The sequence below is a fragment of the Rhipicephalus microplus genome, chromosome 10 (assembly GCF_043290135.1).
Source record: "Rhipicephalus microplus isolate Deutch F79 chromosome 10, USDA_Rmic, whole genome shotgun sequence".
In the NCBI taxonomy this organism is placed as follows: Eukaryota; Metazoa; Arthropoda; class Arachnida; order Ixodida; family Ixodidae; genus Rhipicephalus; species Rhipicephalus microplus.
Genome location: NC_134709.1, coordinates 108,017,430 through 108,161,608, shown reverse-complemented (window position 1 = coordinate 108,161,608; position 144,179 = coordinate 108,017,430). Strand labels below are relative to the sequence as shown.

At 44.2% G+C, this 144,179-nt stretch overlaps 1 long non-coding RNA gene across 1 annotated transcript; it reads left to right on the top strand.

The window, feature by feature from the left end:
• Positions 1-43,368: 43,368 nt before the first annotated feature.
• On the top strand, positions 43,369-100,299 carry LOC142774837 (uncharacterized). Its single transcript, XR_012886576.1, has 2 exons — positions 43,369-43,875; positions 100,167-100,299. It is a non-coding gene; the product is annotated as an uncharacterized LOC142774837 (long non-coding RNA).
• The last annotated feature ends 43,880 nt before the right edge of the window (positions 100,300-144,179 follow it).

Genomic DNA, 144,179 nt, shown 5'->3' with positions numbered 1-144,179 from the left:
GAAAGTGTGTGCATGCAATCCTTTGATTCACTATGATGGCAACACCTCCAGATGATGTCCCGGCATCATCACGGCCTTTTTGGAAAATAGCGCATTTACGTAAAAAGTTGGTGTGTTTTGCATGTAGGTGTGTTTCTTGTATACACAGCACTTTGGTGAACATTCGTGTAAAAGTTCTTGGACATCGTCAAGGTTCCTGAGAAGGCCCCTGACATTCCATTGCATAATTTGAGTGTTCATGGTGAAGGTAAAGCAGTGCTGTGTGTACGAGGAGAGAGTTGCTGTTTAGGCGGAGAGTTTGAATTCAAGTAACAGGGCCATCACCAGGCTTCGTTATTTGCTTTTTTTTTGACGCGCTCTGAGGAGCCACGCCGCTCTTTTCGCACCAAGGGTACCGACGTATTCATTGCCTCCTCAGAGGCACTAAATTCCCGCACGTGCAAGCTGGTTGTTCGAAATCTGGGCCTTACCTGGTGAGTCGAGGACTTAAGACCTGAAGAACTTGGGGTCTCCGGTCTCTGTTCGGGAGTAGGCGGAGTAGTCTGAACTACAGCCGGCTTGGGGGCAGGTGCCACAACCTCCGGCTCGATATGTGCAGGCTGAGGGAGTGGCGAGGGTTGGCGCGATGGTGCACCTTGACGCGCCGCATCAGCATGCGTTGGGCCATAAAATACCGAGACTTTTTTCCTTGCTTCCTTAAAAGAAATGTTTTCTTTCACTTTCACCGTTATTATCTCCTTTTCTTTCTTTCAGTATGAACAGGATTCTGAATATGCAGTATGATTTCCGTCAATGTTTATACAGTGCGGCTGCTCTTTGCAGTTCTAAGACACGTGGGCTAGGGCTCCACATTGTGCACAGGTCTGGCAACCACGACGGCTTTTAGAGCCATGGCCGTACCTCTGACTTTGGAAGCAACGTTGGGGGTTTAGTACGTATGACCTGATAGACGTTTTCGTGTACCCTGTTTGAATGGTTTCTGGTAATTTACTGGAAGCAAACGTGAGTATTAGGTGTTTTGTTGATGTTTGTCTCTTCTGATGATAATTCTGTGTACATTAGTCACATTTTGGCTCTTCCACCTCTCCAAAGTACAGTCTTGGTCATGTCAACTAAGTCCGTGTTAGATACCACTCCGTGAGTAGTGTTCATTGATCTGTGTGGTGTTACGGTTATCGGTATGTCACCGAAATCTGAGCGTAGTCTAGCTTTTCAAATTGTTCTTAGTCCAGAATTTCGAGGAGAAGGTCTCCATTAGCCATTTGGTTATCTTGTATCCAGCGCCAAGAGTTTCGGTAAGACATCCAGCAACTACAAAGGAAGAGACGGTCCTGGCTCGCTTTCCAGTTTTCTCACAGTGGATGACGTTAAAGTGAGGAAAGGTTTCTATTGCCTGGTTTAAAAGGTTTGTCATCGATGCGTAATATCGTAATTTCATTAATATGGTGCGTAACAACGTAATTTAGGTCATGCGACTTCCACTTGTCCGACAGAATACCACTGAATTTTTCACAAAAAATTTGAATGACTGAACTCTGTCCACAACGCAATTGATTTTTTGGCGTCTAAGCGAAACGAAAATTTTCTACATAATATAATATTTACTGTGGCCTCTTCGGTAAGGACCAAAAGTACTGAACAATTCAATGCCGCTTGTTCTGGAGAGGCAGCCATTTATTTTATTTCTAATCCACAATGACCAGGTACCCATACTCACTTCATTAGCTTCGACTGTGGGGGGACTAGCATGAGAAACGTCGTGAAGGCCGTTGATTTTCATGACGCTTTAAGCGATGTACTGACATCATCATCATCATCATCATCATCATCATCATCATCATCATCAGCCTGACTACGTCCACTGCAGGACAAAGGCCTCTCCCATGTTCCGCCAGTTAACGCGGTCCTGTGCTTGATGCTGCCAATTTATACCCGCAAACTTCTTAATCTCATCTGCCCACCTAACCATCTGTCTCCCCCTAACCCGCTTGCCTTCTCTGGGAATCCGGTTAGTTATACTTAACGACCAGCGGTTATTCTGTCTACGCACTACATGCCCGGCCCATGTCCATTTCTTCTTCTTGATTTCAGCTATGATATACTTAACCCTTGTTTGTTCCCTTATCTACTCTGCTCTCTTCTTGTCTCTTAAGCTTACACCTACCATTTTTCTTTAAATTGCTCGCTGCAACGTCCTCAATTTAGGCGGAACTCTGTTTGTAAGTCTCCAGGTTTCTGCTCCGTAGCCAAGTACTGGCAACATACAGCTGTTATATACCTTCCTCTTGAGCGATAGTGGCAATCTACCTGTCATAATTTGAGAGCGCTTGCCAATGGTACTCCACCCAATTCTTATTCTTCTAGTTACTTCAATCTCGTGGTTCTGCTCCGTGGTTATTACCTGCCCTAGGTAGATATAGTCTTTTACAAATTGAAGCGCACTATTACCTATCTCGAAGTGCTGCTCTTTTCCGAGGTTGTGGTACATTACTTTTGTTTTCTGCAGATTCATTTTAAGACCCACGTTTCTGCTCTCTTTGTTTAACTCCGTAATCATGAGATGCATTTCGTCCCCTGAGCTACTCAACAATGCAATCTCATCGGCGAAGTGCAGGTTACTAAGGTACTCTCCATTAACTCTTATCCCTAACTGTTCCCATTCTAGGCTTCTGAAAACCTCCTGTAAGCACGCGTTAAATAGCATTGGGGAGATTGTGTCCCTCTGCCTTACACCCTTCTTGATTGGTATTCTGTTGCTTTCTTTATGAAGCACTATGGTAGCAGTTGATCCCCTGTAGATTTTTTCCAGGATGTTTATATATACTTCATCAAAGGCCTGATTCCGCAGTGTCCGCATGACGGCTGATTCTGAATCAAACGCCTTCTCGTAATCAATGAAGGCTACGTATAGTGGTTGGTTATATTCTGAGCATATTTCTATTACCTGATTTATAGTATGAATGTGGTCGATTATTGAGTAGACTGTTCGAAATCCTGCTTGTTCCTTTTGCTGATTGAATTCTAATGTTTTCTTTACTCTGTTAGCAGTTACCTTTGTAAATAGGTTGTATACTACAGAGAGCAAGCTAATCAGCCTGTATTCTTCAAGTCCCTGTCATCTCCTTTCGTATGTATTAAGATGATCTTAGCGTTCTTCCAAGACTCTGGTAGTCTTTGCGTCAGGAGACACTTCGTAAACAGGGTGGCTAGTATTTATAACACAATCTGTCCTCCATCTTTCAGCAGATCTAATGTTGCCTGATCCTCACCAGCAGCTTTGCCTCTTTGCATGCTCTCCAAAGCTTTTCTGACTTCTATCATTACTGGTGGGGTGTCATCTGGGTTACTGCTAGTTCTTATAGTAATAAATTCGTGGTTGTTCCGGCTACTGTACAGATCTCTGTAAAACTCCTCCGCTATTTTAACTATCCTATTCATATTGGTAGTTATTTTGCCTTCTTTGTCCCTTAGTGCATACATCCGATTTTTGCCTATCCCAAGTTTCCTTTTCACTGCTTTGACGCTTCCTCCGTTTTTCAGAGCGTGTTCAATTCTCTCCATGTTATGCCTTCTTACATCGAATACCTTACGCCTAATAATCAACTTCGAAAGCTTTGCCAGTTCTATTTTGTCTGTTGTAATTGAGACTTTCATTATTCGACGCTTCTTAATGAGATTCTTCGTTTCCTGAGAATCTTGCCAGTGTCCTGTCTAATTACCCTGCCTCCAACTTCTACTGCACACTCCGTAATATTTCTTGCAAATTATCATTCATTGTATCCATGCCAAGGTTGGTTTCCTCACTAAGAGCCGAGTACCTGTTCTGAAGCGAGACTCTGAATTCCTGTACTTTCCCTCTCAGTGCTAGCTGATTGATTGGCTTCTTGCGTATCAGTTTGTGTCGTTCCTTTCTCAAGCCTAGGCGAATTCGAGACTGTACTATTCTATGGTCACTGCATCGTACCTTGCTAACCACTTCTACATCCTGCGTGATGTCTGGGTGTGCACTCATTATAAAGCCTATTTCGTTCTTATTTTCGCCATTAGGGCTCCTCCATGTCCACCTGCGGTTTCCTCGTTTTCGGTAGAAGGTATTCCAAACCCGTAAATTATTGCGTTCTGCGAATTCGACTAGTACCTCTCGTCTGGCATTTCTACTACCGATGCCTTAATCCCCTACTGCCTGGTCTCTAGCCTGCTTCTTTCCTACCTTTGCATTAAAGTCTCCCATCAGTATTGTATACTGTGTATTTACCTTTGTCATTGCCGATTCCACGTCTTCATAGAAGCTTTTAACTGAAGCGTCATCATGGCTGGATGTAGGCGTGTGAGCCTGTACCACCTTTCTCTTGTATCTCTTATTCAGTTTAATTACGATATTTACCATCCTTTCATTAATGCTATAGTATTCCTCTATGTTGGCAGCTATGTTTCTGTGAATTCGGAACCCCACTTTCAGTTCTCTTCTGTCAGCCAAGCCCCGATAGCAAAGGATGTGCCCATTCTGTAGCACCGAATAGGCCTCATCCCTCCTCCTAACCTCACTGAGCCCTATTATATCCCATTTAACAATTTCTAGCTCCTCGAATGGTACAGCTAGATTTGCCTCACTAGATAAGGTTCTAGAGTTAAACGCTGCCAAGTTCAGGTTCCAATGGCGGCCTGTCCGGATCCAGAGATTCTTAGCACCCTCTGCTGCGTTGCAGATCTGACCGCCGCCGTGGTCAGTTGCTTCGCAGCTGCTGGGGACTGAGACCGTGAGTTATTTGACGTATGCATGTGGGAGGTAGTGGCCAGATACTGCACCACGGTGGCCAATCATTCTCTGGTGAGGGAGTGCCTTCCCGGCGGTGGTTACCGATGAGGCCGCACACCAGGCTTCGTAATGCAGTTCCACCACCACGCGGATTTTTTTTTATCCGGTTGGGAACAGCGCGGCACCGGGATTTGAACCACAGACCTTTTGCATGCGAGGTGGATGCTCTAATCACTACGCGATCGCTGCTACGCACTGATAGACAGGGAGTCTGTAATTACGACTGAATTATGAGCATTCACTGGTCCTTTTCGAAGTGCTTGAAAAATTTCCAAGCGCTCTGCTTTGGAAACGGGTAGTAGTAGTAGCGAAAAAAACCAGCCAATGAATTTCCCTACACCTGTCTTTTCTTCCATCACTGATGAATCTGTGGGCATTATATTAGTCGTTTCTACGTAAGGAAGATAATCTTACAGGTGCTGTTTAATATATTATTTGAGCTTAATTTGGGCCTATAAGGGAATATCATCGTATTCTATCTTAAGCTTCTGATTTCAAACAGTTGCTGCTTGGACATCTAGAATTTTCACATTTTTCTATCTAGTCGTTGCTGCAGTAAGATAATCTGAGGTGTTAGAAACCGTGGCTAAGGGGCAACAAAAAAGAAATCTGGATCATTTATGAAAGCTCATTCATATCGTCTTAGCAGATAGCTCTAAAATTATAAGAATTTCTGAGCCATCAGGATACGGAAACGACAAGGCAATGTAGGTAATCGCGCTTCCTGAAACACAACGTTGTTACTTACTAGCCTAGCGAGACTTGGACACAATCGCAAGGCTTCTAGTTTCAGGATAGCCAAAGGCTGGAGTTTGTAAGCAGGCCCACCCGAGAACAATAAGCGTCCATATTCTGAAATTGGTCGCATAATGTGTACACACCAGTGTGTTCTTGCGTGATCCATATGCTTGCTAGCTTGCTTGTTCCTTTATTTTGTGGCTCTCACCCACTAAGGTGGATTGGCCAAGAAGCCGGTGGTTAATGCGAGTCATTAACTTTAGGTTTTCTAGACTAGGGGAATATAATTACTGTGTTTTGACTGTGAAATTATTTTGGCGCAATGTAAAAAAAGAAAAAAAGGGGGAGAGAAATATTAGAATTTGTTGAATATCTGAGGTGTAATCGTTATAAGAGGTTCTCCTGAAAGTTGAATTATTGCAGTGTATCGGCTAAATAATAAGTGGTAGTGTGGTTAGTAAAATGCGAGAGCTGATCGCTGACTCAGCAAGGTAATCTTCTTGTGTTATATAGGAATTCGCAGAAAGCCCCGCAGATGTTCCTGTCGCTGCGTCCCAATGAAGTGGCCCCAAGAGACAAAATATTGGAAGTAATAAGTGATATTCCTAGTTTTCTCAATAAAATTTCGAAGCACTTTTTTCTTTAATTTTTGAAATGGTGACATGTGATAAGAAAATGGTCGATATGATCAGGTTGGTTACAGCTTGAGCACAGAGGGGATAGCACCAGACCAGACCTGTTTAAGTAGAAAATAAGAGGTGGTACACGGCAACGTAATTTTGTTATCAAGACTTCCAATTTACGCGTGGGACACCATTTATTATTCCATGTGAAGTGCAGGTGCGAGAAATCTGGATTCGATATCATGATTTTTGATGAGTCTTCAAGAAGGGACAGTTTTCTAAATCTCGCTGCTGTTACATAAGCTGAAGGAGGCATGATTGGCACAATCCGAAGATCAAGAGATGTTCGCGCAAGTGTGTCAGCCATCTCGTTTATAAATATACTACGATGGCCTGGCACCCATATCATTCGCACTAGACGAATGTTTGCTGGGATTAATGATTTAAAAGTTTCTAGTACTGCTGATGTCGACGACGATGATAAAAATGAACACACGGAATACGAGTCAGACACTATCACAGCTGTCGAATGAGTCGCAGGAAGTTCACGAATAGCTAATATAACGGCCATTAATTCCGCTTCAAATATTGGTGTATAATCTGGGAGGCGTAATGAAAATGACCAGAATAATGAGCGAGAAAAAATTACCCACACCTGCCTTCTCGCCACTCATAGATGCATCCGCTGCAATTACTATATTAGTACCTAATTGAGACAGGTGTTGTTCTAATAAACCAATCAAATATTTAGAGGGCAAGTGCTTAGCGTTCATAGGTAAGATATCGTCAAATTTTATTTGCACTTGGCCTATTGGTTTGACAGATGGTGTGATCTCGAATATGCACATTTAAAGCATCTAGAAGTGTTTGAACAAATAGCACTTGGGGTTTATATACACGCGACCAATGCTCATTGAAAAAGACACCAGGCTTGGCAAAGAATACAAACTGTCGCCTTCTTAAGGTGGATTTATAAAATTTTAAATAGGTTTTTACTGTTAAAATACGAAATCTGCAAGCAAGGGTGGGTATCCGAGCTTCTTGATACAAAACATTGTTAGCTGTGAATTTTGGTACACCTAAACAACTACGTAGAGCTTCCCGCTCTAAGAGGATCAGGTGGTTTATTTTGTATGCTGGTCCACCAGAGAATAGTACACATCCGAATTCAAGAATCGTACGAACGTACACGCTGATGCTGATGCTGATGCTGATGACCTCTGATGAATGGCGCTTACCCCCAAAGGGGGATGGGCCAAGAACCGGGCGCAGGATACTTAAATGAAACTAAAATGAAAATGAAGCCAATCCGAAAAAGTAGCTTAAAATAATGCTACCAAAAAACAAAAATGTTTGCTGAGCAAGCGGTCAAACCATCTTTTGTTTTTGAAAGGCATAACTACGAAGTATAAACTAAAGATCTGAAAAGGTAGGGGTTCACTAGCATGGTAATCTTTTAGTTGCGTTGATGTAATCGAGCACAGCGGAGCATACATCCCTGTGGCAGTAACCAAATGAAGTTCCGCCAAGTGATAAAATTACTGGTAGATTTACTTGTATTCCTAGCTTTTGTAATGGGGCTACTAAAAATCTTTTTCGCTGATAAAAATAACGATGACAGAATAAAAAGAAATGTTCAATTGTTTCAATTTCGTTGCACCAAATGCATAGCGGTGACGCCTTGAGCCGAGCTTTATTAAGGTAATAATTTAGTTGTGGTACTGCACAGCGCAATCTGGTAAAAGTGACCTCTAACTGGCGAGATAAACACCACTGTTTATTCCAGCAATAGCTCAAATGCTCGAAATCTTTGAATTTATCTAAATTACCTTTTCCCCATTGCAGGCAAGCATTTCGGAACCTTAGCGCGGTTACGTAAGCCGTATCTGGCAAAACTGGGATGGTGGGCCCACCCAGGGATACTGCTGCTAAAGAGCCCGCCATTTCGTTCAAATATAATCCGCGGTGGCCTAGTACCCATAGCAAATGCAGTTTTTCTTAAGTTTTTTGGTACTAAATGCCGAAACGTATTCATCAGCTCTGAATTTACTGCCGCAGAAAGTGCATTACAAACTGATAACGAATCTGTAATGATAACTGCTAATGATTCGCTTGAGGGTAATTTGCGCAGGGCAAGAACAATGGCCAATATTTCTGCAATAAATACCGGGGTATAATCTGGGAGTCGAATCGAAAAGCACCAGTTTAAAGAAGGAGAGAAGATGCCAACCCCAGCCTTTTATTTTGACACAGATGCATCAGTCGCTATGATATTGCTTATTTCTAGGTGAGCTAGATAATCTGCTGACTAATCATTTAAATACCTATATGCCAATTGTTTCGCGTTATGAGGAAATATATCATCGAATTGTATGCTAAGCATTGACTCTAGGTTGTGTATTGGACCAATATGTCTAATTTTTACATTCAGTTGCTTTAGTAGCGCTTGTGCAAATACTATTTGCGGGGTGTGTAGTCGCGACGAATGGGTTTCGAAAAATAAAGTCGGTTCTTGAATGAAAGTGTAAAATGAGAGTCTTTGGTGTGAACTGTATATCTTCAAGAATGCTTGCACAGTAAGAATTTTAAACCTATTTAGCAAAGAAGGTAGGCGAGCTTCCATATACAACACATTATTTGCAACAAACTTTGGTAGACCCAGACACAAACGCAACGCTTCTCTTTCCAGCAGTATTAGGGGTGTCATTTTATAAGCTGCGCTGCCAGAACTTAATACACATCCGAATTTCATGATGGGCCGCACATAAAGTTTATATATTATTATTAGCAAATCTCTTCTTAAACCCGCTTTACGGTTTGCAAGCTTCCGTAGCCACCCCATGGCCCGTTTTGCCTTGGAGTACACATCATCAATGTGACTTCTCCAATTTAATGTGTCAATATATATGATGCCCAAATATTTAAGGGAATTCGCCTGCGGAATGAGCTCATTACTGTACAATAACGAGATGTTGATAGGCTGCAGAAAAGAGAATGCAAGAAGCACACTTTTCTTTACGTTCAGGGTCATATGAATATTTTTAAGCCATCTTTCTATCATATTGAGATAATTTTGTAGACTCTGGTATAATGATTGAAGGTCGGTATTACTTGCAAAGAAAGCAATAACGTCCGCGTACTCATATAACTGAATATGCTTAGTTGATGGAATGGAGCTTAAGAAAATGTTAAATAAAATTGGCGACAGGACAGCCCCCTGTGGCACGCCACGTGTCTGCTTATATCTATTCGATGAGTACCCATCTTTAAAGCAGTAATATTCTCTCCCTCTTAAAAACTCCGACACCCACGCAGTGATGTAGTAGGGAAAGTGGTGATATTCCATTTGTTTTAATAAAATTGAATGCTCAACCCTATTGTACGCTTTAGCCAATTCTAGAGTAACTAAAGCACAGTATTGGCGCCGACACCGAGCCAGTTGTATTCGGCTCTCTAAATCAACATGCGCACACCATATTAGGGAAGCGGATCTAAAACCAATTTGACTGGGGTTTAATATTGCGTTATTATTATTATATTTCATTACTCGGGCATTCAAAATTCTTTCAATTAGCTTAACCAGATTTGACGTGAGTGATATCGGCCTTACATTGTCCAAGGCGAATCCTTTTTCCTGCTTTTTAAGAAGTGGAATCACTTTAGACAGCTTCCATTCCGCAGGTATCCAAGCTTTTGTCAAAGAAAAATGCACCAGATTAAGTATTTCAGTTGGACAAATCTCGAATATTAATTTTATCATTGCATTTGTGACCCCGTCTGGTCCAGGTGCCGAAGGAGATAAGTGCCTTATCATCTCTGCCAGCTCATCTAAAGTAACCTCCTCGAAATCCTCGCCTGCCATTGGGTTCACAATGTGCAGTGGTATAGTTGGCATAAATCTATCTTGGAGCCCTTTCGCAATATTCTCTACTAAATCAGAGAGCTCACGGGGAGAGAGAACAAAAGAGTCAATATTTTGAGCGGGTGGTAACATCTTTTGAGATCTTAAAAATCTGAAGAGCGCTTTTTTGTTTTTAGCCCTAGAAAGATACTCATGTCGTTTAATATTATTACCATCTTTTTCTACTTACTGTGCGTTTGAAGTCTGCGGCTGCGAATTTATAATCACACCAATTTTTTGGACATTGGTTGACCAGCAGTTGTTTCCATGCAGCTTTACGTTTTCTATAGCTCCTCATGCACTCTTCAGTCCACCATGGACTAAAAAAACCTCTTGTGGCCGAGTCTAATTTAAACGTTGCGTCTTTTACTGATCTTTTTAACACTGCACACAGACTCATAGCCCTAATGTCACCTTGTATGTCCTTGCGGTGATCAAAAGTAGCCCCCAAGTCTTTTTCTAATTTTCTATAGTTGAGGAATGAGCGGGCCTTTTCGGTGACATGTATTCTTAGATAGTTCCGTACAAAACTAATAGGCAAGTGGTCACTGTTAGTAGCACAGTCTAAAATTTGCCACGAACATATATTTAGAGATGAGCTTGAAAATGTCAAGTCAATTACAGATTTAGAGAGACCTCGGACAAAAGTAGCAGATTGCGAATTTAAACAAGATAAATTCTTGTCAATAGCCCATTCTCACAAGCGTTTTCCGCTTAAATCTGTTTTAAAACCCCAGGCCACATGATGTGAATTGAAGTCTCCAGTGATTAATATATCCTTTCTGCAGGCAGAGAGCATATCGTCTAGACTTCGTGTGTCTTGCACCCCGGCTGGGAAATACGCATTTACAAACGACAAGGGAGAAGCGTCTGGTAATATTATGTCTACTATCAAAATCTCACAATCTGGAGTCACACAACGATAAGAGATCGTAGCTTTGTGACTAAACTTAGTTGCTATCAAGACAGCAAGCCCACCACCTCTGCTAGGTCGGTCCAATCGAAATAGCCGATAATGTTTTAGGTAAAACTTCTGGATGGTTGAAAGCCAGGTTTCTTGCAGTGATATATTATCCGGGGAAAGTTGTGAAGAAAGGTATGATAGGTCTGTGGCTGCGAAAAATATAGATCTGCAATTCCACTGTAATATGGTTAGTGAACCTATTTTGACGACAGAACCGTCGCAGCAACTGCTTGGTCCAAAATGTTCTTTGGCAAAAAGTCTTTCTTAGACATGTTCTCAAAAAATTCTTTTTTGGATAGATACTTTTTAGATTTCAAATTATGCGAAGAGTTTTTTCATTGGGGAGATCTGGTTCGCTTCAGAGCCTTATGAGAGTCCATATCCATATCTGCACATGCTTCCGAATCATCCGTAAGATCACCGTCTTCCGTTGTTTTTGAAGTCCCTGCCTCAGGAGAAGCCGCTCGCTGACGTGTTGTCGCACTTTCTATTTCCGTACGCTGCGATACCAATGATGTCTGAGGAGCCCAATCGTTCGTAGATGCTACACCTAGAATTGGAGATAGTTGATTGGAAACCAATTGTGCCAAGCTTTCAAAAAGGTTGTTTGCGAGGCGTTCCATTGCCTTTTCCATAGCCTTCTCTACGGCCTCTGCGATAGATGCTGCGAGAGATGCATCCATGGCGGTGGTATTACGTGCCGCAACACCTGCATATCCTTTGGATCTCCTGCATTTCTGCAACGGGTTCTCTCCGAGAGCACCTCTTGCGTTCTACAATATGCAATATGACAAGCTCCCTTTCTTTTGCTGCACAGTCTGCGGAGTCTGCAGGGTGCGCGCCATTACATAAGCAGCAACTCTCTTTTTCAGAGCTGCACTTGCGGCTGTCATGATTTTCACCACACTGACGGCATCTGAGAATTGATCGGCACCCTCTGACGCTATGTCCATATCGCCAACATTTCAAACACGGCAGGGGTTTGGGGGAAAGTGGCTCTACCTTATAGATCAGTGGCCATGCCTTAATTTCGGAAGGTCGGACTGTTCCTAAAAAGGTCACTATCACCGATTCCGTTGGTGATTTTATGTTGTCAATTGTACGGGTGCACCTGTACACTGAAATTACACCCACCACCGAAAACAAATCGAGCACTTCTGCAGGTGTCAGGCTTGTGTCTACACCGCGGACTAATCCTTTCGAGCATGCGAGGTGTGCCGGAATAAATGGGCTTACCGGATGCGCTGCGAATTCGGAACATTGCAGGAGCTCACGAATGCATTCCTGATCTGCGGAACAGCACAGGATGCCTCCGCGAACAAACTGGCGGACCTCAGTGATCTCCTGGAGATTGCGAAGTGGCTTTTCGAAGCTCCACTTGAATCGCCTTTGGGTTCTTCATCGGAATACTGCCCCCATCTGTAGGTACCAGCGCCACAGGGACACTTCTCGCTCCACTGCGTAACAAATAGTCTATCGGCCGATCCTTGGTGGGAGTGGAAGCCAACCAAGGGGAGTGCCCTTGGCCGGGGGAAGAAAATGACATCAAGATTGAATGACTTGCCTCTGCTGAGAAAGACCAATACAGTTACCGGAAAATAACGAACTCTCAAAGAACAATAAGGATACTGGCGCCCGATCCTGAGCCCGGGCAGCTTCTTCACAGTCGAGCCTCACAGTCACAGCACTGAGCGAAGAAGCATAAGAAGCGAAGCGCGCTCAGCCTTCGCTCGTGCGGTTTCTTTTTCTTCTTCGTACATGCGATCGTCATATGCTGCCACCTTTCTTCTTCTCCTCTTCTCATGGCTCATACGCAATGCAGAAAATTGGCTGAGTGATGGATTAATTTTCTTTATTTTTGAGTGTTTCTTCGCACTACTACTAGTATAAGCTAGGAATAGTTAACACAAACAATTTACCTACGAAATATTAGTATTGAAATGCTTAAGAGGATGAAGGATTTAGCTCGATAATATTTTAGACTGACTCGCGTGCCGCAAGACCAAAATAATGTTATTTTCCTTCCTTCCTTCTCTGCAAGTGCACAACGGATACCACGCTTCTACGAAAAATGTCGAAGATATGGCATAGTGAATGCATACCTATCACAAAAATAATGATTCATGTGATAGTGGATACCCTGCAAGTGTGCTTGTATCTATTACCCAAGGAATGTTTAAAAAAGGCAAAAGGCTTCCTTCCAGCTTTCGCTGTGACTGTGCTGCAAGGTTCGCGCAGGCCTCGCGTTTTTCGTTAGGAGACTGCTAAAGACTGGATGCCAAAGCGATTCTTCAGTGTGGCTGGAGAGAACACAGTTTTTTAATTAATGTATTAGTCGGTTGTGCTTTAAGACGTCCTGGGAAGGTATGTCTAAGAGGCAGGGAATAAATGCGTACTGCGGTTGTTTTGCACCATCTGGGCTACTTGAGTATGTACTTCCCGTGCAATTGTAAGTACACTGGTTTTACCACTGCATATGTTAACGCGGACATTGTTTTCATCAAGCGGCTGATCTACAGGCATCCATGCACAGTTTGGTTGGGTTAAAATCAATTGTGCTGCAATTTGAAAGTTCAAATTGCATTGGAGGAAATAGCTGCTCTGCGATAAAAAAATGTACTATTGATTTACTTTTGATATAAAAACGACTGCAGCTATGACTAGGCTACCTCTAGTTTTATAGTCTACATTCTCTGTATCGGAAAGAAATTTAGAAAGTGCATATAAGCACACTTTGTTTTCTGTAATATTCTAAATAAATATTTGCTAGGAAAACAGTAGTTGTGCGTAAAATCACTAGAAGATCTAACGTATTTTTACAGCGCAAGGTCTTGTAAGATCAAATCAAGGGTCACGTGCGGCGTAGTTGTCAACCGCTGCCGCCACTGCCACTGGTGTTCGTATCCGCTATCACGCAAAATCAAGAACAAATTTGTGACATCTTCCCAAAGAAAATCCTGATGGGTGCGAAGAGGCAGAGTTGCTGCGGCAATTTGACGGGCGATTCGGCGGAGAGGACGCGGCGCTTTCGAGGCGTTCCCGACGACGCTGCCGACGACGAAGACGTCGAGGATTCGCCGGCGTTGGCCTTCCGCTGTCGGCGCTTGCGCTATGCTGTATTGGCTCACGCCTCATCGGTGTTGCCCGCACGTCGTCTGCATTCTCGAACATGATCGGCGTGCTTGACTCGCACCTCGTCAGAGTCGTGAGCCTCCCACTGCCGACGCTAGCTTTTGGCTTCCCTGGCTCACGCCTTGTCGGTGTTACAGGCGCGACGTCGCCAATCGCAAACGTGATCGGCTCTGCTAACCCTCACAACGCCGTTGACGGCTCGGTTAGGTCAAATCCTTCGGTGAGTGTTTGGGTGGGCAAAGGAGCTTCACTTCACGGTGTCTTCTTCATCACAGATAAACAAGCCGAAAGAGTGTTCACTCGATGTGTGCTTGAACGTAGCAAGCGGTGAAGACAGCGATGCGAGAGAGAGGTGACACGTGGCGAGCGCGCGGTAGGCGAGGAAGAGAATGACCTCTCTGGGCACTGCGAAGAATGCGCGACCTACTTGCCACCGCCCAACACCTGCGGAGAGGGAAGCAGGGTGTGGCGCATTGTACATAGACACGGACGGACAGCGTTACATAGGCTAGTCAAACAACTGCTTCACATCTAAAAACTATGTGAATAAGAAACGCCAAGGACACAATGAGATTTAATCCCTGGATGCCTTGCGTGCTATCCCAGTATTCCACTTCTGAGCCAAGCAGATGCTTTTTTTTTAATGTGTGAAATCATCACCAGTATTTGTGAACTACGCACAACATACTTTATCAAAGTCAGGAAAGCACATATAAGCGTTCACTCCGGAACGGGGTCAAAAGTCTCAACAACATTGCGCACTTGAGAGGCTGCTTCCCGGAAGACGGATCTCGTCCGCCATGGTGGCTCGTTATGTATGTCAATCAAGCCACTTTTCCCTAGTGAATGAAGCACAACAACATAAGCAGGTTATAGTGAGTGTTATCGGTCTTGCACTTCATGAAAAAGAAGAAACTAATACCATGAGTTGTGATTGTAGGTTCTTTTCTGATTGTCGTTTTTAGAATGTCCCAAAAATAAAATGTGCAACGACATTTGATGAAACAATGCTCTATCGTCTCAGGTTGTTTGCAGAGTCTACAATTTACTGTCCAAGGCACGTATATTCATGTTTCACTCAGTCACGTTTACAATGGCAGAGCGGGAGTGGGCTGTTTACAGAAATATGTTTTTGCTAAAGGATATATCGACATTCTACGTACACAAAATCACAAAATAATACACGGTGACTAGACAAAAGCGAACATGACAGTCGATAAACGGGTTCACGGAAAAGGGTATTCACAAGTGCAGCAGTTAACTTTGTTTGTCAATAATAGACAGATACTCTCAACTAAATGCGGCTTTGGAAAAATTGACAGTATCGATTGACTGAATGATAGATATGTGGGTTTTAACGTCCTCAAACCACCATATGATTATGAGAGACGCTGTAGATGGAGAGTTCCGGAAATTTGTACCACCTGTGGTTCGTTAAGGTGCACCCAAGTTTTAGCACACGGGCCTAAAGTATTTTCGCTTCCATCGAAAATTTACAGCATAAACAATGTCATTTAGAAATGGAATTTGGTTGTGTTATTCTCGGGCAGTGCGACTTATAAAATCAGACTGCTAATACTGTTAGAAAGGGAAGCTTTACGACTGTGCCTTGAACTGCCCGAGTTTGTTGCTAACAATGTACTATACATGGAAGCGCGTCTACCTTCATTGTTAAATATATTCAAAATACCTAGTATCCAAACATTTTTAAAACTGTACACTTTGCCCCCTGAGAAAATTGTTTTATGCTTTTATTAAATAGCCAAGATTATTTTTTGAAACTCGGTTGTCGCGATTTCACTACCCACAGATCATGTTCCTTCAAGCGCTGGTAGAACCAGTGAACGTCAAAATCAAACATATTTTCTCAACAAGTATCTTTATATTGGTATTCGGATAGAATTTGAGAATATTTATCCCTCTAACGTGGAGCAAATGCCATATCCATATTTAAATAATTGGCTTCAGGAACACGAGAACATAAACAACATAACAGCGACTGATGCATCCGTATCAAATGAAAAGGCTGGGGTAGGTATCTTCTCACGTTCTATTGACTGGTCCTTTTTGGTTAGAATTCCAGATTACACACCAATATTCACAGCAGAATTATTCGCTATTTTACTGACACTACGAAAGCTTCTTGTGGGCAAATCAGAAGCAGTCGTAATTACAGATTCTCTTTTCAGTATGCGCTGCTCTGTCTTCGGGAGCCAACTTAGCACTTATGCACCTGTTTCGACAACTCATACCAACAAACTCGCAAAAACTGCACCTGTTATGAGTACCAGGCCATCGTAGCATATATATCAATGAGATGGCGGATGCACTAGCCACAGTATTTTTTAGCGCTCCCCTTATCCCAATGTTCCTGATAAGGCTTACGCGAAAGCAATAAGGTTTAGAAACCTCTGTTTGCATGAATTCAACTGCTACTCATTAGATAAAGTTCAAAATTTTGCACATCTAAGGTGCTGCTGGAAAAGACAGTGGTGCGCAACACGGCAATTGAACGTTACTTATACCAGATTGCGCTGTAGAAGTCCACCACCAGCTTATTATTTGCACAATGTTGGTCTAAAGGTGTCACCTTAATGTCAGGTTTGCGAAGAAATAGAAACAATCGATTACTTCTTTTTATTCTGTCGCCGATATTGTTATCAGCGAAAAAGATACTTGGTAGCTCCACTTGAAAAATCGGGATTAGATTAGCTTAGGATTAGGATTAAATGTGGCAATACTTTTATCGTTTGGCCCAGTAAGTTTGGCTATAGCCACGGAGACGTCTGCTTCTCTGCGATATTAGACTACATACTTGAAACAAAGCGATTGCCATGTTGAAATGCCTTATATATATATATATATATATATATATATATATATATATATATATATATATATATATATATATATATATATATATATATATATATATATATATATATATATATGGCACAACGGGAGCGTTGTCAACTAGGATAAATATATTTATTTCCCAACAGTTTCGGGAGGGGTCCTCCCTTCATCAGGGGATGAGTTATTCAGGGGATGATTGCGCTGTAGAAGTCCGCCACCAGCTTATTATTTGCACAATGTTGGTTTAAAGGTGTCACCTTATTTCAGGTTTGCGAAGAAATAGAAACAATAGAATATTTCTTTTTATTCTGCCGCCGATATTGTTATCAGCGGAAAAGATACTTGGTAGCTCCACTTGAAAAATTGGGATTAGATTAGCTTAGGATTAGGATTAAATGTGGCAGTACTTTTATCACGATATTAGACTACATAATTGAAACAAAGCGATTGCCATGTTGAAATGCGTTATATATATATATATATATATATATATATATATATATATATATATATATATATATGGGATATGGCACAACGGGAGCGTTGTCAACAAGGATAAATATATATATTTATTTCCCAACAGTTTCGGGAGGGGTCCTCCCTTCATCAGGGGAAGGGAGGACCCCTCCCGAAACTGTTAGGAAATAAATATATTTATCCTTGTTGACAACGCTCCCGTTGTGCCATATCCCATACCTTCACGAAGACTAACTGGCCCATTGAATTATTACTCCCACTATATATATATATATATATATATATATATATATATATATATATATATATATATATATTGCAAGGGGGTTTATTAGCGACGCCAGGTAATAGGCAGACAGCCGGTACAGAAACAAACGCTCGGGCAGTCCAGTGTCTACAGCTCGTGCTCGCGCTTCGCACTCAGCGATGGTCCCACTATCATTGCCTTGCGAATTCCCCACTACAATGCCCCGGCGACGAAGACGAGCCATCCTGGCGACTCAAGGTGACGAGAGAACAGGAGGGTCGTAACAGGGCTTGAGGCGACTGACGTGGACCGTCTCACGACCAAGGCGGCGCTTGTCCGTGGACGGCTTGAGTGGTTCAATCACATAGGTGACAGAAGAAGGGTGCTGTATGACGCGGTAAGGGCCCATATACTTTGGTGCAAACTTGGGAGTTAGTCCAGGAGAGTGGAAAGGCAGTCGGAGCCACACGAGAGAACCGACGGGGAAGGTATTCTGAACAAGATCATGGTCGTGGCGATCTTTTTGGAGGGCTTGGTTATTGGCTGTGAAGGACCGTGCAAGTTGACGACACTCTTCGGCATGTTCAAAAAGCCTGTTGTTGATTGAATCGCCGTATTGTAGGCGTACGTCAAGAAAGGAAGAACAACGTCCCAGTTGGAGTGGTTGGAATCAATATACATAGCGAGCATGTCTCCGAGGGTTCTGTTGAAACGTTCCGTTAGGCCGTTTGTCTGAGGGTGATAGGCTGTTGATGTGCGGTGTACCGTACGGCATGAATGTAGGAGCTGCTGCAGAACTTCGGACAAAAATACGCGTCCTCTGTCACTCAGGAGCTCCCGTGGTGCACCATGACGAAGAACAAACCGGTGCAAGATGAAGGTTGCAACGTCACGAGCACCAGCCGAAGGTAGCGCTGCCGTTTCGGCGTACCTTGTCAGATGGTCGGCAGCCACAATCACCCATCGATTGCCACCAACAGAGCACGGTAGCGGGCCGTATAGGTCAATCCCAACACGGTCGAATGGGCGTGCAGGACATGGCAAAGGCTGCAGTTGACCGGGTGAATGAAGGAATGTCTTGCGCTGCTGACACTGGGAACATGAGCGAATGTGTTTGCGTACAAACGTGTACATACCCCGCCAGTAGTAACGTTGGCGGATCCGCTCATACGTCTTTAGCGCACCGGCGTGTGCGTGTTGCGGTTCAGCATGAAAATATTTGCAGATATCAGACCGCATATGGCTGGGTATGACTAGCAGCCATTTACGACCCGTCACTTGATAGTTGCGACGGTATAACAGGCCATCTCGTATGGCGAAATGCGTTGCTTGGCGGCGAAGAGCACGCGGGTAACCGGAAGTTGATGCGTCAGAAAGCATATTCAATAGCGAGGCGATCCAAGGGTCCTTGCGCTGTTCGGATGGCATGTCTGTGACGCTGACGGCAGAGAGGGGAAGGTCCAGGGCTGATATATCCGTATCATCGGATTTCACGGGTGATCGTGAAAGCGCATCTGCGTCAGAGTGCTTTCGCCCCGATCGGTAGACGACGCGTATGTCGAATTCCTGGAGGCGTAGTGCCCAACGTCCGAGGCGGCCGGAAGGATCTTTTAGCGAAGCCAACCAACAGAGTGCGTGATGGTCAGTTACCACATCAAAAGTTTGGCCGTACAAATAGGGGCGAAACTTGTTTAACGCCCACACAATCGCGAGGCACTCTTTTTCCGTAACAGAATAGTTGGCTTCTGCCTTAGTGAGGGCGCGGCTGGCATAGGCGACTACATACTCCGTAAAACCTGGCTTGCGTTGCGCGAGTACTGCACCAAGGCCAACGCCACTTGCATCCGTGTGTACTTCGGTTGGCGCAGTAGGGTCGTAATGGCGCAGTACGGGTGGTGAGGTAAGGAGTCGGCGCAGTGTTGCGAAGGATTCGTCACAGGCTGCTGTCCAATTCGAAAGATCTGCAGGGCCAGCAAGGAGTTTGGTGAGTGGAGCGATGATGGAGGCAAAGTTCCGGACAAAGCGACGAAAATAGGAGCACAGGCCCACAAAGCTCCGTAGTTCTTTAACAGTAGTCGGCTTAGGAAATTCGGCAACAGCACGAAGCTTGTCAGGGTCGGGAAGAATGCCGGCTTTCGAGACGACATGACCAAGTATGGTGAGTTGTTTAGCCCCGAAGTGAAACTTCTTCAGGTTAAGCTGAAGCCTGGCGTTTGTAAGGCACTGTAGAATCTTGCGCAGACGAGTGAGATGCGAAGTGAAATCGGGTGAAAAAACCACAACGTCATCAAGATAGCACAAGCAAATGTTCCATTTGAGACCACGTAAAATGCTGTCCATCATTCGCTCGAATGTGGCAGGCGCATTGCAGAGTCCGAATGGCATCACGGTAAATTCATAGAGGCCATCCGGTGTGACAAACGCCGTTTTTGGACGATCAGACTCAGCCATTGGGACCTGCCAATAACCCGAGCGAAGGTCAAGCGAGGAAAAGAATTCTGCACCTTGGAGACAATCGAGAGCGTCGTCTATGCGGGGAAGAGGGTAAACATCTTTCCTCGTAATGTTGTTTAGGCGCCTGTAGTCTACGCAGAACCGGACTGAACCATCCTTTTTTTTGACGAGTACAACTGGGGAAGACCAAGGACTACAAGAAGGCTTGATGACTCCGCGCTGTAGCATGTCGTCTACTTGTTCTGCAATTACCCGACGCTCCGCTGGTGACACACGATAAGGGCGCTGGCGCAAAGGAGTACTCTTTCCTGTGTCAATTGTGTGCACAACGGTGTTCGTTCTTCCTAGCACCACTTGGGGAAAGTCAAACGAATATATATATATATATATATATATATATATATATATATATATATATATATAATATATATATACATATATATACATATAATATTCGTTTTAGAACCACCATTACCTCTGTCTCAAATCACATCTGATAGCCTGCTGATAGCCTGCAACTGATAGCCTGTAACGAACAAACGGTTCTTTGTACAGCGCCCTTTAAAAGCTTAAGCCGCAGCCATGCCACTCCGTGAACAAAGTTTTTTTCGTTCCTATATACCAACATAAAAAGCATACTTCCTAAAGCTAACACTTTTCAAAGCCTAATTAATTCAACGGAATCCGATTCGTTCGCGATTACAAAGACATGGCTCGACCCTTCTATTACCGACACAGAGTTGCTACAGCTTTTCCCAGATTTCGATGTGTTTCGACGTGATCGTACTGATAAACTGGGTGGCGGCGTGCTAATAGGTAGCCATAAAGATCTTCAGTGTAGCGAAGTTAAGACATCATCGTGCTTAGAAATCGCGTTTGTGCTTTGTAATGCTTGTTATTCTCCCACAATAATAGGTGTTTGCTATAGTCCCCCAGGTGCCCCGCCGTGGTGGTCTAGTGGCTAAGGTACTCGGCTGCTGACCCGCAGGTCGCGGGTTCGAATCCCGGCTGCGGCGGCTGCATTTCCGATGGAGGCGGAAATGTTGTAGGCCCGTGTGCTCAGATTTGGGTGCACGTTAAAGAACCCCCTGTGGTCGAAATTTCCGGAGTCCTCCACTACGGCGTCTCTCATAATCATATGGTGGTTTTGGGACGTTAAACCCCACATATCATCATCATTATCATCCCCCTGGTAGTGACCCCCTTTTTGTATCTGAATTCTATGGGGCTATTCGCTCCTTAACTGAATCTTATCGAAATTCTCCGATACTGCTTTTCGGCGACATCCATTTTCCAACAATACCTTGGACTAACCTAGCATGTGTAGCTTCCAAAAACAGTATAAAGGGCGATTTCGTCAATTAATGTCTAACATTTGGACTAACGGAATCAGTCAATGAACCTACGCGTGACAGTGATAACTCCCGTCGTATTCTTGACCTTGTTCTCACTTCTGAGCCTGAAAGAGTGTCCCAGATGACGTCCCTACTAGGACTCAGTGACCACTTAGTAATATATGCGTCCTACTCTTGTAAACTACATATTCAACAAAAGCAACAAAAAATATAACACTGTATGATAAAGGCAATTATTCCGCTATAAACTCAGACTTTGAACAATTAGCTGCTTTCTTTTTATCGACTTTTCAAAGCGTTCGGTCGAAGCTAATTGGCTACTATTCAAAAACAAAATGTTAGATCTATTCACCAACCATGTGCCCACGATTACCGTAACTGAGAAAAAATCATCGCCGTGGTTTAACATCGCATTGAAACGCCTAAATAAAAAAAAAAACTACTCTTTCGATTGACAAAGCGGCCCAATAGCGCATGTGCGTGGAACAGGTACTATGCTGCAGAAAAAGAATTCGATAAAGTTTCTAACAAAGAAAAAAGTTTATTTTTTTCACAAACATTGCCCGCTATGTTAAGCAACAACCCACAAAAATTGTGGCACACAACCCCAGTACCTTCCAACCATCAGTACTGCACAACGATCAGAACCATCCAATCCCCAATCACGAGACCGCCGAACAACTTAACAGCTTTTTTTCTTCGTTTACCGTTGAACCTGTCGATAACTTACCTTCATTTCTTAATCTCAACCATAGCGAAATGCTGAACATCACATTCTGCTCAAATGGCATCGCAAAACTAATCGACTCACTGAAACTCACATCTTCATGCGGCATCGATGGTATCAACTCGAAAATGCTCAAAAATATGAAATCAATTGCTAGTAGACTACTTTGTCATATTTTTCAGCAGTCACTACCATCAGGAGTGGTGCCGGAAGACTGGAGAGTGGGCGAGATTGTTCCAGTGCCGAAAAAGGGTCCTTCATCTCTTTGCAACAGTTATCGCCCCATTTCCTTTACTAGCGTTTGCTCCAAAGTAATGGAGCATGTGATTTACTCTAACATCGTCATGTTCTTAGTCAGGAATAACTATTTTCATTTCAGTCAGCACGGCGTTTGCTCAGAATTTTCATGCGACAAACAACTAGCTTTATTTTATGATTATATCACTTCCAGCCTCGGCATAAATATACCTGTTGGCGCCCTCTTCTTCGACTTCAAAAAAGCATTCAACAAAGTCCCGCATCAACGGCTACTACTAAAGCTTTACCGTCTAAACATTAATACAAATGTATTTATTTGGATTCGCAGTTTCCTTACCAATTGCCAACTATTTGTGCATGCTAACTCTGTCTCATCTAGCCGTTCCTCTGTAATCTCTGGTGTGCCGCAAGGTACAGTGCTCGGACCATTACTTTTAGATGCGGAAGCATCTTATACTCGCGCCTTGTAGTGCGCCGTCCGCACCGCTTCTCGAACATTCGACAGCTGACGCGCGCGCATGCGCCGTCGCGCCGTCGCCCACTCTTCCACCATCTGTGCATCCCTTCCTCCTCTACACACCGCGCGCGCTTCACTCCTCCACCATCTGTGCACCCTTCCTCCTCTACACACCGCGTTCGACATCTGCAATTCTCCTGATTCTCCAGTGGACGCGCATGTGGCGTCGCGCTTCGAGAACATTCAACAGCTGACAGTGCATGCGCCGTCGAGCTGTATATATACTCAAGGTCGGCGCTCGCTCGCTCAGTTGCCGCTCGTCGGTTGGTTTGTACGGCGCGTCGACGTCCAAGGTCGCGGTGAAATGAATTCCAACGAATCCACAAACACAATGATCGACGTCCCTTCGACCAGCGCCGCCCTTTCGCATACGTGTGTACGTGTTCCCTCATTTAACACCCCCTCCTACAACCACGTTAACCAATTTAGCCATCGACCCAAGTAAGTCGCAATTTAACACCCCATTTCACAACCACGTTAACCAATTTAGCCATCGACCCAAGTAAGTCGCACTTTAACACCCCGTTAACCAATTATATGCTCCGCATCCTCCTCAGTGTTCCCCCGAGGGAAGCTGCGGGCAATTTTTTCTCATTTACATCAATGACCCTCCATCAAACATCTCTTCAAGCATTCACCTCTTCACAGACAACTGCGTCGTATACCGTCCCATAGCAAACAGCGCAGATACTACTACACTTCAAAACGACCTCAATCTAATTGTATCTTGGTGTGATAACTGGTTAATATCTTTAAACGTAAAGAAAACTGCATTGGTATCTTTTCATTGCAGCCCCATCACCACTCCGCAGAATACACCATTTTCGGCTCTGCATTCCCACTCGCTGAATTTTACAAATATCTTGGTGTCACATTTTCAAGTAACATTTCCTGGTCAGCCCACGTGACTGACATAGCCAACTCCGCGAATTGCACTCTGGGATTTGTACGTAGACACTTAAGACTTGTGCCCCCATCAGTTAAACTAATATCGTATGTCACACTTGTTCGTCCACAATTAGAGTATGCATGTTCTGTCTGGGATCCCAACCAATCTCACTTATCCAACATTCTCGAATCGATTCAAAACCGTGCTGTGCGTTTTATCTACTCTGAATATACCTACAATTCCAGTGTTTCCAAACTTAAAACTCGTGCTCACCTTTCTAATCTAGAACTACGACGTCAAATATCTCGACTACGCCTTTTTCACAAATTTTATCATACCCCCTTCGAAGTTCCAGCCATCCTGCCAGTCCATCGCTCATCAAGCCGCACAAACCATTCAAGCGCATTGTATCCTCCACCAGCCCAAAGCACCACACATCTTCGCTCCTTTTTTGTGACAACCGCACGGGACTGGAATCGTCTGCCTGCAACTACCGTACACCACTGCAACCCGCATCAATTCAAGATTGCCCTCGAATAACTTTTTTATTCTGTAATTAACACCCATCCCTCATGTAATACCCCAGCTGAGGTCTTTGAGGTATTCAAAAATACATAAACAAATCAATCTCTCATTAGATACATTCCTTTTTCAATTTTTGGCTTTTCTTTCTATATAATTTTTTTCACCACAAAATTATCTTGGTGTTTGTAAAACCATAAGCCTTTTACTGAAAGATTCTGCCGCCCGGTTTTTTGCTGATCCCCCTTTGTGGGTGTGCGCCAGTGTAACAAGAAACATAATCAACATCATCGTCGCCGTCGTCGCACTAATCATTTAGCCCAAGGGTTAAAAATTGATTCACAACGCGCCTTCCACTATCGGTTTTTACACCAGCCATTTTTGAGTAAACAGCAATATCGATTTCCGAATTAGATCAGGCTATGTTAACGTTGCTAAACTCACCAACAGAGACTGATGGAATCACAAACTCAATGCTAAAAATATTATATCAGAAATTCCTCAGGATCTGTTAAGCCTATTAAACTAGTCCCTTAAGACAGCACGGATAGCTGATGAATGGAAGATCGCTAAAATCATACCACTGCTTAGAAAACAAGGGGCTAGATATAATATCGACAATATAAGACCAATAGCATCAAAATCAAATGTGGTGAAACCTATTGTAAGGGTTCTTCATGTTCGTATAGTAGGATTCGTAAATGACCAACAGCTGTTGAGCCCCACCCAAATCGGCTTTAGATCTGGACATTCAATCTGAAATGCGCACGTAGACCTCGAAAGTAGGGTCCACATTGCCCAGCATAAAAAACAGTATGCTGCGTTAGTTACCTTAGACATCAGTAAAGCATACGATAGTGTCGAACACTCTGTGTTTATAAATTGTTTACGGGGTCATAGACTTCCTTCTTATATCGTAGAATGTGTGACAGAATTTTTAAAGGAAAGAGAGTTTTACTGCATTAAAGATAACTTTTCTTCTTTCAAGCACAAGCAGACCCGAGGCGTGCTACAGGGATCATTACTTTCACCAGCATTATTCAATATCTTGATGTGTACTATTCCTATTCGATCTGGGGTGCACACCTATGTTTATGAGGACGACATTGCCCTTTTCGGTATTGATGACATATATCGCCCTTCCGAAACTTTACAGTCGTGCTTGAGTGAACTTGAGAGAAGCGGCTAGATGAACTGCAGTTAAGTCTTAATACCAATAAGTGTGGTGCCATTTTGGTTTTTCCGGTTAACGATCCGGTGAGAATATCACTAAATTACAAGCTGCGGGATATCCTGCAACCGGAATCACTAAAATACCTCGGAGTAATATATAACGAACAACTAAACTGGCAAGCTCATGTTAAATATGTCACAACAAAAGGAGCATGGACGATGGGTGTATTGCGCAGGCTGAGCAGCCGCCGATCGGGTATGAGAAGAAAAGCACTTTTGATGGTCTACAAAATGTACGTACGACCGGTATTGGAATTCGGCTTTGTTCTTTTTTTCGGTGCGCCAGCATACCAGCTTCGGCTACTAGTCCTATTACAGCGAGAGGCTTTACGGCTGTGCTTAGGCCTTCCAAAATATGTGGCGAATGCAGTGTTATACTTTGAATCGAGAACAGCACCCCTGTTAAACCAATTTAACCTACTTACGGTGCAGAATTTCTTACGGTTGTACGAAACACTGTCTAACTGAACTCAAATTATTTTCGTCTCTAATCCCTATATATTTTTTTTGAGCACTGGTCTAAATTCCGCAAGCCACAAATCATACAAATCATATTTGCACAAACATTACTCCATTTCTTGAATGCACAAATTCGTGATGCGCGTATTTTGATCACAGAACCTAAATTCACTGATATTTTTTACCACGATATTTTTCTGAACCATGCGAAATCATTACCTCACGGAATTTTAAACGGACTATTACAAGACCATCTAAAGAATCTGCCAACGAATGTGGTTATTGCAACAGCATATGCATCGCAAACTGAGGAAAAAAGCTTGCATAAGAAGATTCTGCCCTCAACTTGACTGGTCTTTTTCCTTACGACTGCCGGCTTTCATCCTAGTTTTTATTGCTGAATTTATGGCCATAATATTAGCTCTTCAAAAGTTCCCATGTTGAATTACAATAGTAGCAATCATCATTGACTCATTATCTGTGTGTTCTTCTTTCTCTGCATCTCTTGAAACGCCTCTTCTAAAGCTTTTCAGAATACTAGTTCCCGTGCACCTAAAATTTATCCACTTAATTTTGGTACCAGGACACAAGGGTTTATTTTTAAATGAAACCGCTGATTCTTTAACAAAGGTGGCGCTTTTGATACCAATCATTCCGGTTTTCCCGCTGACAACATACATTTCAATTGCACAATGCCGCACCTTAACTTTCGAAAAAATGCTCATCAGACTCTATCTTGACAGCTTCTCTAGAATATAAGCACCTATTATTTCCCTGGAACAGTGAGTTCTCACGGTCAAGAATAATGGAAGTGGCCATAACCAAACTTCTCTGCCGGGTTATCTCCCTCACCTTTTACCTGCATAGAGCAAGTCAAGCGTTGTCTCTTCTGTGCATTTTCTGTAAGGAGGAGAAAACAATCAGGCATTACTTTCTATCCTGTCACTGGTAGACGTCATTGAGAAGAAGATTTATAGCACCACCTCTGCGAAACTTGGGTCTGGAAATATCCGAATCAGTTGTTCTATCATCCGGTGCCTCTACTCGGAACTATAGTCACAGAGATGTTTACTACGCCATAAAGAAATTTATTAGTCAGACTAAAAGAACGTAGAACTAAATACTTCATTCTTTTAAACATTTAGTCATTATTATTCCGTAATTATTTGTTGTGTAAAATATCCCTAGCATATATGTGTAGTATTGCGAAGAAACAAAAAAAGTTTACCTAAGAGTCGGCCAACACCCTGCATTGGGTAAAAGCCATCAGATGAGAAGAAGAACAATAAGAAGAAAAGGAGGAGAAGAAGAAGAAGAAGAAGAAGAAGAAGAAGAAGAAGAAGAAGAAGAAGAAAAAGAAGAAGAAGAAGAAGAAGAAGAAGAAGAAGAAGAAGAAGAAGAAGAAGAAGAAGAAGAAGAAGAAGAAGAAGAAGAAGAAGAAGAAGAAGAAGAAGAAGAAGCTTGCCGATCGCCTTGTCGCACGGCTGGCGTCCTTTCTGGTCGCAGCTTGCTCGTTCGCTTGCTCTCCGGGTGTGGTCAAGAATTAAGTAGCGGTTGTTGGTTTAAATGATCTATCACCCCTTCTTATACTGTAATAGTTTTTGATAAGTGTTTTGTGCAGTTGAGACCAGACAAGATGCCCTTTTCTTTGCCAAGGCCAGGGACGTTTCTTTGGTCTGCTTCCATGGATTCCGAAGGAGGTGCCAATGGATATTTTTATTGCGCAACGGAATATCATCTGTTCCAGTGATTCTAGTCCCGATCAATGACGGCATCATTCGGATGAAGAACCCGAAAAGCATTCAGGCAGAATTACGGTCGGTGGCGGCCCATTTCCAGTCCATAACGGAGGTTCGCCTGCTTGGCAGAGGAGGCATACTGTGTTTATCGCCAGACAAGTCCTGTGTCCTAGACCTACTTACGTGCTCGATGTTTGTTCCCAGCTGGTGAGCGCGTTCATACCTTCACACTTAGGATGTACCCGAGGCCTAGTGCATGGCGTTGACGCCAACATGTCACCCTCCGAAGTACTTGAGTTGTTTTCGCCAGCAGGTGCTATTTCAGTGTATTGGTGTGGACGGGTGGTTTATGAGAACAAATAACCAACAGAGTCTGTAATTGTGACCTTTGCGGGATAAGTCAGACCATTAGAAATTAAGGCTTGGCCTTTAATTTACAGAGTAGAACCCCTGTCTCTTCGTGCGCTCCAATGCATAAAGGGTTGGCGTTATGGTCACAGAATGAAGGTTGTAGGTCAGTGGTCAGGTGTAAGGTATGTGGGGAAGGTCCCAATTTTAGTGATTGTCAGAGTTATAAAGAAAAGTGTTGCCTATGTAACGAAGATCATGCTGCCGATAGCTCTAGTTGTTCGGCAAATGTACGTGAACTGCAAATTATAGAGATACTAGAATGAAGACGGTGTTCACGGAAGGAAGCAGCACTTAAAATACAAGCACGAACACAAGGCTACGCTGCTGGTACACCTCGTAAAATGCCAACAATAGCAGCTCCCTTGGTCCCTATTGAGGAAGCAATAGAGAAGGAAGTGGAGACGACAATGGAGCGCATCGCTGGGAATCTTTGTGAGTATTTGGCCCAGATTTTCTCAAACCAGATGGTTCAAATATTTGGTACAGCAGAAAACAATCTCGTTGCACCACCTCGTATTAGTGACTCCCCTGAGATTTCAAAGGAGTATGGCTCTGATACGCCACAGCGATCTACGGAAGCTGCAGATGCAGTAGATGAAGGTAGCACGTCTCAATGCGAGGTTACCGGGAATGAAGTGGAGGACTTGGATGAAATGGAGACAGATACCCGATCGATAAAGCACTCGAGATCCCCTTTGTACAATAAAGACATCGCACCTGTCATTTCAAAAACAAAAAAAAAGCACCAGAAAAACATCCTGCCTGAAGCTGATTTCCTTGAAGAAAGTATTCTAAGCAAAGCTGTCACTGAGGTTATTTTAGAGCAACAATAGGGTCACCCAAAATCTTTCATTGGAATTGCCGATCAATTCACTCTGCAGCAACTGATTTGATATACTTGGCATTGAAATTTTCTTCAGATATTATTACACTACAAGAAACCTGGCTTTCAATGCATCAGTCTTTTCAATTAAATAGATTCAGATCTTTCCGTCCAAACCGTCCATCGGAAGTTCGAGGTTTGGCATTCTTTATTAATAATAGAATAAGTCTCAGGGCCAAAATAGCGTACATGCTCATGCCACCTGACAGTGAAATTCTCGCATCAGAAATAACCTTACTAGACTGCATGTCTTTTCTAGTGGTAAATGCATACTTTCCCAAAGGTGTAATAGATACTCGATGTTTAGACGCCGTAGTGACATCTCGTTATCAAAATAAAATTCTGGTCGGCGATTTCAATTCTCATCATACGTGCTACGGTTTCTGAACTGATCGATGCGGTAAGAGATTGTAGGGGTTGACAACGGATAACAACTTGTGTTGCCTGAATTCAAAAACACCGACTTACATTAGTGATAGGTCTCGTTCAGTCTTAGATTTAAGTTTTGCGTGTTCATCACTCGCTAGTTTGTCGTGGAGTGATTGTGCACCTAACAGCGATGACTTGCCTATAGTATTCTTGATCTCTTGCCAAATTATAATGTGAGGCTCTCAGGATCGAGTGTGCATTAATTATACCAAATTAAAAAAAAGATTTAGAATCTGCTTTCACAACTCATTTTGAAGAGCAACAAGATACGAAAGCCATGAGACTAAGTGCGCTGATCAAAAGATCATATTAAAAAAAAAGGAGAGCCCCGCCGCGGTGGTCTAGTGGCTAAGGTACTCGGCTGCTGACCCGCAGGTGGCGGGATCCAATCCCGACTGCGGCGGCTGCATTTCCGATGGAGGCGGAAATGTCGAGGCCCATGTGCTCAGATTTGGGTGCACGTTAAAGAACCCCAGGTGGTCAAAATTTCCGGAGCCCTCCACTACGGCGTCTCTCATAATCATGTGGTGGTTTTGGGACGTTAAACCTCACAAATCAATCATCAATCAAGATAAAAAAGGAGAATTTGTTGTTGAATACGCAAAGAGCACAACCCATTGTCCAGAGTCGACCTCGGACTGTGCCTGGCATTTCCGACGAAGAAAGGTAGTTTGGAAAAAACTTATGTATAACCACTGCCCCCAAAACTGGTCTGATTGCGCTGCAAGTTTTAAACACAGTCTCTTTTGCTAAGGAACAATATGATAGAAACCTCATGATTACCTTTCAAAACGCAGCAACAAAGAGGCGCTGTTTAGGTTAATGAGATCACGTAAAATGTTGCCGTCTCCAAATAAAATAGGATATGAGAATATGTCCTTGGAAGAAACAAAGAAGTCGTTAGAAATCATAGCTAAAGGCCTAGAGAGTAGATTTACATAAATTAAGCCTTACGATCTACAAAATCCAGCGTTAACGATTGAAGTTACTGAAGTTACAGAGCAAGAGTTAGCGCAAGTGATACAAGATTTGCCCTCGTCAGCTTCTGGTTCGAATAGAATCACAGCTGTTATGATAAAAATAATATGGAAATTATCACCATGGGACCTACTAAACACTGTAAATTATTCGTTAAATTATGCCTGAACTACTTATGAGCAGAAATGAGCCAAAATATTGCCGATACAAGAAAGACAAGGATTCGGATATGTCTTAGAAAAAATTCGACCCATTTCTCTTACATATATTATGGTGAAGCTCTTTGAGAGACTGCTCCAGAAGAATTAGAATCTGGATGGAAGAAAATTTGATATTAAATACAAATAAAATTGGCTTTAGAACAGATTGTTCAATCTGGTGTGCACACGTAGATTTAGAAAGCTGCATTCAGCTTGCTCGCAAAAGAAGACAACATGCGGCACTAGTGACATTGGATATAATTGAGGCCTTTGATAGTGCAAAACATTCAGTTTCATTAGACATACTAGAGAGCCATAATCTCTCAAAATATACAATAGCGTGGTGAGGAAATTTTAAAATTTTTAGAAGAAGAGCGTTTTATTGTTTCAAGGATGGTTGCGCATCGTTAAAGTGCAAACAAACTCGCGGTGTCCCCCAGGAGGCTGTTCTATTCAACATAATAATGAGCACAGTGCCGCATTGCCAGGATAGTAAGGTGTTTGTATATGCCGAAGATATTGCATTTTACACGGCACATAGTGACATATATTTTTTATACCAAAACTCACAGAGATATGCGAATATGCTGAAGAGATGGCTAGATGCTTTCTGCATGACTTTCAATGTAAATAAGAGTGCAGTATTGATATTCCCGTTAGCAGATCCCATCTCAGTTTCAATATGTTATAAACAAGAGCTCATTCCGCAGGTGGGACCTCTTAAATATTTTGGAGTGATTTATATTACCAGCCTAAACGGGACTCCCCACAAAGAAACCATGACATCTAAAGCACAACGCATCTTAGGAATTCTTCGTGGACTGAGCAGCCGTCGATATGATCTACGCAGAAGCACAATGGTGAAGATATATAAAATGTATATGCGACCAATGCTAGAATTAGGGTGCGTATTGTTCTCAGGTGGCGCTGCTTACAAAATAAAGCCTCTGGCTATGCTAGAACGAGAAGCCTTGAGATTGTGTCTATGGCTTCCCAGATTTGTAACAAACAATGCTTCGTATCAGGAAGCACACTTACCTACATTGCCTTGTCGTTTTTGTATCCTAACGGTTCAGACGTTTCTGAAATTATATCGCTATGCGCCAAGACGATTTGAGTATGCTTTTATAAATGACCCAGACACCTTTTTTCTTGCCCATTGGCCATGGTTTCGAACACCTTAGATTAATGTTCTGCAGAAGCAAGTAGATAGGATAAATGTGAAAATTCGAAATGTGATTGCGACGCAGGTTACAAATCAGAATCTTGAGATAGAATCCGATGAAATTTTCCCCTCTAAGCCAAATTTACAATCTTAGAAGGTCTTAAATAGCCGAATGCGGGATTGTCTTGCACACGCAGACATGAATAATAATATAGCCACAGATGCTTTAGTAATGGATGAAAAGACAGGTGTAGGTATCGTCACGGGTATAGAAAGGTACCTCAGGCACAGACGCCGAAATGACACAGAAGGAATGAAAACGACGATGTTGTTGCGGGGCTGTGTCTGCGCTGCCCTCTTGTCCTGCATCCGTGCGCGCTGTGTGCTGTGTTGGCCCAACTAGCCTTAACTTTATAAAACTCCCCGTTACATATCTTGGTGCAGGTGCAGGGTAACATCCCGGCTTTGGATCTCTGTAGTAAACGTCACCTTAGTCCAGCCACAATGCCTAAAGGCAGTGCGCCGTCCGTCTAGTCTACGCCTGCTCCGTCACAAGTGATCCCTTCCCATCTTCTGGATGCTGGCACATTTTGGGGCACCGACACAACTGACTTTCACAAGTGGCCCGTCTTATACGAGCGCATCAGCAAGCAATACAGGTGGGATGAGGCGCTTATGCTGGCACACACCATTTTTACCTACGAGGTATTGCACGCGCCTGGTGCGAGACGCACGAGGAAGACCTGATGAGTTGGGACGTGTGCAAGCAGAAGCTTCGTCACTTGTTCAACTGGTCAGTTGCTCGACAAGTGACAGCCAGGCAGGAACTCGCGCCACGAGTTCAATCTTCCACTGAGTCGTACGTCACCTATATCCAAAATGTGCTCCCCTTGTGTCTGAAGGCCGACAAAGACATAGCCGAACTAGACAAGGTCAGCAATGTGCTGAAGGGCATAGCCGACGATGCCTTCAACATTCTGATATGCAAGAACTGTACCACCATTCACTCGATTGTTAGTGAATGTCATTTGTTCGAACAAGCCAAAAGCAGGAGAACAACTCAACGTTTTTCCCGACTCCACACTCCCGAACACCACTGCGACTTTTCCCTGCGAAGATCCTGTGGCACCACGTCCTTTCGTGAATCCTCCAAACATCACAAGAATTGTCCGCCAGGAGCTGGAAGCCATGGCTCCTTCCACTTATCAGCCCCCTGTGCCTGACAACTTGTACCCAATATCTCTTATTCACGCTGCTGTGCAAGAAGAGTTTGCCAACATGGGCGTCTTAATTCCCCGAAACTCCTGCTACACACCGCAGCCCATAAATGCTAACCCTCACTACCACGCCGCCCCACTTGTTGCTGCTGCCGCGTCGGTCCCGTGGTTCTCATCACGCAACCGAAATCCATCTGAGGGGCGCACACAAGAGGACCGACCGATATGCTTTTCTTGCCATCGCGTTGGCCACATTTCCCGCCACTGCCGCAACAGATGGTCTTTCCGGCATAGTTTTCTAGATGACCACCGACAGAATCGTGGGCAGTATTCACCACCTCGTTTTGCCGATGACCACCTTCAGGACCTTCCACGAAGCCGTTCTACGCTAGGCTCCGAACCATCCTACGCCGGTGTCATCACCAAGGAAACGTGGCCCAGCCACTCGCCGTTGATTCAGGGTCGCCAGCTGCGCTCTTATCAACGCTGTCGATCCCCGTCAATGGAATATTCTGGGCAGTTCTTGGGAAACTAACAGATGCAGCTCCTGGAGATGGCGCTGCATTGACAACTCGGACTAAAAAAACCTCTAGCGACCACTAATTCCCGACGAAATTTACTTAGTGTTCTTATCGATGGCCTGACCGTTACAGCTCTAATACACACTGGTGCCCACATATCCGTCATGAGTTCACGTCTTCGATTCCGCCTGAAAAAAGTTCTTACCCCTGCCATGTCTCCGACTGTGCTAGTAGCCGACGGCAGCCGAACATCAGTTCTTGGTATGTGCACTGCCCGCGTCACTGTTGCCAGCCTTCACACTTCAGTCCTCTTTACTGTTCTAGACGCTTGCCCACGCAACGTGATTCTCGGCATCGACTTCTTGACCGCGCATTCAGCCCTCATCGATTGTTCAAGCGGCACTTTACAGCTAGAGTGGCCCTTGTACTCTGATGTCCCTCCTGCAGCTCGCACACGGCTATGGTCTGTGGATTGTCTACGATTACCACCTCAGTCCACTGTGTACCTTTCTATGTCACCTTTCCCACCTGTTTGTTCCTCGATGGCGACTATTTGGCAGTTCCACTCAATGACCTGACTTTTTCCCGGAACATCATACTTCCTCACACTATAGAAAGGATTATCGACAACAAGACGCTTCTCCCTGTCCTCGACTTCCCCATGTCAACCCAGGTCATTTCTCAAGGTATTGCCTTAGCAGAACTCTCTATTTGAAGGTTCTACGACGTCTTTGTAGAGCATTTTCTCTACCTCCTTCTGGATTATTTGGCGCTCTGAATGAGACACACGGTAAGGACGCTTATGAAGGGGACTGGCATCGTCAGTGTCGATACAATGGGCTACGACGCTCATGTGACCCAAGGAACGATCGTCAATATCAAAAATGTCGAGGTAAGAACATAGAAGACCATGAAGCGCTTCAATTTGGGACGCTGATAGGTCGTTTGACATCATTTTGTGACATCATTTTGTTTAGGAAAGCTCTATTCTGTGCGGTTGCGACTGGTTTGGTGCTCCACTCTGGAGCAATTCACTATTTCATCTCTCACTCCTGACATCAAGACCGTAGCCAAACCTGTTGCAGCCAAGCAGAATAGAGCTTTCCTAAACAAAATGATGTCGAACGACCTGTCAGCGTCTCAAGTTGAAGCGCTTCGTGGTCGTCCACTCTCTTACCTTGACTTTTTTGATATTGACGACCGTTTCTTGGGCCGCATGAGCGTCGTAGCCCATCGTATCGACACTGGCGACGCCAGTTCCTTTCATAAGCGTCCTTACCGTGTGTCTCATTCAGAGCGCCAAATAATCCAGAAGGAGGTAGAGAAAATGCTGGACAAAGACGTCGTAGAACCTTCAACTAGTCCTTGGAGATCGCCTGCTGTGCTTGTTAAAAAGAAGGACAACACCTGGCGGTTCTGCGTCAACTTTCGCCATCTCAATCGAATAACCAAGAAGGATGTCTATCCTCCAGCTTGATTTGATGATGCGCTGGACTGTATGGACGATGCCAAGTGTTTCTCTTCCCTGGACCTACGATCTGGATATTGGCAAACTTCAGTCGATGACCGCGACCGCGAGAAGATGGCAGTCATAACGCTTGAAGGGCTCTATCATTTTCAAGTCATGCCTTTTGGATTTTACAATGCGCCAGCAACTTTTGAACGCATGATGGACTCCCTCCTTCGCAGTTTTAAATGTTTGACGTGCCTGTGCTAGCTAGACGATATCATCATTTCCTCGTCAACCTTTGAAAGCCATCTTCCACATCTGTAGGCCATTCTTGACGTCTTTCTCTCTGCTGGCCTCCAGCTTAACGCGTCTAATTGCACTTTTGGGTGCCATCAGATAAAGCTACTTGGCCACCTTGTTGCCGCAACTAGTGTTTGACCCGACCCTGATAAAGTCCGTGCGGTGCGCACGTTTCTGGTCCCACGTTCCACGCAAGAAGTCCGCAGCCTTTTGCGACTCTGTTGATATTTCCGCCGTTTTGTCTGCAACTTCACGGAAATGGCTCGGCTCCTCTTGGATCTCCTCAAAAAGAACGTCGCTTTTTTTTGGTATGAAGACCAAGTACATTCCTTTGCGTCGTTGATTTCTGCGCTCACATCACCACCTGGGTTGGCTCATTTTGACCCAGCCGCTCGAACGGAGCTTTGCACTGACGCAAGTGGCCATGGCGTAGGGGCAATACTTGCGCAAATGTAGAACGGCACAAACCGTGTCATAGCCTACGCTAGCCGCCTACTTTCTCATTCGGAAAGGAACTATTCAATTATTGAGCGAGAGTGCCTGGCTCTCATCTGGGCTATCGCAAAATTTTGTCTGTACCTATATGGATGCACGTTCGCAGTCATCACAGGCCTCCATGCGCTCTGCTGGCTGTCAACCCTTAATAAGGATCCTACAGGAATACTCGGGTGATGGGCATTGCAAGAGGACTGAGGCGATGGGCATTGCGATTGCAGGAGTACACGTTCGCTGTAGTGTGCAAGTCTGGCAAGCTTCACAGCGATGCCGACTGCTTATCTCGACACCCTGTTATCCACCCAATCGCTCTCAGTTCGAAGCTGATACCAACATCCTAGCCATAACAAATTTTCTGCAAATGGCCGAAGAACAACGTCGAGATCCATCGCTGCTATCAATGTTTGACCGTCTTCAATCCGGCTATAAAGACCCTTCATCGAGCCCATTTTTTCTTCGAGAAAACGTTTTGTACCACCACAACTTACAGCCCGATGGCGCGGAACTTTTGCTGGTCGTCCCACGTCATCTGCGCAAGGACATCTTGCAAGAACTTCACAACTCCCAAACATCCAGTCATTCAGGTGTCTCCAGAACCTATGAGCGCGTCCGCCAACGGCTATTCTGGGAGGGCCTTTATCATTCTGTTCGCCGCTACGTTGCAGCGTGTGACCTGTGCTAGCGTCAGAAGAAGCCTACGTCTCTCCCTGCGGGTCACCTTCAACCTATTGAAGTCCCAGCCGAGCCGTTTCATCGTGTGGGTTTGGATTTGTTAGGTCGCTTCCCAACATCGGCAACGGGGAACAAATGGATAGCAGTAGCTACAGATTATGCCACTCGGTATTCAATTACTCGAGCGCTACCGACCAGCTGCGCAACGGACGTCACAGATTTCCTACTCTATGACATAACCTTTCAGCATGGCGCTCCTTCTCACCTACTCACAGACCGTGGCCGCTGCTTCCTGTCTCGTGTGGTTGACGGCCTCCTTAGATCCTGTGCTGCGCGGCACAACTTTACGACTTCTTACCATCGTCACACTAACAGACTTACTGAACGCCTCAACCGCACACTGACTGGCATGCTTGCTCTGTATGTTTCTGACAACCACACCGATTGAGACACTGCCCTTCCATTCGTAACCTTCGCCTACAACTCGTCGCGTCATGAAACTGCCGGCTACTCACCATTTTATCTTCTCTTTGGCCGTAATCCCCTACTACCTTTCGATACCCTGCATGCACATGACCTTTCGTCCACCACTTTGTGCACACAAAATGCCATCTCCCGTGCTCTGATCGCATGTAGAGTAGTCCGCGCCATGTTCTGATCGTCCCAGAGAGCACAAAAGTCGCTCTACGACAGCCGACATAGGGATGTCGATTTCACTCCAGGCTCGGTGCTACTGTGGCTGCCATCCCGTCGTGTCGGCCTGTGCGAGAAACTTTTATCGCAATACGTTGGGCCTTACCGAGTTCTGCGCCAAGCCCGCCTGTCACAAACGAACTTTCTCCTACGAACCCCTCTGTCACATCTAGAAGTGACATTGTGCATGTTTCTCGCCCGAAACCCTATCACAGTGACCCGTCCGTCTAATAACAGCAGGCACCGGGACGGTGCTTGGCCACCCGGGGTATTGTCTCGGGCATAGAAAGGTACCTCAGGCACGGGTGCCGAAATGATGCAGAATGGATATAGACGACGATGTTGTTGCGGGGCCGTGGCTGGACTGCCCTGTTTTCCTGCATCCTTGCACACTGTGTGCAGTGTTAGCCCAACTGGCGTTAACTTATTAAATACTCTCCGTTACAGTATATACTCCCAGTTAGTATGAGGCAACAATTGCCGGCGTGTTGTGTGTAGTGCAATAATGCGGCTGATGCAGAGCCCGGAGCCAGTCCCCGACCCGTCAGCAAACGTAGCTGTTCGATTCCGCGAAGGTGAACGCTGGAGACCTGCACACCGGAAATGAAGGAGACTTTTTCGTTCACACGGTTCACGAGTGGAGCCGTCGAGGTCGTCCCCGTTTGAGACTAGAAGGGGAAGGCTTATTCGGAAGATCGTCTGGCAAGAAGCAGGCCAGGCGACGCCATCTGAGTTTAAGCCATTATTTGCATGCACGCGTGCCATTGAGAATGACGCGGGTACGCGACCACTGGGCCGACCAAGACATAGTGGTGGCATGGATACGAGCTTATCCTCCCGCGCTATACGTCATCACCGATTGTTGTTAGGATGGCGGAGCGCCTTGCTGTCACTTGCACACCTGGTAAGCGCATAGGGCCTCGTGGTGTTCTCTCCGTACTTAAAGAGGCTTCTATGAAGCGACGTTTAATGAGAAAGTTGATGGAGCTCGAGCGTGAGAACGGCTATCAACGGAGGTCGGCCGATACATCGCTTGGCATGGGAGAGAGTGTGACCTATCCCTTTGCGTGGTGTGTTTGGTAACATGGTTTTTACCAATGCAGTCTTCATTATGAAAGTGTTTCTGCAATTGCTTGTGATGAAGCGAGCCCCAACGTGTGATTGGCTTGTGTGAGGACCCTTTGTTCAACCGAGGGTTGAAAAGAGGATGTTTGAATCTGAAATAGAGAGCGGAGGTTCGGGCTTGGACTCGGGTATATGCCTGAGGCTGCAATGAAGCGTCGGTTCACTGGACTACGGCTCTTCCTTCGTGCTGCCATCGTGCATTCGAGTCACCGAGGAAACCAATTCCGAACCTCGAACATCTTCTCTCCTTAGCTAGTGTAGAAGCTAGTCGAGGAGGAGAAAGAAATTAACTCTCCCATTCGCTTGACTGGTCTTTTTCAATAAGACTACCAGATTTTACCCCCATTTTCGAAGCTGAACTGTTGGCAATAGCTCTAGCGCTGCGAAATCTACATTTGAATGCCTATAAGGCGATCATAATCACAAATTCTCTGTAAGCGTGCGTGTAGATTATGGCGTCAACAAAATCGATGGCCTTAAAGACGCTCCTTATGCTAGTCCCTCCTCAGCTGCAGCTGCTGAAATTAGTATGGGTACTTGCTCATTGCGGCTTAGAAGTAAATGAAATCACCGACTCTCTACCACCAGCAGCATTGGAAGGTGCAGTCCTATCAGTCCTCACTGAAGTGGCCACTATAACAGCGACAAGATACAGAAAACTTTCGCAACGAGCAGTCGCTATGGAAGCAATAATGTCAACACCAGAATTTACTCATTTAAGATTTCTGTGGAAAATTCATTGGTGTCGTACAAGACAGTTGGAAACCATAATAACCAGATTTCAATGTCGCGTTCCCTCGTTAAATTTCTATTCACATAGGGCTGGTCTTGCGATATCACCGCTATGGAACTTTTGATCAGAATCAGAAACGATAGAGCACTATCAAATGCGAAGCACTAATAAATGCACCATTCGGCGACTTTGCGAATATCTATCTATCTATCTATCTATCTATCTATCTATCTATCTATCTATCTATCTATCTATCTATCTATCTATCTATCTATCTATCTATCTATCTATCTGTCTGTCTGTCTGTCTGTCTGTCTGTCTGTCTGTCTGTCTGTCTGTCCGTCTGTCCGTCTGTCCGTCCGTCCGTCCATCCATGCATCTATCTATCTATCTATCTATCTATCTATCTATCTATCTATCTATCTATCTATCTGTCTGTCTGTCTGTCTGTCTGTCTGTCTGTCTGTCTGTTTGTCTGTCTGTCTGTCTGTCTGTTTGTCTGTCTGTCTGTCTGTCTAACTGTCTATCTGTCTGTCCGTCCGTCCGTCCGTCTGTCCGTCCATCGATGCATCTATCTATCTATCTATCTATCTATCTATCTATCTATCTATCTATCTATCTATCTATCTATCTATCTATCTATCTATCTATCTATCTATCTATCTATCTATCTATCTATCTAGCCGCCTACGACTTTTAGCTCTCCTGGCCGTGCCGATATTGGTATTGATACGAAACTTGGTATGGCATAACATGATTTTGTGAAAAACATATCTGATTTGTCATAACATGAAAATCATGACATGTATGTCATGAATGTCAACATTTACATTTCATGGTCCAGCATCTCTTGCGGTGGTTTTGTTCCCATTGGAGGTTGCAAAACTCGTATGGTATGTTATTATTGCATGGCGAAGACAAGCGACAGACCCAGATTTGAAAATCATGACATGCGTGCCATGTAACAACATGACTACATATACCAAATTTGGTATTACGGTACGTGAATGGGTGACGAAAGTATGTGACTGGTACAAACATAATTTTCTTGAGATGTGTGTCATGTAACAACATGACTACATGCCACGCTCATGATGCGCTGGTGGCCATTTCGCTAGCTTCACTTATACCAAACTTGGTATTACGGGACGTGAACGGATGACGAAGGTACGATACTGGTGCAAACACTATACACATGAAATGCGTGTCATGTAACAACATGACTACATGCTAAGCTCAGCATGCACTCGCGGCTGTTTCGATAGCTTCACAAGTACCTAACTCGGTATTACGCGACGTGAACGGACGACATAGGTAAATGACATATACAAACATGATAATCACGACATGCGTGCCTTGTAACAACATGACTACATGCCACACTCATGATGCGCTCGCGGCCGATTCACCAGCTCTACATATGCCAAATTTGGTATTACGTGACGTCAATAGATGACGAAAATATGTGACTGGTGCAAACATGATAATTTTGAGATGCGTGTCATGTGAGAGCATGACCACATGCCACAGTCAAGGCGCCAATATATTTTGACGTGACGCGGTGCGCGTGCTCGCCGGCATTCATTTCACCCGGTCACATCAGCGTTGCCACGCCGGGCACCGGTCCTGCCATATACTCACAGGCGCGTGCTGCGCTGCGTTGCTTTGACACACATGCGTTTCAGCACGTCCGGCGTCCCTCCGTCACAAAAAGAGGAAGATGCAGTGTTGGCTGGGTAACGTGTCGGCGCGAAATGCAGCATGTCGCATCTATCGCCGGTTGCCATCGAGCCGCACCGACGGGCGCTGGTCGCGTCGGTCGCGCCTGGCCTCAAATTATTGAGTGCTCCCGTTTTGCTAACGTAGCGTCGCTGTGCCCAGCATGCGCACGCGTCAACGCTACATTGGCGTATATTGGGTCCTTCATGATTCGCTCACGGCCGTTTTGCTAGCTCCACGTATACTAAACTTGGTGGTTCGTGACGTCAATGGATGACGAAAGTATATGACTGATGCAAACTTATAATCCTGACATGCGTGCCATAAAGGAACATGACAACATACCACGCTCTAAGCGTGTTCACGGTCGTTTCGCTAGCTCCACATACACTAAATTTGTATCACGTGACGTGAATAGATGAGGAAGGTAAACGACTCATCCAAACATGATAATCATGACACGGAAGTCATTTATGGCATCATGTACCTCCACCTCATAACGTTGAACTGATTTTACAGTGACATTTCAACCTTTCTTATTCGTGCTTCGCACATCATTGATTCTCACTGTACGTGGGATCTGCCAAGTTTTTTGTCATGTCGCCGATACAAATTGCTCAATAAAAGACTTTGAGTCATCCCATTCGTTAGCCTGGGGCTGAAATTCAAGATAGAAAATATGCTTTTCTTTGGTGCTCCGGATCGGGGTTTCAGCCACGAGAACATTTTTGGTGCAGTTTGGAAGTACCCTAATGAAACTAAAAGAATTAATCTTTTAATTGCGTGATCATTATTTCTGCAGAAATATTCCAACGCAAACAGGAGCTTTGTTTAACCACTCTAATCACAATTCAAAGTAATAATTGCATTGTCTGATCTCAACGAGTGACAAACAATTATTGCATACCATTCATTCCATCTAGGGTACTTTTTATTTCTTTTTTTCTGATGGGAGGTATCGATACTGAATGTGAACAAAAAGTCTCACTGAATTAAGTCATCGATTCGTGGCTGATTTCCCTGAGTGGGTACGAGCCATGGCTGTGGATTCATCATCATAATTCATCATCATCATCGAATGCTTCCATATTACACACAAATTATGATTTATGCGTAGTAGGTACCCAGGAAGTGTGTCTGTAGCAGTGTCCAAAATAGTGTTTATAAAGGCTCTGAAAAGCCACTCTTCCAGCTGTTGCTATAGCTGTGCTAAGCGGTTGACGCAGGCCTTGCGGAATTTCCGCAATTGTTTCTAATTGATTGAATATGTTTAGTACCAAATATAGAGGTAAATAGAAGCAGTAATCTCAAACTTGTATCTCGTGCATTTGTCTAAAATGTACAAGGCTTGTTGACGATAAAATAATGAGGACAATCATTTTCAAGTGATAAGCACTGTAGCATTTTCAAAAGACGACATTTACAAATAAATAATGAAAGCTAAATTATGTTTGAAATGAGAACACCCTGAAAGCAAATATAAATCACTAGAATGTAGACGACATGGGGGAGGGCATACTTTCATTACAGGCGCTCAATTTGATTAGATAATAATAGTTACACGCGCGTAAAGAGATAACGTTCGAAGAAATACCATAGTAAGACACGCTCAAGGAAACATAGTATGGAAGCACAAAACATTTATACTAAAACTTTTTGCAGCTATCTCACAAAAATATCGAGCGCTTTGAACGTACGAAAAAAAGTGTTTAAAGCTATAGCAGATTTTGTTGACGCAGCACCGACAGAAAGCAACGACTGTTGAACGGGAACAAAGCACAAGACAAGTGGTATCACTCACTCTTACGATTGATTATTACCACGTCACAGCTCACAATTTTGTGCACGTGCTCAATCTACATGCGCATTGTGGATTTGCTCAGACGCGTTCCAGCTGGTATAAAAAAAAACGAACAATACGATGAGCCTATTTATAGGCCTTAGCACGTCTCACAGGAGAGCGCGGAATAAGCTCAGATGGTTATAAATGATAAAAATGGTAAGAATACAAAGCTAAGGGCGTGAGCTACACTTATATTTCTTTGATTGATGATGAAATGACTTTTCCAGAACGCGCGTATTTGCGTTACTTCAAGCATGAGTTTTTATCTTTTCTGCTCTTATCTTTGGGGGCTGTGCAGCTTTCTTAACCTTTTCCTATTCATACATGTCTGATGTTTTTTTGCCAATAACGTTTCAGTTGTTAGACATAACCTGTTCCACCTTATTTTTTTGTTCTGCTTCGCTGGCCAGCATGAGGTGACATGACGACATGAGACGAAGTGACAACAGGTCCCAGTTGGCTGCCAAGAGTGTTCAAAAATAAATCTGACGTCATTAAACTTGAAAAAATGCCACTGTAATGTATCGGTCCTTTACTGTCATTCCGTTGGCTGATCCAGCAAATGAACGAGCAGTGGGCAAAGCATTTCCTCTTGATGTGAAGGTTACGTCGAATATTATTGACGTGAAAGCGCCAAAATTGAGAATGCTTATTTATGATCTCTCCAAGTAAGTTCCCTTCTGAGAGACCAAACAAAACCGGAGCATTGGAACAAGCAAAGATGCTGGATAGAGTGCGTACGAGTACAATAACCCCTCTGCGATAACCTGAAGAGCCTTCCGAGGGAAGTCAGCATAGAAGCGCGATGAAAAGTGTCGCTTTTAACACCGTAGTTGTTTTGGTAGTGTTTGCGTCTCGTCTATCTACAATAAAATACGGGACTCCTTCCTTTGCCCTTGCGATGCCATTTCCTGAACCAAAGCCGGGACCAGGTTTTCCGTTGAGATTGCCAAGATTTCCTAGGTTAGGTCAGCGCCGCCTCACACCACCTCTCCAACCCCTTGCCCGCCCTATACCTCCCCAACGAATGGAACAAATAGTGCGCGACCTTTATAACCCGCCACGTCGCCGTTACAGAGGTCGTTAACCACAGGGGACGGTCAGAAGCCGGATACGCGGTGCTTCGTCGACAGGGTAAGTAATCATTTTTCAGCTTTATGGCATACAAGATACTACTTTGTAGGGACTGCTCACGTCATATACAATGCGAACCATCATATCAGTCTTGACAATATTGCTGAAGGTAACCGTTATTTTATTAGAGTAAAAAAACGTGAAAATGGAAGCAGCATGTTTGTTTTAGAGAGTGTCTTGATAAGCGAGCAATTTATTTACGCTCTCTAAATATTATAGTTCGTCGTGTAGGAAGTTTCGGACGTACAACGGAAAATGATATATATCTTCCTGGCCGGGAAACGAAATGTATAAGCACTGATTTCTGTTGAGGAGAGCACTCACTCCATTCGTGCTGGGTTGAGCTTGTACCGCGTTCCCAAGGATGCTCTCATGAAGCGCAAGCAAAGTTGGGGGAATCTCCAACTCAAGCCGCTCATAAACGCGTGTTGGAATCAAGTTTGAATCAGATTTTTTACCTGAATTTTAACACTGACAAGTGATACTCCATTCAAAATTAATCGCCTCACAAAGCCCGGCTGATGAAGTCCAAAGTCACAAAATGGCCGTACCTTTCAGCGTCAAAACCACAAAATGGTGAAAATGAGGTCCCAGAAGGCATCTAAATATCAGTGGTCAAATAATTGGATGAGGTGCAAGCGTAAAAAATGATCAGATTAGCACATACAAAGACCAACAGTGTTTGCTCTGCAAGGAATCTTGAAAAAATGGAACACAGAGGTATGTCCCAAATAAATGTGAGGAGAGCAGGAACTAGATTTATGAGGACAGCTTGAGGGCCTACGGATTGAATTTCAAGTGCTTCTACTGAAACAATTGAAGAGATGATATTTTTTACCTAATGTGTCGTTTCATTTTTCAGGTTGGGGTGAAATCGGACACTTGGTTCATTTTACTTATTTACTTTTACAATATTATTCAACTGTGAAAACATAGCACGTGCCTTATTCCCAAACGAAAGTTTGTGCGTGGATGTTTATTGATAATGAGTGGAATGAAAATATAAACTGAGAAATTTTAAATATTTGCCACAATTCGCCCCACCCTAACCTACGCCCTGAGGACAGTGTCACTATTACCTCATAAAGGCGAAGTTTAAGACTGACCGAGATTTCACATCTGCTTTGTAGCAATAAGTAGCCATTGTTTAGATTAACTGCAGGTAAAATAGACTATTTTCAGGGTGTTCTGTCGTATAAGCCTGTGCTGGCAGACGTCATCCCCCCCCAAACAGGCTTGCGCGCATTGAGCGACGCCAACTTAACGCCCTGCGACCCTGTGAATGCGAAGTGGCGTAGCTAATGCAGGTAGACAAACGTTCAACTAGCTCATTGCTCGAGTCATCTATGCTTACAGCACATCCTAGGTTATAAATCTGATGCACAGCGTACGCTCTTGGGTTAAGCTGATAGAAAAGGAGATCTTCATAAAATTAAGCTGGACTGCTTATATCCACCACATTTGACCAGATGAAGCTGGTCAGGTGTTCTGTGAGCTCTAGTTATCAAACTTAATCTAGGCTACAAGTAAAACTTCAGCGTCAAATGCTTCATTACTTGATGGCTGCAGTGCTTTTAAGCTACTTCGTATATGGCGTGAGCGAAGGAACTGTAAATTAAAGAATTCGTTTGTCTTTGTTTGATATTGATGAGAACTAATAGACAATACTTCCAAAGAAAATATAGGGGTTGCTATTAGTAATAATTATTTGGTAAATGTGAAGAATAAAAAGTGCACGAAAAGAGAACTTGCCAGGGTCAGGGACCAAAGCGGCCACCTTCGAAATGCACATCTATCTACTGTACATATCTATTTTACATAAACTGTATGCATGGCGCAATTTTTTATTCTTTCATATTACCTGAAAAAAAACTGCGCTATCGTTTCTGTGGTATTCTTTATTAGGAATGGAATTTACCACTGTTCAAAAATAAAAACATCACTCATGATACTGGTTCCGTTCCAATTTGCTAAAAAATTAGCGATAAAATCAAATGACTTGGCTACTTTGGCTACTTAAGCTTGAGTTCTGGGGAACTCTTGAAATCGACGCAAGGGTGACCCTGGTGGAGATGTACCGTTATAGAAGAAAACGTCAGTGCATACACTTTAAACGGAGCTATAGCTGCAAAACAATACAAGACATTGTACATGCTCTCATTTACCAGTGCACAAAAAGCGCTCGCATATATCTGTGAGGCACGCTGCACATCCGTGTTATTACGATTCCCACGATGAAGGGTCGAGTCATGCCTGTTTTCGTTATCGTGGCAAGAATATTGATGAAATTGTACTTTGCGTACGTGCCAGGAAGGACGTGATCATAAGGACGCAAACGTGTGCTACATCGAATCAAGACATGCTAACACAAAATGAGCTCAGTTTCGGAAACGTGCAGCTGAAATGCAGAATAAACTTGTCATTTTGCCTGAAACTTGATTATCTTTATGGTTCATATCCTTGCAATCGCATGTGAAAGTTACGGCAGGTTTCTCCAAGTGAAGTATTCACGTTTTTTTCAGCACTTTGACATTTTCTGTGGTAAGCTCGAAGTTAATTCGAACGATTGTTTCATTGATTGATTAAATAATTGATTAATTGATTGATTTATTGATAGAGGGATTGCCGATAACTTTTTCAAATGAGCCCCTTTAGGATTCGCTATGTGTGGTTCCTACCCTTGCACTGCTAGATCGAAAACACCACGGTCAGGCGATGTTGATGAGCCATGCAAAACTGACGCAATGTAAAACAAACAAACCAACAAAGATGACACCATATCCATGAAGTGAATGATGATGATAGAGCTTTCTCGGGAAGTTTTCCTGGTGAACTGTCAATTCTCCGCACAGGCACTGGACCATTATGCAAAGACGTGCCCTATATTTATTTATTTATTTATTTATTTATTAGAATACCCTCAGGGCCCGTAGGGCATTACAGAGGGGGTGGGTACAACATATATAACACACAAGAAAAAAAACAAAATAAAGAAACAAGTATCAGATGCGCAAATCAGGAAGGCAACATAAGTCAACTAAAAATGTATAAGAATTCAAGCACATACAAGACAAAGATAGATAATGAAAACTGCGTATAGTTACAAGCATTGCTGAGAAATTGCAGTCTTGAATAACAAAGGGTCTGTTATTGATACAACGGAAGAGGGAAGGTGGTTCCAATCGGCAGCTGTTTTCGGTAAGAAGGCTGCTGAAAATAATTTGGTGCGGCAAAACGGAATGGCAACCTTATGCTGATGATCAATGCGCGATGAGTGGTATGACGGTTGTGAAATGAGGTCTCGCTTCATTGATGGATTGTGAAAAAATATCTTATGAAAAAAATGCAGTCGCGCCAGTTTCCTCCGGACAGTTAAATTGGGTAGGTCAAGGTTAGATTTCATTTCTGATATGCTAGCAGTACGGGAATAATTAGAACAAATGAACCGAACTGAGCGGTTCTGAACAGATTCTAACGCGTTAATTAAATTTTGCTGCACGGGATCCCATATAGCGGACGCGTACTCAAGCTTTGGGCGAATTAGTGATCGGTATAATAGAATTTTGAGGGACAGCGGAGCGCGAGAAAAGTTGCGGCGTAAGTATCCTAGCGTTCGGTTAGCGTTATATGAGGGACAGCGGAGGTTTGAGGACCTTAAACTCAGACTATTATTATTATTATTATTATTATTATTATTATTATTATTATTATTATTATTATTAATAATAATATTATTAATATTATATCATTAATATTTATTATAAAGCGAAAGTTCGTTGCACTGCCTCGTCCCACCCCTATTAGGTCCATTTATGACCAGAGTTTCAGCTCCTCCTCTTAGGTGACAACAGCAAGGCTGTCTCTCCCATTGCATAGTGCGCATCGCATACATCACCTATTCTGAAAGACGTTTCTCGTGGCGTAAAGTATTATATAGAGACCCAAAAAGTCGTAACATGAAGCAGGAGTTTCAAACACACGCTTTAATAGCAGCGTGTGGCTTCACAAGTAATAAACTTTTTGATTTTGCTGAGTGGTGTACTTAGACTATTTTCTCGCCTATTGCAATATACGAGGCTTGGTTTGGGCTGCTACAGAGACGGGACTGATTTCCACAATTTTTACTTCACAGACACCATGCGGTCACTACTAGTGGAAATGTCACTGTGAAAAACAAGGCTGCTACCTCTGTCTAGTAATTAATATAACACGAAAGAAAAATATTGAAGCACCCTGTACGCCGTTGGAACAAGTCGGCATGTACATTCTCTGGCCATTTCCCCTGTCTGCAGACAGCAACAAATGGGTGATCGTTGCGACAGACTATTTGACACGCTACGCTGAGACGCAGGCGATCCCACGAGCCACGGCTTCTGAGGTAGCACAATTTTTCATGCGTCACATCGTGTTACGACATGGTGCTCCTGCCAGTGTAATAACGGACAGTGGGAAGGTATTCACGGCGCAGCTTAAGGATGAAGTTTTCGAACTGAGCAGCACCAGACACCGAAAAACAACTGCGTACCATCCGCAAACCAACGGACTTACTGAGCGACTGAATAAGACCATCGCAGACATGATCTCAATGTACATCGACGTACAGCACAAAACATGGGACCGGATGCTACCGTACGTGACCTTCACGTATAATACTGCCGTGCAAGAGACCACGTGATTCACGCCATTTCGGCTTCTCTACGGCCGCGACGTGCATACCATGCTGGACTCTATGCTACCGTGTCAAGACGAAGACGAGTAGGCAACTGACGCCGAAAAATTCGCAGAGCGTGCTGAGGAAGCCCGGCAGCTCGCGCGACTGCACATCGGCCAGCAACAGCAAGCAGACGCAAGACGCTATAACATGCGCCACAGAGAAGTGCTTTACAGCCCCGGAGACCAAGTTTTGGTGTGGACACCCGTCCGCCGCCTTGGCCTTAGTGAAAAGTTACTGAGCCGGTACTTTGGCCCATATAAAGTGTTACGCCACGTCAGTGACGTGAACTACGATGTGGTTGCAGACTCAACGCCGCAGGCACGGAGCAGGACAAGACCGAGTCTGGACGTCATTCATGTGTTGCACATGAAACCATTTATTGCGCGTTGTTAGTAACTTTTTTCTTCACCGTACGTCGTTCTTTGTGTTTTTTGCTTATTTTTGTGAACTTGCTTCTTCGTTCATTGACTTTTCATATATTGGCACGCTCTTCAACTTCTATTTTCACTTTATCGGAATTTACAATTTCTTTTTTTCACGTGCCTGTGCTGTAGCGTCGTGGTGGTGCTACGGTGTTTTTTTCTCTCTTTTGTGACTTTATTTTGCGTTTTGAAAGTGAAGATAATGCCACCCGCACGTAGTGGGTCTACAGCAAGGGCGGCTCTCAATCTGGAGGAAAAAAGAAGATCGCGCGCTTGTTCTCTGCTCGAGAGCCAGCACTCTGGTTTAGACTCCAGAATTCTCCGCTGCTGATCCTGTTCTGCGCTGCTGCTCACGGGTTGGAACGGCTTGAACGACGGGCGGCGAGATTGCACTTGAGTTTAACGTTTGCTTCTTTGTGGTTTTAGTGCTTTTTTGGCAGTTGTTTGTGGTTTGTGCCATATAATTTTCTGTGTTCAAGTGACTCAGGCTATTTAAATGTCGGTTTCTTCGCCTGGCTAAGGGCCTTCTCCTTGGCTACCATCTATACCGGCCAAGGATTGGCCGATTGATTCTTTTCTTTGCACGACATACCACTGCTACGGATGCATCGTTAGCAAAATATATAGCAGAGGCTATAGAGAAGGCAACGGAAAAGGCGGTGGAGCGTCTTGCCAGCAGTATTATAGGAGTCGTGGCTGAATTGTTAACATCTCAGTTGACCCAAATCATTGCTTCAGTGTCTATGAAAACTCAGACTTCACAGGATTTGGAGGTTTCAAAGTGTGCCGGGACAGAAAGTCCAATAGCTCCTACACGATGCGCATCTCCTAAAGCAGGACCCTCCAATAAGACACTGCGGGCAGATCCAGAACCCGTATCAGATGACACTGATGAATTCACAGATATGGATGCGGAATCTCATAATTTATTGAAGCGTGCCAGATCTCTCCTATCGAAAAAGTCTTCACAGAAATCAAAATCTAAAAAGTTCCTGTCAAAGAAAGACTTTTTGGAGAACTTCTCCAAAAAAGACTTTTTGAAGAAAGATCTTTTGGATCAAGCAGTCTCTGCGGCGGGTTTATAGAGTCAAAATAGGCTCCTTAAAAGTATTACAGTGGAATCGTCGATAATAGGGTCGGCTACCACAGATTTATCGTGTATTTCTTCGCAAATTTCCCCAGATATTATTACTTTACAAGAAACTGGGCTTACAAATGGACAAAATGTTTACCTAAAAATTATCGCTTATTTCGTTTAGACAGACCTAGCAGAGGTGGCGGACTTGACATTTAATATGAACTAAATTTAGTCATAGAGCGAAGATTAACTACCTGTGCATTGATTCTAACTATGAAATTATGGTATTAGACATCACTCTGCCAGGCTGTTCCCCTTTTTGTTTTGTTAACGCATACTTTCCGGTAGGAGTACAGGACACAAGATGCTTAGATGCAATGTTAGCTTCCTGCAGCAAGGATGTAATAGTAACTGGTGAATTTAATTCACACCACGTGTCTTGGGGTTTCAAGACTGATGTAAATGGAAGGCGCTTGTGGGAATGGACTGTTGATAATAACTTATCTTGTGTAAATTTCCCCACTGTTACGTTTATTGGGAGACAATCAAAGTCGGCGATAAATCTGACCTTTTCCAGCTCCTCACTAAACATTTCGTCGTGGAAAACATTATATTGCGCAACAAACAGTGACCACCTTCCTATTAGTTCGATATTAACTTTCCCGGGATATTTTTAAGTGGTAAAATTGGCTCGTTTGTAAAATATGAGCGTTTACAAAAAGACTTAAAGTCTACTTTGGTTCTTCGCAAGGACATGCAGGAAGACATTCGGGCTATGAGTCTGTGTGCGGTATTGAGAAGAGCAATAAAAAAGTCAACTTTTTCAATAACTTCAGGTACAGGCGGGTCGTTTAGCCCATGGTGGAACGCTGATTGTATGAGAGGGTATAGAAAACGAAAAGCGGCGTGGAAGCAACTTATCTACAACCAATGCCCAAAAAACTGGTGTGACTATATATACGTGGCAGCAGATTTTAAACGTACAGTACGCAAAGCAAAAGATGACTATGACACTAACAAATTTAGCTATCTTTCAAAACCATACAACAGAAAAGCGCTTTTAGATTTTTGCGTTCCAGAAAAATGATACCACCAACAGACAATATTGATTCTTCAATTCTATCACCTAGCGAACTCACTGAAATATTAGAAAATGTTGCTAAAGGATTAGAAGAAAGATTCAGATCAACAATGCCAAGACACATAGTAAAGCCAATTGCAGGGGAGGAGTTCAATGAGGTGACATTATCGGAACTAGCGGGTGTAGTGAGGCACTTACCTCCTACAGCACCTGGACCAGATGAAGTAGCCTCAGCAATGATAAAAGTACTATATGACATTTCCTCACATGAACTCTATTATATGGTTAATTACTCTTTGAAAAATTCTTGGATACCGGCGGATTGGAAGGATGAAGAACTCGAAGATGATTCAAATGGAGCTTCGGAAAGCCACAACACACTTTCAAAAGATCACTGAGTTCCGGCATTTCGGTCGTGTTGGTATTTTGTTCTGCTCTGCCGATCAGGAGTGCGTCCGAGAGCTTCTCAATTGTTTCGAATTTGCAACGCAGCCGGTGAGCCCGTTTATTCTAGCGCATCTTGCATGTTCGAAAGGCATAGTCCGCGGTGTAGATACGAGCCTGACCCCTGCAGAAATTCTTGAGTTATTTTCGGTAGCAGGTGCAGTGTCAGTATACAGGTGCACGCGTCTGGTTGACTATAAAAAAATCACCTACTGAATCGGTGATAGTAACCTTTGCGGGAACGATAAGACCATCTGAAATTAAAGCTTGGCCTCTTATCTATAAGGTAGAGCCTCTATCCCCTAAGCCACTGCAGTGCTTGAATTGTTGGAGATACGGCCACAGCGTGAAAGGGTGCAGATCAACTGCCAGATGTCGACTATGCGGAGAAAATCACGACAGCCGTAGTGCAACTCGACGGAAGAGAAGTTCTGTTTATGTCATGAAGCGCATCCTGCAGACTCTTTAGATTGTGAGGCGAAAGAACGAGAAGTTAAGCTGCTGGAAATTGTGGAACGCAGGCGTTGCTCCCGAAGGGAAGCTGTGACTGAATTACAAGAACGCTCGAAAGGTTACGCAAGCGTAACAGCACGACATACCACTGCTACGGATGCATCGTTAGCAAAATATATAGCAGAGGCTATAGAGAAGGCAACGGAAAAGGCGATGGAGCGTCTTGCCAGCAGTATTATTGGAGTCGTGGCTGGATTGTTAACATCTCAGTTGACCCAAATCATTGCTTCAGTGTCTATGAAAAATCAGACTTCACAGGATTTGGAGGTTTCAAAGTGTGCCGGGACAGAAAGTCCAATAGCTCCTACACGATGCGCATCTCCTAAAGCAGGACCCTCCAATAAGACACTGCGGGCAGATCCAGAACCCGTATCAGATGACACTGATGAATTCACAGATATGGATGCGGAATCTCATAATTTATTGAAGCGTGCCAGATCTCTCCTATCGAAAAAGTCTTCACAGAAATCAAAATCTAAAAAGTTCCTGTCAAAGAAAGACTTTTTGGAGAACTTCTCCAAAAAAGACTTTTTGAAGAAAAATCTTTTGGATCAAGCAGTCTCTGCGGCGGGTTTATAGAGTCAAAATAGGCTCCTTAAAAGTATTACAGTGGAATCGTCGATAATAGGGTCGGCTACCACAGATTTATCGTGTATTTCTTCGCAAATTTCCCCAGATATTATTACTTTACAAAAAACTGGGCTTACAAATGGACAAAATGTTTACCTAAAAATTATCGCTTATTTCGTTTAGACAGACCTAGCAGAGGTGGCGGACTTGACATTTAATATGAACTAAATTTAGTCATAGAGCGAAGATTAACTACCTGTGCATGGATTCTAACTATGAAATTATGGTATTAGACATCACTCTGCCAGGCTGTTCCCCTTTTTGTTTTGTTAACGCATACTTTCCGGTAGGAGTACAGGACACAAGATGCTTAGATGCAATGTTAGCTTCCTGCAGCAAGGATGTAATAGTAACTGGTGAATTCAATTCACACCACGTGTCTTGGGGTTTCAAGACTGATGTAAATGGAAGGCGCTTGTGGGAATGGACTGTTGATAATAACTTATCTTGTGTAAATTTCCCCACTGTTACGTTTATTAGGAGACAATCAAAGCCGGCGATAAATCTGACCTTTTCCAGCTCCTCACTAAACATTTCGTCGTGGAAAACATTATATTGCGCAACAAACAGTGACCACCTTCCTATTAGTTCGATATTAACTTTCCCGGGATATTTTTAAGTGGTAAAATTGGCTCGTTTGTAAAATATGAGCGTTTACAAAAAGACCTAAAGTCTACTTTGGTTCTTCGCAAGGACATGCAGCAAGACATTCGGGCTATGAGTCTGTGTGCGGTATTGAGAAGAGCAATAAAAAAGTCAACTTTTTCAATAACTTCAGGTACAGGCGGGTCGTTTAGCCCATGGTGGAACGCTGATTGTATGAGAGGGTATAGAAAACGAAAAGCGGCGTGGAAGCAACTTATCTACAACCAATGCCCAAAAAACTGGTGTGACTATATATACGTGGCAGCAGATTTTAAACGTACAGTACGCAAAGCAAAAGATGACTATGGCACTAACAAATTTAGCTATCTTTCAAAACCATACAACAGAAAAGCGCTTTTAGATTTTTGCGTTCCAGAAAAATGATACCACCAACAGACAATATTGATTCTTCAATTCTATCACCTAGCGAACTCACTGAAATATTAGAAAATGTTGCTAAAGGATTAGAAGAAAGATTCAGATCAACAATGCCAAGACACATAGTAAAGCCAATTGCAGGGGAGGAGTTCAATGAGGTGACATTATCGGAACTAGCGGGTGTAGTGAGGCACTTACCTCCTACAGCACCTGGACCAGATGAAGTAGCCTCAGCAATGATAAAAGTACTATATGACATTTCCTCACATGAACTCTATTATATGGTTAATTACGCTTTGAAAAATTCTTGGATACCGGCGGATTGGAAGCTTTCCAAAATAATTCCGATACTTAAAAAACAGGGATTTGGGTATACACTTGACATTGTGAGGCCAATTTCTCTTACATCTAATTTGGTTAAACTAACTGAAAGAGTTGTGAATGCGCGTGTAACAAAACACATTGAGGAGAAATCAATACTGAACCCCAGTCAAATTGGCTTTAAATCGGGATGCTCCATAACGTGTGCGCACGCGGATTTTGAGAGTCGTATACAGTTGGCTAGGCGTAGAAGAGAGTGTTGTGCATTAGTTACTGTGGATTTGGCCAAGGCGTATGACAAAGTGGAGCATAAAATACTAATAGAGAAGATGGAAATGTCACACTTACCAAAGTACATGACAGCATGGGTAGCAAAGTTTTTAAGGGAGAGAGAGTTTTATTGCTTTCAAAGGGGTCGTTTTTCTAACAGATATCGACAATACCGTGGCGTACCACAAGGGGCAGTGCTCTCACCGGTGTTGTTTAACATCTTCCTCAGTTCGATTCCAACACATAGCGATATTCATTTATATGTGTATGCAGATGACATTGCTTTCTTTGCGACAAACAGTGATCTGCAATTACTTTATCAGACATTACAGAATTACCTAAACATGATGGAGGAATGGCTTGAAAAAATTGGAATGTCTCTAAACGTAAACAAAAGCGTGCTTCTAGCGTTCTCGTTCAGTGATCCTGTCAACATCTCCTTGTTGTATGGCACAGAGCAGATTCCCCAGGTGGATTCACTCAAATACTTAGGCATCATATATAACAGCTTGTTAAAGTGCAAAAGCCGCCTCGATCACATTGCGTCCAAAGCATCACGAGCCATGGGGTGGTTATGCAAGCTCAGCAACATAAAAAGGGGGTTGCGAAGAAATACATTGGTAATGGTCTATAAAACGTACATTCGTACTATCATGGAATTCGGCTGTGTCTTATTTTCGGGCAGTGCAACATATCAAATGAGACCGCTAATACTATTAGAAAGGGAGGCTTTACGACTGTGCCTTGGACTGCCCAAGTTTGTTGCTAACGATGTGCTATACATGGAAGCGCGTCTACCGTCATTGTTGAATAGATTCAAAATACTTACTATCCGAACATTTTTAAAACTATACACTTTGCCCCAGAGAGCATTGTTTTATGCTTTTATTAAAGAACCAAGTTTATTTTTTGAAACTCTGTGGTCACGATTCCGCTGCCCACAGATCTTGTTCGTTGAAGCACTGCTAGAACCACTGAACGTCAAAATCAAACATATTTTCTCAACAAGAAACGTTAATTTAGATCTTAAGATAAAATTTGAGAATATTTATCCCTCTAACGCAAAGCAAATGCCATTTCAGTATTTAATTGATCGGCTGCAGGATTACTTGGCACATGTGAACATGAACAACATAATTGCGACCGATGCATCCGTATCAAATGAAAAGGCTGGGGCAGGTATCTTCTCACGTTCCCTTGACTGGTCCTTTTCGGTTAGACTCCCAGATTACAGACCAACATTCATAGCAGAATTATTTGCTATTGTACTGGCACTACGGAAACTTCCTTTGGGCGAATCGGAAGCAGTCGTAATTACAGATTCTTTTTCAGTATGTGCTGCTCTGTCTTCAGGAGCCAACTAAACACTTATGCACATGTTTCGACAACTCATACCGACAAACTTGAAAAAACTGCAGCTCTTATGGGTACTAGGCCATCGTGGCATATATCTCAATGAGATGGCGGATGCACTAGCCACAGTATCTCTTAGCGGTCCCCTTATCCCGATTTTGCCTGATACGGCTTACGCGACAGCAATAAGGTTTAGAAACCTCTGTTTGCATGAATATGACTGCTACTCATTGGATAAATATCGAGATTTCGCACATTTAAGATGCCGCTGGAATTGACAGTGGTGTGCAACACGGCACTTGGAAGTTACTTTTACAAGATTGCGTTGCAGAATTCCGCAACTGAATGATTATTTGCATAAAGTTGGTCTAAAGGCGTCACCTTTATGTCAGACTTGCGAAGAAATGGAAACGATAGATCACTTCTTTTTGTTCTGTCGCCGATATTCTCATCAGCGGAAAAGATACCTGGTAGCTCCACTTGAAAAATTGGGATTAGAATTAAATGTGGCAGTACTTTTGTCGTTTGGGAGCATTAAATTCGGTTATAGCCACAGGGACGTCTGCTCTGCGGTATTTGAATACATAATTGAAACAAAGTGATTGCCATGTTAATCTGCCTATATATATATATATATATATATATATATATATATATATATATATATATATATATATATATATATATATATATATATATATATATATATATATATATATATATATATATATATATATATTGTAGAGATCAAGCTATGCCTTGACCCAGCGGGTCATTCGCCACGCCGGATTAGTGCAAAAAGGATAGTCTCGCCACGGCTGGACGGAGGAAGCAACAGGGGCCGACTACATTAGACGGCGCCCACTGATTGACAGCGGCACCAACTGTGTGAAATGTTGCCAAAGAGGGTTTTGGAGCCACCGCTCTATCTCCCGCCTAGGCCACGCATCGTTAGCGCGTTAACCACCCGACGCGAACAGCGCTGGTCAAAGGGCTCTCCCCAGAAGATTCCACGAACCTGGCGCCTCTCGAAAGGGCGCCCTAAGATCTTCCCGTGGGAGCGCAGTGTGAGGCCGGCACCAAAAGGGTCGAGGCGCCCGTGCGTCTTCCGCTCTCCCCCTCCCTGTTCTACAGCAGCGCTGTGACTAGGGGCAAGGGTGTGTGTGTATGTGCAAGCCAGTGTTGTGCCTCTATGAACATACATGACGGGCGGTACTTCACTGAGAGGAACTTCCACATCACCATTGATCCGCATTGTGTTGTGTAGTGATCCCCAACCTAGGGACCTAGGGAACGGGGGTCAACAAAAAGGGCGTGCGGCGCCTCGCCCAACTCTCTTCTCTTCTGTCTTCATCTCGACAACTCACTGTAAAGATGTAAATAAATCTGTTGAGTTTGCTCAAAGCTCTCCCCTAGTCCTTGGCTCGACGGAGCGACGGCGACCGGCCCCGCTACCCGCAGACTGTGGTCGCCACGACGCGCAACAACTGGATGGCAAGCGGTTGGATGTGAGCCTGGAGGACGGAGAATGAACAACACGCTGAGATCATGGAGACTGGAAGCTGTGGACTGGTGTGTGCTGGCTTTTGTTTTTTGGTTGCCAGGCTGATAAGATAGAAGTGGAATCTTTTCGCTGGTAGAGGCTACCACAAAAGCAGTTATTTACGGAACTTCTGGGTAGAAAGTGAGCTGCACCACACTAGTTCTCTGTCATGGATTGGAAGCGTTTGTTGAAGAATCAGCTCCTGATTCTGGGGGAGGAGCTGGGAGCAGAAGTATATGCGGGGATGAAGAAAGACGCAATTGTTAGTGTTATCGGTGGCTTGAATCTGAGCAGTGAAGATAATAAAGAAACGTGGAACGACATTCAAAAGCAGCAGGAACAGGAGCGCGAGAAAAAGCGTGAGGAACAGGAGCGTCAGGAAAGGCGACAGGAACAGGAGCGTCAGGAAAGGCGTGAGGAACAGGAGCGTCAGGAAAGGCGACAGGAACAGGAAAGCCAAGAAAGGCGTGAGGAACAGGAGCGTCAGCTAAGGCAAAAAGAACTGGAGATGGAACAGTTGCGACTCGAAGTGGAAATGAAGAAGATTGCAGGGGTCCAAGGAGTGGAGGTAGAAAGCAGACAAAATCTTTGTGATTTATCTAAAATAATGCAACCCTTCAAAGTAGGGCAAGATGTGGGCCTCTTTCTTGTGAACTTTGAGAGAACCTGTGAAAAATCGAAGCTTGGTCGTAGCACATGGGCTCGAAACTTGTTAAGTTTGCTGCCATGTGAAGCAGCGGATGTAATCGCGTGGCTTCCGGTGGAGGATGCGGACAACTATGAAAAAGTGAAGGATAGCCTTCTAAAGAGGTTCCGACTTTCGCCAGACGCGTTCCGCCAGCGGTTTCGCAATCTGACAAAGAAGCAGGGCAGCGCGTATTCTGTTTGCCTACGAGCTGAAGGTGAACTTAGTAGAATGGATGAAAGGAGCCAACGCTTTTGGGAACTTCGAAATGGCTCTTGAAGTAGTGGCTCTTGAACAGTTTTTTTTCAAAACTTTCCGACCCAATGAAGCTCTGGATCCAAGATAGAGCCGGCGTAAAAACATTACAGGCAGCGGCCGACTTGGCTGACGAGTACGCGTCACGCCGGGGAGAAAGAGACGAGGTTCCTCCAACAAAAGCGGGAGATAAAGGGAAACCTTGGACGGTGAAGCAGGGAGCTGGCGCAGGTACGACTGCACAGAAAAAGACGGACTTCGCTGCAAGCGGTCAAGGATCACAAAACAAACAGGAGGGAAAGGTTTCGGGGGATTCTTCCAAAAAGGATCCTTTTGAGGCTCGGAAACCACCTACTTGCTACAAATGCATGGAAGAAGGGCATATTGCCGTAGGCTGTCATAGGCCCAAGCCAGCCCTTTCGTACACTTCTGACTCAGCCACTAGCAAGGAGCTTCTTAGTCCGTACCTTTTTAACGTAACAGTGAACGGAAAGCCATGCGGCGTCTTACGAGACAGTGGGGTAACCATGGATCTGGTGCACCCGGACTATGTGGCACAAGCAGACTACAACGGCAAGTGCGCATGGATTAAACCAGTTTTGGAAGATGGAAGCATTTGTCTTCCGGTAGCTCGAGTAATCCTCACAGGGCCGTTCGGAGAAGTGGAGACGGAAGCGGTGGTGTCAGACAAGCTGCCCCTGCAGTACCCCTATTTGTTGTCGAATTGGACCGACCGTCTGCTGAGAGAAGAAGGGAAAAGTTTTCACGAGGGAACAGTACAAGTGTTGACACGAGCTAAAGCACGAGCGTTAGCAGCCGAACTAGAGCGTTAAGAACCGAGTTTCACCGGAAGTCCAGCAACACCAGCTGGAGTCAGCGCAGCGGAGCCTGCTATCCCGTCGCCTACTGAAAAAGAAAGAGAGGGGTCAGAGAAGCAGACTAGCGCTGATACAGCGGAAAGGGAATCGGAGGAGGGGCTGCTCGTGTTGCCGGTATCAAAAGCACTAAGCAATGTACTGTGGAAAGTGACAAGAGACGAGCTCATCGAGCAGCAAAAAAGCGATCCCAGCCTTAAGGAGATTTAGAACATCGTCAGGGAAGGGGTGGCGAGGAAGAATGTCAGTTTTCCTGTCAAAAATGGCATCTTGTACCGCCACTACCAGACTACAAAAGGTCGCACGTTCGACCAGATTGTAGTGCCGGCTAAGTATCGGCCTGACATTGTGGATCTCTGTCACGGAGTTGGTTGGTCGGGGCATTTAGGAGCTCGGAAGACCAAAGATAGGCTCCTAACGGAGTTTTATTGGCCAGGATGCTTCAAAGAAGTTGAGAAGCACGTAAGAGCGTGTGACACTTGCCAGAGAGTGGGAAAACCGCACGAGAAGGGAAAGGCACAACTTAAACTTGTTCCGCTCATTTCGGAGCCATTTCGCCGGCTGGTAATAGACGTTGTGGAACTACTCCCAGTGACAAAGTCAGGCTACCGGTATTTGCTTACCGCCGTTGGTCCAGCAACCAAATTTCCTGAGGCGATCCCAATGAAGGAGCAAAGTTCCGTAGAGGTAGTCAACGCACTACTGTCTATTTTTTCGAGAGTGGGCTTTCCTCAGGAGATACAGTGCGACCAGGGCTCAGTATTCACCAGCGTTCTCACTACGGGATTCCCGGAAAAGTGTGGAATGAAAATAATCCACAGTTCCGTGTACCACCCGCAGTCCAATAGTGTAGAGCGGTGTCATTCCGTGATGAAACGAGTTCTGCGAGCCCTTATCTTTGAAAGGAAGTGTCAGTGGGATGCTTGTCTTCCGGCAATGCTGTTTGCGCTGAGATAGGTCACTCATGAAGCGACGGGTTTCAGCCGCACGGAGCTGGTTTACGGACGGACGCTCAGGTTTCCACTGCGACTTTTGCGCGAAACCTGGGAGTCGAAGAGTACTGACCCTACGGTGGTCGAGTACATTCTGGAATTACTGGAAAGGCTGTGGTGTGCTCGCGACATTGCTGAGGCGAACATGAGAGAGGCGCAAAGTAGAGCTAAGAGCTACTACGATCGAAACGCGAAACTGAGAGCTTATCAGGAAGGCGATCAGGTAATGGTCTTGCGCCCCTCGCGAGCAAATAAGCTGGAGATTCAATGGGAGGGGCCCTTTCGGGTTGTGAAGAAGCTCTCGGACACAAATTACGCACTGGAACGTAAAGGAAGACGCCGAGAGGTTGTCATTTACCACCACAATTTAATGAAGAGTTATGTGGGAGAAGTGCAGAAAGTGAACTTGGCTCTTAACAGCATGGAGGAGCTAACACCTGAAATTCCAGGCTTGGTGGAGGTTGGAAGATCAATAGAGGTTACCGATGTTATGAAAGCCGTAGCACCGGCCGAGGGCTTGACTGAGATGCAGAAAGTTGACTTACGCAACTTGTTGTCAGAACACATCACTGTTTTCTCGGAAAGGCCAGGGCGAACTGAGGTTATCACTCATGACACTGAGCTAAATTCTGACACCACTGTGAAGTCGAGGCCTTATAGGCTAGCCCCGCGACAGCAGGAGATCTTGAAAAAAGAAGTAGATCGAATGCTCGAGCTTAATCTTATCGAACCTTGCGAAAGCACCTGCACGTCCCCTATGATTCTCGTTGAGGTTCCGGGGAAGGATCCACGGCCTTGCGTGGATTACCGCAAACTTAACGCGATCAAGAAGGACCAAACCTATCCTATACCCAACGTAGAGGAGCTGGTGGAAAAAGTGAGCGCCGCTAAATACGTCTCGACTTTGGACTTAGTAAGAGGCGATTGGCAAGTTCCAATGACTAAACGAGCTAGTGAGTGTGCGGCCTTTGTGGCGCCGACGGGCACATTTAGGCTCCTAGTTCTGAGCTTTGGCCTTAAGAACGCCCCCTTTTGCTTTTCAAGGCTAATGAACCGAGTTCTGCAGGGGGCTGAAGGCTACGCTGTTCCCTACTTAGACGACATCGCTATTTATTCCAATACATGGGAAGATCACCTGTACCATCTTAGCGATGTCCTTAGACGTTTGACGCACGCTGGACTGACAGTGAAGCCGGCTAAGTGCCAGCTAGCTCGCGCCGAAGTACGGTACCTAGGGCACGTGGTAGGGCAGGGCAGGAGGCGATCTGACGAGTTGAAAGTAGAGGCGGTTAGCGAGTTCCTGCAACCAGAAAACAAGACGGCTATCCGCTCCTTTTTAGGGCTGACAGGGTGTTATCAGCGCTACATCCCTCAGTACTTGGAGGTAGCTGCTCCTTTAACGAATGCACTGTGCAAGAAGGCTCCAGAAAAGGTAGTTTGGAGTGCTGGAATGGAGGGCGCCTTCCAGGGGCTCAAAGCGGCTCTTGTTAGCTCACCCGTACCGCATGCACCAAACTATGATCGTCCCTTTATTGTGCATTGCGATGCCAGCAACAGAGGCTTAGGAGTCATACTGTGCCAGGAGGATGAGAACGGGAACGAGCACCCTGTGTTGTACGCCAGCAGGAAACTCTCTGTTCGTGAAGAGGCCTACAGTGCTTCGTAAAAAGAATGCGCCTGCATTGTGTGGGCTACCCAAAAACTAGCCTGCTACCTCTACGGAACTTCTTTTGACTTCGTCACTGACCACTGCCTACTGACATGGCTATCGCAAATGTCGGGAAAGAATCCACGACTACTACGTTGGAGCCTTGCGCTTCAGGAGCTTAACTTCACTGTGAAGTATAAGAAGGGTTCCGCGAACGCCAATGTTGACACATTAGGCAGAGCTTTTTAGCTTTTCTTTTGCTTTTGCTTTCTTTTGTGTTCAGTTGAGGGGTGTTTTTCCGTAATGGTTTTAAGTGGTCTTTTGAGTAATCGAAGTTTTTAGCTATGAGCAAGAGTATTAGTGTGGTTGCCATTTAAAAAAAAGCGTAGGTGCATTGTGGCACATTTGAAAAACCGGCCTGGTTGCCGAAAACTCATTGCCCGCGCTTGCTGGTTCTAGCGGTTGGTCTTTGTGGTTTCAATGGTGTTGGAAGACGGCGGTTACTGTAATCTCTCCCGTCGAGCAGCTGATACTACCCGACGTCCGAGATCTTCCCGTCGGCGGAGGAGCTGTAGCGATCAAGCTATGCCTTGACCCAGCGGGTCATTCGCCACGCCGGATTAGTGCCAAAAGGATAGTCTCGCCACGGCTGGACGGAGGAAGCAACAGGGGCCGACTACACGAGACAGCGCCCACTGATTGACAGCGGCGCCAACTGTGTGGAATGTTGCCAAAGAGGGTTTTGGAGCCGCCGCTCTATCTCCCGCCTGGGCCACGCGTCGTTAGCGCGTGAACCAGCAGACGACGACGGCGCTGGTCAAAGGGCTCTCCCCAGAGGATTCCACGAACCTGGCACCTCTCGAAAGGGCGCGCTAAGATCTTCCCGTGGGAGCGCAGCGCGAGGCCGGCACCAAAGGGGTCGAGGCGCCCGTGCGTCTTCCGCTCTCCCCCTTCCTGTTCTACGGCAGCGCTGCGACTAGTGGCAAGGGTGTGTGTGTATGTGCAAGCCAGTGTTGTGCCTCTATGAACATACATGACGGGTGGTACTTCACTGAGAGGAACTTCCACATCCCCATTGGTTCGCATTGTTTTGTGTAGTGATCCCCAACTTTGGGACCTAGGGAACGGGGGTCAACAAAAAGGGCGTGCAGCGCCTTGCCCAACTCTCTTCTCTTCTGGATTGATCTCGACAATTCACTGTAAAGATGTAAATAAATCCGTTGAGTTTGCTCAAAGCTCTCCCCTAGTCCTTGGCTCGACAGAGCGACGGCGACCGGCCCCGCTACCCGCAGACTGCGGCCGCCACGACGCGCAACAAAATATATATATATATATATATATATATATATATATATATATATATATATATATATATATATATATATATATATATATATATATTTATATATATATATATATATATTGTCATGTACTACAAAAGGTCTTCAACTAGGAAGAACTGAGCCAGCGGGGAGAGGCACCGAAAACTGGCAAGATGGCTGCTTCAATAATAAACGACTGGCCAGAGCACGCGCTGCCCCAGAACATCGTCTTCCATTCTCGCGGGCAGCCATGGCTTGCGCTCGCCGTAACTAGCGGCCAAGTGGCATTATTCCCCCACCGAGAAAAAAAAAGGCATCACTCTGATGCGACCTTCGAATAACGCGTTCGATGTTCGAACGCGTTATTCGAATGTCGTAGGTTTGAGTCCTGCTCACGGCTGGTTATTTTTTCATCCACTTTTGTTTCTTCTTTCTTCTTATTCACATTCCATTGGTTGTAATACCTTCCCCTGTACATTTCTTGGCATTACTGTCTGTTAGATCTCATTATATATATATATATATATATATATATATATATATATATATATATATATATATATATATATATATATATGCATATCATTTTAGACCCACCATTACCTCTGTCTGAAATCGCATCTGATAGCCTGCATCGCTCCCTGCTCAGATATACTCTTTTTTCGATTTTCGGCTTTTCTTTCTATATTTTTTTCTTTAGCCCAAAATTACGTTTTGTTTGAAAAACCTTTAGCCTTTTAGTTAAGATCCTGCCACCCGGTTCTTGGCCGATCCCCCTTTGTGGGTGTGCGCCAGAGTATCAAGGATCATCATCCTCATCAACGACTGATGCATCGTCCTAGAGCTAGCTACTCGGTGGTTTAATAAACCCCCCAGTACTTGTGATTCATAGTCACATACCAATAGATTGTAAAGATTGGCCACTTTCACTGTTGGGTGACGCTAGTTGTCACTTGCAACATCAAGTAAAAATTATAATTCCTTGTTTCTGGCCCGAAGGCATGCTCGTTGCCGCTGATGTGATGGACGATCTTTTCATTTGCGCCACAATCAGAAAAAAATTTCCGAGCGGTAGACAGTCCCTTTAAGCTATAGCCTGTGAGTGACGGCAAGTTTGACAGTGACATAGCTGTTTTGGTCATTGGGTAGCTGGCGTCAGACAGATTGCGAGATAGCTTGTAGAAGGTATAGTCTGTGGATGATGGCAAGGTTAACAGTGACAGAACAGGATGGCGCGTAGGAGCCTAAGGAAACTTTTGCAGACTAAGTTAGCAGGTAACTGCAGGCAAGTCAGAAAACTAGGGCTGTCGTTCACGTCAGGGTTAATTAGTCGCAAGACAGGAATCATTCGTGGAACAGAGAACGTTACCGGGAGTAGTCATGAATCTGAAAGCCCTGTGAAAACCACTGTTCCTAGCGATCACAGGGAAGTTGAATCTAGTTGTGCCAGGCTCTATATTAAGGTCAAAACTGATCCAGCGGATCATCGGGAGAGGGATAAGCGACAAGGACCTCTCAAAGTATGTCGAGAGCATTCAGCAGAGAATGGCAGATACAGAGGCCGAAAGGAAATGTACACAGAAGACTAGGATGCAGGTCTTGTCTGAGGGGATAGAAAGGGCGCCTCAGAGCATTCGGGAACTGCATCAGAGTCGTCGTCCATCGGGTATATGTGCAGTATGTGTAAAGCACGAAAGGTGCGATGAAGTGGCGAGTACGGCGCAGTGTGAAGTTACCGAAAAAGCCGCTGTTTGCGAGGTACCGCTCGAGAAAGGTACGGGTCTCTATGAGTGCGACATGCAAAGTGATCATTCGGCGGAGCGAAAAGAGAAACAGGTCATTGCTAGTGAAATTGCACCTAGGGAAGGTACGCGACTCTCCAATGGTGTGAAGGTAGCGCATGCAGAGAGCGGCACGGTGGCTAATATGCAAACTGTAGTAAATCTAAAAGGTGTTCTATGTGAGAGCAAGGCTAGTTTCAGTTGCCCTGATGGTGTCATTGAACAGATTGATGAGCTGGAGACTGCGCTCGCGCCTCAGCAGGGGAATGGCGTTTCAGATGTCGAAAGGGAGGATGACGAAAGTGGTCCTAAATGTACCGAAGACATAACGCTACTGAAACCCGACAGCACTGCCAGAGAGGCCCAGCTACTGTTAAAAGTATTTCCGACAGACAGCGCGAAAAATGCCTCCAAAGATGAGAAGGTACATTGCGAGGCTGTCTTAAGTGTACAAACAGGCACAAGTTTGGTAGAGCATTGCTTCAAGGAAAAGTCCTATCCTAGCAGCATTAACAGAGCTTGTGTGGTGTATGAAACATGCCTCGTGTGGCGGCACCTTAACGATCGGCCGGACGCTAAAAATACCTGAAAATTGAGAACAACGCGAATCTCTAAGAGTTCATATTGGTGGTTAAGGAGGCCCTAGCGTCTGGTTTTGTGAGCGGTAGCGCAGATAAATTGGCCAGACAACGCAATGGAGCGGAGAAATCAAAGGGCAAAAGCAGCAGAAAGGGTGGTGCACAGGCGCACCTAAACTGTAAGATTGCCGATCACGCAACCAGGGAAGTTTGTAAGAACCAAGAAAAGGTTGTACGTAAGCGTCACCGCAAAAAAAAAAAGAAGCGGGGACGTGCAGCAACACAAAAGGAGGAGGCAGAGGGCACGCCGCAGTGAAACCAGAAGGGTAGGCCATCAGGCAATTCAAGAAAACGTCCTTTGAGGCGTATGGTCAATTGAAATTGGCAAGAGAGAAGTAGCGAAAAGGGACGCGCGACCCGAAAAATGAAGGCGCGAGTGAAAAGAACAGGTTTGCGTCGACAATGATGTCGACAAATTTTCAAAAGCAGGGCTGCATGTCCTAAATTATGGGTTGGACCAAACACCAAAGGACAATGGCGAGTTTTTCCCCCGCAGGGATACTTCATGGCAAAGCTGAATGTTTCAATCGCTGTCCCTAACGCAAGCGGCATTCTCGAGAGTTCTGCAATATTTTTTGCCTGGGCAAGACTAGAGCCATTGATTAAGTTTTTTGTGTTGTTGCTTTTTAGAATTCGTTGAATTCTTGATGAAAACTCTAAGGACACCACTATCCAGGGCTCAAGGTTGGGTGTGCATCCTGTGTTAGTATTCAGTTTCATTTAAACGTAAGAGAGGAATTGAGAATAACTAGTGTGCTCCTTTTTATTATTGGCAAAAGGGGAAATCGCCTGGTGGGGTTTGATGGAATTGTCTGCGCTCACTAAGTGAGTGGTTGTGTTTTCATGTGCGTATGTGATGTTTGTTGAGCCTAAATAAAGCAGCTGGTGGCTATTTCATCAAGGACAGTCTCCACTAGACTGGACGTCAGCGCTGATCTCTCCGAACTTTGTCTGCATACCTCAGCTTATCGAGATCTTCACCTCCTCGCACGAGAGACTGTTATAACCGTCATGATTATTGAAGTCTTTCGGCCTTTTTGAACCGTACGAAAATATTTCGACGCATTCCAAGCAAAGATGTGCTGTCAAGACGGGTTGAATTCTTGTCAGCAAAACGTGAACAAGGCGTTCCAGGACTGGTTCGCGCAAAGAAAACACACGAGCCAAGAAAGGTCATTGTGAGCTCGGCTCTATGCAAGGCTTTCGAGGCAAACAAGGAGGCAGCTGGGCCATTTTAAAGGTCACCGTGGATCTGGGGAGACCAGAACCAGCGTGGCATTTGCTGTTTGGGCTGAAAGCCAAAACCTAAACCGGTTGTGGCTGCACCTTGCGAGGAGAAGCGAAGTCTTGGAAATTCGCAGCTAAGCCGCACCTTCCACCAAACAACGAGGGAATGAATGTGTTTGAAGGAATGAAAAAAGGCACTATCTGCTGCAGTCCTTGCGGGAGCCCGCCTTAGCGCGGATGGAAGACGAAGTTTTTCCTGAGTGGAACGCCAATTTCATCTCTGTTATTTTTTCTCGTTTTTCATGGTACTTGTGAAAGACGCCGTTCTTCTGCCTGCGGAAATGGACGTAAAATCACCATGGCCTCCACCCCTACCTTGCACGTCGTCTGTGGCCACTCTAAGAAAGCGCTCCGGCCACATAAGTGACGTCGACAGTGAGGACATGCTGATATACTCTACGGGCGGTGATGAGAGCTCCGATGAAAGTGAATTTGTGCCCGTGGCAAGACGCAAGGTAAAGAGTATGCTACTTATGACATCTCCTTCCCAAAAAAGGCCACCCCGATTATTCAAGAGCCACCGGTTCACACTATTTTGTTTGTCCCGCTGAATGCCGCTGACAGGATGAACCGACTTAATCACCAGCTCACGTCTATGTCACTTGAGGCGCTCGTTCCGGGACAAATAACAGACGTGAGAATCAATAGCCACAAGAACGTTCTGGCGATAGACGTTACGCAACGTACTGCTCTCGACGTTTTGAGCAAGGTGAATGTGCTGGGGAACATCAACGTACGTTCTTTCATACCAGAGGGCAAGGACTCTAGGGCAGGCGTTATCTACGACGTCGATACTTCATCAGCGATATTGATTTTCCCATTCTAATTAAACCAGTGACGGAAGCTACAATAATCTTACAAGCCCGCCGTCTCGGGAACTCACAATGCGTGAAACTAGTTTTCAAGGGTGACAGTCTCCCAACTCAAGTAAGAGTTGGTCATTTTCGACACACAGTACGGCCGTTCGTGCCCAAACCTCTTCAGTGTCGGAAGTGCTGTAAAATAGGACACGTGAGCGCTGTTTGCACAAGTTCTGCTGTGTGCTCCCGATGCTCGGAGTCGCACAACACAGAAGCCTGCCAATCAGAACATCGCAAATGCGGCAATTGCCAAGGTCCTCACGAGGCGTCATCAATGCAGTGCCAAAATGTGAAGAAGGAGATGGAAGTGCTGAGGCAGATGGCCAGAGACGGTTCCACCCACAGGGAGGCTGCTGCCAAAGTGCGACGTCGGCGTGCGCGCCATAGGAAAACTCCTAGGACATCCTCTGCCAAGGCCAGGGATACACCGCTACCCCATATCACGCACTCACCATCACAAGCATCAACAAGTTCCAACAACAAGCATCCTCAGAAAGACGCAAGAAACATAGACCCTGACGCGTGGCCAGCGCTGCCGTCCGTGACACCGCCAGTAGAGCCACAGCATCACCCGCTGAAAGCTACTTCAGAGCGAGTAAGTCGTTACAGTCAAGATAATAAAATAATAGACGTGATTAAGACCCTCATGAAAACAATTCGAGTGCTCCTGAATAATATTCAAACTCCGGCTGCCCACAGCGCTCTTTAAATATTGGACGCTTTGAATCCGGTGCTATCACATCTAGAGAAGCACCATAGCTCTTTCTCTGCAGTCCTTCTATAAACAAGTGAAAGAGGCATCAATTTTTCAATGGAATGCCCGAAGTCCTAAACCCCATATTTTGGATTTCCGACCATATGTTTTCAAGAATCAGTTTCCAGTTATCGTAATTTGTGAACCACGTATTCAAATTGCTATACGACTTTCTAAATACAAGGCTTTCAGATCTGCAACCGGTAACGAAAACAGTAAGGTCACTGTTTACATCAGGTGCGAACTCACATATATTGAGCATCCAGTAACACCGGACGACAGCAACCAATACGTGTGCCTGACAGTTAAGCGTAAGAACGTGAACTTCACGCTAGTGGCAGTATATATTTCGCCTTTAGGCCGCTTCGACCCAGCAAGATTAAGTACCATTATATCAGCGACACCTGGGCCATGGAATTACTGGTGATTTTAACGTTCGTCACCCCCTGCGGGGAAGCCAGAAGATGGACCGTCAGGGAAGAAATGTGCCCTCCTTTGCACCTGACCACCAATTATTTTGTTTAAATGACGGCACTCCCACGTTTTTACGGGGTCTGACATATAGTAGTTGTCTCGACCTAACTTTTGTGTCAAGTAGCCAAAGTACCAAGGTGTAGTGGTTTGCAGACACTGAAACGCATGGCAGTGACCACATTCCCACTTATACGAAGATCAAGGGGCTAAGCAAGTCGCAGATCGCGTTCGCTTCACGGATAGACTGGTCAAAGTACAGATCATCCACAGAGAAGCAATGCGAGTGAAACCAAGAAGGTTCTCTTGAAAGCCTAGAAGGTATAAGGAAGGCTGCTATCCAGAATGGACAGAACGTATATTGGGGCTTGAAGAACAACATAAATTAAATGCCTCAGCCTGCACCACCGAGGTATAACAGGCTTAATTCAATGAAAATAAAATGAATAGGGCTTGCACCAAAGGGTGGATTTGGAGGATAGAAAGGAGATAAGAGGGGAGAAAGGGAAAGGGGAAAAGGGAATGAAAAAAAAAGAGGAAAAGTGAAATACTATCTAGCACCACCCCGGCCACGGGAACAGGCCGACTCAATCCGCGGGATTTATTTTCATTTTTCATTAAGATATGTGGTTTTACAATAATTTTGTTCTTGTGCCTTGTATCTTGACTATCATTTCTTCTTCTTGGGCTTCTCGGGTTTTGTGTGTGGATCTTCCTTCTTTTTCTTCTCGCCGGCTCCACGGGTTGACCTTTGCTCTCAATTATTCCTCCTGCTTGAGAAAAGACTATTGGTCACCTGTTATTCACTCTTTTGAGATACTGTGTTTGTTCGCCGTATAGTTTCTCAATTTATGTGTTTAAAGCCTTTTTAATTGTTTGTGTCCCATGAACCTCGATATTTACTTGGAACTTTTGGAGTCTGGTTGGGTAGTGAATGAGGAATTGACTTGCTATTTTTATACGTTGTCCTGTTACCTAATAGCTGTCACCGTCATGCGGTTTTGAGCTAAACCTTTTTCCATCGTTGCTTCCAAAATTATAGTATCAATGTTTCCCTTGTCCCCTTCTCCATTTTTATTTTTATTCTTTTCCTCTCGTTTCTTGTGTAATAATATTTGATTACCCGGGGATCTTGGTGGACCCAAAGCAATGTTAATTTCAGAGTCTATTTGGAAAAGTTGCTTTCTTACTGCTTCACCTCCTTAGACTCATCTTTATTCTATAAATCTAGTTATTGTTTTTTATGTTTTCTTAAATCCTAGTTTAGTTTTAATGGTGGTACTCAATGGGTATGGGATGTCCGAATGCATCTTTCTTGCCGATTCTGTTATTTTGATTCTTGGTCGTGTTCATCCATCATCTAAACATGCCAGCCGGGGGTGACTCCGCATCCTCCACTCCATTGTTCCTGGGTGGTTATTGTTTCAGTCTAGGATTAGGAATCAGGAAGCCCTCATTGCGTGTAACTTAGCCACGCTTTATGGGGTCTATCGCATTTGATAGCCTGAGGCTGCGCCTTATGTCCAAACTTCAGAATGAATGTTCTTTGATTGTTCCTGGGTTTCGTGCTGACTTCTTCGATGTTTGCGTAGGTTTGGGATCAAAGGGTGGACCTAGGGTCCTCAATCTACCATCGACCTTCGCTTTGTAGAAATGGTGATTCGGGTATAGGATCATCGTTGGACGATTTATCCACATCTACTATCGGCCCGATATATCTGAAAGTGGACTCGGCACTCGTCTGATCCTTTTAGACTGATGAACCTGTGAGGTGTACTTGGTCCAGTGGTTCGGATGCACCGTTAACCCCTCCCAGCGACAAAATTGAATCACGGATTTGATTGTGTTCAAATTTCCCAATGTAGTGAATCTTTTGATCTCATTGAGCAGCCTCATTAAAATTATGCCTGTAAAACTTTTTCGTTGATAGTTTTAACTATGTCCTTTATGATTTCTATGCCCTCTAAGTCCCCAATGATCTACGGTTTGGCTTTGTTTGGATTAGTGTAATTCTTCTTCAGTGCATTAATCTCTTGTTTTACTGTTTTACATAAGTCCAAGTATTGGTCAAATGTTTGAGCCTCTTCTCCGCAAATACATCTGTCGCTTCCGGTTATTCTGAACCTCTTGAAGTAGAAAGAAAACCTACCATGTCCGGTAACAGCCTGTGTTAGCCAATAATCAAGTGGGAAGGTTTTGGGGATAAGTTTGGTGTTTTTGATCCACTGATATGTATTTGAATGCTTCCCTTCCAGGTTCCAGTATTGGTTCCATTGCGCTGAGCATTATCTGCGCAATTCCTGTTTAATGAAACTTTTTGACATAGGGATATCATAATCCGTACCCACTTTAGTGGCCTCTTTGGCCAATTGTTCCGCCAATTCTTTTCCTGAGATTCCCTTATGTGCTTTCGTACATACCAATGTTATTTTGAATTCTGCCTATTGATTTAATAGTAATCTGATTTTGTGGATACATTGGTTGGTGTTGTTCGGGTTCTTTAACGCTTCTAATGTTTATAAGCTATCCGTTACTATTTGATATTTATTTTGTTGTTCCATTCTACTTAATTCTTTTAATGCCTCTAATATGGCGACTGTTTCAGCTTCAAAGTTGTAGGAATATTCTGGCAGTTTCATCTGCTTATACTTCATGGCGTTACCACCGCTCTCAATAATAACGTATGCTGCACCGCATTTGTTTTCCTGTTGCGACCCATCCGTATAAAAGCTGTAGTCCACTTCTCCAATTGTGTTAACGTAGTCATATTTTCTTTTCTTTGCTGGGTGTATTCTTGAACTCCGAATTTTGCTGGCTATTTCCTCCTTTCCGAATTCCTTATTCTCAAAGACGAATTTTTCGTCTGCGTTTAGGATATTAAATAATCTATTTTCTCTTTCTATCGTGAGATGTATAGGGGGAATGTTGCAGATAATATTTAATGATGCGTTGGAAACAGTGTGGAATGCCTTAGCTATTTTTGAAAAAGGGATCCTCTGGATCGCTTTGAGTTGCTTCACCTTTTCCGTATTCTTCTTGTTGCGTTTACATATTGGGGGGAAATACATTTGTGCTCCGTAAACTATCATTCTTTTTATGCTCCCAAAGTAAATTTGCCTTAAATGCTTGGGAGTCATACCCGTCCTCGTGAATTTTCCTAATGCTGTAGTGATTTTCTGAGCCTTTTGCTTTACTGCTTTAAGATGTGGAATCAATGACAATTTATTTTTGAATATTACTACTAAGACTTTGGTTTGTTGTACTCATTCATTTGGGTTACCGTTTATTCTAATGACAGGTGGTCTGTTATAAATGCGTTATCTAAATTAATAAACTCACATTTGTTATGGTTGAAAGTTAGCTCGTTTTGAATGCTCCAATTATGTATGATGTCCAGTGCTTTTGCTGCTTCCTGTTCTAGTATCATTCTGCTTCTCTCTCTTACTAAAATTGTCAAATCGTTAGCAAATGCTTGCAGACTGACATTATCAGGCATCTCCATTGCTAGGAGCTCCGAAGCAATAACGTTCCATAGGAACGGACTAAGTGGAAAACCCTGTGGTGCTCCCTTGGATAATTTCAGTTCTATATTATGAATCTCCAAGTCATAGATGATTGTTCTGTTTTCTAGTATATGGAAAATTAGGTTTCTCATTTCTTTTGGGATGCTGAGTTCGATGAATCTTATCTTATGCGTTCGAATTTAATGTTTCCGAAAGCATTGCTTATATCTACGGATACTACTATTATAATTTCATTGTTTTGAAGTGCTTGCACCATGTGTTTTAACTTATATAATGCTCCAATCGCCGACTTACCATACGTAAATCCAAATTGATTTTCTGGGAATAGACCATGAGTGTCAAAGTAATGATAGAGTCGATAATATATCAATTTTTCAAAAAATTTTCCGAGGATGCAGGTAATGGAAATTGGCCTAAAGTTGTTTACATTTTGCTGTCCTTGATCTCTGTTCTTTGGGATCAGAATTACTTTTGAGATTTTCCAAGCTGATGGGAAATGACGAAGATTTAATGCTGCAATAAAGATATTAATGAAAAACTTTTTATGCATGTGGTACACTCTCTGTATAAAATCAGTCTTTATTTTGTTGGGCCATGGCCTGATATTTTTCCTTATGTTGTTCACAACATAATCTACTTCAGTTTCCGTGAAATCTATGTGTTCGTACTCTTCATCATCTTTTCCTTCGTGTTCGCTATCTCCTTTGTCTATCTCTCCAATGACCTCATTCGTTGCATAGAGCTTATTAAGTATATATCTTATCGTCTCTTTTTCGGTAGTGCTTGTCTCTCGATTACGATTTTCTTTTTTATTTCATTCGCCGCAAGTTTATACGGTAGAGAAAATGCATTCTTTTCTTGCTTAATACAGTATGTTTTCAATGATTTGGTTTTGGCTTCCTCTATGTCATTCTGATAATTCTTTTGACCTTCTTGGTATGCTTTCTTGAAATCCTCTCTGAGCTCGTTTGTACACCTTTGGTATCTTCTCCATAATGCTCTTACTTTTTTCCTTTTTAGTTCTAATTCTGCATTCCACCATGGTTTCTGCTTCTTGTAATCATTTTTAACATGTTTTGAATGTTTCTTCTTAAGCTCTTCAATCTTTCTGTAGAATTGGCTTACTATGGTTTCAAGCTGATTCCTATTTTCTATCGTCCTCTGGGCCGTGGTTCGAAGCCATCTGTCTTGGTGTAGCTCCTCTAATAATTTCCTTTCCCCCATTTTCGTTAATCTTATTTATTTTTGGTCTTGACTTTGAAAAGTTCCATTTTAATGAAACGATGGTCGCTAAGGCTGTCCTCCTCTAATACCTCCCAATTATGAATGTTTTCACCCAAAGGAGTCGAGCTTATAAAGAGGTCTATCCAGCTTCTACCATTCGAGGATTGAAAAGTTGGTAATGATTGTGGGTCATTTATAACAGTTAGGTTGTTTCTATCAAGAAATTCTAAAACTTCTATGCCTCTTTGATTTGTTGTTTCCCCTCCCCAGATTATGTTTTTTCGCGTTGAAGTTCCCGATAATTAATATATTGTCCGTAGGTTGGGACTTGTTGAGGATCTCTTCTATTTCCAGTAATATAGGTAATGTATCTGGTTGTGGCGGAAAATAACAGTTTATTGTCAGTAATTCGATGTTGTTCCAAGTCAATCTAGCTACTATTATTGTTTGTTTAATTTTTAAGGGAAAGATTCGAATTTTCTCGTTATGTACTAATGTTGCCGTTTTTGGATTGTCGTCTGCTTGTATAATTCTAGTTTTGATGGGGAACCCGATAACATTATTTTTTAAGTGATACGGTTCTTGTATGAATGAAACATTCTGGTTCTGTTCTAAGTGAAGGTTGTTCAAATTACATGTCGCTCGAAAGGAGCGACTTAATTTATTTGTAAACACACCAGTGTGTTCATTCCTTCCATTTTTAGTTTTCATTTATTTTTTATTTACTTTTTTTCTTTTTTTTCTACTGTGGCTAGGAAGTGGTAATTACCTAAATCGACTGGCTATAGAGATAGTCTATTGATACCTAGGTGGGAAACTTTTTATGCGAAACCAAGCTCTCGCCTCCTCCTTTGGTATCTGTACTCGAATGTGGGGCATGGCCCATCCCACATCCAGTGGTCCACTGCTTGCTTCCCTGCATCTACGCAGAGAGGACAGCTTTTCCCTTCCTCCCTGCAATCTTTATAGTAATGATTTCCTCCAAATTCCGTACAGCGTGCCTTCTAGGCAAAGCAGTTTCCCTCTCTGTGCCCCAATCTCATAGAGTACGTGCACTTGAGGAGGTATACGTTTTCCATGATTCTACACTTAGGCCAGCCAATGTTGACTCTTTGCTTCTGCACTATTTTCTTGGCCAGTTCTATATTGGAAATGCGCAGTGTGACATGAGAGCCAAATTTCCTGTCTGTCCTCCAGACTACTTTAATGTCTTCCTGTGCTCCCTTTATCACATTTTGCTCCAGAAGTATCCTTGAGATGTCTTTGGAGTCTACATGTCTGTACACCGAGATGAGCCTGATCTCCGGTTCAGCTGCATATACTGTTTTGGTCTCGAACTTTTTTGTCTGCTCATGTTCCAATATTCTGTCCTTCAAATTCTTGATGGCTGTTGCGGAGGTGGTAGTTACTGCTACGCCACCTCTGATTGGCCTGAGGCCAACGTCCTTGAGGCCAAGCGTTATGGGGTCAAAGTGCCTGCCCAGTTTTTCTCGCACCTCTCCAGAGCTTGTTTCTTCCTCGTCTTCAGGAGCCCTCACTAGGAGGACTGCTTTCCTCTCACTGGGTGTACTTCTATTTTCACCGTCCCGCCCTTTGTTAGCCAGGTTTATTCTCGTTACCTCCGAAAAGGTCCTAGTTTCAGCCGGTTTGACCCTTGCTAGTTCTCTCACGCGTCCCTCTAGGTAGGCATTCTTCTCCACCACCGGCAGCGCAATCTCTTTAACTTTCTGGAACTCGTCCAATAGGCCTCTCAGGTGCTGACTTGCTTGGGGGACCTCATGTTGAGTAACGATGAGGAGATCACTGAACTCCTTATCGCAGTGGAGGATTGCACTCGTTCTCAGGTCTCGCAGGCCTTGGCCCTCACACTCCTCTTTGGGTAACTCCATCTTACCTCCCCCAATATCTCTACTGATCTCATCTTTCTCTGTCTCTGTACGGAACTGCTGCTTCGGCTGATTGGCCATACATGGCCGAGTTTCCGAGAATGGTTGACTAAGATCTGTACTGTCATCCCAATAGTCGGGGCTAGCTGGCCTGTTTGCTCTTAAATCAATCCTTTCTGGACTTTCCTTGCATTTGTCATCACCAAATTTTGTTTTTTCACTGACTAGTGTGCTCTGCATTGAGGTGCTGCAAGTAGGTTCTTTTTGTTTTCTTTCTTTTTCCCATCCTTACTACGTTCCTTTGTGAAAGTTTTCTTTGTTTTTGTCTCTCCAGTCATTGTTGGGACTCCCTGAACCCCAAACCGTGACTATCTAACGTTTGCTACCTTGTTGTATTAACAGACAAATGCTTTCTAGCAAATTCTGCGCTAGTTGCGTGCAGTATGAATACTTCACTGCTTAGTTCCGTGCAGTATGTGTTTAAATGGGGGAAAAAGATCTAATTTCTCTTCAGATACCAATGTAATTCAAAAAATACTGCTCGGTAGTTGTTAAGCCCTTTATGTTCTTTAAGCTACCAGAAAAGTTTCGCCCAATACGTGATTTCAAGCTCGTTGAACGCAGATTTAATTATGATGCCATTCCCATTCAAAATGGCTGCCCCCTTGAGCTGTTTATGTAGGATTTTCAAACGCTCGTTCGCGCGTTACTACGGCAAAATACACTCTGAGTTTCTAATATTCTATAGATTCAAGGATGTAGAATCTAGTAATCAACTCGGTTTTCGTCGATGGCCCTTAGATTTCGTTGATTATGGTAGATAAGGTTATCTATCATGCCATGTGCTTCCTATGGATGGAATACATGGGGAAACCAAAACCGCTATAACTCGACTTCTATTCTATTCTTCTATGGAAGTCACTATGCGAGTCGCTCAATCCCCACAAACCTCTTTAGAAATGTGGAGAATAATCCGCAGCCTACGAACATTACTACAATAGCATCGCCCATACAAATGCCTTGCTTTCCACGAAAGCCGACGTGAAATTGATGTAGCAGAAGACTCCTGTGCCAGGGTCGCAAACAAGGGGTCCGGGATCAACATGAGTAACTTACGAAACGCGCCGGTGTCCAGAGACACTCGGATGGACAATATGTTTTCTCTAGAGGAGCTTCAGGCAGCATTGGCAGCATGCAAGCGCTCGTCATCTCCTGGACCCGATGGAGTCACTTACATGGCCCTTGCTAACCTAGGACAAACAGCTCGGCGTGCCCTTCTAGCTGTATACAATAACTCGTGGAGCAACAGTTTGGTTCCTGCTTCGTGGAAGTGCAGCCGCCTTGTGCCCCTGCTCAAACGAGGCAAATCACCTCTGCACATGGCCTCCTATCGCCCCATCGTGCTTGCCAGCTGTTTTGGAAGATGATGGAGAGAATGGTGCCTGTAGTGGTACCTGGAACTTAACAATATATACCCCGATGCTTTGACCGGCTTTCGACGTGGACGGTCTTCCATAGACAATGCTGTTGATCTTGTCGCGTCTGTACAACAGCAGAAAAGCCTAAAGATATTATCAGCGGCACTTTTCTTGGATATTAAGGCTGCATATGACAATGTACAACATGAAACCATCCTGGACGCCTTGGGCAGCATTAGATTGGGAGGCCGCGTTTACCAATGGATCTATAGCTACTTGAAGGACAGAACCTTCTTCGTTCAGACAGAAGATGGTGCAACAAGGCACCATCCCTACTGAAACGTTCCGTATGAAATCTTACGGAAAATATATGGACTCCGTAACATTTCCTTATGCTACATACGGAAAACATATGGAGTTTTATGGAAATATACGGAAGTTGTATGGCATTTACGGAAAGTTTCTTATGGAGTATAAGGAAGGATAAGGAAATGGTATGGCGTATACGGAAAGCTTTTTATGGAGTATACGGAAAGATAAGGAAAATGTATGGCATATATGGAAAGCTTTTTATGGAGTATATGGAAGGATAAGGAAAGATAAGGAAACTTATGGAGCATACGGAGAGTTCATGATTGAAGATATGGAAGGATAAGGGAAGTGTATGGAGTGTACAGAAGCTTGCATAAGGAAAATGCAGAATGTAAGGTCTTACGGAAATATACAGATTTTGTAAGGTGCTTACGAAAATGTGCAATAGTGTATGAAAGGCATGTGGATTGTTGCAAAAATGTGGAAACTCTACAGTTGTTGTCACATTTTCAGCATGAAATCCGAGCTCTATAAAGTTTTAAATGAATGCACAGTGACATATATAGTACAAAAGAATAACGCAGGCTAGTCTGTGTTGTCAGTCACCGCTGTTCGCCCTTTTCCAGAATGAATACAACTTCTGCAGATGACCAGGTGCTAAAGTCTGTCACACCGAAAATGTGTCATTCACAAGGAATGACAATAACTGTCATTTTACTTGCATGCTGTCACACGAAAACAAATCAAGCAAAAAAGCATAACTTCAAGGGCTCGTTTTTTGGTAGAAACAATAATAATGAGAACTAAATTCAATGTGAATAAACTTGTCAATATTAGTGAAATTGTTCTCATTAACATTGGCAAAGAGAAATGTCATTTTAAAATATCGACCATGAGCTTAGCTCTCCTGAGCACCGACAAAAGAAATGAAAATCTATGAAAACTAATTGCATGTAGCCTAAAAATAATTTTTTATTGATAGTATGTGCTCCTACAATATAAATACAGCTGTACACAACTTGCCACAGCTTCCCGACAGAAACGAGGTAGGGGCAGAGGGAGTGGTCAGAAAAATAATTAAGTATGAGAGCACAACTGATATGTACAAACACATAATGGTGCTTATCATTGATGCACGGATGGTCGTGTGTAGAGCTGGGTCGTTTTGAGATTTTCAAAAGCATTGTTTCAGACCACCATGCAGATTACGCTTCAATTGTAGTGCTACATAAGACACAACTTATGGGCCAGCTTTAATAAATAAGAAGAGTATAGGTTAAACAAATGCTTTAAAATATATCATATCATGGCTGCATGGACGCATACAAGCTATGTAAAGCGCATAAAGTGAGGACGCATGAGCTTCTCTTGATGCTTCAGTTCTACATAGATGCTTCAACTGTGCTGCAAAGAAATTTAACCAATGTCTGTGTGTGCAACATTGTCCATTTTAAACTATCTATATGTATATATAAAATTCCTACTGCGAGTTAAGCTACGTAGCACTCCATAACTCTTCCTTTTGTAAAGGGCAATTTTTCAAACAATCAACATTATTCATTTTCTGTCTCATGACTTCGTGCCCGCCATTCTTGGTTTGGCTCCATCACAATTGTGCAGCCCTTATTTTGGAGGAATCAAAAAACATCAAACAAAATTTTGGAACTGCTTCTCGGTGATATTGCCTTCCCTCAACTGCCACAGCTTGAGATGAGTCATATAGCAAGTCTCGCGCATACCTAGGGCCTACCCTTGAAGAAACTGGTCCGGCTGTGAAATGCTCAGTTTTTTCTCAAATAAATTTTTTGGTTTGAGTTTTCTCACTTCTCGAGTCCCTTCACAATCAAGCAGACCCAATGTTCCCTTAGTCCTTAATTTTGTTGTATTATGAAATAAATAAAAAAATTAATAATGAAAATAAAAATACTAATAACTGTTGTGCAAAAACACAGTCCCACATACGTACTTGAACGCAATATTGCTTTTATTTTGTTTTAGAACCTAAGGCATTAGAAAAGATAGCAGTACAATAAAAACGTTGAAAAAAAAAAACAAAAGGAAATTTGACTTGGCGGGGCTCGAACCTGCGCTACTCAGGTGAACTCACGTACGTGAACTGAGTGCGTTAGCTTGCTGAGCTATTCGCACTTAGGTGTGTGGTTAGTTTAAGTTATGTATATAAATTTGCTTTTTACACGCTATGTGTAGGTATATTTATGTACGATATGCGATCGTATCTATTGTTGTGTGCATATGTTTTGGGATTGCATATACGTCACATGCTTTTCGCATGTCTTTCAACTATAGATTGCTGCCCCGCCGCGGATGAAAACAAGTATTTTTACACCCACACACAAGCTTGAGCAGTTGAAGGTTGTTTCCCGGGGCTCTCTTGCGATTGAGTCGGCCACCACAGGGAATTAGAGTGATACGCCATTAATCCCTGAATCTAGCTGTATTCCACTTAGTAGCTCTATCGCTTGATGAGAAATCGAGCGCGGGGCGCGACGCTATTGCGCACGACCATGCCTCGCGTAGTGGCGACATCAGCTGATTGCGCCGGCCGGCTTGCTTCGATTTGCTTCAGAGCAAAGAAATGTCATACCTTGAAAGATTGCGTACTGCACTATGTCAAAATGTTACTGCTTTGTGGCCATCCTATGATTCATTGAGAATTGATAACTCTGATATCACTACTGTAGAGCTTTGCGTCGGCGACACGCACCGAACGTGAAACTGCACTACGTCTGTCGTAGAAGCAGTAGGAAGCTGTCGTCTGCTAGAACAAAAACAGAACAAAGACCTGGAAAATACTCATAAGTTGTAACTTGTTTTTTGAATAACCGTTTATCACTTTTAAAGTTATTTTGCCAGATAACATACATTTTTTTTCAGTTTAGAGCAGCGAAAGATTTCTTTTTTTTATTTTCCTCACACAGATATCCAAGTCGAATCTATTCACAGCTAAAGCCACATGTTGCTTGTCTTCTTTGTTTTCGTGGGCATGCCGTTTCGGTGCGTCTATGTGTTCGCGCTGCTACACACGAGAGCACGAAATGTTAAATTTACGCAAGGAAGCGCCGTTCCTCGTTCGTGTGATGTGCTAAGATTGCGCCCTATTCCCGCGGTTGTTCGAGTGCGGATCAAGTGCGAGTCGTCCAAGGAATCGGCGGGTTGGGCGGGCGCTCGAAGGACTCCGAGGTGACGGCTGACGCCTGTGGTCGCTTCGCTCAGGACAGTGTGAAAGGAACTAAAGGTAAGGGGGACACTTTTTTATGTAGACCAAGTATGCCACTCAGTGCAAGTGTGTGTTGCTGCACTCGAACGAGGCGTCGTGAAACGGCAACCTTACGCGCCTTTGCGAGTGCGGTTGCCGATTCGCTTCGACAATGCTAACGCCAGCAGAGCCATGGCGCATCGGCGCGGCCTTACTGGAGCTAAGTGGAGAGAACTGCGGCAACATGCATGCGTATGGTGATCGATTTTTTTCATATGTGCAATGTAGTGAGGAAGACGCACATGGCGCTTGCTACGTTGTTGATTAAACGAAGCCTGCAGTGCCATTTGATGCAAAGCAGCATTTTGTTTACGTTCGCGGGCGATACAATTTGTAACTTGGCTCGATTCACCTAGCCAACCGCCTAAGTGGGTTGATTAGCATACGTTCACGGTAGAGCGTTATTATGCCCCTAAACAGTGGCGTGTGCTTGTTAAAAGATATAATGTGTGTGCCTAGTGTAGAGAGAGAGAGGTGTTCGTGCAATCTGCATGTGTACCTTCAAGACGCCTTTGCTTGTAACTAATAATGTACCGGCCAGCACCTACATTGTACGCCTGACTTTGAAGAAAACTTGCATGCACAATGTGAGATTTTGTAATCTGCCAGAGTTGCTTTTTATAAAATAATACACTGCCAGCATATTCAAAATATGTTTCGCTGCTGTGTGGCAGGGGTGCGGTTATCACGCTGTTGTGTAGTTGCTGATGCAAGCACTTATAGTTTTGATGCGTTAATATTTCTCATCTAACTCATCAGGTGTTTGGCTGTTTCAGCACAAACAAGGCAAAGAGAGAAGGAAGACAGGTAATGACAGGACCAGTGCCGACTTTTGTTTGCAGGAGAATACCATGTTGGTGCATTTATTGTGACAGCCTTTCTGTGTTGCTTTTTTGACCAATTTATGCAACAACACAGTTGTCAGCAATATGAGAGAGAACACTGAAATTTGCTTTTAAAGATTATGGAGACTAAATGCCTAGTAACTCACAGCACAAAGTAACAACAAAAGACATCAGTATGATCAATGTGGATGAGTACAGTCTTGCATCTAAAAAATATATTCTGCAAAATGTTGCCTAAGTAAGAAACCTCTCGATGTTTGCAAATAGTGTGACGTCACTTCGAGTACCGTGCCAGCCATTCCCTTCCTCTGTGCAAGGGCTGGTTGGCAAGGAAGTTGTTTGTGACGTTCCTGATAGACTACTGAGATGTATGCGATTCTAAACCTGTAGCCTAATATATACGTAATCTTTTGTGCAGTTACATCGCTGCATCTGACACCTACAACTTATTTGCATATTTACATTGCTCCCTTAGGACCTAACAAACAAACTTGTTGTTTGCATTGTCACTTCATGAATATCGAGCGGTAAAGGTACTGAGTATATGTGAAACAAGAATCTCTGCTTATTACATGAAGACATATGAGGCCTTCGATAAAACGAGTTATACCTTTATTGAGCTTGCGTACTCGTCGGGGCGATTCATACATGCAGCTTCAGCAAATGGTATCTTCCAGCCCGGTGACCTTGCAATTTTTTTCTGCACACAGCGCAAACACCGAGATGTATCCACTCGCAGATGGTCGCGTCAAGTGCATATTTACCTTGACTAAAATGTCGAATCAAGTTTTTTCATCGACCGGTCCCTGCCATGAGTGCTAACGTCTTTGCAAACAAGACACATTGTTATTGACACTGCACACACCACACACAGTATTCTCAGTTGAACCGATATTCTCAATACCTTTCAATGCACACTACATGCCGCAATCAACAGTGCACATTTTTGAAGACTATGCCGCTGTTGCTCGCACAGGCCACCACGTGTGTTCACTTCAAGATAAACAGACAGCGTGGCAAATATTTTACCACACAGTTTACCACACAGCTGGATGTTTGCTGACACATACTACAGCTAATGTCGACATTGTAACGTGAAGTGTAAGCTTTCAAAAATTAAAACTTGCCCCAAACACCGCACGACTGTACTGGGCTCAGCCACCAGCGGGAGTGTTTTTCCAGCCACACCTTTTACATGTGCCAGTGACATCATGCTGTGACGTACCTCGGTAGGGGCCTATCGCTGCATACTTTATGTGAATGAGGGTCCTGTTAGTGAAAGCAGGCATTGTTGATTTCGTAACTTGTTCATGCCCAACTGGACCTTCATTTGCACAAGTTGTCTGACTGATATTCAGGCGAACTGTTGTGTGATAATGTATACAGTTGGCAGTCTGTGCTTGCCCCATACTGTTGTTACTGGTGTTTCTTGTTGTTACTTTGCACTGCTCATTACTGCTCACCTACAGAAACTAGCCTATCTTGCCGCTGTTTTGGACAAGATGCAGCTGGCAAGTGCAATAGTGTTCATAACTCTAAATTCTCGAGCAAAAATTATCGTTTCATATTCAGTTAGTTGCATTCATATAAGTACATTATAAGAAATCATTGATTAAACATGAATCCGTGTTCCTTTACATAATGCTCACAACTTTTATATCAAATTGAATGGTGTTTATAAAAAACATGAGTTTTAGCTAAACTTCATGCTCTTTTCTCGAACAGCTGACAAAACCCTATTGCATGCTTACTTGCCATGAATCGGACTGTGTTCGAAATACATTGCAATTCTTCACCGGACTGCCAGTACACTTCACATTGGGGGAACATTTATTAACCATGGATTGATTAATTAAGAACGGAAAGAAAGAAGCGGCAGGCCGGGATACTCGATATTGGCATCCGTTTTGCTACCCAGCGCATTATTATGCAAACTTCCTATAGAGTGGTTATGTGTCTTGCATGTGTGTCTGTAAACCAAGAACTTTGGGTAGAACTATATTTATCTTACAAATGGTTGCAGGACTGTGGAGGCTGTAGGGCTGCTTAGGAATGGTGGAATCCCTGGACATGTGTTCAACCTTGCTGCATCAGCTCCTTGGTGTTTTCACGGCATCTTTACAGATGTGTTGGGTGAGTAAATCAAGCAGGTTTCAACACAAGGAAAAGTATAATATGGCAGCACCTCTTGTGCGTGCCTTACATCCCAAGTATATCAAATATTTATCTTGCACCTTGTGGCCTGTAATTTTTAAAGAGACACTTCTTTTTGCTTTATATTTGAGTCTTGATGCTTCGACAGCAATGTATTTGTGTTTGACAGCAAGTGTTCTTGAACAAATAACTGATCTCAATAATGACAAAACACCCTTCATACTTGGTCCTTAGCATAAGCTAGCACATATCTGTAGCAGATTCAATTATTCATTTTTTGCTGGGATGATAATGGGCAAGTAGCAAAGGCAAGTTCAGATTGGAGTGGTCGGTGACGTCTGTTTAGGCTCTGCCATATTGCTTTGCAACCAGAGTTTAAATGGGGTCATGTGGCCACATATACAATGAAGCCACATGACGTGCATTCTAAATGAGATTACCATACCACATTTCACTGCATTTTAGTATGTGCCAAACAAATGCAGATATCATTAGCTTGCCACTATAAAGGGATCCTAAACCAACACAAGGTTGAAATTTAGTCGTGGTGTTGCAGCTGTGTATGACTCTACAATGGATACATAGCCATGATAATTTGTCTATATGTTGTCGCAATAGTAATGTTACACACATTGTACGATACAAAAGAGGTCCTCGCTTATTTCGCTTTTTTTCGCTATGCTTCTTTCTTGTCTCTTCTTGCCATGTGCTCTTCCTCACTGTACAAGGAGAAAGAGCAGTGGGCATACAAACACGTATTTAAAAAAAATGTTGTCAGGTGAGCACTGAGAAGCTGAACACTTCCAAAAGGCTCAAAGAGGTAAAGGTATTGTTTCTAGCTACTTTTTGGGAACCCGTAGCTAGTTGTGCTGGTGCAGTTAAAAAATAAGATAAATGTTAAAAATTAATTGGAGATGGTTTGGCACCCATAATTGCAGTTACATACAGAACTAGGTTTCAATGCGTAAGCAAAATCTGTTTACTCTAAATCAATCCTAATGATATCTGAAATTCAGGAAATATTCACAGAAAAGCCCAGGAAAAGGCTAAGTGGTTGCCCCTTGAATGTGAAGGAGATACCCTTCTTCTAAAAGGTCAATAGACAGTCTAGTAGTCTCGATATTACATGCACTATAAAATATTCTGGTGTGGTGCTTTTCATGCATGTTATAATGAGAGGGGTTTTTAATAGAACTGTTGTCACTTTGCCCTGCATTGCTGAAATTGTTCACATAGTTATAATACATGAATCACTTTATGCCTTTTGATTTTATGCAAATGGTTTGCTTACCCAGTCGGTTAAACTTGATTTGGATAAAATCATAAATGCTCTAAAGCTTTTTTTTCTATACAGCAGGTTCATTTTTAAAATACGCGACCATTGATGTGAACGCAGTTGGTGGCGTGCTTGATTAATCCTTCACTATCACCACTCTAACTACACCTGCTACAGTGCATACTGTGACAAAAGTAATGGTACTTAACATTACTGGCAGCGTACACTTTTATGTCTCAAAATAGGTTAAAAAGCCTGGTAAAAATGTGTGTACGTTTTTTTTTTTCGCTCCAGCTAAGTATTCTGGTCTACTCAAAGTAGCTTCCACTCTTTTAAGTTCCTCAAACTTTTAGGTGTTCAAAAGAAGTATCAATGCCATATACTTTCTTTGTCAGCCTACTCACCACTCTAATAATGAGAATTACCCGACAACATTACCCAGCAAAATAAAGGGATGTTATAAAAAGTAATGTCAATTCAATTGTCAAAAAACGTTGACAAGTTACGTTTTTGTTCACTTTTCTTTTCACAATTTTGTTAAAGTTACTTTTGATAACATCCCCTATAGTTTGTTTGGCATCATTTTCTGCTAGTTCTCATTATAATGTGTTCAACAAAGACAACAAACCCTTAAATTTATAGTTCTTTCCTTTACTCATGAATCTGAAACAGTGAATCTCAGTAATCTTAGCGGTGTGGGACTTGTTTTGTTTTTTTTGATCAGTTGTGCATGTGTTCAAGTACATGCATTTAGGTGGGAGGGCGAACTATTGCCTCCTCCTGTGACTAGCAGATTTTCTGAGAACGGACAGATGCATAATGCTGCCAAAGAAGTATAGGAATATTGGAAGTAATCGTAACGTAATTGCAATCTTAATGTAATTGCCAGTAGGCAAAAAAAAGGTGTCCCACACTCGCCTTAATGGTAACAGGCAGCGCTGACTGACTCTTCCATGTATAAATGCACATATATACCGTACAAAATGGAAGAGGGATAGCCGCCATGGTAGCTCAGTTGATAGAGCATCGGACATGTTATTCGAAGTTCGCAGGCTCGGTCCCTGGACAGGGCAGGTTATCTTTTTTTTTTTTCCTGCCCCGCCACGGTGGTCTAGTGGCTAAGGTACTCGGCTGCTGACCCGCAAGTCGCGGATTCGAATCCTGGCTGTGGCGGCTGCATTTCCGATGGAGGCGGAAATGTTGTAGGCCCGTGTACTCAGATTTGGGTGCACGTTAAAGAACCCCAGGTGTTCAAAATTTCCGGAGCCCTCCACTACGGCGTCTCTCATAATCATATGGTGGTTTTGGGATGTTAAACCCCACAAATCAATCAATATCTTTATTTCCTTCTACTTTTCTTTCTTCACAATTACAACACTTCTATTCTTGAAGATTTTCTGGTGTAAAAAAGGTACCTTATAATCTGAAAAGGCAAACAGAATGTGCCAGTGTACGAGTTAGCTCTTGCAGTGGTTACAAGTAAGATATGTTTTGAAGAATAAATCATTCTGCCACTTGCCTAAAGAATGGCTACAGGACATCGCGCTGGATGCACTTTGTTATTTTTGAATCAAGCTATCTTGTATTCTATTTTTATAGATTACATGGGATACACATGACGGTATCACACACTTTAACGCCACAAAGATTATGCAGCGAACAATGTTATAAATGCGAAATTGCATAAGGATAAGGTGAAAACTGCACCCTCAACGAGAATGTACAGAAAGCACAGGGTGCAGGCGTTTCCTTCTGCCCGTGCTTTTCAAGTGCGAGCTGTTTTCACCTTGTTCCGACCAACTAACTAGATTGAGATGTGTTGTTATAGTGCAAGAGGATGCTCCACGGGAAACTAGGTTTGTCTGAAAGTCTGTGTGTGTCTTTCAACCTATATGGTGCCCGGTTCAAGAGTTCATGCAGACCAGATCGTGTAAAACAGGACCGTGTAAAATGGACCGTGTAAATAAAATAAAATGGACCATGTAAATAAACAGGATCGTGTAAAATGTCGTTTTCGTGTGCAACTGTAGTGGTGGTTGTGCTGAATGACCTTTCTTTATATACACTACATAACAAACTTGCTTCTTTAGAGTCGAGTGCATCTTTGGATCAATTGTAAATGTTTGCATATGCGAGGCCTTAAGTTTTATAAGAAATTCCTCAGTGTGCCACGAGGAAATGTGTGTTCAGCGCGAAAATTTGTATATCATTATATACAGCTCTTAAAGCCTCGTCTACAACTTTATGCAGGTTGACCTTGAGCAGAAAACGAAGAGCGGAAGCAGCCCCCAGAAAAGAGCAAGCACCCTCCAAGCTCCCGAAGCTCTCTTCGACAGGAACAGCAAGGTCACTGTGTGGCATTGAAAATCATTGCAAGGAGTGCCTTATAAGTACACTGTGCTGCTCTTTCATCGCAGAAGACGAAGTTGACCACTCCAGAGGAACTTCACGCTGTGTATTGTGAGTGCTTCAGTGGTTTTGTTTTTGTCCAGCCAGCAGTTAAGAAATCATGTGTCAGATTCAGCCAGGATGGCTAGTGGAAGTCGGGCAGGCATGTTTGGACATTTGTCTAGCCAAGTAGTGCCAATTTTCGCACTGGTCCTGTTGGAGTTACTGCCACAATCACAGAAGCTACGTCACCTCTCTAAATGTACAGATGTGTCGGGGAAGATTAGCTGCATTAGGTTTTTCTATAACTGATAGCTGCCAGCATTCTTCATTATACAGGAGTTTTGTTCCTCACTTATGGGTCTAGAGCCCTCTACAGAAAAAATGCAACACGTCTACTTCCAGAAGACTCCAAGGCCCTACTTGTAGGTTTTTTCGGCTTGTATCATAAGCACCTCGTTTGGGGTACATGAACATTTTATTAACATGTACAGCGAAAATTTTGGGTGGCTGGTCGCTTTGTCGTTATCTTGTTCCTCGCAGTATTCTTAAGCATGTTGTGCATTACGTTGTCAATCTGGTTCATGTGCATAGAAGACATTACGAAGTTTCAGGCTACAGTATAAAAAGCCTGGAAGCAAGCTATCAATAATTTTTTAACAGAGTTGCTTAATCTGATACTTGATACATCACTAAACTTTCGTGCGTATTCATCAATGTAAGCTCGTCTTAGTGTTATCCAAAATGAAGATGTGAGTCGACAGATGGAAACATCTAGTGGGGTAATCAGGGTGAACAGTAGAAGTGCTTCAGACAGGCTGGCCGATGTTGCGATAGGAGGACCTATTTTTTAGAAGTCACCTTGTCATCCTTGGCGTGTTAGTTTAAATGGGGTCAGTAATGACATCATCTTTTGGTTGGAAATGTTTGTCTGAAAAAAGAAAAAAAAACCTATAACGCAGAAGAGTGCAGCCCTTGCTTCTTTTCAAGTTAGGTTGCGCTGATACAAAGTGCTCTCCTGTCGGAGGTTGGGGGTAAGGGAAGCAAAAAAAGATAAATGATAGAAAAGAAGAAAAAAGAAGAAAGAAAAGGGGAATGCAAAGTAAAAGTAGTGCTACACTGCTCCTACTTTGCATCCCCCCTTTTCTTCCTTTTTTTCCCTTGTTTTCTTTTTTCACCTTTTTTGTTACATTTGCATTGTCCCATCTAGTGCATGAATCAATGACACATGGCTTTGCTATAGCAAAGATGCCTATGTGGTGTTTGATTGAACAGTGCATTGTACTTCATTTAGTTAATTACAGACTGATCAGTCTTGTAATAAGTGCTTCCTGCCTGTCACCACACATGTTCAATTGAAAAGTTTGTGCTTGGCTCTTTGTATGCTGGTATATAGCTTGTGTCTTGGGCTACTCAAAATGAATGTTATTTTGCTGCTGTTTATGGTAATGAATTTATCCAACATGAAAATATCTTGCCTTGTGAACTTTGTCGGACCTGCCTTTTTTTTTCTTTCCTATGCAGGCATTGTATGTGAGGGAGGCAGTAACAGAGAGGTGATAGCTTGAGCTTCGGAAGAATAAATGCTGGCAGTGAGGCAATTACGCATCAAACATCCCAGCCATTTTGCCAACCGTCCTAAATGTGTTTTGAAAAAAAAAATATTGTGCTCGTTTACTGTATTTTTCTGAAAACAGCAAAATGCTAAAGTATATCGCAGAGAACAAAATATTAGGCCACGTTGGTGCCTTCTGGACTTCCCAGGATGTCGTCTGGGTGTTGTTTGTAAAAAAGTAAAGTGTTTCAAAAATACTGCCTCTTCTACACCAAATTCGGTCTTGGTATTAAGTAAAGGTGATTGTGTGTAGTGCATGAAGCTCAGTAATATTAGTGCAATTTTTTCGCCACATCAAAAGCAAGGAAGCAGTTCTCTTTATATGGCAAGTTATATGATTACACTTTGTCTTAAAGTAGAAATGAATTTTTGAAGTTTTCTTATGATGGCTGTTTTCTGCGTTTGATGTACGACAGCTTCCGTTCCGAAGTTCTCCATGGCCCTCAATAGGAGACTTCAAAAATCATTTTCCTCATTTAAACAAAAATTGTAATGATAACACTTGCCATGTAACAAGAACTGTTTATGTGCTTTCAACTTACATATAAAAGTAATTTTCAATTAGACAAACACACAGCTCAAATTGCATCTCAATGTGGACAAAAACGATTATATAGTGATATTTGTAATCTGGACCTAACATTATTTTTTTTTTGTAAAATATAACTTCTGTGCAGTGAGTATTTGTGGCTCAAATATTCATACAAAATGCAGTATTGCCATACAAGAAATGCAAACGATAAACAGTTTGGCTGAATTCTTCAAAGCCTATGTAGCAGAAAAATTGCACTAATGTTACTTGACTTCAAATACTTTAAGAAGCATCTTTACTTAATATGTAGATCAAATTTGATATGGCAAGAAAAAGCGGTACTTTGAAATTTTTCTCACAAATAACACCCGCACGACATTCTGCGAAATTCTGAAGGTACCCACGTGACCACTACTCTTTTCTCTTCAAAACATTTCTGCAAATAACTATTTTCAGAAGAGTAAATTACCATCATTTTTTAAACTATACATCTGTGATGGTCACGAGGCAGTATGGTTTCTATGTTTGGTGTAGAATAGCCCAGTGCAAAAAACAACAAATGGCTGAGCATCCTTTGATGCTCGGGCAATTTCGAAAGCATTTGTTTGTTAGCAGCAATTCAGTTAAGCCCTTGTCTTTATGCTTAGGCCCAGAAACAAAACACAAGTAACTAAAGTAGTCCTAAGAGTCATGTAGTCTCACTGTTCCAAGGCTTGTGGAGCCTAATTTAGTGCAAGCTTCACCATTTTTTAAAAATTCAGATTCAACCAACAGGTTTTGGAGGCACAGTGCATTTTCAGCTAACTTGTTTCACACCAGTTACTTAGATAAAAAGCGGAAAGTAGAGGTAAAAATACCATTTTAAAGGCATTGTAGGTAATAACAAAAAGGACTGCTTTCTTTTTTTGTGTGGTGCTTTGCCTGAACGCTGTGCTTTTTGTGGTATAGTTCATTGTCTAGTGAACATAGGCCTTAAAAACTAACATTAGCCATGTTGAGGTCGATTTCTTGGTTATAGTCATAGTAGCCATATAAATAATTATGACTTCGAACTTGATTGTTCTTTTGAAGATTTTTTCCTTGCATAATGATATTTGAGAGTCTTAGTCAATTTTGTTATAAGAAAACGTGATGTCATAATAGGGTCACTTTTTGTAGAGTCGTTCAGTTCTACCTTACCTTTTACATTCCTAATAGAGCAGTTATTTTCAATATCGGTATTTAAAATGGAATGAGCATGCTGTATGTAGTAAGGTGTAAGCACTTACAGATAGCACATGCTTCCAACTTTTCTGTTGGCAGTTTATTTCTGTTATTCTTGATTTAAATGTGGGGTTTCACGTCCGAAAACCACTATATGATTATGAGAGATGCCGTAGTGGAGGGCACTGGAAACTTCGACCACTTGGGGTTCTTTAACGTACACCCAAATCTGAGCACACGTGCCTACAGCGTTTCTGCCTCCATCGGAAATGGAGCCGGGGTTTGATACCGCGACATGCGGGTCAGCAGCCGAATTTCTGTTACTCTTGCTCCCCTATATGTGTGCAGTTCGGTTATAGTTATCTGGCTTGCACAGATATTTAATGGCACCTGCCTGGTCCTGCTTGCTTTCATGGTGATTTTAACCTTCATAAGTTGCATAGGTTTAACTCTCAAAATTGTTCAAGATGCCAATTTTGTGCACAAACTGTATAGTATAAAGGCAGCAGATGTACATGCACACACTATTAAATGAACATTGAGAGCTTTCACTTGCAGTTCCTAAAGTTTTACTGTGCAGGAAGCGTTTAAATCATAATTTCATAAGGACATATTAATCGATTATCTCTACCATTGAAAATCGTGACAACCTAGTTATTTTCACTGTGATAAGCATGCTGTTTTTTTGATGTGGCAGAACTAATTTATACACTCATTCCTTCTATTATTCATATATGCATAACATGAAGGATTGTGTGCCCTAAATTTTCAGTTTCATTCTGTGTGTTATATTTCTTGTGCATGTAAACTATTGTGCTAACATGTGTCTTGACATTATTTGTGCATTTATTTTCATTTCCAGGTGCCTATGAAGGACACATAAGTTCTATCGCAGTGACCTTCGAAATTTACAGTGGTGCCGGAGCCTCAAACAGCATTTTGCCGATCTCCACAAGGCATTCATGAGATAAACACAGCGCCACACTTTCACAGTGCTATGATTATTATTTATGTTTAAACATTTCGTTCTAAAATTGCTGTTACATTGTGCCATCATCCTGTGGCTTAGGTGGAGCTCGTGAAATTCCTGTGCAGTCACCTCATTTGTGTACGATCAACACTGCAATGTCACTATTCACAGCTGGAGCATACAGACAAATAAAAAAACATATTGATTGTAGCAGGGCTGATGTGTATATAATGCTTCTCTATTGATAATAATAACTTTATAAGTTCTTTAAGTCTTGCATAGAACACTGCATTAATGTGTTGCAATGTAACCACCATTTATGATCGCTAGCATGTTTAGTAGTTTTGTAATGTATTTTATTTAAAAGGTAATTTTGCTTCCGCCAATTAGTAAGATGCCGATGATTCAATCCCTCATCATGCACATTTAAGAAATATTGTGATTTGTACACAGTATTGCATGTACTCAAGATGTGGACGTCTATTCAATTTACACATTATATTGCTTTGCACTAGATTCAGACGTAAAATGCACACATTTCAGTAATTTCCGCATGATACGTCTTTCTATAAGATGCGGAGTCCGCACCATACGTCTTATGCGGAGACCGCATCATACGTCTTATGCGGAGTCCGCATCATACGTCTTCCATATTCCAATAATTCCGTATGTGAGGTCTCCGCATCTTACGGAACGTTTCAGTAGGGATCATACTTATCGCGGCGTACCTCAAGGTGAGGTCCTAAGCCCCATACTTTTCAACCTTGCGTTCATCGGCCTCGTTGACGTCCTGCCACACTCTGTACATCTGTCGATATACGCAAACGACATCTGCCCCTGGCATCAGAGGTCATGCGTCTACACGTGCGAGCCAGGCTTCAGACAGCAGCTACACTGACGTCAAACTACCTTCAAGAACGAGGACTGGAGCTATCATCTGAGAAATGCTGACTGGTTGTGTTTACGCGCAAGACAATGACGCCATACCGCATCAGAATTAATGGACACATGATCAGCTATCAAAAGACCCACCGTTTCCTGGGAGTAATAATAGATCGTGATTTGTTTTTGAGCCCTCATATCGCTCACATGAAGAAGAAACTGACCATGATCACCCACGTCCTAAGGTTTCTTGCGAGAAAATCATGGGGTGCATCAGTACGAGCCCTGTTTCAACCGTATGCTGCACTTTTAGATGCGGAGCATCTTATACTCGCGCCTTGTAGTGCGCCGTCCGCGCCGTCCGCACCGCTTCTCGAACATTCGACAGCTGACGCGCGCGCATGCGCCGTCGCGCCGTCGCCCACTCTTCCACCATCTGTGCATCCCTTCCTCCTCTACACACCGCGCGCGCTTCACTCCTCCACCATCTGTGCACCCTTCCTCCTCTACACACCGCGTTCGACATCTACAATTCTCCTGATTCTCCAGTGGACGCGCATGTGGCGTCGCGCTTCGAGAACATTCAACAGCTGACAGTGCATGCGCCGTCGTGCTGTATATATACTCAAGGTCGGCGCTCGCTCGCTCAGTTGCCGCTCGTCGGTTGGTTTGTACGGCGCGTCGACGTCCAAGGTCGCGGTGAAATGAATTCCAACGAATCCACAAACACAATGATCGACGTCCCTTCGACCAGCGCCGCCCTTTCGCATACGTGTGTACGTGTTCACTCATTTAACACCCCCTCCTACAACCACGTTAACCAATTTAGCCATCGACCCAAGTAAGTCGCAATTTAACACCCCATTTCACAACCACGTTAACCAATTTAGCCATCGACCCAAGTAAGTCGCACTTTAACACCCCGTTAACCAATTATATGGTCCGCATCCTCCTCAGTGTTCCCCCGAGGGAAGCTGCGGGCAATTTTTCTTGGCTTCATGCGCTACAGCCTACCTGTGCTTGGCAAGGTCCGCATAACAAACGTACGCGTCCTCCAGTCATTACAAGCTGAAGCACTGAGAATATGCCTCGGGCTTCCGAGATGCGCATCCTCAGCAGCGACTGTCGCAATCGCTCAAGAACACCCTATCACAACCTACATTCATGTCGATGCTTTAAGAACGCACACAAGACATGCCACCGGGATTTAATCGCATCACCTCGCCTCCCTTCCAACTTCCAGGCCACGCTCGGCGTTCTGCTCTATTATTGCCTGACATGGCACGGTGATTCCCACGAACTTCATGCACGCAGCAAGACCATCGTTACCATAGTGGTGTCTACATCCACTGGAAGCCCTGATAACCATCTCCGGAATGCAAAAGAAGAAAAATTTGTCAAATTTGGCCTCAAAACAAACAACATTACTGTTTCTGTATGAAAAACACAGTGGACGCATTCACATTTACACGGATGGGTCGGTCACTTCAACAAGTTCAACAGGCGCAGTGGTAATTCCGGAGAAATCCATCATGATAAAGTTCAGGACCTCGCATCTGACATCATACACGGCGGCAGAACTCACCGCAATTCGTGCCGCTCTGGAGTTCCTAATTGAAGAACCAAAGCAGACATGGTCAATCTTCTCCGACTCCAAAGCATCCCTCCAGGGCATTGCCTCACCATATCATCATGGACTAAATGAACAGCTGATTGCTGAAATACGACTGCTTCATCATCGTGCTATAGAGAAACAACGTGACATAGCGTATGAATGGATACCAGGCCACTGCAGCATTGATAGAAACGACCATGCAGATGAAGCAGCCCGATTTGCTTATGAGGATGCCCCTTGTGCAGCTATACCATTATCAAGAACGGACGCCGCTGCAAGGCTTCGATCACTTGCACGGAAACTGACACTCGCTCAGTGGAATTCCCCGGCATTCACCAACGTCCGCCTTCATAATTTGGACCCACACCTACAGCTCCGTCTTTCATCAGGAATAACCAGAGCTGAAGAGACACTTTTGTGCCGTCTGTGGATTGCGGTGGCCTTTACGAATGCTTATTCGTTTCGAATCGGAATGGCCAGCAGCCCGAGATGTGACAACTGTGGCTGCGTAGAGACTTTCTCCCATCTTCTCTGCGAGTGTCCTCACTTCAGTGTGACAAGAAAAGAACTGTCGAAAGTTTCAGATAGGCTAGACGATCTCCAATTGTCGGAAGAAAGGGTATTAGGACACTGGCCGAGACCGTCCTCTGCACGCAAAGCATTGAGAGCGTTGTTGCGCTTTCTGCGGGCAAGTGGTCTTAGAAACAGACTGTAAGCAGCGTCGTGGATTGTCTGATGACCTCTCTCCTTTTTCCCCTTCAACCTCTCTTTTCTCTCATCTTTTATCCCCCTTACCCCCTTCCCCAGTACAGGGTAGCCTGCCGGTGTGAGAGCTGGCTAACCTCCTTGCCTTTCCTCTTTCAATTCTGCTCCTCCACCGCCTTAGCGTCTCAACGACGAGGGATTAGTCGACCACTCCTTCTTCCCTCTCTCTCCATAGGATCCGCTGAATGGAGTGGCATGCTTCGACGAGAGACTGTGAGGTGGCCTACCCGAACACAGTCAGGCAAGTTGGGCACGTATACCAGGAGTCGATTTTTAGAACCTTACCCAACCGCCAGAAGAGTTTTTGGAAACCAAGGTCATCTAAGATCATCGGACGTGGGCCAAATCCAGGTGACGTGAGCAAAACGTCCATGCAGTGCATTTGTCATTATATTTGGGCATCGTGTAGACTGTGCCTTTTCCACGTGCATTGTGTGGTGTGTTTCCCCGCCTTCGTGGGTGGAGCACCTAGACCACCGAGCGCCGTATTGGCTGAAGCCGCGGACCATGTGCCCAGGGCTGGCAGTGTGGTGCTATATAAGCGGAAGACTTTTGTATATTTTCAGTTCAAGGATTATCCCATACAGTTCTTGACTTCTATTTCATACTTGATCACTTGATTACCTCTTTCGAATTCTCAGTTACTAACCATGCAAATAACTTGTCCTTCCTACGAGCGCCCCATCTGACTTGTTCGACGATGGGACCTAGGACGGGGGCCCGCTACCAGAATGATACCCGCGGGACCCGGAGACCCAAATATATATACTCACGATATTTTTCCATTTTGTTGATGTAGCATCGCAAGGGAAAAATCACAGCATATCCACCGAGGTAATGATAAGTGGAGCAAAGCTTAGAAGGGTTTTATCGGTATACTGTATATCATCCACTGGCCGCGTCCATCCATCTGTCTAGCTATCCGTCCGTCCGTTCATCCGTCCGTCTGTATGTATATATGTATGTATGCATGCAAGCATGCATGCATGCATGCATGCATGTATGTATGTATGTATGTATGTAATGTATGTATGTATGTATGTATGTATGTATGTATGTATGTATGTATGTATGTATGTATGTATGTATGTATGTATGTATGTATGTATGTATGTATGTATGTATGTATGTATGTATGTATGTATGTATGTCATGTATGTCCGTTCATTCGCCTGTTTGTCTGTCTGTCCGCCAGTCTGTATGCCTGTCCATCCGTCCGTCCTACCATCTAGTGAACAAAGTACCGCCATTTCGCATCATTTCATCATGTACTCATCATATACTAGTACCGCCATCCAGCGGACATTCCAAGGGCTAAAACGAGAGCTGGCTACTGCATGAAGAAGACGCACGATCCACGCCTTAAGAAGCTTCGCCCCTAAAAGGATCTCTCGTGGCTCGTGGTGGTGCCGACTAATGGTAACACTAAGGCACTTGTAGCCTTATTATTTTCTATTTTTCGCATACCACAGACGCGTACTACAAATAGGGAGGACATGAGTACACGCAATAAACAGGTTTGAAAAAAACATAAAAGAAGAAAAATCAAAACAAAAATAATATTCCGGAATTTGTGTGTATATGTTTGGCAAAACAACAGCTATATAACCTATAACAATGAAGGTTATGGTATTGTTACGGGGTCGTGACGTGGACGAAGGGAGTAGACTGCAGGTGGAATAATCAACTGTTTATTCGAACCAAACTTGAGGCCACGTAATAAGAAAGTAACCAAGATACTGGCACTGATAGCGGTGAGCAGAGCGTCGGCCATCCATCCACTGACAAGCGGCGAAGCGTGTCGGCATTTATCTACTTGCCATCGAACATTCCAGCGTTATCGCTAGCGGTGATGTAGATTCCAGAATAATCTGAAATGCTCACGACGTGGGCGTAATCTCAACACAATGATCTATGGCAGCCCTGCAGCTTCTTGAACACTGTAGGCGCGGATGGCTCTGAGAATCGCGTACAGCATAATGGGGTGATAGGAAAACTTGAGGAAGGAACGTGGCAATATGAAATTGATTGTAAAATTCTATTCGGTTGTAGTACGATGGTAAAAAATCTTAAAAGTGTTCGTTATTGTGAAACAAGGGGTTAATGAATAATGTCTACAGTAACATGCGGTTCGAGCTAAAGGGAAGATAGATATACAGAAACGTCCAGGTGTGCATTCTCCATGTAAAATTCTCCAGTTCAGCAGTTTAACAAATTACAGTCTGTGCTCCGGTCTGCTTATATCGAGAGGTTCAATATGGTCAGCTTTCGTAATGTCTTTGAGGGAAACTGATCTCGATAACTAGTTGAATCGAAATCGAAGTGCTTTTCGCAGCGCTATCTCAAGATTATTGATTTTCGTTTTATTACACTGATTCCTAACCATTCATGCATGTTCGAGTTTATTTCTAATTCGTTATAGCATGGCAATTTTACATCTCAAGGGGCTCTCCTAAGTTCGCGCCTCAAGAGGCATAATACCGTGAAGGCTGAGGTGCCTGTGTACGAAACTGTAGGGTGCCATACTGGGTGGTTTGGTTGAACTTCATGGTATAAAAGGCAGCTCAAAAACACGATGCATCAGGAGGAAAAGGACATAGGGCAGCGATTGTTCTGTGTCTTTCAGCGCTGTATGGAGTGCTGAACAAAACGTCCAACGAAACAGAATGCGTACCCAGTGCGCATCGAGTACAAATAGAAAAAAATATGCGCATATAGAGACGACCTTGACACGTGTAAAAGCAGAGTAGAAATTATTGTTGGAGGGCTATTTTGTTTAGCAATAAATCACCAACTAGCTCAAACTTCAAACCTACGGAGTCAGGAATGAAGTGAGAGGCGGCTGACAACTGCAGCCATCGCTAAATTGCACATCTTCTCTCGAAACACTGCTTCATCTTATGCATACCCCCTATTAATTTCGTTTTAGTGACATTGCGAGGTGATTCAATTAGGTGTACTGAATTTTGGTCTTGATGGGAATAATTATGGTACCATGAGCGCTGTGGAAGGACCTAAAATTGAGATAACTTTTGTTCAACGTGAAATGCAAGTAAGACATTAACAGCCATTCGTTCATTGCAAAAAGAAAGAATTTCCTATTGTGCCCAAAAGTGCACATGAAAGCGTGATTCAACAGTACGATGAGTATTCGGAACACTGCCAAATATAAAAAAAATGATGACAAGTTTTACTTTTTTCCTGCTGATAACTTTTGTGATTGTTTCCTCTCGTCCTTCAGCATTCGAACTGAGGGGTCCTTCATGTACCCTTGCGTAAAGAGTTTCTGAAGCCGACCAAGGAGCAGGTTTCTCTTCAGTGTTGCAAGAACGGTTGCCCCTTAGACGACGACGCAGCACCAGGCGTCCAAGAAGGCCATCCTTCTGAGCCACTCTCAGCAACCTCTTCGACGAAAAAAAAAAAACAAACAGAATCGGCTTGCGATTTCTCTGCCAATTTTCTGGTATATGCATGGGTGATTAGGCACAAGTTGTCAACGCGGTATTGCCTACACGCGGTACGCGATACTTTTACAGTGTGATTGCATGTATAAAATTGCTTAATTGTAAAAAATCATTAGGTCCCTGTTATACGCTGAACAATACCTCATCCGCATCACCAAAGAAAAATGCCTGAACGAGTGCGTTGTTTCGGCCGAAAATTGATATTGAATAGTCAAGCAACACAGAAGAAAAGCAGGTACGCAGACGTGGAATTCCAGGCAATTCCACCCAGCGAAAGAAACTGAGGGCCCGCATGTGTTTATATGAGCATTAAGAGCGTATAGTGATCTTCGACCTTGAGCAAGAAGATTGAGCTATCCGTGACTGGTCATACGGAAACATCCGGGTGATTAGTAAAAAAGTATAAAAATGTGGTCACTCACCACCAAACCTGCCCTTAGGACACACACAGATAGTGTACCTACTGCGCAATGGAGTTACAAAAAAAAAAAACTTGCCGGGTCTCTTATTTATGCCTTTGAGACGACTCCAAGGTAAAAGGAATTCTTTCATCTTCCTTTTTTTTCTGTACGATGCTGCAACAATCAGTCACTTATTCTCGCCCTGCCTTCGTGATCGGCCCTCATTGACCAGGTGAAAACGCCACGTGACATCATGTGACGTCACGATAGCAAATCGACGTCCCAATCTTTCGCAATATATGATGCAACACTGATATAATACAGTGCTGCGTTCCCGTGATGATGATTTTTCGCTTCACTCAATTTGACGCCGCAGATGTGGAATGCCACTGACAGTCGATTTTAACATTTGATGTGGTGTCTTAGATTTTTTCCTTAGAGTACTGCTCCACAATTCTTTTAGCATGTTGAAGTGTTATTTGTCAGGTCCAGTACAGGTGCTCCGAAGCCAGATACAGAGTACCAGACAAATACGCTCTCTCTTTTTTTAACCGCACCTGCCTAATAGTTTCGCGGTGCGGGCTATCCCACTTCGCTCGAAAGGAAGAACCTCGCTACACGTCACGCACCAGTGATCAGCGCTGCGCTGATGGTATATGGCTGACATAATATTTGTGCTCCAGTTAAAACAGCCTAATTTCCGTTCAGTGCGCATACAAGCCTGCGCTGCATCGTGACCGCATACGTTAGACAAAACTGATACTGCAGAGTAACAGAAAACAATGGCGCCTATATAATACAGTGCAGAGTGTGATGTAGCGTGGTGTGACTGGTTGGCATAAATACCTTTGGGATCATGCCATTAGCAGGAGTGTGGCTAGCATACGTAGCCTCCAAAGGCATGCTTTGCTCATAGGCATTCATTCTTTGTGGACACCTCACGCATCTTCTTAATTCCTGGAGGTCTACCACTTCTTTTTGCTATTATCCTACATCCGCATACGTATAAATTTTTTTAGGCTGCGAACCAATGTTTAGGTCTTGTACAGTATAGACCACACCCTGAAAACGTGCTAAAAGCGCATCCAAAGCGCACACACAAGTATATCTTTCGGAAATAAAGGCCTTAATATATTAGTAATTTAAAACTTACTTACCTGGTATATTTGATTTTATTGAATATTTCATGAGCGAAAGGCGACATGTTACCCATTTGCAAAAACTTGAAGGTACCGCTAATAAAATATGCGTGCAACATGAGTAACTGTACTGGAAGAAACAAAGAAATATGTTGTTTACTCATGTTATATCAATGATCACCAATGCGTTTAAATAAATGTGTTCTGATTATGTATTTTTTCACGACTGGTGGGCTCCAAAAGACATAAAAATTGTGCACTTTCGTTTAGTAATGCATACAAATAGAAAATGTGTCTTAATTTTGCATGTCAGCAGTCATAAGCAAAAGAGGAATATTACATGTCAATCTATTGTTTCATTTACCATTTCAGTGATGCTCTTGTGCATAGAAAATCAAAATATTGAGAAAAGTTTTTGAACTGCCTTTCTCGCATTTTCAGGAAATCTGCGAAGTTTGCAAGAAAGAGCCTGCACGAGAGAACTCCTGACGGGGCACGTGCTATGAGATTTTCCCAGCCATTTCGAAGAGATGACAATCAGTTATTGGAATAAAGCCGAACCTGTTTTTGTTTAGGCTATGTAGCTGAGGCAATACTATAGTACTTGAACTACATTCTTAATCAAGTCCTGCTTAAAGTACCAGCCTATAGCTTGTAAGTGAGACGAAAAATCTAACCCGGCAAAACCCGCAGGCGGCATTGTCCGTAGCCGTTTCGTGGCGTGTAGTGGCCCAGACCGCAGGAGGCATCGCCGCTCAGCGGCCCATCACAAAGGCGGGACTGAAACAGGCCGGAGATTTTTCGTCTCGCGTCCCGGCTAGCCAAAATGCCGACGGCAGAGGTCTCCCACATATGGTTTGTCCCAGGTACTGCTTGTCCTAGCTATAGGCTATAGGCAATGTATCAAGCGGACAAATAAGAATTTTCGGACAAGGTTTAGGGCTCCAGCCAGGGTTAGGGAGGTTTAGGTTCATTCTTAATCACATACGCAAGCTATACTCACACAATGCAATCAAAAATAAACCTTAGAAAATTCACAACAAAGACATGGGGATTATTTGGTGCAGAAGACTGAGGCGCAAAAAACATAACTTGAAGCAGGAAGGGCAGGAGAGAAGATAGTACAGCGCCAACTACCAACTGTTTAATGACTGTCTAAGAAACGCACTGGAAAGGAGACAAAACCGCGCATGCGTGCACAGCCAACAAACATCGCACAGCGTCATGAACAAGGCACTAAGTTGTCCAAAAAATGCATTTCTGTTGCGTACAACACAATAGATGTATCACTGATACAATCGGGCCCTTTCTTTTTGATAAAATAGGCTTCCAAGAGCTCGCTAGCTGTTTGTTTTTGCTCCTACCTAGAATCACCGTCTTTTTAAACAATGGCACACATCCGCAGGCTTTACAGTGCGCTGGAAGATGCGCATGTTCACTTTTGCCTAAGCTATCGGCATGCTCCCTCAGTCTGTCATTAATGCAACGCCTCGTTTGACCGATATAGAACTTGCCACAGCCTAGGGGAGTCCCATATACCACGCCTTGTGCACAGCGCCTAAAAAGTCTTGTGTGCTGCATCTGGCAGCCCCTTTGCACATCGCATGTGATACGTGGGCACAATTGAGCAAGTTAGTTGGGAGCTGAAAAAACATTCGGGGCACCATAACGGGAAGTCACCTTTTTGAGGTTATGGCTCACAAGGGGTAGATACGGGACCACCTCAGGCTTAACCCGCTCTCTCTCCTTCAGGTGCGCATTTGCATTAGACACTCTGCCTTTCACCCTTTGCAGCAAGGATACCACCACTGAATTAACTACGGACTGAGGGTAGCCAGCCTTCGAAAGTCTTAGAAGTTGACGCATAAAGCTAGCTTGCATAACATGCTCACACGATCAGCGTAGTGCCAACTCTAAGCAAAGTAGAGCGATTCCGCGTTTCACAGTCTTTGAATGCGCTGAATCGTGAAGTAACAACTCCTTCTCACTCCGAGGGAGGTACGCGCAGCATACGTGACCAGCCGAAATTGTCAGGTCGAGGTCCAAAAACTGCAAGGAGCTATCTTCCGGAAGTTCATTAGTAAACGTGAGCCCTTTAGAATTTGCTCTAAAAACATCTAAAACCTGCTCAGCCATCACAGGAAAAGGAAAAGGGCATCTATTGTCAATAACAACTAAAAATCATCTACATATCTAAATACTTTAAAAACATATGGATGAGATGAAGTAAAAACACTTTGTAGTGCGTGGTCAAAGGATGATACAATGAATGATAATCTGACGAGTATCATTACGGAATGTGCAGTGGAAGTTGGAGGCAGGGTAGTTAGACAGGACACTGGAAACTTTCCCAGGATACGAAGAAACTAATTAAGAAGCGCCAAATCATGAAAGTTTCAAGTGCAAGAGACAAAATAGAACTGGCAGAGCTTTCGAAGTTGATTAATAGACGTAAAGTATGCGATGTAAGAAGGTGTAACATGGAGAGAATTGAACACGCTCTGAAAAACGGAGGAAGCGTCAAAGCAGTGAAGAGGAAACTTGGGATAGGCAAAAGTCGGATGTATGCACTAAGGGACAAAAAAGGCAAAATAACTACCAATATAGATAGGATAGTTAAAATAGCGGAGGAGTTTCACAGAGATCTGTACAGTAGCCGAGACAACCACGACCTTGATACTATAAGAACTAGCAGTAACCCAGATGACACCCCACCAGTAATGATAGAAGAAGTCAGAAAAGCTTTGGAGAGCATGCAAAGAGGCAAAGCTGCTGGTGAGGATCAGGTAACATCAGACCTGCTGAAAGATGGAGGACAGATTGTGTTAGAAAAACTAGCCACCCTGTTTACGAGGTGTCTCCTGACGGGAAGGGTACCAGAGTCTTGGAAGAACGCTAACATCATCCTAATACATAAGAAAGGAGATGACAAGGACTTGAAGAATTACAGGCCGATCAGCTTGCTCTCTGTAGTATACAAGCTATTTACAAAGGTAATTGCTAATAGAGTGAAGAAAACATTAGAATTCAATCAACCAAAGGAACAAGCAGGATTTCGAACAGGCTACTCAACAATTGACCACATTCATACTATCAGTCAGGTAATAGAGAAATGCTCAGAGCATAACCAACCACTATACATAGCCTTCTTAGATTACGAGAAGGCGTTTGATTCAGTAGAAATATCAACCGTAATGCAGACACTGCGGAATCAGGGCGTAGATGAAGTATATATAAACATTCTGGAAGAAATCTACAGGGGATCAACTGCTACCTTAGTGCTTCATAAAGAAAGCAACAGAATACCAATCAAGAAGGGTGTAAGGCAGGGGGACACAATCTCTCCAATGCTATTTACCGCGTGCTTACAGGAGGTTTTCAGAAGCCTAGAATGGGAACATTTAGGGATAAGAGTTAACGGAGAATACCTTAGTAACTTGCGCTTCGCCGATGACATTGCATTGCTGAATAACTCAGGGAACGAATTGCAACTCATGATTACGGAGTGAGACAAGGAGAGCAGAAAAGTGGGTCTTAAAATTAATCTGCAGAAAACGAAAGTAATTTACAACAACCTCGGAAAGGAGCAGCGCTTCGAGATAGGTAATAGTGCACTTGAAGTTGTAAAAGACTATGTCTACTTAGGGCAGGTAATAACCACAGAGCCTAACCACGAGATTGAAGTAACTAGAAGAATAAGAATGGGGTGGAGCACATTCGGCAAGCACTCTCAAATTATGACAGGTAGATTGCCACTATCCCTCAAGAGGAAGGTATATAACAGCTGTATCTTGCCGGTACTTAGCTACGGAGCAGAAACCTGGAGACTTACAAAGAGGGTTCAGCTTAAATTGAGGACGACGCAGCGAGCAATGGAAAGAAAAATGGTAGGTGTAACCTTAAGAGACAAGAAAAGAGCAGAGTGTATTAGGGGACAAACGGGGGTTAAGGATATCATAGTTGAAATAAAGAAGAGGAAATGGACATGGGCCGGGCATTAGCGCGTAGACAGGATAACCGCTGGTCATTAAGGGTAACTAACTGGATTCCCAGAGAAGGGAAGCGGGTTAGGGGGAGACAGAAGGTTAGGTGGGCAGATGAGATTAAGAAGTTTGCGGGTATAAATTGGCAGCAGCAAGCACAGCACCGGGTGAACTGGCGGAACATGGGAGAGGCCTTTGTCCTGCAGTGGACGCAGTCAGGCTGATGATGATGATGATGATGATGATGATGATGATGATGATCCCTGACTGCGCGGCACCATTTTTCTTTACCTTAGGGTCGAAATAGATATACAGACTTTCTTTCTTTTAATGCACTACTTCATATTTAAATAAAGACAGCCGCATTAACACTGATGATTTTTAAAGGTACATGTGTAGACCAAAAAAGCATGTATATGCCACCGATGGTATAGCGTCCTGTACAAACAAACAGTATTGCTCATATGCTTTAAAGCAGAATGCTGAATAACGTCACTGCCTTCACCGCGAAGAAACGTCTTCGGGGTAGAATGGGAGATGTCACATATTAATCTATTTTGGCATCTAGTATCAAACACTATGCTAAGTCGGAGTGCAGTAAGACAAACACAGGCAATAATAATACGACTTCCGGGTTGTTCAGATGTCTATAATGAAATGCACAGGCATAAAAAAAAGAGTATACATATGGTGCCACTATATGTACATGCAAAAAAGTGGAACCTCAGTACTAATTATTTAAATTCAATTAGTTCTATGACTATGGAGACTGGTTCTGGAGATCACCAGCAATGCCTTTACTGAATGATGTTACCCTCTTCATGAAATGCAATAAAACACCACATTTGAATTCTACAAGTTTTCTGTTTACAAAGTTGAGGCATTTGTTATTAGATCATTTGTGGTGTGTTTGAAAATCTGTGTAAATGCATGGCAATGGAAACAGCCACCTGTTCAATCAGAACAGAAATACTCTATTCATCATAGTGCAGATCAATATGTTATGACACCATCCTGACACACTAAAGAAAACCGAATAATTTGTGACAATCTCGACTTCAGATATATTTGAATTTCTAGACATTTATTGATCAGGTAATAGCAGTTTGTTATAAAAATAAGGAAAGAAGCTATATAAAGAGTAAAACCAAAGCTTAGTATAACATTGTTCGGAGGCCAGCAAAACAGCTTAAGACCTAGAAAAACGGTTGATTTTCTTAGTGTTAGCGAAAGGCGTTTAAACTCTATTGCCAAAGACTAGCAAAAACATTTTTTAATCATATTCAAGAGAAGCCTTGCCTTGGTTTTTAGGCTATAAAAGCACTTTCTTTTTGACCACCAAAGCCTCCTCAGGGGGTGTTATAGCATCTAATGATCGTAGGTACTTTTACCTCCTCAACTAACTCTAACCAGACAAACTTCCTAGTTGAAATGTATGGCTGCAAGAGCTAGATCAAATTTTTTTAATAAACTTTTAATGAAGAGCAACATAGGTTCCTTCTGCTCTGCTGTGCATGAGCCTGCAAGCAGATTAACTTCTGCAAATACAAAAGATTTGCACATGGTGACAGACTCTCAATAGTGCTTCGATCAAGTGCTCCCAGCTTTTAATTAGCTGCAAATAACTAGTTAAAAGTGCCGCAGCTGTTGTTTCGTACCTATTGACCACATATTGCAGACAAATACTATTACGCTGTGCTTTAGTCAGTAGGCATAGAGTACCATTTTAGTGCTTTTTAAAAACTAATGAACCAGCTGTTGTTGATCGTCTGATAGCAGGTTTTCTCAACCAAAAGTTTACACAGACAAATATTGCAACAATAGAATTTATTATGCATTAACTATGCTAAGCAGTGGTCTTTGAGTAGTAGTTGAAAGCTGCAATATGGTAGTGCATGATTAATGTGTCAAGCCCCTTACGGCCCGGGTACTTGTATTAACGTATGAGACGTGATATTTTAATAAATAATTTGCATTAAGAAGTGGGAAAAAGCAACGAGACCATAACTGATATATTTTGCCCGAAATAAATTACTGCTAGACCTTGAAAAGAAGATGCACCGACCGAAATACGCCGAACTTAATTGCACTGTTGAATTAATGTTAACGTTATTGCGTGCCATAAACATATCTAACAACTCCTTCACATACAATCCACACCTTTACATAGCCTTCATAGAGCACGAGAAGAGAGAGAGAGATAAAGATGCAAGGAAGGGCAGAGAGGTTAACCAGACGCACATCCGGTTTGCTACCCTGCACTGGGGAAGGGATAAAGGGGAGAAAAGAGGTTGCAGAAAGATGAGAAGGTACACACAATCACGAGCACACTCGGGGAGCACACACAGTCTACAGGCGGTCGCTCAGGTTTGTTGACTTAAGGTAAAGTAGCAGTGCTTTAGTTGCTTTCTGCGCAACTGAGGCAGATGCCCAAGGTCCTAGTATCTTCTGCACACAAAATGGTCCGGGGTCAAGTCGATTCAAAACCATCCGGAGCTGGCATCGCTGTGTGTCGTAGCAAGCGCAGCTGCACAGGACGTGTTCGATGGTCTCTTCAGCTCCGCAGTAGTCGCATGTAGGAGTGTCTGCCATACCAATGCGAAAGGAGTACACCTTTGTAAATGCAACACCCAACCAAAGGCGGCATAACAGTGTCGCATCGGAGCGGGAAAGTTGTGATGGTAGCTTTAGCTTGAGCGAAGGATCCAGTTCATAAAATTGACACCTTTGGAAGCTGGTAGACCACCAGAACGTGCGTGTGAGATCTCGAGCGAGCAGGTAAAGTTGTCTTGCTGCATCATTCCTTGATAGAGGAATCGGGACTACACGGGTTTCTTCATGGGCTGAGCGGGCTGCATCATCGGCTAATTGATTTCCGGTAATACCGATATGTCCAGGCAGCCATTGATATATAATATCATGCCCTCGTGCTAGAGCTTCATGATGGCAATGTCTTATTTCTTGTACCCGTTGGTCATGACTCCTCCTACGCATGGCAGACTGCAAACTCTGAAGCGCTGCCTTCGAATCACAGAATATGACCCATTTTCCTGGACGTTCTTGAACGAGATATGGTAAAGCAGCCCTTATAGCAGCAAGCTCTGATGCCGTAGATGTAGTCATATGCGACAACCTAAACTTGATTGTCATTTCTGCAGCCGGAATTACAGCGGCACCTGATGAGCTGCTGGATGGGACGGACCCATCAGTGTATATCTGCGTTCGGTCTAAGTACAACTCATGTAATATTAGCAGTGTTGCTTGCTTCAATGCTACTCTGGAGTGACTGCTTTTCTTTTTGATTCCCGGAATTTCTAGACGTACTTGCGGCTGGTCGAGGCACCACAAAAAACATGCCGTTCTCGCAGCTGGCGTATATCCTGATGGAATGCTGTTTAGGTGCTTGGCTATGACGTCTGAAAACGTAGCACGTGGTCTTCCGGAAGGTAGAAGGGCCAAGTGGTTGTCGGGGACACGGCTGGCATGTCGAATGTGCGCTCTGAGGCAATCCACAACTATATATGTCCTGACCGGATAGTCTTTGGCAACCATGATTGTGGCATAAGTAGAAGCGCATCGGGGCAGTCCTAGGCAGATACGCAGTGCCTGACCCTGCAAACTCTCCAATTATAGAGTATTCGATTTGCAAGTGTTAGTCAGTACCGGCAAGCTGTAGCGCAATAGACCCAGAAAAAGGGCCCTGTACAGCTGTAGCATGGAGGCCACAGAAGTTCCCCATGCTTTACCGCACAAGAATTTCATGATATGCACAATAAATAGCAGTCTCTTTTTCAAGTACGCACAATGTGGGCTCCACGAAAGACTTCTGTCGATTATTATGCCCAGGAAACGATGCGTCCGTGCATATTTGACACTCTGCCCATTGATGTAAACAGGGTATGGCGTCATTGGTTTGCGTGTAAACGCCATCAACGCGCACTTCACAGTTGATATATTTAGGCCTTGTTTCTGAAGGTAGGCGGTTGTGAGGGTTGCTGCCCGCTGTATTCGTGCACGCACCTGAGGGCGAGTAACTGCAGCACTCCAGAGGCAAATATCACCGGCGTATATGGATAGGCACACCGACTTTGGCAGAACCTTCACCAGACCAATGAGGGCCACATTGAATAATGTGGGGCTTAAAACACCTCCCTGAGGTACTCCGCAGTAGGTGTAATGTTCAGCAGTTGTACCCTAATATGTTTGTACAAAGAAACCCCTGCCAGTTATATAATCTTTTATCCATTGAAACACTCGTCCACCAATGCCCATTGCTGCAAGAGAAGTGAGGATGGCATCGTGAGCTGCATTATTATAGGCACCCTTCACGTCAAGAAAGAGTGCCACTGATATGCGCTTGCGACTTTTTTCTTGCTGAACAAATGTCGATAAGTCAAGGACACAGTCAATGGAGGAGCGGCCCCGACGAAAGCCTGCCATCCAAGAAGGGTATTTGGTGCATCGTTCCAAGTACCACTCGAGACGAAATAGAACCATTCTTTCCATCACTTTTCCGAGGTAGCTTGCGAGGGCAATAGGGCGATACGCTGTCAAGTCCAATGGTGATTTTCCCGATTTCAAAAGTGGTATTAATCGACTTATTTTCCATTTTCGGGGAACACTGCCGCTGAGCCAGGAGTTGTTGAAGCATGTTAAAAGTTCTTTTCTGGCTTTTTGTCCAAGGTGTCCCAACGCACTATAAGTAATACCATCAGGACCTGGCGATGACATGCACTTAGAAGAGACTAACGCACCTTCCAGTTCTTCCATGGTGAACGGAATGTCCATTTCTGGTAATCGCGTCTCAGGAACGATCACGGCGTCGATCCTCTCGTTCATAATATTCCCGGCAACTCTCGTGCAAAATTCTTCAGCCACCTCGAGTTCTGTTTTTCCATGATGGAGTGCCAAAGCTTTAAAAGGGTGCCGTTGTTGCGGAGAGGAGCGAAGACCACGAACTGTTCTCCAGATATATGACAGCGGTTTATGAGGGTCTAGAGATTCGCAGAATGCTTTCCAGCGTTCGCTCTCCAGTTTGTAAATGCGTCGTTGAATCTTTTTCTGGAGCCGCCTTGCTTCCCTCAGATCGTAAATTGATCTTGTGCGTCTCTATCGTCGTTCAGCACGCCTTCGTATAGCTCGTAATTTTTCCAGTTCAATGTGAAACTGTGTTATTTTAGACGAAAATGGTAGTTTACATTTGGACGCTTCCATAGCTTCCGCTATGGTATTTTCCAGGCTGCAGGCGAGGCCTTCTTGGCAGGCGTTCTCAACACGCGATGCAAACATCGACCAGTCAGTGCCAATTGCAACACCGGAAGAGAAATTTTTTATGATACTGTTACGGTGCGATGGATGCCTTTATTTACAGGAGATGATCAATGCGAGAGTCCAGGGATCTGGCCGATCACCGCTCGTGCCAACCTCGTTCTCCTCTTTTTCCACGCGCATCCTCAGTATCGTAGCAATTACCCCTTTGCAGACGATGCCCACCGGGCGAGTTAGGCTTCGTTGCGATGATGATAGCGTTTTAAACGGGCAACATGAACGATGTTGGTCTTGCTTGAGCGGCGGCCAGTTGAGAACAGCTGAGATATCACGTACGTGACATCGCTTAGACGTTCCAAGACAACAAACGGACCGGTGTAGTTGGCCAGAAACTTTTGGCAGAGGCCGCGCTTGCGAAGCGGCGTCCAAAGCCACACCAAATCCCCTTTCTCAAACCATACGTGCCGGTGACTTCTGTCGTAACGGTTTTGGAGCGTTTCTGTGAGACGAAAGTTCGAAGACAGGCGATGCGCCGGGCCTCTTCTGCGCGGCAAATGGTTTCAGCGAGAGTAGGTTGATCAGTCTCGGAAAAAGGAAGAATAGTGTCAAGAGTTGTGCGGGGTTGGCGTGCGTAGAGCAGATAAAATGGACTGTATCTCGTTGTTTCGTGCTGTGCAGTGTTGTAGGCGAAAGTTATAAATGGCAAAATCGCGTCCCATGTTTTGTGTCCAGAACCAACATACATGGAAATCATGTTGACGAGAGTCCTATTTGTTCGTTCCGTCAAACCATTAGCCTGCGGGTGATACGGGGTAGTGTGACGAAAATGGCATGAAGCAACGAAGGAGGTCTTCAACTACATCGGCAACAAATTGCCGCCCGCGATCACTGATGATGACACGGGTGGATCCATGGCGTAATATAACGTGTGACAGCATGAACTGTGAAACTTGAGTGGCCGTTGCCGCAGGAATCGCCGCAGTTTCGGCGTAACGTGTGAGGTGGTCAACGCTCACAATAATCCATCGGTTGCCGTTCGTTGATCGCGGAAAAGGGCCGAGCAGGTCGACACCTACGACGTCAAATGGTGAACTCGGGGGTGCTATGGGATGAAGTAGTCCGGCTGGCGGAGTTGTAGGACGCTTGGGGCGTTGACATTGCTCACAGCTCGCAACGTATGCAGTCACACTTTTACGCATCTTCGGCCAGAAGAAGCGTTCTTGCGTGCGATAAAGTGTCCTAGAAAAACCCATATGGCCAGATGTTGGGTCGTCGTGCATTGCTCGAAGTACGTGTTGTCGAAGAATTGTAGGCACAACTAGAAGTAGGCGAGGGCCTACGCCGGAATAATTCTTTTTGTAAAGAACACCATCCTTTACGACGAAACCACGTTGACCGTTCGTTCCGGAAATAAAGAAAGAAGCGAGACTGTTGTCATTGCGTTGCTCTGCTCGAAAAGTTGTTAGGTCGGGGAACGGAGTATCCACTACAGCCAAATATTCATCAAAGTTGTCAGCGTCACACTCGGTTGTCGGAAGGGGAAGTCGTGAAAGGCAATCAGCGTCGGCATGACGACGACCGCTCTTGTAGCAGACTTCAAAGTCGTGTTCTTACAATCGTAATGCCCAACGAGCAAGACGACCAGATGGGTCCCGTAGTCCAGTGAGCCAACATAAAGAATGGTGGTCCGTGACAATCGAGAATCGGCGTCCATAGATATAAGGGCGAAACTTGTGCACGGCGAATATGACCGCGAGACATTCCTGCTCTGTGACAGTATAGTTTCGCTCCGGCTTACTTAAACAGCGACTGGCATAAGCAACGACGTGTTCAGCAGCTCCATGGCGTTGTACCAAGACGGCGCCAATACCTACACCACTGGCGTCGGTATGAACTTCTGTGGCAGCAGATGGGTCATAGTGGCGAAGTACGGGCCCTGACGTAAGAGCAAACTTGAGTTGCGAAAAAGACGGCTCGCATTCCGCTGACCACCGAAAAGGTGCGTTCTTGTTGAGTAGGGACGTCAAAGGGTAAGCGAGGTCGGCGAACCTGGGCACGAAGCGACGGAAGTACGAGCATAGACCCAAAAAGCTTCGCAACTCTCGTACCGACTGAGGTTGTTTGAAGCTGCTGACTGCTGCGACTTTCTGGGAGTCGGGTCGAACGCCATGCTTGTCCACCAGGTGACCGAGAACGAGAGTCTCACGGCTGCCAAAGTGACACTTCTTAGAGTTCAGGGTGAGCTTAGCTCTCTCAAGGCAGGTGAGAACAATGTCTAGACGATGGTTGTGTTCATCGAATGTACGGCCAAATATTATAATGTCATCCAGGTAGCAAAGACAAACTTCCCACTTTAGTCCACGTAACACAGAGTCCATGAAGCGCTCAAACGTGGCTGGAGCGTTGCATAGGCCAAACGGCATTACATTGAATTCAAATAGACCATCTGGGGTTATGAAGGCCGTTTTCTCTTTGTCATTTGGGTGCATGGGTATTTGCCAAAAACCAGATCTCAAATCCACGGATGAGAAGTACGATGCCGAATGTAAACAATCGATGACATCATCAATCCTGGGAAGCGGGTAGACATCCTTTTTAGTAACAGAGTTGAGCCGTCTGTAATCCACGCAGAATCGCCATGTACCATCCTCCTTTCGGACAAGAATCACAGGGGCAGCCCAAGGACTACACGACTCTTGAATAACCCTTTTCTTTAACATCTCTTCTACCTGTTGAGTAATGACCTTGCGCTCCGCAGATGAGACACGGTATGGTTTCTGCCGGATAGGGTGAGCGGATCCTGTGTCAATCTCATGGCGAGTACGCCACTCGGGTACACTTATTTGCTCTTCTTTCTGCGCAAAGTCAAATATAGTAGCGTGCTTCGCAAGGCCTTCGACCAAAGCTTGACGTTTTTCTGATGATAGCGACTTGTTTACCATACTCAGAAAGTTAGCTTCTGTATGGTACGTTGCACAAGTAGGATCTACTCTCTCGTCACTTAAAGATGCAATGAAACTGGTCGCATTTTGTTCGAAGCGGGCGAGTCGCATTCCGCCGGGTAGCATAACAGGTTCATTTGAATAGTTCGACACCCATAAGGCCGATCGCCTATCACTGATCGACAGAACACAATGTGGAATGAGCACATTTTTCTTGGCGCAATTAAGAGGAATGGGCTCCACAAGAACATCAAACTTTCCGGCGTCCGAGGCAGAGGCGTCAACACGTACGGTCTTCATCGAGTTGGGCGGCAAGACAACATCCTCAATGACGGTGATAGATCCTTGACAGCACCTAGGATCGTCAGTAAATGCCGATAGCATAATCTCGCCAGCACCGCAATCTACAGTAGCCCCGCACTCGCGTAGAAAATCGATGCCCAAGATGATGTCATGGGTGGAGCTGGTCAGGACGACGAATTAAGCCTCGAAGACCTTGTCACCCAAAGTGACACTAACAACACACACACCGATCGGGCACAATGTCTCCCCGCTCACTGCACGAAATGATGCACAACTGTCCCAGCGAAACATCACTTTATGTCCTAGCCGCAATTTGAAGTTAAGACTCATCACTGAAACAGCTGCTCCAGTATCTATCAACGCCATCGTAGGAAGTCCATCAATAAGCACGGGGACCCTATTTTGAGTCATAAAAACGGGTGGAGGCATAGGCGGATGTAGTGACAAATGTTCGGCGACCTCACCTCCATTGGCCACACCACCTAGTTTCCCGGAGGCGGGGAGGTGACGCGTCGACCAGGAGATGGGGAACGGAACCGGCGTGTTGTGGGGGGCGTCAAGCTTCGCACGGAGGAAGGCGAGTCGTTGCGTAAATTCCGATGGAAATTGCGTCCTACATGTGTATCACTGTGGGTCCTTTGCTGGAAGCCGTCCCCAACGTACGCGTCCCGCATTGAACGCATACCACCGCGCCAGCGGTTTTGTCGAGAAGAAGGTGATGGTCCCTCGTAGTAGCGTTGCTGGGGGCGACGCCTTTGACCACAGAATAGAGCCACATGTCCACGGAAACCGCAGTTATAGCACACAGGGGCCTCACGCACGTCGCCAAACCTTCCACGAGGCGCCATGTGCCCATGATCGTCCCACGAAGACACCATTGTAGGCGGTTGGCGGGAGGCGTTCTGGAAACCACGGCGATGATGTAAGTTGTCGGTTGGGGGCGCTGGTGCTCTTGATTGGGGCGCATCATATAGCGTGGCATCAACGGCAGCACACATTGCGTCGTATGGTGGGGAGGTGTTGATAGCAGGTGCTCTCGGCGGGTTGACAGCATCACGTCGTCCAAGTTCTTCGCGTACGATTTGCCTGATCATTGAGGTAAGATCACAGGGGGATGTTGGAGGGACGTCGACACTTGCAACGGTGGTGACGTTGGCAAGTCTACCAAATTTGGGAGTGATGCGCCTAGCCTTCAGTGTCTCAAACGTGCGGCAGTGTTGTATTACGTCCGCTACAGACGCCAAGGTGTCCTTGCCGATGAGGAAATTGTAGACATCCTCAGCAACCCCTTTGAGAAGATGCCCTACCTTGTCATCTTCTTTCATGCGTGGGTCTACAGACTTGCACAATTTCAGGATCTCTTCAATGTACGTTGTGCACGTTTCACCGGGGACTTGAGCACGCTGCATCAAAGTTTGCTCAGCGCGCTTCTTCTTCATCAATGGGTCCCCGAAGCAGCTCGCTATTTCTTTCTCAAACGCTTCCCAGGTCATTATTGTTTCTTCGTGGTTTTCAAACCACACCAACGCCGTCCCTTGAAGAAACAATCCGACGTTGGACAACCGGGAGGCCGCATCCCAACAGTTGTATTTACTCACACGGTTGAAGTGTTTCAGCCATTCGTCGACGTCTTCTCCGACCCTCCCTGAGAAGCTTCGTGGTACCATGTGCCGGGGCCACGCAGCGCCAGACGAAGAGTGCGTGGTGTCGCCGTCAGCAATCGGATCCATAGAGAGTGGTGGTAGACCAGCCAGTCGGCGGCTTCGGCGTAGTTCTTGAGGTAGCGCTTCCGTGATCGTTGGCCTTGGATTGCTCCGCTGTACCCCGCACCTTCCACCAATCTTGTTACGGTGCGATGGATGCCTTTATTTACAGGAGATGATCAATGCGAGAGTCCAGGGATCTGGCCGATCACCGCTCGTGCCAACCTCGTTCTCCTCTTCTTCCACGCGCATCCTCAGTATCGTAGCAATACCATCGATCGTCACGTAGGTGGGTATGTGATCACTCCCATGTGTCTCAATATCGCAAAACCACTTAACTTTGTGAGAGAAGCACCGTGACACCAATGTCAGGTCAAGGCATATGCCATACGTGAGACCCCGCAGATATGTGGGGGTACCATCGTTCATGATGGAAAGGTCGTAATAGGAAGCGAATGTAACAATGTTCCGGCCCCTGGCATTCATCCTAGTGCTCCCCCAAAGCATGTGATGGGCGTTGAAGTCACCGGTGATGATCCATGGCCCATCGGTTCTCATTAGGATGTCTTTTAATCTGTCGCAGTCAAATCGCGATGACGGAGATATATATCCACCAATAAGCGTGAACGAAACTGCATTCTTCTTCACACGAAGACACACGTACTGATTGTCGTCACTTGAACTTATTGGGTGCGAAAGATAAGTCAAGTCTGTGCGAATGTAAACAATTACTTTGCTTCGTTCTTCGCAAGCGGCTGAACAAAAAGCTTCATAACCGGACAATCTATAAGGCGTTGATACGTTTGGTTCAGATATGCCAAGTATAGGGAATTGATTGGCCCGAACAAATTGGCGAAAGTCCGAGATACGGGACTTCATGCCTCTGGCATTTCGCTGAAAAATCGACGCACTTTTAACTTCAGTGCGGAAGATGAGATTTTGTTGAGCCATTGTGCTTATACGAAGTTAGCAAGAACTGGATTCAGTGCATCCAGTATTTGCAGTGCACTCTTAGCAGATGGAGATTGTATGCTGCTCAGTAGCGTGCGAATCGTGGCAATAATGATTGCACGATTGCAGCCACTTGCCTGTCTTGGTTGGAAAGATCTCGAACCGGAACGATTGCAGTCACTTGCCTGTCTTGGTTGGAAAGATCTCGAACCGGGAGCGCGGACTGGCCGTCATGAAGCTCCTTCGGTTCGCTTGATGCTGCTTCCCTTTGAAGTGCAGGCCACTCTGTCGCAGTTAGGGTATGCTCACTAGATTTGTCTTTTACAGCTTTTCCCACGGCATGTGGTCTGAGAGGCAAAGAAGGTGGTACTGGTGAGGGATCACGCAAACGTGTCGAGGAGGTAGCGGGCGTCCTCCAAGACCGACGTCGACGGGAACGATGCCTTCTGACTTTAGCTGCGGCTTCTCGATGAGATGAGTGATCGCGCACCATCTCCTTCAAGATGGTAATTTCCTTCTGAATCCGGGGGCAGTCCTTCGATGTGGCTTCATGGGATCCATTGCAATTAGAGCATTTCTTGACAGTTGCGACGCACTTATCCGCTTCATGGTGCTCGGCGCAGCGGTGGCATACCACCGAATTCTCACAGACGCTGCTCACATGTCCAAGTTTCATGCATTTACGGCACTGGAGAGGCTTTGGGATGAAAGGCCGCACAGCATGTCTGAAGTACCTCACCTTCACATGAGAGGGGAGTGATGTGCCCTTAAACGCAATCTTCACACAGCGAGACTTGCCTAGCCGGGTGACATCAACAATTGGAGTATCAGTTGTTGACTTGACAAGAAGTTGTAAGTCCTTATTGGAAATAGCGACATCAATGTTGTAGATCACGCCGGTTACTACATAACATCCCAAGGAAACATGAGAGCGCACCTGGTTGCCGTCCAAGTCAGTTACGCTGCGCAGAACGCCCAACGCACTTGCGTGCAAAACGTCCACAGCCAGTATATTCTTTCTGGCGTTCACTCTTATGTCCATGATTCCATTTGGCACGACCGTTTCCAGAGACCTCGGCACAGACTGTCTGTTAAGGCGTTTCATGCTGACGGTACGAAGTGCAGGCAGAAACAGGATGGTATAAGGGTTCGATTTTGGCGCTTCACTTACAGTTTGAATAGTTGAGGATGAGGATGTCCTCATGTTCCTTCTCTTCGCCTTGCGGCTCAGCACAGGTTGGAAACCGTCATCTGAGAAGTCCTCACTGCTGAGATAGTAAGCTTGAGTATCTTCACTGTCGCTGTCGCTCGCTTGTCCCATCCGCTTCCTGGAGGCGGCCACCGCTGACGCCGCTGGTGCCGGCAGGCGCCCGTGGTGGTCTATATCCATCCCCTCCAAGGGAGCAGCGAAAACTGATCAACATACTTAAATTACAACTGAAATACGCCGGAGTTAGCAGAAGTAGCTTCTATTCAAAACACACTTCTTCGACTTCTATCATAGAGCACGAGGTGATTGACTCAGTCAAGACATCAACAGTAATGCAGGCACTTCTAAATCAGGCCATCGAAGAACGTTACATAAACATACTGGAAGGAATCTACGTTGGATGCACAGCCACCATAAGGAAAGCGGCAGAATCCCAATAAAAAGGGTATAGGGCAGGGAGATACAATCTACCCAGTGCTATTTATCTCGTGTTTACTGGAGGTTTTCATGACCCTAGCCTTCGAAGAGTTAGGAATAAGAAATATTGGAAAGTATCCTGCGATTCGCTGATGACAATGCCTCGATGAGTAACTTAGGAGATGATTACAGCCCGCGATTACAGAGCTGAACATGGAAAGCAGAAGAGTAGGTCTGAAAATCAATGTGCACAAAACTAAAGTAATGTGCTACAGTCTCGGCAGAAAACAGCACATTGCGATAGGCGGAGAGACGCTGGAAGTTGTAAAGGAATATGTCTACTTAAGACAGGTAGCAACCAGGAAGCCGAACCATGAGAGTGAAGTAACTAGAAGAATGAAGATGGGGTTGATCACATTCAGCAAGCATTCTCGAATCATGAATGGTAATCGGCCACTAACCCTCAAGAAGAAGGTATATAACAACTGCATCTTGCCAGTATTTACCTGTGGGTTGAGCTTAAATTGAGGGTTGAGCTTCAGTTGAGGATGACCCAGTGAATGAAGGAAAGCAAAAAATGATAGGTTTAACTTTAAAAGACAAGAAAAGAGCAGAGTGGGTCAGCGAACAAACCAGGGTTCAGGAGATTGTAGTTGTAATCAAGAAAAAGAAATTGACAAGGGCCGGGCACATTGCACGTAGGCAGGATAACTGCTGGTCATTAAAGGTAACTGACTGGATTCCCAGGGAAGGCAAATGCGCGAAGGGGAGACAGAAAGTTAGGTGGATCAATGAGATTAAAAAGTCTGCAGGTATAACATGGTGATGAAAACGACAAGACTGAGTTGATTGGCAGATCATGAAAGATGCCTTAGCCCTGCAGGGGGCGTAGTTAGGCTGATGATGATGACACCTTCAATGTACGACGAGGTTTAGATTTAAGTGTTAAGCAAAAAGTGAGCATGCCAATGTTGCGCTGAAGGCAAAGCACTCGCTTTTTATGCAGATCGCAATTTACAGGTGACCACTTGACATACCAATCAAACAATATATGTATAATGCGGTGGTCCACAGCGGCTCGTGTCAGCAGAACCCTAACAATGAAATTTGCCAAAAGCGTGAGTAATAAGCTTGTTTGCAAGGCCAAACATGTACACGGGCTTCTTTGCAGACGTTTTATCTTTTCTAGAGACTTGCTTAAGTATGATGCACAATTTCTGCGTAATTGTGATGTAATTAGTCGGCTGATTTTTTCTTGCATTGTCATATAAGCAGCAGCCAAAGAAGTAGAGGCCACAAAAGTGCACAGAACTGAACGGTTTAGTTTGGTATAAGCATTCACGTGGGATCACTGAGAGGGGATATTGCAGTCACCGCTTTTTTTTCTCTATGCTACTTGGACTACCTGTGCGAGTGGAGGAAATAATGCAATATTCATACCGCCGGCGTCACACAGACACTTGTGATCACGGTCAGGGCATCTGCGCCAAACTCGATGCTGTACAGAGCAGCAACGACAAAGTTGTTGCGTGCAATCAAAATGTCTCAAGGAAAACCGGTATTTGTCACTGCTACATGGTCCGGATCAAATACAGTGCCGCGCGACCACATGCAGCAAGTACCCATGTGACAGCGTTCACTAAAGTGCGTCATGGCACACCGCGCATTCAGAACTAACGTCCAGACAGAACAGTCAGCACTCAAGCATAACCATATTCGCAAGGAATAATATCGCAATAATACAAACCACAGCACAACACCGAAATAGAGGAAGCGCTGACACACACATAACACAGCCAGCGGCACCTTTACATACCCGCACCGCTCCAGCCAGCGCGCGCGCACCGCTAAGGACTAAGTACCTATGGATGTTCGCGTGATTTGGTACCTAGGCCGTGCGCTGTCGTGAGAAAAGCACCTAGCGGGGAGGCTACTTTTATTAGTTCGCGCCATGGCTCGCCGTGGCGCTGCAGTCACCCGGCTGGAAAGGTGCAGGGATGTAATGTCGCTACCCGGCAGCATTCTAGCTCCAATCACTGATCTACATTGCTTTGAGGGCCAGCCTCCAATTCAGAGAAGGGCCAGCAAAATGGTTTTAAACTCTGGGTTCGCCCCACCGTGGTGGTCTAGTGGCTAAGGTACTCGGCTGCTGACCCGCAGGTTGCGGGTTCGATTCCCGGCTGCGGTGGCTGCCTTTCCGATGGAGGCGGAAATGTTGTAGGCCCGTGTACTCAGATTTCGGTGCACGTTTAAGAACCCCAGGTGGTCAAAATTTCCGGAGCCCTCCACTACGGCGTCTCTCATAATCAAATGGTGGTTTTGGGACGTTAAACCCCACAAATCAATCCATCAATTCTGGGTTCAGCAACCTGCTGTCTAGCAATATTTTTTCTTATTTTTCAGGACAGTTGCATGCAAAGAAGTCTGCACTTTTAGGTGTGTCAACATCGCAGAGCAAGTCATAGAGATTACATAACATCAAGTAGAAGACCCGACAGCTGCACAAGCGGCTCAACCAAAGTCTGAACTACAGGAAGGGAAGCATAGGGAGGTTTGCACTGTTAAAAATTATGTGGAGTGATCCCATACTTTATTTACTAGACTGCTCTTCTACCATTCAGGCTGAATACAGATGAATTATAATACTAAATAAGAGCGTTACTCTGATAATGAGATCAAAGACTGCGAAGTAGTTGATAACTTTGTGTGGTTGGCTACCGCAGCTACCCGTTTAACGAAGCGGCAGTGAATTGCACGACAAAAAAGGAACCACCATCCTAAAAGCACCCAGAAGCTTCAACGAAAGACAGTGGTGGAGTATCCATATTTGTGGTTCCACTTGCTGATGTGTAAAACAGTACATGCTGTCAGGCTTTGAGAAGAAACTGAAGCTCTAAAACTGACACAAGCAGGATGGATGGCATTGCCGCCTACACTAATTAAAAATATTTAATCTTTTTCTTAACCACTGTCATTTGAGTGATTATGATGGCGTCCGGTGGACGTACATGAAGTAACTACGCGGATCCCATGATCTGGCATAAAAGAAGACACAACAACCTGAGTACAATCATATCGCGAGTGACAGATTAATAGAGTAAAGCTTAGGCAGGTGACTCAACAAATGGTACAATCAAAATACTTTTCTGCGCGTTCTGCACATGAACTTCGAAGAATATTGTACAAAAAATCCAAAGGTTATGGCTTGTAAAATGATGGTGGCAGCAAAAGCAGGAAAGGGGATACCAACACTGCAGTCTGTTCTCTTTTCTAAACTAAATGATGTCTGACAAAAAGTCAGTATTATTGAGAAACAGTAAACCGGGTTTACAGAGTCATCAACCCAAAGAATCCCCACTGAAACGTTCCGTATGCGATGTCCAATAATTCCGCATGTTTCCGTAAAAATCTTACGGAAATATATGGAAAATATATGGAAAACTTATGTATTCTTTATGGAAACATATAGAATTATTGAACTCGCATACGGAACGTTTCAGTAGGGATATGGCAAACGAACAGCGAATTGCGTTCAGGTTTACTGCTCCATGTCATTCAGCAGTTCATGAACAAATTAGCCCTTCGGTGACGCTGGCATTGCTGATGAGCTAACTGTCTCAGGACAGCAAAATACGAATGCATACTTTACAAACACGAGTATTTTGGAATTAGGTGTGTCAAACATGGGATTTCCTGGCCATGAGTGCTGCGCATGATGCGTCGACAGGGCTGCTATTTAAGGTGGGTTGAAAAATTAAACGCTGCCTTGAAACTTACACCATGCCGCAAGGGCAACAAAAGCTATGGCTATATCATTAAGCTAAATGTTACAGATAGAGGTCGGTTGCAGTGGAGCCTAAAGTACTCCAAACTGTATTTAGTGTTTTTTTTTGCATTCTGACACTTGTAAATTCTTCTGGAGATCTACTGTCTGCAGAGCACTGTTGTTGTGGACAAATACAGTTACAAATGCTTCACTGAAATAAAACCTAAAATTGTGAGCATAACACAAGAGCTAGATTTCCTATGTTTTTGCAGCTTTCCTTAAATGAAAATTGCTGTTATGACTGTTTTTATGCTAAAAATAAAATTTCACCAAGGCAGTTGCTACTAGTACCCATAATGTTAAGGCAAATGTCTAACATGCGCGTGAATATTTGTTTGCTTGCGTCCCATCGTTCTTGAAAAGAAGACACACTATTCTCCAGAAATGCAGATTTGAGAAAAACTCACAGATTACGTAAGTACGCTTCCATTTTCGGTCAACATGCCTATGAAGTACCAAAAATTATTTTTTAAACCACCAATAGCCATGGCTACTAAATCATTCGGAATATAAATTCTCAATAAGAAGCTTGAAATATCCCCTAATTAAATTTTCAGGTCGAACAAAGTCTCGTCCTGCCTCGAAAATTCTACATTTAAAAATGTGCTTTTGAAGCTTTTTCTCTTACATCACTTCAGATAAACACATGCCATTATTGCATTTGAACATCGTTAAACAAAGAATTATACTGTACACTTTATTTCCTGTTCAGCAGGCATCACAATGTTGCAAGCGCTAAGGCTGCATTGATTTTCGTGCAATATAAGATGAGCTTTTCTTTATGACTGATGCGCTTAAAGAAGGGAGGATCATTGTGGATTAAGCCGTACTACAGACACATAGGAGGAGCACCAAACCTGAACTGGATTTTGAATTTTATGTAAATAATACATTCTCAAGATATTTACGAAATAACCCGAGCAACTTCACAACTGTACAATGGACAAACGCAATATTTTTGCAAAGGACACACTTATCACAAAAAAGGGTATGCGCATGATACAAGGTTCCGAGCGTGGCTTTCAAGTCATCTATGTGACGCTGCATTCATGCCTTGCCCTTTTCCAACCAGGAAAGATCATTTCAGAAAAGTTGACCAGATGTTTTACCGACACGTGCACTTCCTCGATTCTTATTAACAAATTCATCTAACGAGTCACGCATAATTTGACTTTCATTTTAAAATACAGCGTCAGCAGTTTGATTGAAACATACTGTAATTAGAAACTAGAAAGAGGGTGCGTCAGCGCAGTGAATGGGGGTATTTTGGTACGTGACATATAGGGGTGAAAAATAGAGAAGTATGCTTGCAGCGCCACAAGAAATTTGAAATCAGCCTGTAAATAATTCATTTCTTAGGCACTGATAGCTGTAGATTGTACCTTTTTGTTGCACAATACCTTGATGGCCCAGCTTGTCGTCCATCGATGCAGTGTACGTGGCGTGATCACGTTCACCGTAAAGCAGTTACTTCAGGCTATAACAAGATTTGCAATGCTCAAAAAATTTGTTAAAGTGAACGAAAAGTTCAGAAATAGCATAATTAACAAAAATAACAAAGTACAAGCAAAAATTGATAAGATATAATTGATATATTGATAGGAAATTGATTAACAAACATTGATAAGAGAAGTCACTGTTTCGGCACAAGGCCGAAGCAATGAATGTGGTAGAAACACATCGGACTGTGATACGAACTAAGCGAAGGATATTTTGAAGCCACACAAAATATAGTGAACAAGGTCGATTGTGCGTTGAGCTGCAGCGTTTTTCGCATCAAGTTTTAGGGCAGAAGCTTCTAATGCCGTGCGTCCCGCGTCGTCATAGTCGTCGTAGTCGCCAGTTGCCTTCCATTGCATGCATATAAAAACAGTGTCGCAGCATATTCACGGAGTGAATGATGATGAGTGGGGTGAAACGCCCATTAGTCCGTTCATGCATCTATCCGTCCATCTGTTCGTCTGTCCATGCGTCCATTTCGGGCGGTCCGGCCTCGTGATCTTGAATGATGTTGAGGTTACAGACGTCGGTGGACGAGGGCACTAATGTTTGCAGATTATTCGTTGGTCTTACGCCCTCGCGCTCGCATTACCACGAGGACGGTTAGTGGAGAGCTTCGCTCACTCGGCGAAATACATACAGAGCTTTCGCCGGCGTTTGTCCGGTGTTTCTTTCCTTGGTGTCAGTCGACGTCGGTGATTCCGTTCATGGTAGCTAAAAACTACAGTTCCAATGCACTTCACCAGAACGTCCACCTCAAATTTTCCCAGATATTTCAATGTGGGCGTTGTTGCGGTTGAAAGGAAGGTCGCTGATGGCATCCCACCGCTGCCAACCAGTTGTTGCGCATCGCGGCGACTGCAGTCTGCGGGTAGCGGGGCCGATCGCAGTCTCTCCGTCGAGCCAAGGACTAGGGGAGAGCTTTGAGCAAACTTAACGGGTTTATTTACATCTTTACAGTGAGTTGTCGAGATGACAGAAGAGAAGAGAAGAACTAGTGGTTTCACAAACCACGAGCGTGGTGGTTGAACTTTACATAGTTCAGAGCGACGTCCAGCACTCTGCCGCGTCGTTTTATGCCCTGTCGGGCTCCTCCTCTCCGAGTCGACCACCAATCACGCACACACAGGTGAGGGGGGGCGAGCATGCAAGGTCCACGTGAACACTGCACTGTGGTGGCGCCATCAGGGCTCTTCCTCGTCGTGTGTGTGCCTTTAGTCGAGAGTGCCCACGATCCTGGCCGCATACTTCAGAGGGTCCGCCGATTTTGCTCGCTCATTTAGCGGGGCGATCCGCGGCAGCCGCCGCGGTCTCCCCCAGGAAGACGCCGTCCCTGTTGTCCTCTTTGTGGCGTCGCGGCTTCTTGGCGACACTACGTCTCGTACTCCGGGACAATGCCTGGCGGGCATAGGCAGTCAGCTGGTCGGCTACTTGACAATGGATTAAACAAGCGCCGCTCTTTCGAGAGGTGCCAGGTTCGTGGATTCCTCTGGGGAGAGCCCTTTGACCAGCGCCGTCGTCGTCTGCCGGTTAACGCGCTAACGATGCGTGGCTGGCCCAGGCGGGAGATAGAGCGGCGGCTCCAAAACCCTCTTTGGCGACATTCCACCCCGTTGGCGCCGCTGTAAATCAGCAGGCGCCGTCTCGTGGGGCCGGCCTCTGTTGCTTCCTCCGTCCAGCCGTGGCGAGACTGTCCTTTCGGCACTAATCCGGCGTGGCGAATGACCCGCTGGGTCAAGGCATAGCTTGATCGCTACAGCGTCGACACCGGAAGCAGCTGGATGGTCGAAGAAGCTTGCTTGCTTGCTTGTTCCTTGATATATGGCTCCCACCCACCACGGGGGATTGGCCATTAAACAGGCGGGTAATAAATGAATGAATGAATGAATGAATGAATAGACTTCAGTTAAAGCCTGGCAGTTTTCACTTGGCGAGGTGGGGAAAGAGGGCATTAACCCCTGTCCCTTCCTGCTCTCCGTTGATTATGATGGCGGTGCCTCAGAGAATGGTCTTGGGGTGATAACCTGACCACATTCAATGGCATTACACAACATTACAGAATAAACAGTCGAAAATACCCACCACCACACAGCAAATCGAGCAGCAGACAGGCCGTAACTCTGAGGTTATTACAGACAAAAAAAAGTCACAGCTTTGCCGGAAAGGCAAAGCAATGAACGCGATAGCAACTAATCGAAAGGTCACGCACCGAATTCGAAAGCAGATTGAAACATGCCCCGCGCTCCTCACGCGCAAAACGTACTCACAGGTACGGGTGCACGTGAATAAGCGTCTCATTTGTTACTTTGCTGGGTCTGAAAAGCGCGCGTTTTTAGCAAACGGAGACTGCAATGATTGCAGTGACTTTTGTGCACCAGATTACTAAGCAGAATTGTTCCAGGTAAAGCCCGAGGCCAGCCAAGGCGTACGAGCTTCCTCTCCTCGCCACCGCGAGATAAGGGTGCGGGAAGGAGCGTCACTCCCTCACGCGCCCTTATCTCTCCGGGCGAAGTACGCGTAGGAGATTAGAGCGAGCGCCGCCGGGCCATGTGACGACGCGAGGCCTTTGCGCCATCTTGCTGGTAATGCTGAAAACGAAATGTCCTTCAAGATACTTGCGAGCGGTGGTAAGTGGTAAATATAAATAGCTTGTCTTTTGAACGGTGGAGGATGCGCTCTGGGGAGGCTCAGTGGCTTTCACAACGCAGATGTTCCACGTTCGATTCCGCATGTCGGAGTGTTTTTATCTCAATTTTTTCTTTCGTGTGTTTTTATATATATAGACACGTATACATATACAGTGCATGACATCGACGCCGACGCCGGCGGCTAAACTCAGCCGAAAGTGTCCATATAATTGCTATCGCAATAATGCGTACCCCAGCCCGGTGATCCTACACCTTTGTTATCCTCACCAATACCCGACGGACGCGTGTGAAACGTGCGGGGAAAGAGCCACACTGCTGCACGTGCTTTGGGAGTGTGCTGAAAAAGTTATCGTCATTGTCGCCGCTCCTTTCGCGACACATAAGACAGAGACGAACTGCGAGGCCAATTGTTGCTGCTACCACACAGCGCGAGGGCAGGGGCCGGCCTCCGCTGCGGCGGCGGTTATTGTTGCCGATCGGCGGCGTCAGTTGCGCTTCCGCTGGGAGGCTGCATTCACCAGCGATGAGGAGGACCGGCTGTGGGCCATCCGGCAAGCTGAAGATGCCGCCCGGGTCCAAGGACTTCGAGCGATCACCTGAGGCACCGCCATCATAATAGGCAGGTAATGTAAATAAATTTTTTAATTTTCAAAAGGGTTGAGGATAAGGAGAGGAAAAAACAAAAAATTTCGAATAATCATCGCGCGGCTATGTGTCCATTGAAAGTTAGCCAGGGGTAAAGGTACATATCGGTATTTACCTAGTTGATGCAACAGGAGAAGCAATGGGAGGAGCTGTAGTTGCCTCAAAGGAAGCTGAACACAGGTGCACGGAGGCATCGTCAGCACCCACAATAACATCGTTTAAGGCCCCACTGATGGCACGAGTGAAGTGAATGGCGCAGGAGAAGATCACCGAGAAGAACTTAAAGACAAGCCTCCTGACAGCGTGGAACACGAGAGACTAGATAGCAGTCAGACAAGCAAACACCAAGTACCAGTCAGCGATGAAGCTACAACGAGGGCGACAGGCACGACAGAGCAAACACGTGTCAACTTTGGAGACCAAAAATGCGCCGCCTTCGCCAGACTCCTAAATAATGTGCTGCTAAGAAGTCTAAATAAGGTGAAGCCACCGGTTGTCCTGGTGATAAAGGCGAACAACAAAAGTTTTAATACAGCAAAATGGCTACCGCGTCATCCTTTTCCATGTTTGCAGGGACACTCAACTTACGTTGCTTAAGAAATGTAAGGAGTCAGTGCCAGTAGTGCTACGTGTTGTAGTACTATTACATTGATGTAGCTGCAGTGCAAGAGACCAAGATTTCTTCTGCTCGTGATGCCGACCTTGCACTGAAAAGTTTTTTATATATGTCCTATACGTCAACTAAGCCCATGTTCCTCCCACTGAATGCTTTTCATTACTTAGCGAGCGGTTAAATCACACTTTGACGTGGCTACATGTTGATGGGAAAGGCCGCCGCATTTAGTGCGCCTTTTCTTTTTATTTTCATAATTGGACGTTTATCTGTGTCTATGCTCCCTCCAATGTAAATACAGAAATGTTTCTTGCTCTCTTTATCTTAGCTGGTAAATACTGACAGAAATTTGATAGTTTTGGGGAGACTTAAATTGTGTTTATGACGCTAGAGATCATTCTTATGTAGCGAATCATTATAACGCAAGTGCTGCTTTACTGCTGGAAATAATGGCCGAGCACAAGTTCCTAGATGTGGGAGCGCTTGCACCTGCCTCGGTGATTTACGCTCTTTCAGTGGATCTCTCATGCTTGGCTCGGCCGCGTTTATTTATCTATAAGACCGTGGTCTCACATTTATAATTATTCATTTATTTAGTTATGTACCATAAAGGCCCGAAGGAATTACATTGGAGAGACCAAACCATAACTAAATATTTAAGCCCATATGTTTACAGGCCATGCTAGTCACCGTTTCATGGGGTGTTAAAATTTTTGCCAGGTCCCTCGAAACTAGCACCTATTGAAGCGTAACGTACAGCTTTTGCGCGAGTATCGTTCTGTAAAAAATGATAAAAAGTTGATACAAGAGGTGACAAAGTATTGAGAGTTGCCAATTTATGCTCCATGAAAAAAGTTCAAAGAAAAATTTAAGTATCAGGTGATTATTTCACGTGAAATAGCTTGAACAAAAACGCTGAAGAAACCTATATTTATGATTTACTTCTTAAGATCCACACTTTTGAATGTGAAGAGCCAGGATTCGAATCCAGACCTTGGCGAACAGTACTGTTACAGAGCAACACTACTGCTTGACACTGCTTCAAAAAAAAAAGCTTATTGTGACCGTCAAGCAGTCGGAGGAGAGTCATTAACGAATGAAATAATCTGAAATAAAAGCAGAGAATCAAGTAAGCTGTGAAAGCATGTCAATTGTGTAAAAACTGCGTGTTGAAAATGCCACCCCATAATGTTAGAAAACGCTTGGATATTTATTGATTATGATCTTCAGAAAACAAATTGGCCTGAATCTGCATGTTACACTGCAAATGTCGTCGAAATACGATAGTCTTGCTTCTGACAAGAGTGAACAAAACGTTTATTTGATGTTCTGCGCAAGAAAATCGGTGAATGGTATTCTGAAGGCGCTGCGTTAGAGCGCCTCGAGCGTGTAGCGAAGGTGAAGGAGCTCATCGAGGTACGTTGGACATTAGTGCCATCTGGCAGTTATCTTCGAAAATGAAGGCGTGCCTGCTCGCGGAGAAAGATGCGCGCCAGTCTCGGAGGTGATATGGTGTAGAACGCAAAGCGACGGGCAGGTGCCACAACCGTGTCGTCGTAGCAAACCGTTGGGAACACTTACCTTTTTGAGCATCGCGTTGCAGTGTCAGCACAGCGCGATAAACCGTACAGTCCTTAGAGTTACTTGTGTGTGCCTCTTCTAGTGTAAAGGCAGACATACAAAACATAGACGTGTTGTTGTGGCGCCTCAGATATGCGCAATATTTGCTTTTTAATTGACAGTCGCAAAAATATGGAGGCTAAATCTTGAGCAATATTGGTGGGCGCTGCGGATGGGGTTGGCCCTTTGGTGCCGTTTGAGGTATACCGTTAAGGGCGTGCAAACTGACAAATGTACAGACAGACAGACAGACCTAAATTTTTCCGCCGAAGGTCTCCAAGAAAGACTATCGGCTTTAAAATCAATAAGGTGAGTAGTGGTGTAAATTTGCGTGTTGTCCTAGGGCACACAGTATGCCTTTAGGAGATTTGCAAAAGGAAGAATAATGCGTAGTGGGCAGTGCGCAACTATATGCATGCATAAATGATCACATCGCGCAAAAAATTGAGAAAAGACAAGAGCTGGGACGAAGTCACTCCGTTGCTTGCATTGCGCCGTGCCAAATACTTTTTTGCGCTCCGTCATGAGTTATGCATTATCAAGGCGTACAACTTCATACTCTTGTATATACTTGCAGCAGGCATTCTATAATAATTTTAAATAGCCTATGTTACGTATGAGGACGTTTGTTTCCTTGCGAAATGGTTCAGGCAGCCTCCAAGACCAACTACCAGGCTAGAAGTTGAGGTGGTGGTGGCAAGAGGGCATGACTACCTAATCGATGTCTATTCTTGAAAGCCAAACTGAAGCGTCATTCAAGATATTTTGTTTTGATCTTTTGTTACCGTTTTATATTGACAACAGCTGGTTGTAAGTAACAATAAGATTGTCTGTTTCCTCAGAATTATTTTTGAGGGATCGCACGTTGTGTCAAGTGGAATAAATTGTTCATAGCCCATTAAAACCTCACGGTGAAACTTACGCCATACATGAAAGGGATGACATATGGCAACTCTTGAGAAGAAAATGTGTTAGGCGGAAGCTGACGTCACGTCATGCTAACTTTAGTAATATTCAAGACAATGAAACGGCGGCGGGAACATGACGACATGTGCGGCGAAACAGACGCCCTCAAGGTGACTCTATTTCTAAGAATAAAAAGAAATGCTTGGCGTTGAATATGTATAACCTATGCATAAGCATTACGGAACCAAGGCAGCGTCATCGTGGCATCAAAGTAGCGCTAAGAAAAGACAAGCTTTTTATAGCGATGAAGCTACAAACTCTGTGAAATTGAACTTAGCCACAGTGTTTTGAATAAATGGCGTGTTATATTGACGGCGTAATACTTATTTGTTTATTTCAGAAATACAGCCAGCCTCACACATGAAGCGTTACGCAGGTGTGAGTGACACATGAAAAGTAACATACTGAAATACAACAAAAAAGGAAAGCATACCACGTGTAGCTACACCATCGAAAATAAGGGCATCAACGTGAAATGCTAGTACTGACACAATTACAGAGATTTTTGAATACATGCACGAAGAAGAAAGTAGGAAAAGAAGAAAGCAACACAAAAGCAATGACGACAACCACCTGCTCACACATAACCGAAACAGGAACCGTCGTATAATGGGGCGAAAATCATCAACATTTCAGAAAACAATGGATTTATCACAAGCATGCCGTTCTAATATTTTAGGTGCATGAAAAAAATGTTAGAGGGTGAAACATAACATAAAGTTTGTTACGGATGTGCGACAGAATAATAAAGGGCGACAAGAAAAGAAAGATGAAAGTCATGCGGGATGCTGGTGTTTAGGCTTTGCCCTAAACGACTGAACATTTTTGCAGCCTATAAAGACGCTGCGAAAAAAAAATAAGTTTTCAAAGACTTCTATGTTGCAAAAATAGTCCGTCTGTTTTTTTGATGCTAGGAACGAGTACATCGGCGGTGAGCAGTTTCTATAAACGCATCCTTGTTTATGCGCAGCTTATGGTAGAAATTAGAAATACATACTTTAATACATTCTGTTGCCATTTTGCTGGGAATGTATGTAGGTCAGCCCTTTTCAACAGTTCACTGTGTGACGTAAGATAACTGTAGCAATTATAAACAAACCGGATCACTTTTCTTTGAGTTATTGTGAGTGTTTAAATATTTGCTTGGCTGTGAGGATCCCGAATGAGAGGTAAGTGCTCAAAGATCGGGTGGATAGAAGTTTCATACGAAATTTATTTGAATTATGGCGTAGATTTACACAAAAAAACGTCTTAGAAGTCCTAATTTCTATACAGCTTTCTTTTCTATGTAGGCAAGATGCTCAATAAACTTAAAATCTCCTCTTTATACAAACTGTGAATATTTATAATTATTAACCAACGATAGCTTTTCATCTTTGATAGAATATAAGTACTGAAAAGAAAGCCACTTTTGTGTTACGGCCATAGCTACCGTTTTCTATTCATTAACCTTCGTCTGCCACACTTCCAACAAATGACATATTTTCATCAATGCTTCGTTTAAAAAAACCTGGACATGTGTACTTCGTATTCTCCCATAATGAATGCAGTCATCGGCAAATAATCAATAGTATCCAGAATGTCACGCTAGCTGATATCGTTTATATTGAAAAAAAAAAAACGCCAGGCCTGCGCAGAAGGCACGGCACAGTCACAGGTAAGCTAGAAGAGCGGCTTTTCAGAGCCTTTTCTAAACATTCATTGGGTAACTGCTGCAATTACACTTGCTGTGTACCCACTACGGCATGAATATCATTAATTTCTGAGTAGTTGACCAGGATTCGCTATACTATTTTCCGTAATTTTTCAGAGAAGCGTTGTATCCGCTAAACATTTGCATAGAATTTCGTGCCAATTGTTCATGCAGTGGCTGATGACGATGAGGATTTATCCTTGAAGTTGTTATGCGCCACAGTTAATAGATGATCAAAAACATGCTCTTGTAATGAGTTGGAGCATAGGACGACTCCCTCGTCACACTATTTGCTTTGTAGGACAGCTCATTGTTCTTTTTCTGCTCTAAAACGGTTTATGACGCATATTAACGCGATACATTTTTCGAAATGAAGCCTCCCTCAGGCAAGTTACAAAGAAATATAAAGCATGTATATTTCTTTGTAACTTTATCTAAGAGGTAGGCGTGGTTGAGTTTAGTGGGGTTATGTGCTCTCGAGCTATTGTTATTGAATGTTTACTTTAAACGAACTGGTCTTTCAGGAAGTGTCCTGAGGCAGCACCTCGGACCTCCCAAGTGGATAACGTAACCTCTACATTGTGTGAAGGAAAACCACAGCGTTACATTGGGGCCCATATGGACAGGACGAGGCCGCTTGCAAACCTGGTTCGCGGATTCAACCTAGCTTGAAAGATGAGTGCGGCAAAGTTTACGGCCTTGGCATATTTTAGCCAAGGCCACTGAGCTTTTGAAGGCGAAGAGTTGAAAGCAAGAGTCGAGGAACTTGAAGCACGTGCTCATGAGAAAAGGGCTGCCGAAAGATAACAACAAAAAAAAAGCTGACAGGACAGTTGACACGTGAATAGCTGAAACAATAACGCTTGTGCAAAAACTTACGTTCGCAGAGATTTAATGGGTGCAGTTAGTAACAGAGAGAACTGCCGAGAAGAAATATTCCGTCGGTACAAGTTATGCTCTCTCGGGGTGAATGATCTGAAACGTTTCTATGGCGTTTAAAGATAAACGCTGAGCTAATGCATGGTAGGGAGATGGGAAGCTAGGCAACTTGAATAATTAGGAGGAAACTCAATGATCCGACGGATACAGAGGCTGTGAAAAATTAGCCGCAAGAGAAGCCTCAAGGTCTTTGTAAGTGATGTGGCTATCTGTAAAAGTGCAATCAAAGGCGCGCCGACTTCGGCAGCACATACGCTGCGGGACGGCTCTGATGTACAAGCCAGTGAAAACACCGAGTCTTAAGCTACACCGATTGCAACAGGAAAGAAGTTAGTGACCGTACGCTGTGTAGCACAGGCTGCGGTAGTGGTGGACACGGGTATGGAAGAGTACCTTTGAATGAAACATCTTAAAAATTAAGCAAGACTGCCTCGAGTAAGTGAAGAAGGGAGTTGTGTGGTAGAATTGAACAGAGTGCAGACGCACTAATCGAAGAATACAAAATAGAAGTGCAGCGTCCGTCAGCAATATGTCATAACGAGAGCAGGCAAGATTACCCCGATGGAAGAGTTGAATGTTTCGAGGATCAAAGAGAAAATGCAGTTAAACGAACAGGGAGTGATCCCGAAAAGAGTAATATTTCAACAATTCAATTCAGTGTCGATTAAGACTTGTCCTGTTTGGCATCTTGATGTGCACAAGTCGCTTTTGTAAAGACATCCAAACCATCAGCAGCTGACGAGTTGAAGCAAAGAATTTTTAAGAATCACTCAATAATTAAGACACTCTTGTACTGGCGCGCTTGGAGGCAATGCCTGCAACCGAATGACAGATATTAATGCCATGGCACTAGCGATTGGATGGTTAAGCACCCGATGGTTCACAGCTGTAGGTAAAAGCGAGCCTACAGTCAGAAATTCTTTCATGGTCATCCCATTCGTGCCTCCATCCAGGTGATCAGGGCTGTTCGCGTCTTGTGTGAAACGCTGTAACTTGAGCGTCGAGCCGAAGTAGCCGCGGGCTGCTTTAGGGATCTTGATCGCGGGCCGTGGAAAGGTATTTTTGTAGATAGCTGAGATTATGAACTAGCATTCAGTTTGAAAGGTGACATGGTGTATAGTTTTTACATGAAAGTTTTCGCTGGAGAGAGGATGAACGTGTTCGCAATTGGGACGAAGTTATACACAGACTTTATAAGGCAGGGTTCCGTTTAAACCAAGAAAGGTGCAAGTTCGGGCTGTTGTACCCGAGACATTTTACATCCTCTGTCGGCATTCAGCCACTCTCAGAGACGCAGGTCGACCAGAGCCCGGCTCAGCGGGATATACGCAGAGAGAGATGCCCTTCGCAGAAAAGGCGCCAGGAAACAAATAGAAAAATGAGCGAAACGCTCGACAAATCATCAAGGTGAGTCGACTGCCTAACTTGCCGACAGAACACTATAAGGTGATTGTGCGTCCGCGTGCTGGACTTAACGTCTCAGAAGACAAGATGGATCGCATATATTGCTGCCTGCGCAACGCGGCGGTGGTCGGCAGGGAGGCGGCTGTGGAAGACAGTATGTGCATCAACAACACGCAGAACATACTCGTCATCAGCACACCATCCGAGGATCGAGCCCGGCAGTATGGAGCTATTACCAAACTAGGAATAGGTCAGCGGGAATTTCAGACCTGTGCGTACAGGGTGGCCCCGGAAAACACGTCAAAGGGACTTATACTAGGGGTGTCCAAGGAAGAGAGCCCAGAAGACATCCTCAGCAACTTGGTCACTCCACGTAACCCAGAAGTCCTTCCTGCAAAAAGAATGGGAAACACGGACAATATTAATGTGCTGTTTGAGGGGTTTCGCCTTCCGAGATATGTGAGGTATGGAGCCATGCTCGTTAAGTGCATGCTATACAGAAAACACTTCGATGTCTGCTACGGTTGTGGGAGACTTGGACTTAGAGCAGATGTGTGTCCCTACTCCAACGACAAGGTGTGCAGGGGTTGTGGAAGCGGTAATCCACCGCAAGATCACCGTTGTGAAGTTAAATGCAAGGTATGTGGCAACGATCACCCCACTGGAGACAAGAGATGTAGGGCAAGATACAAGATACCGTGCCTGTTTAGGAGGCGTCGCTGGGATTGGACGAGGCGAGATGAAGAGAAAGCACAGGCAGCGTGCGCTGAAGCCTGCTACCAGTACGAGGAAGTCGGCGTATGCCACGATGAGGACGACAAGACAACAACCAGCCAGCTGTCGGACAAGGACACTAACAGGCAAAACAGTGTGAACGGCCACGCACGAGACCACTCCGCATCCTTCTCAAAGCTTCCTGGGGGAAAGAGTTTAAGACAGTCCAGGTCCCGCTCCAAACCGAGATCAATATCAAAGCCATGGTCTCACTTAAGAGCTACTCGAGGGAGCGGCAGTACGCAGGTGAGCTTTGCAAGTGTGGTCTCCGGCACTGCTTTTCCATGTAATGTTATAGGGTCCACCTTGGAAAAGGAAATCATGCAGATTAAAAAAATGTTAGAACAGATTACTAGAGAGAACCTAACGCTTAAAGAAGAGATTAAGCAACTGAAAGAAGAAAATGCAAAGCTTCAGGAGGTGCGCAACGCGGGTGCGACGCCTAACACTCCCTCTGTTAGCAAAATACCAACGCTTAATTGAGCCCCAACATCTGTTCCCTCGCAAACGAGTGGGGAGTCACCGCCACTAAAAAGGAGGGCGCAGGAAGAGGCAGAAAAAACCAGTAACTTTTCGATTAGCGAGGTTAAGGGATTGTTCAAAGAAATTTTTGATGAAATACAAAACCAAATTACTTGCATGCGCGTCAAAAAAAAGCAGAGATTTGATGGACTCGAGAACGAGGTATTAGCGATAGAGAGCACGCCGAAGGACATTAGGTCGTCTGGTGCGGGGCAGGTTAAATTAAAACCGTATAGCAGTACACCCATAGTACAAACTAGCGAGACAACCGGGGAGGATCCCATAAATAAGCATGGCGCCGCGTAACCAGTACATTATTTGGCAGTGAAATTGCTGCGGGTACCGTAGGAAACGTGGGGACCTACAGCAATTCGTGATAAACAGGGAGGCGCCAGATGTCATCGCCCTGCAGGAGACCAGGGGGACAGCAAAGTTATCGGGGTACAAGTCGTATGGTACTTCTGGTGAGAAGGCGACTGTCACAACTCTGGCGCATACAGACCTCGCGGCTGTAGAGCATGATACCGGAGTGCACAGCATAGACCACGTCCTTATAGAAATAATACCCTCCCATAAGAAAGAGGAAAGCCTCTTCGTGCTTAACAATTATAGCCACCGCGACAGAAGCTCAAGTTTGGTCCACTTTTTCACAAAGCTTTGAGCATAGCCGAGTGACAGGCTGTCGTCATAGTCGGCGACTTCAACGCACTGCACGCTGCTTGAGGATACACTGTTGAAAATATAAAGAGACGCAACTTATGGCCAGACGCTCAACACGAGGGCCTTACGCTGATAATGAATCCTGAGGTGCCCACAAGAATAGGTGATAGCGTTAGTAATGACACACCACCGGACCTAACTTTTACGAAGAACATAGCAGACTCGCAATGGGTAAACACGCAGCAGAATTTGGCAGCGATCATTAGACTGTAGTTACAACGGTGCATGCAGGCCCTAAAAAAAGCAAGGCAGAAGACTGGCACTTGTAGAATGGGACTATTTCCGCAAGATTCGAGAGGAGGATTCGGATGATACCATAGTAGATATAGAAAAATGGGTAGAGAAGCTCCAACAGAGTGTCAGGAAAGCCACTAAATTTATTCCCGAAGAAGCGGGAATGGTGGAGATGGACAGCAAACTGCTGCATTTGTGGGAGGCAAGGACTAGCAAAAGCGCTGGCAAAAAGAAAAATGCAATCGTAATTTAAGATAGAAAGTAGCTGCATTAAACAAGGAGATAGAGCTCCATGCGAATCGGCTGACCCAACAACAGTGGGAAGCCACGTGTAACTTCATGGATAGATAAATGAAGATGTCAAAGACTTGGAACATTCTCCGAAGTCTCCTAGACCCGCAAAGTACAATGAGTGCACAGAGGCATAAGCTGCAACATGTAATACATAACTATGCAGGAACAGAGGAGGAGCTCTTCCACGAGCTACGAAAAAAGTACTTCGCAGACGCAAGAAAAGAACCACTTTCCGGTTACAAAGGGCAGGACAACCTTATACTCGATGCTGATATAACGGAGGCTGAGGTTAGATTCGAGCTCGCTCGACTAAACCCAAGGTCTGCTCCGGGACCTGATAAAATAACTAAAAAGACGCTCAGGAACTTGGAAGACGAATCCATGAAGACACTCACTGAGTACATGAATAAGTGTTGGAAGAGTGGGACTATCCCACGTCAATGGAAGACTGCTCAGGTCATCATGATTCCGAAGCCGGGAAAGAAAGCCCAGCTGGATAACCTTAGACTGATTTTGCTGACTTCATGTATAGGCAAACTCATGGAGCGCGTCATCCTTACGCGTCTCACTACCTACATGGAGGAGAACGGACTCTTCCCACATACCATGATCGGTTTCAGACCTAAACTATCAACGCATGGCATCATGTTACAGATTAAGCATCAGATACTCGACGTGGGGACCAGAGCTTTAGACTCGAAGGCTATCCTCGGCCTTGATGTCACTAAGGCCTTTGATACCATCAAACACAGAGCCATATTAGAAAATATTCAGGGACTGGGGATAGGACAGCGCACCTACGCATATGTGAGAGACTTCCTAGCCGACCGCACTGCAAGAATTGCGGTCGGAGAGGCAAGGTCTGAAGAGATTGAATTGGGCAGTAGGGGGACGCCACAGGGTTCGGTGCAGTCTCCCCTGTTATTTAAAGTGGCGATGATTGGCCTACCCGCAAAACTTGACCAGATTGAGGGCCTCAGACATAGCATGTATGCAGACGACATCACCCTCTGGGTGACGGGTGGGAGTGACGGCAACATTGAAAACATATTACAAGAAGTTGTTTACACTGTAGAGAGATATGTAGAAGGTAAGGGGCTAAAATTTTCTCCCGAAAAGTCGGAATTGCTCATTTATAGGCCCACATGTAGGGGACGCAAAAGCATACAGGAAATGCCAGACATCACGATTTTTGCAGGGGGAAGTAAATACCCATGGTAGCGAACCTGCGAGTACTCAGCCTCCGTATATCTGAGAACGGGCACAATGGAGAAACTATTAGGCTATTAGAGAACAGCGTCTACAAAACAAGCAGGCTGATCAAACGAATAGCCAACAAAAACTATGGTATGAAGGAACGCAACTTAGTTCGTTCACTCCAGGCTTTTGTGGTCAGCCGCATCGTGTACGTTGCCCCATATTTTAAACTACACGAAGCCGAACAGAGCAAAATAGATTGCATAATTAGGAAAGCCTATAAACAAGCAATAGGTTTACCGTTAAATACGTCGAATGACAAGTTCTTGGCTCTAGGACTGCATAACACGCTCGCAGAGCTAATAGAGGCCCACACGATGGCACAGTATGATTGCTTAACCCAGAGCCTTACAGGCAGGCATATTTTGGACACAATTGGCGTCACGTGCAATGTGGAACATGGGGTAAAAAAGGGAATTCCGTGGGAGGCAGGGGGCATATCGTGGTGCCTTCATTACCTGAAATATGCATCCTGAGCATCACCACGCTAGAGAAAGGGCAAAAAGCCCACATAAAAAGTTAGGCAACGCCCGGGACGTGGTCTATGTAGATGCAGCAGAATACGAGAATGGCCGAAGCATGGTAATCGTAGCAACAAATATTCAAAGGGATTCCAACTTCAGTGGCAGAGTACGTACAGATAGGGCTGAAGTGGCGGAGGAGGCGGGTATAGCACTATCAATAGCCTCCATAAAAGCCGAAGTCGTGATCATCGACTCCAAAACCGCTGTTAAAAATTATGCCAAGGGAAGGATCTCACCGGAAGTGCTAAGAATTCTGGCAAAATTTTGCGACGAGCGGGTAGTTCATATTGTATGGGCACCTGCTCACTCCTCTCTCCCCGGAAATGAAATCGCGCACGACCTGGCTCGAGAACTAGCCGGCCCAACAGGCGCAGTGCGAAGTCCGGTGGCGGAGAGGCACCGCATGATTAGTTATGAAGAGATCATAAACACTATAGGCTAGGAAGGGTCCGATTCCCCCCGGCCCATACCTCGCTCAACAAGCAGCAGGCGACGGCATGATGCCTCTTACAAACCAACACGTTCCTGAACCCGGTAACTTTTCATTACATCTACCCAGAGATATACTCAGATTTGTGTAAGTTCTGCAATCAAAGAGCCGATCTTAATCATATAGTGTGCGCTTGCCTCTCAGTGAATAGGCAATATAAAAAAATACAGCATTGGCGAGCAGTGGAAGACCACACTGCTAAGCGCAAACCCAAAAGTGCAACTCGACGTCCTTCGGCAAGCCGATGATGACGCCAGAGCTCAAGGACTCATGGCTGCCACCTAGGGGAAGGAAACAATTCTTCCACATCTTGCCACTTTTTTTCTTTATTAAAGTTATTTCCTCCTAACTTGTAAGCCCCATAATAAGTCAATTATATGAGTACTGACCCACCAAATTTCAACCTGATTCCAGTCAAGTCGTTCTGAGGGCTGTGCTAGTCATATGCGATCCAGATGGCGTAGAACGCGTGGTCACTTATGCCAGTCGAAAGCTGTCAGACACTGAGCGCCACTATCACTTCAGTGAGCTGGAATGTCTCGCGGTAGTATGGAGCGTCGATGATAAATTTCGACATTATCTTTTTGAGTGAAAATTCACTGTTCGGACCGATAATGCTGCTACAGCATGGATGTTCTCCAAGCAGCAACTAAAGCACAAATGGAAGTATACAATTTGACGTCCATCACCGCGCCGGAGAGCTAAACAACGTCGCCGATGCACTCTCGCGGAACCCCCTTGACTGCGCGCTACAAACCAGGCAAAATCACATCTTTTTTCGCCCAGATGGATATCACCAAAGACCAACGTGAGGATAAAGATTTGGCAGCAATAATTGCATCTGTCACTGACAAGGGAAATCACAGTATTTTTGTGATGCGCAATGCCGCATTGTACCGTTGCCAGTGGCAAGTGGACCCACACGAAGAACGTTACCCCCTGGTAATTAAAAAATCACACCGGTCAGAAATATTAGGAGCAATTCAAGACTTCAATGAAGGTGGACACATCGGCAAACGAGCCACGCCCCGTAAAATACAAGAACGCTTTTGATGGCCGAAGATGCGAAGTAGCGTCCGTTCTTATGTCACGAGTTGCAAAATATGTCAGCAGTTTAAGTGACTGCTTGGGTGTCAACTTAGAAAATTAACACCTATCCGAATACCGGAAACGATTTTCGGCACGATTGGAATTGATTACATGGGACCTCCACCTACTACCCCTGCGGGAAATTGTTTCGTCATTCTAGATGTCGACTACCGGTCGAAATACGTGGAAGTGGAGGCCGTACCATGTCTTGCATTAACTTACCTAATTAATTTCTTGAAGCACCAATTCGAATGGAGGCACAGCTTACCCGACAATCGGGTGTTGTGCTTTCTGGCTCAGGATATTATGTACGAAATAGTGGTGTGTGCAACAAGTTAATACTGGGTTTCTGAACTTTCAAGTCCAAACGTGCACATTTAGTGTTTGATAATGTGAACATTAGGATGATGGTTAGTGAGCTGTGTGGGGCACATATGTGTGGTGCGGAACGGGCACTTAACAGCAGTTTTTTTCACTATAAAAACCTAAATGAAAACAGGGCCCTTTGTGATGGAGTGCCCGAAATTTAAAGTGGATGGAGTGCGTGGCACTAGAAGCGCGCACCACGAAACAAGTTGGAAGGCGAAGAAGACGCAGCTGGCATGGATGTGAACGAAGAAGTAATGCGTGGATGATGCGCCAATTCTACGCAGCAATTGTTCAAAGCACGCGCGAGGAGAGAGGAAAACAAGAGTCGCAGCGTTGGCTGGAGGGAAACATTAGAGTAGGTACAGCTCAGTGATCATCAAAGTTTTGTTCTAAAATTTGTAACGTCTTCATTTTAGAAGTTCTTTACTCTCAAATTGATTGATTCGATTGATATGTGGGGTTTAACGCTCCTAAACCACCATATGATTATGAGAGATGCCACAATGGAGGGCTCCAGAAATTTCGACCACCCTGGGTTCTTAAACGGGCACCCAAAACTCTAAAATCGAGAAATATCATATAAGACCATGCAATTATTGTCCGATCCCCACAGTGAGTATAAGCTACAAGTTAAGGTCAACAAGAACAAGACCAGCCACGCATCTGGGTGATCGGGTTTCGCGCCCAAGCCAAGGCTTCTACCTACAATGCCCGGTGACCTGAGGTTCCCCAGGGCGACGTGGCTGCACTGATGTTCCCGTGCCCGTGGATAAGCCTGAGCTGTCAAACTTCGGGCTCGAGTTCAGACGAGGCTGTCCACCCGGGACTCTACCTCGGAGCCAATGCGCCAAATGCGGCGTCAGATGGTCCAGCGTACACCGGCTTCCTAGGAAGGCTGCTTATCTTACCGTTTGTGCAGCTGCTCAACGCCGACGCCAATTATAACGACGATTGCATCAAGTTCCGAGTTTCGCGCCCAGGCTTCCACTTAAGGACGTGGGTGAGACCCCGCTCCTTTATGACTCTCTGCGACCAACTCTGTGTAGGAAATGAGTGGTAGCTAGGACTCACCAGTTAGGGACTGAACACTTAAATTTTTTAAACTTTATTCGAGGGGTAGAACCAGTTATATTCATTGGGGTTATGTGCTCTCGAGTTATTGTTTTTAAACGCTTCCTTTAAACGAACTCGTCCTTGGGGAAGTGTTCTGAGGTGGCAGCTCGGACCTCCGAAGTGCATAAAAGAACCTGTACGCTGTGTGAAGGAAAACTGCAACGTTACAGAGGGCCACCATAGCAGAGGGCTCCGGAAAGTCCGACGTTCCTGCCGTTCTTTACCACGCAAAGTGGCATTGAACATTTCCGCCTCCCTTGAAAATGTTGCCGCCGCAGCCGCGATTCCATGCCGCGCCTTGCAGTTCAGCAGTCACTCCACAAAACGCCGTCCCAAGGAAAGCGTTTGCTGCATCCATCGAAGCAATCTTCACTGCAGGGCGAATGCCTCTCATATTTCTCCAATTAAGAGAACACAAGATTACACCAATTAGAGGAATAAAAAAAGTGCTCTTCAGTCTTATGAGATCCCGTATAACTTTCACTGCTTCAGACTCTTCACAAAACTGATTTTTTTTTCACCTGCAGTTCTGCAGAACGGGACCACGTGCGCCCACCCCGTATTACTGCTCTTCAAGTGGGGAGTTTGACAGGTTGACACGCTGGTTCACTTCGTTTAGGAGGCCCCGAAGTTAATATGACACTGCACTGCTCAGGACACTTAAGGATTTTCAAGGAGGGAAAAATTCAAAGATATTTAGGGATCTTCAAAACACATTTTTCTATTTCAAGAGTCTTCAAGGATTTCAAGGAATTTTACGCACCCTGTAATAACTGATCGCTCATGTATTTCCCCGTTTCGCGTACAGGCACTTTTCGTTTAAGGAATTTCGCACACCACTCATTCCGCGTATTCTACAAAGGTACGAATGTGTTTTACACTGCAGCCCTGCTACATCGTAGTCACTGCGTCGGTTATTCTACAGAGCGTAGACAGTCTGCGTGGTAGAGTGAGTCGAAGATGCACCTGTTAACGTGCAACCCCTTTCCTTGAGGTTGTGTGAAAGCTTGTGAACAATAGAGATCGCAGTAGCCTCTTCCCTAAAATATAAGCAATGTCTGCCTGCGTGGCGCGCTGGCTGTACACGTTTGCGGGTGACTGCGCATTTTTAACAATAATAATAATAATAATAATAATAATAATAATAATAATAATAATAATAATAATAATAATAATAATAATAATAATAATAATAATAATAATAATAATAATAATAATAATTTATTGTACACATTCATCAGAAATACAAAGAAACGGGCCTGTCTAAGTCCCAAAGACTTGTGCGACTAGACCCGGCAGAGACGGTTACAGCGATGTGGATACAAGGAAAACAAAAACTATTGTTGCATCTTTGCCAACAAACAGACTAATGATTGACCCCATTGCTTTTTTTACAGGCAGTAAATAAAAAATAAGAACAAAGGAGTGACTCTGAGCTTACGTGACCTACAAGTAGGCCATGTGATTTTACAGCTCAGCGAGTAATTTCTTTAATTGCTATTTTAAACTCGCTGAAAGCAAATTCTTCAGGAAGTGCATTGCAAATTTTTCAAGTGTATGCACTTCTACATGCTTCCCCATATCTGTAAGAAAACTGGGGTTCAATCAAACACTTTTTTTCTCTGAGGAGTCGACGCGTTACATATGGCACTTTAAAGTCATCACACTAATTGTATCGCAGCACACTTGCTTTAATAAACAAATCATAGAATACACAAAGCCGAAATCCTGAAAAATAGTACTGACTACCGTAAGCTACACTTTTTAAAATATTTCGAAGTACACGTTCAATGCGTGTTTTCCAGCGTTCTGAGCAAAATGTGAAAACTGTAATCCCATATCTCACCACACTATATGCTAGCAAATTAACAATCATTTTTTGACTAGTGAAGAAACCAAGCTGTTTTTTTGAAAAGCAGTCATGCCACACTTCTTAATTTCGAACAAATAAACGCCATGTGATGTTGCCAAGACATACCACTATGAAAAATTACGCCTAGGTATATGAATGTTTCAACATTTTCCTCTGCAGAAGATTTGCATGGGTTGCAATGCTCGGTGTGAAGGAAAATTCGTATATTTATTTTTTGTGTTTTTAGAGGGATTCGAAAGCAGATAAGTTTTGTTTTCTTTTCATTTAAAATTACGGAAGTTTCTTCAAACCATATCATTGCATTATGAGTTTCACTCTGAAGAGCATTATTCGCCCCTTCATAACGTATGTGACGTGTTAATAGCACTGTATCATCTGCATACTGGAACACATTTGTTTCACAAATTCTTAATTGGAAGTCATTCATAAATAAAGTAAATAGCAATGGTGACAACACCGATCCTTGTGGCACACCAGCAGTAACATATTTTCTATTGATAGTTACTTCCCTACATCCCATAACGACTTATGACCTGTCTTGTAAGTAATTATAGAGTACATCATAAAAAGGCCCCCTAGAGCCCAAACGAAATAACTTTTCTAACAAAATGGTATGATTCACTGTTTCGAACGCTTTTGCCAAGTGTAAAAATAGAACACAACAGAACAGGTTTTGTCTAAAGCCGAATATATTTCATCACTAAACTCTTCCAGTAATGTTATAGTACTGCGATGAGCAATGAAATCGAATTGCAGGTGAGTAGCGAGAACTTCTGTAGGAAGGACAACATACATTGAAGCAAAAATTTTTGAGTATCTGAAAGAGTATAGGCAAGATATAAATCGATCACCTTTTTTCCCGGCTTTAAACAATGGCTTAACAATTGCCGTTTTTAATTTCTCGGGAATCGATGCACTGGTTAAAAATTTATTCAACATAAAGAGAAGTATATCTGCTAATGCTTCAAAGTTCTGTCGAAGCGTGGTTACAACTACCCAATCAATTCCTGGTTGCTTATTTGGACGAAAGCTGAAAATCATTCTCCTGAGATCTTTTTTAGGGAGCTTAGGCAATTAAGAAGATGCAGGAACAGACTGTTTAAGCGTGCACGTGCGTTTACGCGCGTGCGCAATTTTGAAAAAACGCGCGATGAAGGGGTTGAACTTATCAGCCACTATCTCTGGTTTTTCGGAAAATGATTTGAGCAGATCAGTGGGCGTATTGTTTCTGCCTAGCAGATTATCTATCACCGCCCATGCCTTTGCCAGATTTTGTATGCTTGGTGAAATTGTTTAAAAAATACCGCTTTTTCGCTGACCTTAAAAGAGTGACAACCCTATTCTTTGCATTCTTGTATTCAATTTTTAAATCCTGATTTTTTCGTGCCCGTCTGCTACGTTTCCATAGCCAGTCTCTATGAGAAATAGCTCTCGCAGTATCTGCAGTGAACCAGGAATATTTTTTTTCTATATTTTTTATCTTTTAGATATATACTCAAACGTTCAAATTTTAGTAGCTGCTCACAGAACTTTTCGTAGACTGTGGAATGGTTCGATCCCACTGTTAACTGCATCCAGTCAAATTGTGCTATAAACTGATCAAATACTTTGCTATTAAATATCTCTATTTTCCCTTCATCACTATTATATTTTCCTTCTGTATTCTTATCGCTCGGCAGTGGCAGTAAGTAGTCCACATAGGTGACAGGGCACGAAATACTTGTCACCTAATTTTCGCTTAATCACGCAGGACCTTAATGAATAATTTGGTGCTCGCATTGCAGTGTGGTCTATACAAGAAGACACAAATCTGGTCTGTATGCATTCTTCGCGTGTTGGGGATTTTATGGTCGACTGTAAGCCGTATTTTGACAAATTTGAAAGGTAATGAGATACATTGACTGTGGTAAAGAAATATGTATTGATGTTTAGATCTCCTGCCCCACAAATTTGACCCGCCGTTGCTTGGCCGTCTAGAACTCCATCTAGGTCGCTCAATAATTGTGAGACATTATTTTTAGGAGGACAATAAATGGCTAGCAAAAGTAGGTCCGCGTTTGCTGGCGTGATTTTTATTGGAGGGCATTTAGCATGTTTAAAGGTAATGTTTATTGATATGGTACAATATTTCGTGCTCACAAATAACGCTATGCCACCACCTCGTTGGTTTGTCCTTGACATAAAAAGGGCTTTGTAACCATTCAAGACAAACATATTTGTGCCATCTACTGGTACATTTGATTCGACTAAAACAAACACGTCCACACAATTTTTGAGTGATTCAGCTAACGTTCGAAATTCATCCCAGTATTTCTCAAGGCTTTTAATATTTACGCAAATCACTGTAAAGTAATGCTTTCGGTTGATGCCAAAAATATCTCTAAACTGAGGGAAATTTGATGTGGTATAAAAGTTCATTGCCATGAAGTTTACGAGATTTTAGCAATGTCCAATAAGTTGTTCACTCGGATCAGAGGCACATCTTTGTCTTTCTTCACGAAAATCTTGCCTCCCTTCATCCATGAAAATTTGTAGCTTTTTTCTCGTGCTGCCGTTCTCGCTCG